Below are 110,136 nucleotides of genomic sequence, written 5' to 3'. Positions count from 1 at the left end.
TTTCCTTCTCTTTGTTTTCTTTAGTTTCTAGATGTGTAGATTGCAATGTTGGATCTTCTATACCATTTGATGCCGACTCTCTTAGCCCGGCATATCTCATTCAAGTCTCTTGTAGCTACGCTTTTCTATAGCATTGTCACTGATAGCTAAACTTATTCCAAGCCTATCGTCTTATCTTCTCCGTCTTTTTATTTACTTGAGTACTTGTATTCAACATCATATTAGAGCTTATTCTAATATTGTCATCCTATCTCCTCTTCTTTTCTTTATTTGTATCAAAATATAATTAGCAGCTCGAATCTTAATAAATTACCAGTCTATGGACTTTTGTTTAAGAACAAAAAAAAAGAAAGAAATCCTAGCTTTCTAAAAACTATAAAGTCTTATAATATTTGGCACAAACAAGTGTCTCCTTCTCTAGAAGTCACGCACAAGCAACGTTAGTACTTTGAATCCTTGACTATATGTGGAGAGATTAAGGCGCTATTTATGCTAACCTAAGCACTTTAGGACAAAAAAATACATCCAATCTTGTGGGCAAGTCCTAATCATATACTTTTGCTTCTTTCTTTCTCTCTATTGAATCTCTTTCGTTCATCCTTCTCTATATTCTCACAATTCCACCACCTCTTCATAAGATGCTTGCAATCGTTTCACGTAACTGGAATATTTTATTAGATAATAGTTAATTAATTCAAAGGCTTAAACTATTAGATTAAAAAAAAAAACTAATAATATATCATACACAGACGAGATTTGAACCCATAGACTATAGAGAAACTACCTCTACCTCTTCATACTTGGTAAAATATTCAATAGATATATACAAAGATTCGAAAATGGGCAATTATATATTTGTTGATTAGAAGAAACAAGTTAACATTGAGTTCAAAGCAAGGCTCCTCCACTTCTCACTTTCCTCATAAGATTACAAAAAGAAAAAGGATTAACAGAGAAAAGAAGTTAAGGCTTCAACATCCTCTCTAGCCATTTCCTCCAAGTGTACATTCTCAAGCATCACTTCCATTAAATTTTTTCTGAACCATGTGGACAAACTAACTGATAAGTCTCATCTTAGAAGGAGAAATCTCACCAAACTTTTGTTGCACGTTTAACATCACAAGCATAAGCATTATTTCTAGGAGCAAGCAACACCTACCTGGTTGGTAAGTTAGGGTAAAACTAAATTGGAGGCTGAATTGAAGGAAGAAGAAGCTATTTTTATAGTACTTCACCTATAATTCAATCATCAATTGGTTATTGTAGAATTTGAAATGGCTTTTAATTGGGCTTACAGCTTAAAAGTTGAGTTAGGACTTTGTCACATTCTGTTCTATTCTTTGGTAAAAAGGTCTCAATCATATTTTAGGACAGTGATATTAAACTAGGAAGGGTATATGTCTTGTGATTATTAGGACAGTGGTATTAAATAAATTGAGAATAGTTAAAGTGATTAGAAAAGTGCGACTTCCTACATGAAGTTTGAACTCATAACTCCTATTCACTCAAAAACTTAAATTATCAAGTAATGGACTAATAAAATATATTTACCACCCATAGAAAGATTTTGAGAGTTGGTAGTGATAAAATAAATATCCAATTGTTATTCAATACAAAAGTAGTTGTAGTTGGGCTTTCCATCATTCTTATGGCTTATATATATATATGTATATATCACTGCCTAATTAATGAAAAGGTTCCTTTTCTACATGTTCCTAACTCTTATATTTAATTGTTGATTAGGACTTAGCCAGGTGTCATATAGTCTAGAGCACAAGTGGGAAAGAGAATTTTATTGATTGGGTAGCAATTTTAATAGAACAAAAGAATGATGCAACAGACCAACTAGAACAAAATTTAAGTCATTATCAGTTTGCATATACTAATTATCAAACCATTGCCTGTTTTTATCACTATATTATAGTTAGATGAACTGTTCCTCTCATTTTGATTTCTTTAGCTTAAGAGTTGGTAGCTACTGCTCACACCTTATATTCCATAGTAATGCTAAAGTTGAGAAGCAGTTTCAGATCTTAATTGTTTCTGTCATCAATAAGATAACAAGTATTTGATCTCAAGTTAACTTACTAATAAATGCCCTTAATTCTCAGGTAATCTTTTTCCTGTGCCTCTTCTCGACAAAATAAATTTAGTGATGAATTATATCTCTATGATTTAGTTCTATTTTAATTTTCACTTAAGCACTGTATGTTGCAAAATGAATAAACTGTCTTCAAATTAGACTACAATTCTATGGATGCAATTAACAATTGATGAACAACTTCAACATGGTCTAAATCATATAAGATTAACTGCTTAAGTGAATAAGGTGAAATTAGGCCGGCCCACATTAAAGTTAATTAAAATTTCTCCAAGAATTTCTCACCTAAAGTTAGGTTTGTTTCTTTAGAGGGAAGCATTTTATTCCCCATTGTTTCTAAATTTTGCGGATTGTGAGGGAAAAATGTCCAGGTTTGGTCATAATTCTCTTTCTAAGATGGACAAGGAAAATAACTGTTCAAGGTTGACAGGGAGATTGTTAGAAAGACTAGTTTTCAAGCCATAGATTCCTATTTCACTCGAACATAAAACTAATTAGTTCATCTCTACATGCTTTTAGAAGGAAAACTTCTCTTCATAATTATTTATTCTTATAAATCTCTTCTTGCGTCTCTTGTGGGAAGAAAAGATTGGCTTTTATTTACTTTCTCACATTCCACAGTTTGGGATCTTATTGTTTCATACCTCAATCTGATGACAACTTAGGAGATGCTCATAATTCTCATGCTAGTCTTACATACCACAGATAGGGTACTTTTGAGTTGCAACAATAGACAACAAAAAGAAAAGAAAAATATACAAGAAAAGGGTGGAAATCACACTGTTATGAAGTACTTGATTAAAAAGAAAAAATTTCAACACTAATTATGATCCAATTGATACAAAGATAAAATTAGCATGCCTAGAGAGACAAGCTAAAACAACTATAACTGCCATAGAATACATGAACACATACAATAGCTCAACATTTGTGCCGACTTTATTCTGATGTTTAAATAAATTGAACAACACTGGAGACGAAATAATTAGGAAAATGTAACAACACTACAAAATATAGCAATAAGCAGCTGGTGCTTTAAGTGGATAAAAGATTGGTTAGGAAGCACAGGTGAAAGATAATAGTACGTTTAAGAACACCTGATATGCAGATACTTGCGTGCATTTGCTCACATGGCAGGATAAGCTGAAGAAAGCCTTTCTGGAATTTTGGAGCCCTTTGTTCAGCTTTTAATAAATTGTAGGAGAACTACAATAACGTTTCAGGACCAAAATAACCGGCATGATTAGAAAAGATTTTGCACCACTCCTAAAAGAATTGGAAGAAAGCTGTTCACCAGAAACATAGACGCTAAATTCCCTCTTTGATTTCGGCTGCCTCTTCTAGGTTTAATCGGAAAGATGTGAGGATCCACCATTTGCATGTAAAAGCCAGCATCTTTCACAAGAAGCAAGTCGAAAATAAAGGAGTCCCAAATATTATCTTGCTTCCCAGGGCTATCTCTACGTGCAATACATATACAAGCTGTTTGCAGCAGCGGATGCAATAAAATTTTCAGTTGGGTGCCAAGCTAAATGGAGCAACTTGGTCGTGAAATCATGCGAGTTTCCATTGACATCAATTCCTGAATTGTCTGCCCCTGTTACATAATAATGCATTAATGAGACGTAAACAAGGATGGTGAATTACTTTGTCACAACTCATTTGCACTTACCTCTTCTGACTGCACGTGTCAAACTGCTGAGAGATCTTGATGGCTTTGTTGAGTTTGGAACCTGACGCCTATATGATTTCCACGCACAACAGTTAAGACAAGATCAGACAATGGAACTATTCTCAGAAACATTTAGAATGGATACGGTTAACAAGATACATACATGCGTTTCGATACGGTTAACAAGATTATGATGCATTTTGAACCAATTCTCTATTGCCCAACAAAACTTTACAGCTATAAATTTGTTGTCAGCTTTTCAATCAAACCTCAAGATGACAGTACATTTGCTATACATTCTCCTAGAAGCAACTCTATGGACCACCAGAAATTAAACTGATTCAGACCAGCTGATCTCTGTTGTCAAAGACTCAGACTTTCAAAGGTAGACCAAGAAAATTAAGGCAGCTTGATTTCTCAGTCAAGCTGAGAACATATAGTTTCCACAAGCACAGGTTCGGGTGAGGAGAGCAAATAAGAGAAATTTGAGAACATGATAAAAAGAGTAATTTTAATTATTATTACCTTTTTAACTTTTTGGTGACTGATACTAAACTAAAATAAGTTCCCCATGTAATACTGCCATACCTCATTGGATTTCTACTGGTTTCCAAAGTTGTCGCCTCAGTGCTTCCAGGAGTACAACCAAATACACGAAATAGATTACTGCAGATGTACAGACAGTAATAACATCATCAACATAGAGGTCAGAAATACAGTAAAGACTAAAGAAAATAAAAATAAAGGCTTTAATAGTGATGTCAGAAACACACCTATACGAACCAGTTGCCACCCGCAGTCCATCACCACTCAGAGTACACTCAAATTTGTCAAAGATTGAATCATTCTCATACAAATCACAAAGCTGAAAGAAAATAAACCATCACAACCCATAACCAGGTTACATTCATGTCATGCTTGCAAAGGACAAACTTATAAAAGTCAGATCTATTATAGTGAGGCAAGAAAAGACACACCTTTGCCCGTAAATATTCATGGACCTGGAAAGTTGCAACAGGACCCGAATCCATGTTTATATCCCATAACTGACAAATCAGAAGAGAGAAAAAAAGATGATGCAATAGCTTGTAAAAGAGCAAGAACAATAAAAATGACTTCTCTTTATGGAAGGTGAAAGATTGCTGCAACCAAGACCACATCTTAAAGAAAATTCAATCCTAGACTATACATCAATATGACATAGCAAACATACTTCTAGAATATAAGAACCATAAAATATGGTAACTTCTTACTTCGTACACATTCAGTATTCAGTGAAGAAGAAATATCCATCATTCTTTGTTTCCCTCAAAGACCACAGAAACACCTGGACTTCTAATAAACGCCCATAGCACAAAAAGTACCATGTATATCTGAACCCCATAGAGGGTGGCAGGTGGGAACACAACTTAAGCAAGATCTAACAAACAGTGGTCAAGCTCTCATGGATCATAAGGCTGGGAAGGACTCTAAATATATGGTAAAGTTGCACGTTAATCTTATTTTCTACTTTGACACATGCCCATGATTGAAATATCACGTGCATGTACCTTTGCCATTAAGCCAAAGTAAAACATAAATGCTGTGAAGTGTAAACAGCTTTGTCATGGTGGAAAAAAATCAGCAAATCATTTGTAGAGAAATCTGAAAAGCATACTGAGAGTAATATCACTGGTATAAGAATTAAGTGATGAACCTTGAGAGTCATATAATCCCTACTAAGTAGGTGCCTTCCATCACTTGCAAATTTAATGTCAGAAATTGATGCAATGATCTCTGTGAAGAATGATCTTGAGCCTGCTGTTAGATGCTCCTCAAATCTGCTTGAAAAGACAATTCACCCTCATTGGAACAAAAGATTGTGCAAATTAAATAGCTTAATAAAAGATGATATTTACAAACATGTTGCAATTTCATGCTTGTACAGAAGTAACATATGCACAAGTTTACTGCAACTATAGAAGTAAATGAGAAGTTACTAACAGCTTCGAGTGGTTGTCACACAATGCCGACTGGCGCAGATCAATAAGCCGGATTGAACCCTTTGAGCTACTATAGGCTAACATACTACAATGTGTTGGATGGAACTCAGCAGATGTTATCACCTCTGACATAGTAGAAGAAGTTACAATTAAATATCTATCAAAATGGAAAAGTTCCCAATCCATGAGAATTTACTTTCATAAAAAACGAAAGAGAATATGAAATGGAAATTGGTTAGAAGGGAAAACCTAAGGAGAAATCCATGACATTAACTGCAAGCGAATTATCTAGTTATCTAGACTGTTATTGTGATACTGGATTCGTAACACAGCTGGAAGGCTGAAGATCTTGACTAAGGATGTTATAGAAGATAGTGTCTAACATCACATGTTTTGATAAATGTTTGTCTCAAGTAGTTGTGCTCAACAAGTTTAATATCACGAATCCTTTTCCCTCAGTAAATCTTAATATCTTATATTGCTCAAAAATAATTAAATGAAAGAACAAATGGACTAGAAAAGAATTTTTAAAAAAAAGAGCTTCTCCCTTTTACTAGTAACAACCAGCTTCCTACAATGACTCATAAACTAGGTCCTTCTTTGGTTATGTGACAAGGTGTTTATCTGTGGATAGATTCCTAGTTATCACATAACTTGGACCAAAAATAAAAGGAGTCTCGTGGATAAATCTTAAGAGACTGTGCTAAGTCCCAGACAAAACTATGATATCACAGATTTCCTTTCTTAGCCCAGGGTGTAATAATAAGCCCCTTCTATTACTGTTTTTTAATGCAATGCCATTCCAGAAGCACCCGGTCAAATCCTTTTTGAGTTTTATCACATTTCTATGTTTGCTTGCTTTCCAACAAACACAAAGTTGGACAAAAATATAGTCAGTTATCCATGATAAGATTCCCATCCATCCACGATCAATGTTGTCTTTATAGCACAAACAAATGGGCTACAACTTCACATACTCTGTATATGATGAATACAGGTTATTAATAGCATGTTAAGAATGCAATTTTTCTATATCTACTTGTAGGGAACAAACTTTTACTTCAGAATATACCTTCTTCAAAACACAACAACAACAACAACAAAAAATGGTTCACCTACGCACACATCGCATCAGTGCATGTGTGTGTTTTCAATCATTCATCACTAACAGTTTGTGAGTAAATTGGCGGTAGATGAGCTTCGACCGACCACCTTTCATGATCAGGCAACTTCTCAAAGTATGGGGCTTCGGCTTGAACCCTTTCCCGACCGCTAGGGAAGCCCGAATGAGCCCAACTAGGGACCCAATTTGGCATCGTTATAGCCACCTTGATCCATGCCATCATCCACCTTGGAGCATGACAAACACCCTGCCACTTCTCTCGATTGCCTATCTCTGCACTCCTCTCTGTGTTGCCTCCCCCTTCCCCAACATTTAAGCTATCACAACTTCCTCCTTCCTCTTCCTCACCTTGTCTGACCTTGTCATGTCTTAAGATCCCCTCCCCCCCTCCCCCCCTCCCTCTTTGTTGGTCGTCCCTCTCACCCTTTCTGTGTTGTGGGTGCACGTGAATGGGAGGAAGAGGGTGACCCCCATTCTCTTGGTGTGGGCTTGGTCCCAAGCTAGCCTAAGCTCAAGCCCATACAGGCTAGGCATATCGGAGCATATGCATTTCGACATGGTGTCTTTCTAGCCCATTTTACTCCAACCGAGTCATTTGTTTGTGTTATTTAGTCTTGAGTTTAGATCAATGTGTACCTCAAAGCAGACCTAGTTTAGAATGAAGTCTCCTCGTCACCAGGGAGACTAGCCATTTCAAGCAAGTGAACTATCTCCCATTGCTATTAATCAATATTTGTGCGGTGGTGAATTATATATAATAGAATATATCATAAGTGGCATGGTAGGTCTCACTAGATTATTGCATTGCATGACATTTCACATTACTTGCATTAGTCACTAGATGAATGTAGAGAAAATTGGCATATGTGAGAGTCAAATCATGCTAACTAATAAACTTATTGTGTGCCTTATGTCGTATATGATGATATTATATTTATGTACTCATGCATTTATCATGTTAACGTATAAATCTATCATGTTATGCAACAATTTGTACATTCTCATACTAGTGATCAAAGTTCCGAAAATCGGTATCGGGATCGACCGTTCGGAGAGATGATTCGTATCGTCCAAGGATTCCAGTTTCGACCGATCCTGATCCAGGTTTCGGCCTGTACACCTGCAAACAGCCACCTACAGCAGCAACAGCTAGAGAGAGAGAGAGGGAGAGAGAGAGAGAGAAAGGAAGAGAGTGAGGGAGAGAGAGAGAAAAAGGAAGAGAGAGTGAGGGAGAGGGAAAGATAAAAAGGAGGGTATGAGAGAGAGAGGGGAAAAAGGAAGAGAGAGTGAGGGAGAGGGAAAGATAAAAAAAAGAGGGTATGAGAGAGAGAGAGAGAGAGAGGGGGGGGGGGGGAAAGGAAGAGAGAGAGAGAGAGGAAAAGATTAAAAAAAAGGGTGAGAAAGAGAGAGAAAAAGATATAAAAAAAAAGTGTAGGAGAAAATGGATACTTTAGATTAACAGTTAGAGGGATAGGAAAGAAGAGAGGGAGGAAAAGAGATTTTTACTTTTTAGATTTAATATGTGAGTAATTATTATTTCTTATTTTCTTATAATTTTTTCTAAATTTTTAGAAATTTCTCAACATTTTTAATAATATTTAAAATTTTATTTAATTAAAATAGTCTGATCCGATATAGGTGGCCGATACAGCCGATACATATCGTTTTTTCGGACGGCCGATCACAACCCCGATATCGATTTTTGGAACCTTGGTATCGGCCGTATCGGCCGCCTATATCAGATCAGACTATTTTAATTAAATAAAATTTTAAATATTATTTAAAAATATTGAGAAATTTTTAAAAAAATTATAAGAAAATAAGAAATAATAATTACTCACATATAAAGCCTAAAAAGTAAAAATCTCTCTTCCTCGCCCTCTTCTTTCCTATCCTTCTGACTATTAATATGAGATATCCCACTCTCTCTCTCACTCTTTCTTTTTATCTTTCCCTTTCTCTCTCTCCTTCACTCACACTCACACACACTCTCTCTCCCTCACTCTCTTTCTCTTTCCCTTTCTCTCTCTCTGTGCAGCTGTAGGCCGAAACTAGCCAAACCGACTAGTTTCGGCCCAAATTGGTCCTGACTCGTTTCCGCCCGGATCGGTCCCGATCCGTTTCGACCAATCCCACTTGGGATCGGCCAATTGCTAATCCTTATTTGATATGTGATACAAACTAATTGCAATAGTGAGACACTAGGGCTATTTTATTACTTATTCTGTAGTAGCTTTGTAAATGGACATATTTTTCTCTTTATTGTATTTTATTTTTAGCATGTACTCTTGTATTCAAGGATTCTACCCATTTTTGTACTATTAATGGGCTAGTTGTAGCCTATGGGCCCTTCTGTTGTTTCTACTATTTTGATTTTATATGGTAATGATGTGTATGTTGCTAGTTCTTTCATCCTCCACGTAGGTCTTATGTGCAACCTCACCTGAGGGGCACATCACAAATTTGGAGTGTTTTAAAAGCTAGGTTGACCTAATCATCTCTATTTATGCAATACAGCTCTGTCTACAGCTTCAATAATCAGCTAAACCAGAGTGTAATCAATATCGGACTTTAGTGTTTGTATCTTCTTCTCCCTTAACCAACTACAATGGAATCCCAGGGTAAAACATTCTTGACTCAGCCATGGCAGGAAGAAGTATAATGGTACTCAAAGACTCGTAAGTTTCATGAGCATTAACAAGCTCTACTCTGGCAACTAATTTGTCACATGGCTAACACCAATAGATAGCAAAGAATTGGTAATCTAAGATTCCAAAAGATTCAACTCATCAGTAATATCTAGCATGACAAATATAAGGAGCAGGAAAATAAAATACAGGGCAAAACAAAATAAAAGAACATAGAGTGTGATCCAGTGCTACAAAACTGAGTGTGTCTGCCCAAGCTGACCTTACAAGGAATTTCGAGCTTAATTTTCCACAACAAACATAACTCATTTTTAAGCACTTAGAGCTTGATCAACTCTTCTTTTGTCGGAGATCAAACTCAAACATACTTTGAGCAGCTGATAGAGTTCACTGTTCAGAATAGTCAATCTAATTCTATGCATAAAAAAGCTACTACCAAAGTACCATTGCAGGAAGGGATCACCTACCAGTTAGGTCCTCCATATTTGCAGGCTTCACATCAACAATGTTAAAGCTCTGATTGCAGACTTCCAAATTCCACAGATTTATCCGCAGATCATCCGCTGATATGAATGTCTCACCATCACTGGAAGGAAAAATAGAACATCAGTAAGGAATGTAGGTATGGCATATCCTGGAATGAGTAAGAAGATACACATACAGCATTTTAATTTCCATAGAAGTACTATGTGGTTTTGCATAGAAAAGCCAAAATCACAATTACCTCAAGATGTATAGCAATAAGCAACAGCATAAAGAAACACAGCATGCACAGCACTATAAGCTATAATATGTTGGTATTATATTATGCTAATACTGGCACCTGAGGAGTGAACATAACTCATAAAATCCTCTGCAAGTTGATAAAAAAATGGATACAAATGTTCACCCAACATTAGGGGTGTAATCTAGCTGAGCTTTGTTCAAGCTTGGCATGAAATTAATTTGAGCCTAAGCCAAAGATCAAGCTTGAATTGACTACACTTTGTAAAATCATGTAAGCAGATTGAAGCTTATATATATATATATATATATATGTATGTATGTATATAGTTATTCATCTAGTTATTACTTGTATTAATATACAAATAGAGCCTTTTATCAAACCGAGCCTTGTCAAGCCAGCTTGTGCTCAAGCAAGGCTTGAAATTAAATTCGAGCCCGATTCAATTGATCAAGCTTGACTCATTTCAAAATATTAGCCGAGCTTGATCAATTGAATCCCCCAATACTAGCCTTATGCAATATCCTAGTAAGGAAAACGTTCTCCAACCATTTTCTGCCATCAATGGGAAGATTCATATTAATTTAGAAAGAGAAAAATATCTGTGACTCGAGTCACAGAATAGGGAAGAAATTATACTAGATTAATGAAAAGCGCTTTTCAGAAATATAAACTTTTCGTTACTCAGAAAACAAGCTCAGGCTTGCTCCAATGGCTGATTGTGAGAAATGCATTTCTTTTGTCCAGAGGAGAAAGAATTCCATCAAAACTCCTCAGTAACACCATATGCTAGATATACATGGGTTTCTCTAGGTACAAAATGAGCCACTTTAAATAGGTTTATTGCTCTAGGCCAAGAATACAGTTAATCAACTGGAGTGTGCATATCTGTGACTCGACAAATATAAAACTGAAGCAACTGCACTGATTAAGATTATCTGGCAAAAGATATGAATAAACCTGTTAGTTGAAATAGAATTAATGTGGTAATCATGAGCATGAGCATATATCCTTCGACATCTAGCAACAAGGTTTGTCTCTTGGCTCACCATCTACATGTGCAATGCAACAAAAGTTAGAATTTCATCAATAGAAAGAAAAGGGCATAATAGTGTGCCAAAAATAACTAAAACAAAACAAAGAAAAAAAAATCTTGCTTCACTATAGAGTATATCTTGCGGATAAATGTCTTTATACATCACTTAGTGTGGAAAATAGGCTGAGCTAAGTACAACTACCATGGGCAAACGCAAGGATGGAAGCCCTCCAGGAGGAAATGAGAGGTCGCTATTCAGAGAACTGTAGGGCATTCTAGAACCTGTACCATTTGGAAGATTTACTCGAGGACTACCTGTACTGGAGCTAGCAATGCTATAATTTTCTACAGCTTGGGAAGCATCAATATTGAACTCAGTAATCCGTTTCACCTTCTTTTCTTGCACCTACAAATTCATCAATAGGAAATGAGCATAATGGAAACTTAAAGTGCAAGATAACAGTTTGTAATGACAGAATAAAACCTGTAATCAACTTAACACTAACAATGTTACAGCAGCAAGCATTTCTGATAAATGCACTTCTAAAATCAAATCTCTTTTGTAGTCTAACATACATTAACAAAAGAAATGCAGAAAATGCGGAAATTCCAGTAATAATCACAACAGTACTTATGTTCCAAAACTCACAAAATTTCAAAAGTTTCAGGAGACCAAAAGCAGTATTCAAAGAGAACTACAAAAAATTATTATAATCATTGATTGCTTCAGTTATATACATATGTATGGTCATAATATTATCTCATATAATGACAGATGTGTCCTAAAGCTCATTGTCATTTATGTAGGTATTTGGACTTATCAATTGCAAGTAGGACCAAAATAAAAACCAAAGATCACTTTATGCTGATGACTATACTTATGTTCAAGGTTTTGATTACAAATTTTAGGTTTGGGATCAGCCACCCAGAAAAATAATACATATTAGTAGGATCGGTCGGCCATCTCAGTATTAGACTTTTTAATTATAGAAAAATTAAAATTTATTATAAAATGCAGAAAAATCTAAAAATTCAGAAAGAAATAATAAATAAAACAGAAAAATGATGCCCATGTGTTTAAACATTAAGAGGAGCAAAGAATGATTATCTTTTAATCTCTTTCTCTCTTTGGGGACGCAATCAACTCAAGAAGCAAATAAAAACTAATGATGTAGCAGAATTTTGAGTAAAAATAGAAATTGCACAAACCAGTATAGTTTCTAGGATATCAAAAAGGATAGATATTGAAATAACATAAAACTTGAAGAGGAGAACAAGAATGTTACTCTTACGGTCTTACCTTCCAGTATTTAATTGTTTTGTCATTTGTAGAAAGAAGAAAGAGTGCACCATTGGCTGTTTGACACCATCTGATCTTGTTGATCTTCTCCTCTATTTCCAAGCTTTTTAAATAGTCGAACTGAAATATTATCATAAAATCAGGAAAAAAAAATCAACATAAGTATCATCCATTATCATCTGCCCATCACTAGTACCTCAGGTTCATGACTCTGAAACTCAGTTTTGTAGCGGAACTCAGGACGCCGACTAATTGGACAATCTATTCTCTCCAATTCTGTTTGACTACCATGCTACACATCATATAAGAAAATGTAAAATTTGCAAAGCAAACCAACATACAAAAATAAGATATAAAGTGTTGTAGAAAATGAATTTCACATACATCCTTGACATCTGTCCTCTCAAATAAAACCACACGTCCTCCTCGATCTCCAGTGGCAAGATAGTCACCATATTTATCAAATTCTATTGCAGAGATGATGTCAACTGGAAATAAGGTCATCAAGTCAGCAAATAAAGAAAAGTCTGCAGGAGAGTGATGAATTTTGTGAATGAATTGGTGAAAAGAGAGAAGATGGAAGGAAAAGCAATTCATCAAGGAAACAAAAATGGAAGAGAAAAAGCATAAAGAAAAGTCAGGATGAACAAGGGAAACCAAATAAAAAGATCATTAACTACTATGGATGAAGCTATACATAGAAATTGACACCTAAGAAAGATCAAATATAACATGGGAATAAAAAATCAATTTATTGGATTTTATAATATACACTAAAGAAAACATAAAAAATTATTGAAGCACTTGCATTAGCTCATGGCAGCTTTATTGCCTTGTTGTGGTTACTTTCTATTCCTAATCAAGCTGCTTCACTGGTTGAAGAAATAAAGTCATAAACTTGACGTCATTCTAACTTTTGAACTGCAGGAGAGAAGGAAACCTAGCCAAGCTTCAAAATGTGATCTCGCATGACAAAACCTTTGGCATCACCATTCACCCTGTAAAAACTCCACTTTTTGTCTTTATTACAGCATCTACGCATGCTACTTCTTCAATAGAGATGCAAAACTAGAAAGCTTTAGAGGTAAAAATAATCTGAATAACTATATTCTCGTCCCATAGAGGCCAAAATCGATGAATGCAACTTTACCTTAGACCAACAACTTTAAGAGAATTCACAGCAAGCACAAAATAGGACAAAATTTGAAATTCAAAGACTATTAAATTCTCAAAGGAAAACGATAATAAGAAAAACTAGCCAAGAAAGAGAAGCCCTTGCTGTGAATAACTAAGACTCGTAAGCTAAGATATACTGCAACACATTCAATTAAGCAAAGTACGTAATCAGATTCTACTCCAACCGAGTATCGAACTCCCTCTCCACTGTAACAACACGGTCGATCCAATCCCAGATGAACCCGGAATAAAAGATAGCACTCTAATCAGTAAATCCGCAGGTAAATCAGCAAGAATGAGATTAGAAGGTGCCAGCTCAAGAAAGAACCAACTAAATATAACTGAGCCATTTCATATTCCCATTAATCTCCAAGCAGAACTAAAAGACCGGCAACCGAAATTCTCCAAAAATCAACCGGATCTTACACAAATCACGAGATACAAGGATCATACCTTCCTGTACCTCCTCCCCAGCAGTCCTCTCCCCGAACACCTGCGAGAATCTCCAATCAAGCGCCGGTGGCGGCGCCCCCGGCCGCCTGGGTTCCTCGGCCCCTTTGCCGTTCATCCTTCGGCGCGGACTCCGGCGAGATCGCGCCAAGATTGGTGCGGCATCAAAGATCCGATACCGCGCGTCCACCAGGGATCGGAGGCGATCGGCGGTCGAGCGACGGCGCAGCGATTCGCCGGGGAGACGGTTTCGGCTACCGTCGAGAACAAGGGTTTCGCTCTCCTCCCTTGTAGCTTGGCGTTTTAATCATTGGAGAAGGCTTCTCTCCCTTCTTGTGCAAACGACTTTGAAAGGACGAAACTGCCCTTTAAGATCACCCGCCATTCTTATTTATCCACAGCTAGTGTTTAGTTTTAAGGACGAGATAAGTCACTGTCTTAACGTTGACCCTCTTAATTTTTACCTATTGCCATTAATTTTCGAACAAATTACAGCCCAAGATTACATGTAACTGTTTGTCCTCTCATCATGTAATATTATTATATTAATGGTATAGTATAATACATGTTTCTGAGTTCGAGTTATAACAGTATCAATTTGATTGAAATATTGTTAAATTCTAATTCCTCTCAAAAATATAACATTAAATATCCCCTAAATCTATTATTTCTAATATGACATTAAAAGTCTTTTAATGATAACACCACTTTCTAGTTTGCAATGAAATATTTATTGTTTCTAAACTCATTTAAGGTACCCTCTTCTAGTATTTTTTTTAAAAAATATATATATATATATAAATTTGAGAATAGATACTTTAGTTTTGGAGCTAAACTCAATCCATACGGACGTGTGCAAATAAACTGAAGTGTATTTTGTGCAAGAGGGAGCTGTAACCCTTTTCTTAAAGCATTTTCTTTATAAAAAAAGATGAAGATAAAGTAGTTGTTTTACAGTTTCTGCTCATCTTTTAATGTAGTTATCATTTATATAATTGTTCGATATGATTATTAACATCAAAAGTTAACTCTTTTATATTCAACAGTATCTGGAATTCCCTTCCTGTTTAATAATTTATATGCTTTCTTGTTTGAACTGCAGATAACTCAAAATTGCATCACAATTTAAGACAATGGCAGACCACAAAATAAACTAGATAAGCAGCAGTATTGGTTTCCTTCTGTTCTTTCCAGATAGAATATTACGGTATGAAAAATCGACATTTAGAAGCAATACTTGGTGAATTTCCAGATATGCCTTGAAACAAAGACCATAAAATGTCTAAAATTTTTGGCAACTGGGTGCCTGAGTGAGCTTAAATGAAAGTATGGCAACCTTGTGCCAGGACAACAAAAGGAAAGTGTCTCTTACCAAATGACAAACTAAAAGCAAAATTCGATATCTAATGGAATTATTTCTACATGAAAGAAAAAATTTCCCTCAATTGCCAGAGTCGGCCTTGTATAAGTTCCAGTATAAGAGAGTCCTCCCAAGGAGAGATAGAAACAGTAACTAATGAAAAAATGTTCCCAACAATATAATCGAATATACAAAAGATTCGGGAGGTTCCACCAAAAAATGTGAAGGTCAATTTCTGTATTGAGGCTGTAAACAGAAGATCCAAATGCTAGCACATCCGAGGGCAACCTTTCTTGTCATTGATAAGGTTGCAGGAAGAAGAGACTCCTTGAAATATTCACCGATCTCCGATCTTTATGAGCTATTGTAGTGCGGAGTCACATTGTTATAAGAATGGGACGAACAAAAAGCTACATCTGACAATGCCCTCATTTTTTTTTTTCAATCATCTGGATCCATCTCTTCATCTTGCTCCGAGGGTCTATTTGAATCATTTCCTCCATTATCAGATTCTGTTTGCCCCTCTGTGTCAGTATCATCTTCTGGCAACTCTCCTTCCTCATCATCTTTTGATTCATCAGCCTTGGAAGACTTAGCAAGATTGAGAACCATCTGTTCACTGCATTCTTCTTCACCTCCATATAACAATTGTCCATATCTATCTTTTACTGCATTGGCAATGCTGAGGAACTTGGATGTTCTGCAGGAACACTCAGGAAGTGGGTGAGAAAGGAAAGATGTAGGTTTCGACAGTAAGGCCTCTGCTAGAAAACCATCCACACCCAAGCTCTTGTTAAGATGTTCACGCACCAGAACAGTCCAATTGTGTTGTGTGTGATACAGATTATCACTCACAGCTTCAAATAGCTCAGCAAGTGTTTTCCTGGTAAAAGTAAGATGAGAAAACTTTTAGTACCAAAAGAAATATGATACCATGAATGATCAATATTTACTAACACCAGAATTTTTCTGATGGCATCTACTCTGAACTGCTAAATTTCATACTTAAGTAACCCAACAATTAAATATTACAAAAGCCTGCCTTTAATTATATCAAGGAGACAGACATCCTTGTCCTTTTCAGAACTAATATTGATTTTATGAGATCCACATGAAAGAGCTTGTCTGCAAGGTTTTCTAGAAATCACAAGACATTTCAATTGCAATGCTGATATACTCAGTGAATTCCTGTATAGCATAACTCGAGGAATGATAGTGGTACAGAAACTCTTATGCCTCCCTAGGGATGTGATATCCTTGTTTATCCTAAATAAAGGAAGAAATACAGCAAGTATTACTTTCTAGCAGGCAGAAACAAGTCGGGCCAACAACAAGAATACAACCATCACAAAAGGGCAGAAAAATTAATAGTTGATCTCCTCACATGTTTGTGGGCGAACATAAAGTTGGTCCCTATACATTAGTGCAATTGTTTTGGAGAATACAGGAGGCATTTTAGGTTCCAAGAAATTTATACTTGAAGATAAGGCAGGTTGATATGTCCGGGCATAAATTGTCAGATCCAGCACAAGCTATAGTTCCATTAGTCTTGGATAGAGTATCTAAAAGAACATTACCCACAGATCTATACTGCAGCATCTACTGTAATATATGTTTAAATAAATATTATACTTTGCTAAAATGTTAATAATAATATACATCATTTGATTTTGTCCAATAGAATTGGAGAGCCGAAAAGTTAATCTCAGGGCCACCATCCCATTCAGAATCCCAACATCCTCATTTTGTTGTTTAGCATCTCTTCCCTTATTATCCTTTATCTTTCAGCATCCCTTCCCCTAATTATCCTCTCTTTCAGCATCTGCCATTCACCTCAAGTTCTCCAACTTCTCCTTCCTGCCAATTAGCCTTCATCAAGAAATCATACAGTATTGCTCTACCTACCCATCACTAAATCCAACCAAAATCACATTCTGCTTCCATTTATTTCCTACTGATCGCAAGCAACCATTCACCTCATATTCTCCAGTAGTAGCATTCACAAAACAAAACCACCATCCAGAATAGTTCTACCTATCCATCCCTAAATCCACCGAGTAGTGTTTCTCTCATTTATCTCCTACATGTCATCCTCTACCTCTCATTGCATCAATTATTGCTTCATCTTTGATCCAGAGCCTAGCTTGATTGGCCAATTTGGTTGCAGGTTTTGTTGCCTCATCCAATCCAGAGCCTCACCCAGTTGCCAATTTGGCTGCAGGTTTTCATAGATCAAGAGAGAAGCAGTGACCACACCTGCAAGGGCAGGACCTAAGACAATTCCACCTTTGGTAGAGAAGCATAAAATGGTCTGTTTACTACAATCAATTGCAATATTGCATAATCAAAATATAATATAGCAGCACATAGATTACCTGTTAGGACGATATGTAATGCTAGAGGCTGTTTGGTACAAGCGATGTCCCATGATCAAGCTTGAATAATCTGGCCACCCTCTGCCATCATTGTGAAATCCAGGAAAAAATGCATCAGCTTGGACAGAAATGTAATAATCAAGAGCATCCCAGAGCAATCGGTGTGCTTGCATCCTCAGATCTACGGGTGTGGGATCTGGCTCTCTCTCAGACTCAGCAATCCAACCATACCAACCTTCCTTCTCATGCTGATAAAAAGGTCTAGCAGGAGGTGGAGGAAGGGGTCGAGGTCGGGGTCCAGCTCTGTTCCAGTCTTCAATAAGTTGTTTCTTACTTTTGACTGGTGGAAGATATGATATATTTGAAGGAAGAGGAGATTCAGGTCCAATCACATTGGACAACTCTCTCTTACTGCATAATGAAGTACGATCAACTAAGTTTGCAAACATGGCTCGTAAAGGAATAATAACCCTCTGCCCACCAAAGGTCCCCGCACCAGCCAAGTATATAATCGTATTTGCAGGATAACCTAGTGCTCGAAGCAGAAGCCCAACCTACAAGGCAAACTTTAAGTTCAGTGATGAAATTTGCAGTTTTGCACTGCACTGCGCTGCAATAAAGTAGTAATGACAGGAAGTAGAGAAAACAAAGAAGAAACTATCTAAGAAACTTTCAAGCAGAAACATTAACTATAGGGGGTCATATTCACTTTTGGGGCATAACAATCTTATGTGTTAAGAGAAGTACATAGGTTTGGTCCCAGTGACTACTCAAACTAAAAGAATTGAGCAAACTAAGGTATCAGGGTCTAAGGACTCAGATTGGATTAGACTTCACATGGTAGTGATTAAATAAGAAGCTCACCTCTTCAGGCATGAGAGGGCATGAGCCATTTTTCTTTCGAGCCATTGAATCAACACTTAGTTCTTCCTTAAGATTCCCACGTTCAATCATCTGCTTCCTTCTATATTGTATGAGTTCTGAGTGAACGTCCTAGTTAAAATCAAATGAATGGCAGTCAATAAAATAAAACAAGAGAACGAAAAAATGTAAAAATAAACCTTCATAACTGTACATAAAAGCCATTGTGAAGAATATATTAGACCATACAAACTGAGATGTTGAGATGCACGCTCAAAGCAACCAAATGCCAAGCAGTAATGAATGTATTCTGGCAGATAATCACATTCTATACCAACCTGGAAAAGTTCTGCACAACCATGAAAAGCTAGAGTATCTCTCACAAGACCAGGGTGATACACTAGATAAGGATGGCCAGATGCTCGTAACCTACAAAGAAGCTACAAAACGGTTAGAAGACTCCCACATGAGAAACTATGAGAGACAGAAATAAATGAACAGGTCAAGCACTTGATTCCCACTTTGTAAAGAATTGAAGCAGCTTAAGATTGAAAGGTCAGACAAAGGCTTCGAAATTGCACTCTATAACTATAACAGTTTTACCTCCCCACCATTTGGTCGCCTAGCTCCTGAATTTCTGGACGGAACTGCAGGGCACGGAAAGCTACCCGGCATCTGAGCCTCTGGTATTCCCCCAAGCTGCTAGGTAGAATAGACTACAGAAATAATATGAGAAGGATTAGAAACTCTGTAGAAAATCACAAGCTTCAATCTGTTGTAATTGGCAGCTAGTTATCAAACTATTTAGAAGAGTCAGAACTCTGAATTCACGAGTTTCAACATATTGCAAAGGTCAAAACATTGGATCTGTAGAACCAATAGGAACTTCACAACTTTCACAAAGGATGACAAATTCATGATGTTAGATATCAAAAAAGAAAAAAGAAAGAGAAAAAAAAGTAAGTTTTATTCGTAAAGCCAAAAATACTACAAAAGAAGATAAATGAAGTTGAAAAGGTTGGCACCTCAAGGCATCCACCACTAGTGATTATCAATCCAACAACTTTTGATTGCTTAAGTCTAGGTAAGACTTCTCTGATGTAGAAATCTGGAGAGGCCGAATTCTTAGGTGAAATAGTAGGAAACTTGGTCTTTCTTCTGGCTTCCTTCAAATCGTTTGGCAAGCTCTTCAGAACGATTACATCATTGGCAAGGGCTGCTATGAATTGCTCCTCATTGTATATATAGGAAAAACTTTTGAATTTGGAACTGCAAAAGCACAGTAGCAGGCTTAGGGTGACTAATCTTAACCTAGGGAAGAAAATCAGTAAAGGATAGCAACGGAACGCATAATATATTAGTAGAGTAGAGAGGAAGAAGGAACGCACCTGATTCCTTTTGAGCGAAGAGTTTCTTGCAATTCTGGGACAATTAGAGTGGCATTCAAAAGCCTAGCAACGGCAACAAGATCACAGATCTAGTAAATGGAAAAATAGGTTAGAAACTTCCAAAGGATAATATACAAAAAGAACTTTTTGGAAGCAAAACTTACTGAAGATTGTATCTTATCAAATCCACCGTATATCTTTGCATATATAAAACCATTTTGCTCCCCAGGGACTGTAAGAAAATGCAACAACAAGTTTCTTTTCAAAAAAGATCACTCCAGATAAACAAATTAGAACTGAAAATGGAAACATCTTAGGAAAGTTGATGCAGGAAATGTTTCAAATTTTATCTAATTACAAACTATGAAATATGCAATTATTCAATCAAATTTTATCCTTCAAATAAACCATTTTCATAATATATTGAACATGTTGGTGCAACAGTGAAACCAAAGAATCTTCAAACTGAAGTTCCGAATTTTGCTTGCCAAGAAAAAGAGCGTTGAGTATAGTGGGGTTTATGGACAAAGTGTTGAATCAATTAGAATGTATTATTTCATCTCTTAATTTACTATCCCAAAACAAGCTAGGTTGGCAACTTTAAATTTTCAAGGTTAGAAACAAAATTAGTTTGAGAACAATTATTTAAGCCTCCTTTATATCCTATTCATGGTTCTAATACCAAGTTTGACCGAGTCCTATACTCATCATCAATCATTCACTTGTAGTTATAGATTATATGACCATCTTAAAACACAAGTTAGCACTTGAGATCATAATAAATGATTATATTTTAGGTTCAATAGAGTCGAATTAAAAGTCTCCAATTTGAAACGCTTGGGACCATTCCTTTCTATTCGTATAATTCTATTTTGAGAGCAAGCTTTCTCTCTGTAATTCCAGTCCATACATTTTCTCAGTACTTTAACTATATCCCACTCAAAGGATTCTTAAATCAGTTCGAGATTTTACAGGAAATTCAATGATAAATCACCAGAATTAGCAATTTGGATGTTCTCTCCCTTAAAGAGAAAACAATGATACAATTCCACTTTATGACTGAACTTTCTAAGATATCAAGTAATCATGGATTCATCATCAGATCACATTATTGTGATGGATCTCTACCTCTAATAGAAATACTTTTGAGGGCATTTATCGCTAGCCTGTGGCACTTCTTTGGTTGATTGTTGCCATATCCACGAGACTTTATTTCGTTGAGTTCTACTTGGCAAATCAATCATATATTTGAGGGTGCACATTAATACATGAAAAACTCATTAATCTTATTGTGGACCATGCATACTCTCACAAACTTGAAAAATAATTATCATATCTGAAGATCGCTCAAGCTCTCTATATATTGGTCCACAAATTCTAGCACATATCAACTTCATATTTAGTTCGATAAAAGCAGTCCTTTAAGCTCATGTTATTATGATTTATTTTCAAATGTTTGCATCTTTAGAAGAATATTTCTCATTCCTTTTTCCCTTATAAAGCAAAGTCCCATGAATGCCATCCCAAGGACTAAAGAACAAAATGTGCTCCATGGTGTAGCCACAAGCAATCTCTGACCCTATCTCCATGTGTAAAGATATGTGAGCTTGCATTAAGCAACATCTAACAAATACAAGCCTTGAGATTTTACTCCTACAGGTTCTTTTACCTCGCAAAAAGCTTTTGTGTGCTCTTTTTAATACTTAATGCCCTTTACAATTTTTCTCCCTCCATTGAATTATGAAAAAACCAACTTCAATATAACCACGCCATTTGAAATGAACCTATGATCAATCTAATCAGTTATTGTCTTTGGAAATCAACAATTAGCTCAATTGTCCATTGATTGCATAAAAGTTGTAGAATCTTTATCGCTCATTTAAATGAACCCAGGATCACTCTAAACAGTTATTATCGTTGGAAGTCAATATTTAGCTCAACTGTCCATTGGTTGCATAAATTTGTAGAGTCTGTAGAAGACATTTTCAAGAATGTAGCTAAAAGATGCTATATCTGAGCATGACACATAATGGCAGACTATACAAGTAAATAATCTCCACTACTAGAAACACTAGAATTACCAGGGTAGAAGTTCCTAGGATTAGCAAATGGTTGCAAGGCCTCCAGAGAGATCACAGGACCCCATAATTTTCGATGACGAAGTTTCTGCTACATCATTTGAGGCAAAAAAAAAAAAAAAGGTAATCAGAAAATTTAGGATCAAGTTAAAGCTGTGTAACAGCTCTAGCAAACAAATTATACATGCACACAATTTCACTATAAGATATCCAATTTAGTGCAAAATACCATGTTAAACTCTAGAACAAGTACATCATGATTTATGGCTATGGTCAAAAGTAACATAAACATACTTTTCCAACTGGATAGAAGTCGTCTGCACGTAACTTGTACTGTACAAAGTCCCCAGTAGAATAATTTGCAAGAAAAAGATGAACTAGCAGCGATACTACTGATAAAGCAATTCCCACCACTGCAGCCAACTTAATCTTGCTCTTGTGTAACATCTTATTTCATTATTATCCTCCCAGAACCTATATGAAATAACCCTGTCATCAGAACAAAGCACACATAAGGTATATGTTTCACTAAGTACATAAACAATATGTTAATATGTCCATCAATGTGTGTATAAGTAAATGTTGCACGAATTAAGAGTCCTACAATATCAGGAGCATGAAAAGGATGGTCGCGATCATTCAAAGTATGAGATTCTCTCATTAACTAAAACTAATAAATCTATTACTGGGCAAGAATGTTTCATTTACATCACAAATAAAAAGATAGTAATGAGCAAATAGTGATCAACTTCAATGACCACGTTGTGTGGCTGAATATACTAACTTGAATATAGACCTTTTCAAGAAGTTAAAGCAATGGATCTGAAAAGTTAAAAATAAAAAAAGTACAAGACGGGAATGATGTCAACTTCTCGATAGGTAAGAAACAAGGAAGACAAGCACTGAAAAGGCAACGTACATGGCAATTAACGTCCGATCGAAATGGAAGCAATACAAATATTTGGAACGCAGTGCATGATTAACAGGACGTATTAGTATGGGAATACGTAAAGGTTAAGGACCTTCGAATGTCTCTTCTCTTTGTTCTATTTGATTTAATAGCAAAATCTAACATGGACTCCCTAATCCAACTAAGATCCAAGAAAGCTCTAATCTTGACAGAAGAAACCTTAGCCAAATCCAAGTACAGTTCCGGACAGAGATAGGAGCACCAAGAAATAACCAACCAATTATTTCTTGCTATCTAATCAGCTGAGATCCGACCAGAAAAACCGATCTCCAGCACCAAATCTCCAAAAAAAATTTAGGGTTTAACCCCCACCGCTCCTCCGATCGATCAAACACCAAAGACTCCGAATGGAATAAGCCCACATTAAATACCACTTCAAAACCCAAACAAAATCTAGTGGCCAAACAACAACTCTTCGACCTCGGAACAGAACCCATCCAACCACTCTAAGAACTCCAAAGGGGCCAAGTGAACACGACGAGATCTGGATCGCGAAGTTATCTCACCTCGTTTCCAGATGTGGCGAGCGAGATGGAGACAGAGACGGATTGGCGTAAACATACCTCGTGGTGATTGCCGCATCCGGTGGTCGGAGAAGACCGGAGTTGGAAAACGAGATCAGAGGAGCCGAGGAGGTCAGTGGAGTCTGAGAGTCTTCTATAGTTATTATTGAGTCGATCGATACTGACCACTCTCCAGTAATTCGTCTGCAGCATGGACATACGAAGCGTTACCGAACCAATATATATATATATAGCCATGATAAAAATGTTTGATTATACATAATCTGTAGCATAATTAATCAAATTAGTAATTAATAGAAATATACATGATTAAATACATTTTAACTCCCACCAGTTACGCCCAAAATCATGACTAAAGTAAGATAATTATATTTTTAATCCAACTTAACGTAATATATCTAAATTATTAAAATACCCATTTATATCAAAATTATCGAAATACTCAACAAATTATCTTTCTCAATATAAAGTCATATTTTAGTAATCTAGATATAGTTACAGTCTCATTTTTTATAATTTTCCGCGGGTTAGGTTAAGAATATTCCACTAGACTGGATTGACTTTAAATCATCTCAATGAGATGCAATCTATAATTGGTTCAAGTTTAGGTCTAGTTATTGCTCTAATAATTCGGCCCATCTCTGCCCAACATAATTAATATAATACACCTTAAATTTTCATGTCTAAAATATTTATAACCACAGTTTAAAATATGATTGTATTGGTTATGTTAATGTTTCGATTGTTTGTGGAGCGAGGTGGACCATATATTACTCTAAGGGAGGTAATGGGGTAGAAGGATAGAAGAGAGAGAGAATGGCATTTTGTTGCTAGTTTCTACTCTGAACGAGAAGGACTATAGTTCAATAACAAATAAGCCCAAAAAGTACAACAACAAAAAATCCCACTATCAATTGGGAACCACCCGCTTCCGAGTGGATTAAAATTAACAGGGATAAGTAGCCCCCAATTTTAGGAAGTTGAAAGAGTACCTTTGTTTATGACCTAGTAAGTCATAAGTTTTAAGTCAAATTGTAAACAAATTTACTATCGACAGATTATTTTGGTGTTGGTGGCTTAGCGTAACAATTTGATTCGACTTAGTTTAATGGCTCAGTAGTATATCGGCTTGGAGGAGCAGAGTAATGACTCAGTAGCACAACGATTTGAACCTTAGATTAGATGTTTATATCTATTAGCTAAAAGTTTAGTGAAACATAAGTGCATTTATATTAATGGAGTGATATCATTTTGTCCGGTTTATATCTAACATGCGAGCTCTTGAATGATAATAATATAAAAAAATACGAACAAGTTCTTTAAAAGATACGGTGATTCTAGTGGTGTCGATTTTGTTGTTGGGATGCCTAATGACACTCATTTTCTTGTAAGTACTAGAATCGACACACTTGGTTCGATTTTAGCGATCGAAAATACGACATTTTTAATTATGCTCAAGATAATGGAAAAGCTAATAGTTCAGCATGATGTCTAGATCGATGACCTAACCACGAACATTAACCCGATAACTCACCTTAATAAAAATACTCCTACTATATTAGTCATATTTATCACAAGAATAATTCAATGACAAAATAGCTTTCATATTTGACTATAAAATCTTGGATATAATTATTCTTGGGATGCTTGTTATCCCCTTTGGTTTACTATCGTCGGCCAATAATCTCTCTGATGCTTTTTTAAATTATAATAATTAAATTTTAATAATTTTTTTAAACTTTAAAGGATGAAATAAATGGCGAGTAAATGACAATAAGAGGAAAAGTCTCACAACTGAGTGTTTTATAAATTATTGAATTTTGTTATTATGTTTAGATGGAATATATAATGATTTACTTTTTTTTTAAGAATATATTTTACATTAGTTTGGACCAAGGCATAAAGGGGTACAAATAAAAGTTGAAGGGGCAGTTTGAGTTTAGGCATAACCAGAGGGGGTAATTTGTAACTTACCCTTGTAATTTCTAAGAACAGTCCTACCTTGAGTAAGCCGGGTCATTTGCCGTAGTATAAGGGCAGCACCAGCTCTTGGAGACATCCTAAGCAGGAGGCGGGTGTCGTGCAACGTTTGCATGAGGCGGCGATGGTGGTGGAATTGGAGGCTCCCCGTGCTTTGCGGGCCACCAAGGTTCGCGTGAGGTCTTATTCCCTCTATTTCCGGCCGGTAAAGATTTCACCTTTCTCCTGGTTTTGCCAAGCTATTGTACTCTCTTTTCCTTAGTTGGGCATAAGTCCAACATGTAATCACGTTGGTTTTCTCTTTCAGAGGAAAAGGGAGGAGAAAAGAAGGGGACGGAGTGAAAAAAGAAGCTTATTTTTCTGGTTTAGATTCTTGATATATTGATCAAACATGCTTTAGACGAGGTAATCTGCGTTTCCCACCTCTCGATTGCAGAATTTGTTGGTCTTTCTGCTGCAGCTGGCGATTTCCATTTGATTGAGAGTCATCTATGAATTATTTGTCTTTGATGTTCCTAATTTGCGTCTCTTGCATAAAAATGCGTGGCATTTTTTCTTGCAGGATTAGATTAGCCTCTCCCCACCAACAAGTAGGTAACTTTTCAAAATTTTCTGCCTTTAGTGTGGATCCTGTATCTAGAATTCTACCGATAGGAGATTATGAGCTCCAAGAACCAACTTACTTAATGCATCAGAGGAAGGTATATAATTGCCTTTACATCAAAGAAACAAATTAGCATCTTCATTGATCTTTTTTAAAGTTATAAGAGTCATAGCGTGACAATACAAGGAATCTTGTTACATGCAGCTTGTGGACTTCATTGATAATGCTTCACGGGTTATTCTAACATGGATCACATGAAATCCTTTTATTTCTTCAGCCTGATGAAATCTTGCGTTAGGATAGAAAATGAATATTTGTATTTGTATGTTCACTTCCTCCTCAACTTAACTTCCCAAAAGAAGGGACAATTGGAGCGATGTGTTTAGTCACAGTTCTGCCTTGTTATTTTGAGGCAGATATGTTCTGAGAGAAAATAAAGATGGCTCTCCTCTTTTGGACTAGGAGAAAATTTAAAAGGATAGTTGGTGAAATTCATCCATTGTCCTAAACTCCAATATTTTAGTGTCTATCCTTTTCATGTTTTGTTTGTTTCAATTTCATGATGCTTTGTGAAGGCAATGACCTAACATGAAGGTCCACCCTATGAGGATCTATTTATTTTATCTCATTCAACTGGCCAAAAAGCATACTCAAATAGCAATTCTTTTTTTTTTGTTGCAAATCCTTCAGTAGGGTTGTACTACATTGTTTAGTTCTTTCTGCCAATGTGTAGCAAAAGGTTATCAATTTGTGCTTGTTAATTCACATATATTATGCTTATATCTTAATAGCTAATACCTTCTCTACATAACGAATTTTTGAGAAAACTATTTGAACTTATTGGCAATGTCCCTGCTTTCTTTCTTAAACAACAAAATGTTCATATCATATCTACATGAAATAAACATTGGAAATACCTGCCCTATTTCTCGTTTGGCAAAAGCAAAGGAGAAAAATAGTGACAGACTTATTTTTCGCAAACCACACTTACAATACTATTGTAACAATATTGTCCAATCATGTCTACAGAAAAGTGGCTTATTTCCAATTAAGTTTCTACTTGGTAGAAAGAGTATTGATAACAATTCTCGTGATGTTGGATTGAGGTCTGCTGAATATTTATGTGGAAAGCAATTTTGTTGCATCCAGCTAAAAGAAAAACAGTTAGGTAGTGCTCAGTCGCTAGATCTCTGTGTTATATGTTCTTAGCTGAAAATGTTATCTCTATGATTATACTTGGATCTTTTCACTTGTATATTACTATCCTATCATTGTACTGCAATAATAATCTTGGAAATGTAGGGAAATATACCTTCTTCCTTGACATGTGGACTTTTCAACTCCTTGTCGATTGCTGTAACTGAACTGCCAATAAAAAAGTGGTAATCATAGATGCTTTTTTGGACTACAAAAGGCAGTTTCTTCACTCCTCTTCAGAAAGATTAACCAATTCAATCAAGAGGAGGAAGCTAAGTTTGCAGATTGTTCTAACCTAGTCTTAGGCTTCATATATATTTTTTAAGAGAAACATCTATGAGATTTAGGCAAGTAGAACTTGTTGTAGAAAATCAACTATTATTAAACGTATGCATATATATATGTTATTTAAAGAATCATACTATATATGTATTATTCGGGTGATTTGTCTAGTGATATGAGTCTCTTGACTAGAACCCCAGTAGTTGAGACACTTAGTTTCTCACTAGGAGATCGGGAGTTTGACTCCTCTTAGGGAATTATGGTTTATTGGATGGCATAAGTTCTACTATTTTTCAAGAAAAGAAAAAGGAAAAGTTTAGTGATATGAGAAAAATAAGTTACCATGTTGATCTATAAAGAATTATTTTCCAAGGAAGTTCAGTTTTAGGCACTTGCAAGCTGACATCCTCTTTTACTTGTGTAGCTCCACTCTACTTTATATGTTAAGATCTTTCTCAATTTAATTCAGGGCAATCACATTTTTAGAAAATCCTTTCTTTTATTTCCCCAACTTAAATGCCAACATGCTGCAGTGCAGCTGACAGCCAGAGACCTCATCCTAGCATTATTATATGGATGCTCTCCATGGTGATGCAACTAGTGAGCATGATAAAGAACTTCTTGAGGCTATAGTAAACAAGGATGGCAATGATATGCACAAGCCAAAAAATGACCTCAAGGTTGAGAAAGAGTCATCCTACTCATCCTCATCATCTTCAGACACATCTTCAGAGAAGGATTTCTTTCAACTAGATGCAAGAGAGCTTAGCCAATCGATGACAGGAGAAGGTGAGACCACTAGCATTAGCACAGAGCCTGTACAACATGGGGAAAATGTTCAATTGGAAACAGCAGTGGTTGACTTGTCAGTTGAGCATGATGTGGCTGCTGTCATTCCGGGTGAGAAGGATCCTTCTGGATTGCTACAATCAGCTCAAGAGCAAACTGGAAAGCCAATATCTCATGTTTCAAGCTGCACTCCTGGACCAGATTATGTAGTTACACCTGGAGCAAAGCAGTCTCCTCCAATTCAGGTGATGGGAAGATCAGATTGTCCTGATCCCAACAGGATTCCAGCTGCAATCTTTACAAGGATGAAGTCCACAGTACCCATGGAATGGAGTGTGGCTTCAAATGAATCATTGTTTAGCATCCACATGGGGAAGTCTGGTGACCTGACCAATTACTACAATACCCCTTTGGATTATTCGCCAATTAATACTCCACCTGGCTCTACTCCACCAAAGGTTCCCGGTGTAGATCCAAAGGAACCACAAACAGCTGAAGCAGCAAATGCTGAAGCTATGAAAGATGTTCTACGCGCAGCTGCAGAGGAACATGCGGTGAAGGACAAGCCCAAAGTTGCAGGGGTCCATCATTCTGATAGTCCATCTGCGCTCTCTGAGGGCAGTGTGACTAGCTACAGTTCTTTTGCCTTTCCCATGTATGATATTCTTCTGCCCTACTTGATTACATAGTATTTCTCTTCTCTACCCTCTTCTCCAAGGCAATTCCATAATTGCATGCATATCTTCTGATGAAGCTTGGTCGCCATTTATGGTTATAATTACATAACAGAGACATGCACAAAAAAAATGAAGCATGATAAACGCTGATCAGTGATTCATTAATGCTGTGTTCGGGTATATATTGCAATATCTCAAGCATGTGCAGTACCTCTAGGTTTTAATACAGAGTGTAATATATATATATATATATATATATATATATATATATATATATATATACTATTCTGACACAGAAAACTCTACCTTTTCTAAAATGGATTTGGCTTTGAAAATTAGATATTTTTCCAGATTGACAGGGGAAGGAAGAAATGTGTCCCTGCATGGTGAATCGTTGCATCAAGATACACAGAAGGACCCATCACAACAACCTCCTCCACAAGCCGATCCGTCAAAAGAAGCTCCTAATGCATCACAGCAAAAATGGTTTCCTTGCTTTTCCTGCTGTCCTTTCTGCTGTTGAGTGGGAGTAAGCCAGCAATATCACTTGCTCTTCTCTATCTTGTGCATTTCCTGTAATTAAAGTTCTAGGTTCTTAGCTGTTATAATGTGGTAGTTTTGCTGAAAGTTCCCTAAAGTAGTGCGTGTAATTCTCTTTTTTGCAGTTGATGGTCTTGCTGATCCCTAAATTTGGAAAACAGTGATTCTACTACAATAGATAGGGAAGTTCTCGTGTCCTCAATTGGCATCTCATCTTTTGGAAGACAGGGTTAAGAACATTCAGAAATAGATTGTACATTACATTGAAGAAAGGGAGAAGAAACATGCATTAAGGATCAGTGTTTTAGATGAATGTACATTAGGGTTCTTGCTTTACTTTCGCTGTGCGCATGATCCCAATAACAATGACATTAGGGATTTGAGCTGAACTTGATGTATGTGACATGTGACATGTGCATGTTAATTTCAATGCAAAAGCTTATACATCTTTTCAACGGCAATTTTATTCATGAGAATCTTGATCTGGTACGATAACAAGAAACAAACTACAAAAATGGTTCCAGGTTAGCTATTTCCTCGCATATCAGCCGCTATCTGGTAATAAATCTGCATGCGGCCAGTTAGTAATTGGCTCCTCTATTCTACTTTACATCGCTCCTACTTCATATCATAAGATCAGGAAACTAAACCTAGCCACTACTGCAGGCTAGAACTAAAACATAGCTCCTTGCTGCTAGAATATAATGTTTATACATAGAAACAAATAAACATGATTGAAAACAATCAGGTAGATCTTGATGTTCTCCATGAAATGGCTTCTTCTCAAACTGCTCAATCTCTTCACTCCCAAACAATCTCTATACGGTCAACGACCTGATATGAAATGCATTGTACATGCAAAATAAAAAGTTAATTGTAAGCTATGTAAACAAGTTGGACCATGGAAGAACTTTTTAAACATCCGAGATCATTGTACTGAGAAGACAACTGTCTGAGACTCCAAGAACACAAGTGAACTAGAAAAAGGAAGGATTAAAAGAGAGCCTTTTTGGCATTCATTTGGAAGTAAGCTTTTGCAGTACAAGAAGCAGCATACACTTATAAAAGTAGAAATGCTTATAAAAGTATCATTCTTCATCAAATTGTGGGGGTGTCTGCTATCCCATAAGATACCTCGAAAGGCTCCATCTACTCAATGGCATCCCCCCACCCCCTACTGACCGGGGGCAGGCATACTCTCTTCATTTGGAGGAACATCACTTGGCGGTGGAGACTTCCTTGCGAGGGACTTCGGTATGTCAAGGTCATCTTGCACACAACGCTGCAAAGGGTGAGACAGGAGGATGCACATTTGGCGGAATAGGACCCTGGTGAGCCCTTGTCCACTCTCAAATATGTAGCCTTCATATTCAGTGACATGCTCTAGGGCATCAACCAACGCATCATATACCTTCTGCGGGCAGTTCTCCGAGCTAGGCTTGTCATGGAGATACATAACATCCATGGTGAAAAGCTTTTGGCTAACAGGCCATTGATGCTGCGGACGAACTGATGATCTGCAGTAGATGAGTATCTGAAAGGGGAAAAGAAAGGAAAATCTTGGTGAAGTCGAGATATTAGCCACACAAACTTTACGGATTTCGACATGAAAATGAAGGATCTTTTTTCTATATTTTCATACTGTATGCAATTATCACAACATAGATATTATATAGTTCAACAGCTATTATAGAATACAAATGCCACATTTAAAGAGAAAGCAATGTCCTTGAAAAAAACATTGTAAGATTATGTTTCTCTAATTTATAACGGAGTGAATTCTAACATCATTCTGTGTCCGCTTTTTAATCGGAATTATTAGATTGAAGGCCAAAAATAACTAGCACCGTTACACTGTTTAGTCAGATTATGTCTCTCCTCTGTACACTCTCTCTCTCTCTCTCTCTCTCTCTCTGTCTCTCAATACTCACCCGACAACCACTCCGCTGACAGCAACCACCTACCACTCTCTATCTCCCATCTTCCTCTCTGTCTATCACTCTTCACTCTCACCACTCAATTTCTCATAGGCAACTACCCCTCCCACTCCTCTCTCTCTCATCTACACTCTCGCATTCTCACTCTTCCCTCTTTCACTCTCACTCCCCACCGGCGGTCACTTCACTTGCTATATTGCTACTTAGTTTTTACTTTTTACTTTTTAGATTTTAATAGCATGTTAAACTATTAATAGTGCAAATTTATAGATACTATATTAGAATATTATATATTATAATTATTATATTTAACTTTTATATAATAAATATGTTAGATTGCCTAGGCACTCACATACCACTATGCACTATGGGTTGGGGTGATTAACAGCATGCCGCAAACACCTTTCAAAACATTGATATTGCAAAATAAGAGTCACAGACATCTGCATTAGACCAGATTCTTGAGGTGATTACATACAGTTAAATAAAATTATTTGAATAAAAAGTGGCAGAGCTTGGTTCCTTTATGGTTATAGTTTTACTGTTCTTATCTATCTTATTGAACTGGATACTGCCAGCAACATTAGTTGTTTCTCTTATACTCTTATATCAATATCAGCAGATTATGGACATATTTGCATAGAGAAGATAACCTCATCTAAAAACAGTCGCATGAATTAAAATGTGAGGCATCTGAAAATATAAAAAAAGAAATGTATGATGAGATCAGTGCAAACATTTTTGTGGTTATCCTCTCAAATCAGCATTGATTCCTCCATAACAATGTCTTGGTCGTATTTCCAATAAATTAATCTTTAGATGAAGTGAGTTACACCATTTCAGAACCCGGACATGATTGTAAAATGCAAAAACAGATGGAATTTACCTAAAAAATAAAAACCATAAAGTCTTGGATTTTGATAACTCAAATAAGAAACCTTATGAAATATAATAGTCTCATGCACACACAGAAAATTGATTCCTAGAGCAATATGATGACACTTACCACTCTAAAGAGTCGACCTTGTGCACGTGATTTTTTTGCTTCATGGGCAGCTATACGGAAAAGCTGGGTAATATCTGCAAGCCCAGATGGTGATTCCGCTGCTGTGAGTGATCTAACTGCTTCTGTTGCAGAGTTGACATCACTGCTGAAGTCCTTCTTTACCTTCAAAACATGGAAATTTATCTTAAGGTTTTGTTCATCAAAAGAGCCAACATAGTATTAAAATTTTATCAGGACAACCAAACCATTTATTTCTCATATCTAAATGTTCATGGCAAACAATAAGTAACCTTGCATAAAATTCATTTTAATTTCACAAATCACCATTTACTTCTATTACTAAATTTCCATGATATTCTCTCAGTTTGAGTCACATACCATGATATATAGAGAAAAATGCAGAGTATGCAGCTTACATGCATAGATGTATAGATTGTCAATATTTAATTTGCAAAAATTACATAACTATTAAGTATTTGTCTCAATCTGTCCTCCTTTGACTGATTTTCTACGGGAACCTACTGCCCCATCATTGGTAAAACCTGAAATATTGAGGCATGAAGGAAAGAGTAATTTCACAGAAATTGCTTCATTCTATATTGTCCTCATAGTAATGGGAGCTCTTTCTTTTATTTTTTGATGAAACACATGGAACAGAAGCAAGATTGATTCTTCATTCCAATATCACTGTTCATAGTCATGAAATAACAAAGCATTTTGAGATGGCTCTTTCTATTACTAGAAGTTGCCCCTCAAATAGAAGCTGAGAAATGCATTGGGAGGGAAAAAGAAGGAAAGGAATAGAAGAAAAATCACGAGAAGATAGTGACAGAACAATAGTTCAATGCTCATGGAAAGGAAGCAACTCTTGTTTGAAAGACATGTGGAAAAGGGGCAAAAGTTGATTCTTCCTTTCAATGTCATATTCTTGTTCAATTATTTTGATATGGCTACTTCTATTTCCCTTCCAATGGAAGGACCAAAAATAAAAAGAAGAAACAGAAGAGATACCAAGAGAGAATAGTGATGATGGCCAGAAAGATAAAGCTAACTAGATTGCAAACCAGAACATCATTTAAGATTGTTTTCATAAGTGGAAATGTTTGTCATGTAGATTGTTCTTAAGAACAACTATATGAAATTCATCATAGCACATACTGTAACCCCAAGAGTTTCGGCCATAGAACATAGAAAAACATATCTAAACTCAATAAGAATTAAGACTGAATTTAATCCTACCTGTAGAGGAAGAAATAAGAGATAAAGAGAAAATCTTCCATTTAAATTAGAGAAGTTGAATTTAAAGCTGGTGTGTAAAATCACTCAGTAATAAGATTAACCAGTCAATGTAGTCATAACAAAAAGGAAACAACAAGTTACGATAGAAGAATGTCAAAGAAAAGGAAAAAAAGAATACCAAAATCTTGAACTTTATTTCGACATAAAACTGAATTTCATAAAATCAAACAAGATAAATGACTTCTTTTAGCCATATTCAAATTCCTCCAATCTAAAGTTCTCATTATCCCAGCTGATTTTATATATCACCACGAGCTTATTTTCTTCATATTTATTATCATTCATTACTCATCTGCATATCTGTACGACCTCCATGGTCACTTACCAAACTTCCTTCTAGCCAGAGTTTTGAGCAAAATGTCATTTTTTCACCAATATTAATCCTTCTGATTAAACTCATGGCTTTCAAATTTCAGGGTCATTCCAAGATTTTCTCACTTAATTTTGTTTTTCAGTTTAAAGGGAAGTTGGTTACTTGATCCTTAAGCAGGCTTCATCAATTGCGAGAAATCCACCTCTTAAGCATTCTTCATTTCGACCTAGGTAGTAAATTCATCATTCCGATCGACTCTAGTGCTCATCTTTCTTTCGAATTCAACTCAAAATATAATCATAACTTCAACAAACAAAAACAAAAAAAAAAAAACTTTCATTGTAAACTAAAAAAAAAAAACCTTAACGGGAATAAAGAGATGGACACAGAAGAAGAGTTAAATGGAGACCAAAGAGACGGAGTGGCCGAGGGCAGCGTAGGCGAAGCGGTGGTCGGGGTGGATGGTGAGCTTGGCGTTGACGAAGAGGAGGAGGGCTTGCTTGATGGCGTCGAGGCGCGTGATCGGCCGCCCTTTGGGGCCTGATACCTTCATCTCCGTCCGGGATTCCGAGTCCACGTCCACGCAGAACAAGATATCCTCGCACTGGAACCGGCTCGGCGGAAGCGTGTACTGGGCGGCCGATGGAGACATCGGCGAACACTCACCTCCATCCATCAAGACTTCTCTGTCTCTCTTTCCTTCTCTCTTTAATATTGTTTTTTTTTTTCATTTCTCTCTATAATATTGTTGAATTAGTAATTAGGCTAAATTTCATAAATACCGAGCTTCTCATTGAACGAATCGATTATTAAACGAATCAAATTTAATAGATATAAATATGACAATATTATTACACAAGTAATATAATATGACTTGTGTAATTAGTTTAATAAATAAGTTGTGTAAAGCATGACATGATAATAAGATAACACCATACTATTAACTCGATTAATAATTTATACAACACAAAAATATTATGCTAAGTATCAACTTTACTGTTTCAAAGTATAAAATAATATACGATGAACTCAAACAAAATAATTCTTAATACAAAATAATAAACTAATTTAAAAAATAAGATCGACGTAAGATCCATCACCAACATTCACTACCTGGCACCGATTATCCATATTCACATGATCAAATCAAAGCATCCTAGGAGAACAAAACCACTCATCCTTTTCTTTTTTTTTCTCTCAATCTGACACTGCTACTCCTGCAATATTCACTGCATACACATTAGAAAGAAGAAAAAAAATAGAGATATTAGAGTAGTGGAAAAAAATATTCATTGTAAATGATTTCACAGTTAGCGATGAAAGTGGTAGAGGAACAAAAGCAGTTACCTTTCTTACTGTAGAGCAGATGATTTTATAGTTAGCAAATTTTTCAATGGAAGAAGTCAGGTAAGAGAGCAAGCTCGACAAGACCCTAATGAGGTAGTTGAGTAGGTCATTATGGAGGGAGGAGATCAGGGTGGTAAGTAGCTTTGGTGGAGAAGGTTTTGGGCTTTCAAAGAGGGTGGGAGGGTGGAAGAGGTAGATCGAGCGAGAGCGACCGACAGTGACAGCATGGGCATAGATGTGGATCCGTCGGAGATAGGATGAGAGAAGAGGATAGGGAAGATGGTTACCTCTCCTGTATTTGCGACAACAAAGGTGAGGGTAGATGGCGGAAGGAGGACTAGAGGAGATCGGGGTAGTAACCGAGGAGGGTGGCAGCTAGCTTTGATGGAGAATTTGGCCTTTTGGGATTTCAAAGAGGGTGGAAGAGTCGGGTAGTAGTTGGTGTTAGAGTAAGGATGTGAGAGAAAGGCTCTGAGAGTTAGGGTTAGAACTTAGATCGTATTTATAGAGTATTAGGTTGGTGGGTTAACCCGACCCAATCCAATCCGACTTATATACTTAAACAAGTCAAGCAGATCAGAACAAGTCAATTGTATAAACCTGAACACGATTTGATTATTAATCAGGTTAGACGGATTGATACGTATATGAACCAAATCCAATTAAGAGTTGTGTTATTGTGTTGGGTTATCTAGTCAAGTCAATTTTGCCACCCCTAATAAGGCCCAGTATCACATTTTTCTTTTTTTAAAAAATTGATATGTATTACCTCAAAAATCAGTATAGCCACTGATATCACAATGTACACCTTGCATGTGCCTATAGAAAAATGGATGAAGGCCTAGAAGGCAACTCCTTCCAAACAAAAGAAAAAGTAGAATATCTCTACTTAGCTAGTCAATATGCAAGAGTGTTGTAGCAAAGAATGATAGCATCCTCATGAACAATCATCGTGATCATCCAAGTAGGGGTAGTAACACTTCGATGAGCGAATTAATGAGAATGAGGGAGTTGGACTCAAAGATGACATTATGACAAAGTCTAAGAGTTCATGTCTAGCAAACTCGATATCTTTGAGAAAGCTTCCAACTTCAACCTACAAAGAAAAAGTTGACGTTATAGGGAATAACCTAGCAAAAAGGAAAGCACCATAGTGCTCTTGACAAACAAATCTACGCCTAACCATCAGGAGAGAGGAGATTATCAACCCATCTATCTTGATCTAGGGCACAAAGGGAGCAGACCAACGACTTAGAGTCAAGCAAATAGGAGGAACTATTGAGAGCTTGGTGGTCTAATATGGCATTCCAAACAAGTGAGACATAGTGATAAAGAGAGGATGGAAGCTCTATCAATTGCGCTGGATTCAGAAAAATTTGATGCACTAGTGATGGATATGAATCATATCGAGAACAGATGAAAGACAAAGCTATTATAACTTTTTCGCAAGAACTACATACCGTACAAAATCACACAATTTAAACAATGACCCATGTGATCGAGAGAAGCTCCTTCAAGGAGCCAACCGTCAAATACCATTATTGAGATGGCGAAAAGGGGTGAGGATAGCCTCCACATGACGCCAAAGGCTAGCCGTCGAGTAACAACTAGTCAAAATGTAAGGGATATCTTTTGGGGAGAAGAGGCAATTGGGCAGCTCGGAGAGATATATAGTCGAACGAAATAGAGCCATTAGTTTGTAACCCATAAGAACTTCCAGGCAAAGACCTTCAACTTGGGAGGAATGAGGATTTTTTAGAGAGAACTCCACCCATTCTAGTTGGACATGGTAGAAGGGTTATGGAGAGAGGAAACTATGCATAATTTTAGCGTGGGTCCCTAATACTGAATTCATCAAAATTTAAGAATAAAAAACTAGGACAAAAGCAAATGTAAAGAGTAAATGGCTATAGCAAGAGACTAAACGAAAAGAAGGTTGACTCTATCACGCCACTAACTTATTCATCTTTAAAACAAATGTTGTATTAAGTATTATAAACTATTTATCTATTCTAAAGTGACCATTTTATTAGCCTTCCATTTGTTTTTCCAATTTCCATCCCCACTTAACATATAAATGTCTATGACTAATTTTTACTCTCTTCCGCATAAAAATTACTCTCATATTCTATCCAAGCCTACACTAACTTATTTATAATTTCTCATTTAAAATATTTATCAATCCTTATTTTTTACTCTTCTCCAATATTTTTCTCTCATAATATCAACATTTATAATATCTATTATTCTCACTCTCAACTCAACTTCTCTCATTTTCATTTCTTCCCATAATTCTCTCTCAATCCCAACCTAATATCAAGTTATATGATAAAATTAATTTTAATTTTTCATCTTTCTTTTGATCTCTCTCAATCTATATTAAACTCTCTCTTCTTTTTCTTTCTACTAACAACAATTGTAATTAGAGATTTTTTAACAAAAGGGTCAATAGTACTTGGATGGAATTGAAATCTATTTTCGTAATTAATATTTCTAACTCATGTAACTTGATGGACATGTTACATTGATCGCGCGCATCTAATGGTTTCAATCACGTTTGAAGAAAAAAATACATAAAGTTCATAGGAGTTGATTGAGTGCGATCAAAGTCATCAAATACGTGTAATCAATATGTTGACACATGTTTGATAACACCAAACTCTAATCCTCTGAGTCGGTAACTCTGTTATAGTAACAATATTATTACTCTTGCTCACAAATTTTAAAACTATAAAATTATAATTGAAAAAATATTATGATTTGAGCAAACTTTGAGCCCAAAATTAAGTAGACTCTATTGGTGATTGATTAGTACTGAAATCGAATTCAACTAGTAATTTAATATCATTAATTTATTTATTTAAATTTATAAAGTGAAGTAAATAAAAATTAACTTTAAAATAGCTCTCGTAGTAATAAAAAGTAAATTGAGTGATGTTAAGACCATATCGACAATTTGAAAAATATTAGCAATGAGTATTAAATTCTACCTAAGCATTGGGTTCCATGGGTTACTCGAAAGATTGCAGAGTGAAGTTTCTCTTAACTAAAGTATAATTCCATTTGACTTATTCTTTTGGACCTAGGATTTTCTTTTTCTAACTAATCTTGGCGCCCCTTTATTATAGATTATTTATGTTGAATTTTAATTTGACAAAATACTTATATTTTTATATTGGGAGGCTCACTGTTCTAAAATGTAATCGGTGGAGGGTAAATTAGTTTTAGGGCATAGTATTCAACACTAGATATTCAACATTCCTGTGCATCATCAATCGGGTTCGGATCGGACGATCCATTAGAAAATCCGGATGCTATTAGCCCTTGTTACACTCCTAGAACCAACTGATTATAAGGGTACTTTCGGTATAAAAACTACCCGTAGATCTCGACCTTATAAGAGGAGAGACTGCTAGGGTTTGGGTCCTCCCCATTAGCAGCGGCCGAAACCTTCGAGTTCCCCTTCTTGTTCCCCATCTAGTTCTCATCCCGTAAAACCCTAGAAGGAAAGTCGCCATGGGTAAGTTCTAAGCCATTTTTAAGCCTCCATCTCTTTGATCTGGGGCTTCCGGATCCGTCTCAATCGTTCGTTATCCATCTCAGGAAAGGTGCACGGATCTCTTGCTCGAGCGGGGAAGGTGAGAGGACAGACGCCGAAGGTGGCGAAGCAAGACAAGAAGAAGAAGCCGAGGGGTCGCGCGCACAAGCGTATGCAGTACAACCGCCGATTCGTCACCGCTGTCGTTGGATTCGGCAAAAAGAGAGGACCTAACTCGTCCGAGAAGTAAAAGAGTCGCTTAAAGATTGCACCTGGTACCTGTTTTCTTCATTTTGACTCTAAATTCGACGCCTTTGATGGCGTAGAGTGGTATTTTATGCTTACTTCGGATTGCTCTATGTAGTTTCCTATTTGATTGCAATGTTCAAATCTTTATGGGATTGATATAAGATATTAGATTTTTGGAGATGGTTAATTGTCAATCTGAAGTGATACTATGACACCAATTTGGTAGACCATAAATTTAATAGGTAAAAGAAGTCTGCTTCTGCTCATCAAGTGCCATCTCTAACATTATATTGTGATTAAAGGTTGTCGCCGTTTACGAAGAAACCTGTGACCATAAATTTAGGAATTTGGGCTTAGTTGTTTAGGGATATAAAGATTTTTCGAGGCCCCAGTTATTGGATCTAGCTTGGCACCTAGACAAGTACATCAAACCAAACAACCACTTCATGGGTAGCTTATTGAGAGGTGATGATTGATTGGTTTATTGTGGTGGAAGTAGTTTAGTTGAGTTTTGGGTAAAGAGTTGTATATGTTGTTCATTCATCTTTCTGCTTTAAACTTGATTCTGTTTTTTAGGCGAGCCCATTTAGAAAATAGTTTTTCTTCAGGTCATACAATACCAAAAGGAAAATGATAAAAATCACATTCCACAATCCCCTGGGATTGTGGTGGGTAGCTTGAGGAAAGGATGATTCTATTGTCTTTGTTTAACCTATTCTGGGTGGTGTTCCAAATTGCTGACCATATATAACCACCTTTGATTATTAATAACAATGAGTATAGTAGACTAAGCATACTGTATTACCCATTAGCAAGGAGGGTAAGAGATTACAAAATTTTTTGCAACATCTCCTGTAGGATTAGAGATTGCTGGAAAGATTTATACCAGATACTTAGCTGACTCTTGTAACTAGACTATGCATCTTTATCACTGATCAGGACATTATGTAACTAGACTGGCAAGGAAGTGGTAGCAGTTATTTTTCAAAACAGGATCCATATAATAGATCTTTGGCAATATTTTGTTGACCTCTGATTCTAATTTAATCTTCAATAAGTGGACTGACATTATAGAGAGTCAAAAAGGTTTTTACCACTCTAAACCCTGCTTGCAGACTGGGTATCACATGTATGTATTCTCCATCATGGTTTTCAAAAAATGATTTCGGGATACCAGTCACTACAACCTAGAGAGCAATAAATAAGTACGTTTTATATCTTGAAATAAGGAGCAGAGGCAAATGCATGGTCAGAATCACATTAAAGCCATTAAAACAGCAGAGAGGAAAAGCATTTTCATTTTATGAGATAATACAATGGCATGGATTCATATATTTTGTCCTAATACGAATTCAAATATAAATATTAGATGGATAGTAAAATTTAAAATCATAATCTAACTAAATAGGTATAGATAATTTTTAGATAGGATTAAATAATTTTACTGTTCCTTTTCTTGAATTATCTTTGTTGTTCCTTTCCTCTCACAGAGTTTGCACTGAAAACAAAAATCAAAATTCAAAAATCAAAACATGGATAGATAGCTCCTCTGAGGACAATACATCTCAGTTTGCAGTAAGGAATACAAAGAACAGCAGAATTATAAACCAAATGCTAAATGCAGATAACTTTTTTAAGCAATACGGAAACATCGGTGTTAATTAGAAAGATGTAATGTGCACTCTCAAGTCAATCCCACTTTGATAAATAAAAACGGAGACCAAGTAAAATTCTTGTCAGCCTTATTCCATTGGCTTTAAGCACTTAGTTTATAACTAATACAATGCGAGCTTCATTGCATTAGCATAAAGGAAATTACTAAATGCATGAAACTGCTATCTTGTTCTTATGGGTAAAATATAAATAGAAGACCTCGAGATCCAAAGAAGGATGTGAGCTTTAATGGTAACCCATTCGAGTATCATATGATATGCACTAAATTTGAGAATAAAATTTCACAACCAAGTTATAAAGTCTTGAAACTAGCTAATAGCCTAAATTATATTTTCCACTCCCTCTAAAATTACTTAAATATCACATTAGACCCCTTAATATACCATAAAAATTCTGCAACCTGTAACCTTGGTTAGCACAGCATTAATATAAATAAAATTAAATTTGTACTAATTCCCCAAAATAAAAACCAAGAAACATCGTAAAAAAAGTTAGCAACAAAATATAGAGTTTTCGTCCGAAAAACTGGGCCTCTTTAAAAGTTTATTTATCCACTTAGTCCATCCAAACTTAATACAATGTTTTGGACAGTCAGCTGCCACCTTTTAATATAAAGTTTAGCGTTTAATACACGAAAAAACTATTCTTTTGTATTTATCTGTTAATTAAATAAATTATGGATGAATTAGAAAAATTTATCATGTTATAATTAGATAAACTAGAGAAAAATATTAGATTGATAAGATAGATAAAAATTAAATCTTCTAAAGCAATCATCATTTTATAGTTGGGATGAAAGATACTTAGCCAACTTATTTGCATCTAAGCATGGCAAAGATCGACCTCTTAGATAATCTAATAGGTTTGAAAGGTGAATTACTTCTGATAGATAACTTCACGAAGAGCCCTTAGCTTGGTCAAAATCTCACAAAATATAATCTCTACGACGTTTACTAGCAATAATGAGCCATAACTGGAGCCCTCCCACGAGCATAAGGATCTAAACTAACTAAACCGTCAAGTAAAATTGCTCATGTGCACGTTGTTGAACGAGGTGGTCCGAGACACCGGCCGTGAGCTCGGGGTCGCCGGTGAGCGGTAGCTCGGCTGCCTGCTCAAATTGCCGCCGCAAGCCGCCGCCGCCTCCTCCTCTCCGTCGCTCGGGACTTTGCACTTCTCCCCGAGAATTATCGCCTTCTTCCATATCGTCTCCTCGTCCTCTTCCTTCTCCTTCTTGCTATTCTTCGCGATGATCTTTTCGTGAAGCCTTATGCTGAGGCTCATCGAGAGCTTCCGCTTCCGCTTCCGCTTCGCCGACGATGACGGCGTCGACTTCATCACCACCGCGGGCGGGATAGGGCCGTGCGTGGCGGCGTCGTGCGCCAACTCGACCACCGTCGCCTTTTCCTCTCCTGGCGATTTCTTTGAGGGTTGTTCTCGCTGATCCAATACCACTTGGGTTGTTGCTGTCGTTGACTCTGCATTTGGCTTTCGAACGGACTCGTCGTATAATGGTGGTGGAGGAGCTCTCGTGGAGGGTTTGTATGAAGACTTGGCGCAGAGGAAGGAGATGATGGCAATGACTGCTGCAATCCATGCAGCAACGAGTGGCACGATCAGAGCTTGGTGGATTAAAGAGTGGGCTTCGGAAGGAGAGGATGGTGGTAGTAAACTCCTCACCATGGTGATTGGTGAAGAGAGAAAGAGAAGAAGAAGAAGAAGAGAACTATGAAAGAGAATTATTTAGTTAAGGCATGCATGGAATTGTTATTGTTCTTGTTCATCTCTGTGATCTGTGGTTATGGGCGAGTTGGTTTTTGGTATTAACTGGCATACGCTAAGTTAGGGGGGGTTCATTAGCTGATTATGTAATATGCCTATCTATAGCTTTGCAATATCTCTGATTAAAAACTAAATATGGTAGCAGTTCTTTTTCCCCCAATTAAATATATAGCTTTCGATTCAACTGCAAGCATGCATAGAGGCTGTTGATCTGGGACGACAGATATCAAATCTTGGAAAAACTGCAGACAATCTCAATTTCCTGGGTGGGTGCTTCTTGATCTGGGATTAATATCACAAAAGCATTTTGAAATGTAGGGTAGAAAGCAGGAAGAGAGTATCAATTAAGCTTGATCACTTCTGGGACATGAGGGAAAGAGTGAGGCATGGAATGGCCAGTTTATCTCACAAATGCATCAGTTTGTCACGTTTTGAGTTGCCAAGAAGTGCCCATGACTAGAACTTTTATACATAGAGCAATTTAGGAGTAGCTTTACAATCATAACTTAGTTGCATTAACAATCTAGATGAAGATAAGGTAACCTAAGACAATGTACGTTTACAACAGGGTTAAGCTGAAGAACATTTCTTCAAATAACGGCAAAAGCAAATCCACTAGGAAACAAAAGAAAAAAAAAAACCACCAGCAAAACATTTGTATGAGGTATACACTCACTACCTTGTTCAATTAATTATTACAGATGAGGATGACGAGGAAGATTGTAAACCACACCGATTGAATTCCTCTTTATCCTCGCTGAAAGCTTTCTGCAAAACATCCTGTAATTCGATGAATCTCCTCTTCTTATCTTCTGAAGTATCTTTCCCAAGACAAGTGAGCTCTGTTACATCATCGTCCATAATCTTGTTAATAACCTTCGAGCACCGAGGGAAATAGCGCTTCCCGAGTTCCACTGGTACATGACATTTCTACTTCTGATGAGTATGAACGAAAATCTTCTACCCAAATCTCAAACAGTCTTATTATGATAACAATGTGGACAATGGCTTTAACAATAACATGAGTAACAGAATGGTGGATATTTGACATTTTAAAGAGTAGCAGCCTAGCTATTGTCAGATAAGAGAACATTTACATAGATGGCAAGAGGAAAAGAAAATGAGTTGAATCTGTCCTCCTAAGAAACAAATAACAGAACTTCACTAAATCAAGAGAGACTAATAATATCCAGTATATTTGTTGAAAATTGTAGGACTACGGTTACAAAATTCAATTGTATGTAAAAGAAGAACAGACGTCAAGCATGATTAACTGTGAGATTCTTATGATCGAGCAGCATAATGAGGTTTCTCCAGTGTACTGTATAATTTAATGGTTGATAGAGAGAGGCTTCCTTGAAACATTATGTTATCTATTTAAAGAGCTCCCAAGTTTTCCAACTCTCGCAAGTTGATCCACCAAATGACACATGAATAAGAATATGGGAGTTATATCAAACGAACTTCCTATTTTTCCAGCTCTAGCACGTACACTCACCAATGAGGCATGAATGTAGATTGGGGATGTAAAGACAACACTTGACAAAATGCCAAGCATCCACTCTTATTCACTGGAAAAGTTAATTAATATAATGAAATGCATGAAGCACACTGTAGGAATATAATAATGAACAAACAAAAAGGATTAAGAGAAAAAAACCGTTTATAGTTCATAACAAGTACCACAGTAAAATCAGTGCTAAACCTTAGACCTCCAATTCATAAACTATAACCAAAGGCAACGAAATTTGCCGTTAACAATTATAACCAAAGTGGCCTCTTCTCTCAACCCAACAGAAAATGATTACGGTTTCTTAAATTTAATCTATTATTGTAAGTTTGCAATACTGAATATTGTAATTTTTCATCTGCAGTTCTGCACCATGAAGTACTCTACATGTTCAAGTAAAACATGCATTGTTGCCCTTTCATGACAAAATCTAATAAGTATTCATATCATGTATCATATTTTTATCCAGCACCAATGCATTTCATGTCCTCCTAGCATCCATGATTCATAATTTCCCATAGAGCACAGTACATGTTATGCTAGTCCTTTGCATGATTATACACAAGGATAACCTAAACGACTCTCACAACCACCAAATGATAATCCCTTATCCATCCTAAAATTATCTTCCAAGTACTTCGTTGTTCCTTGAAATTTATCGCTGGAGCTATTGATATCCCTTCCAAAAGTTATCACTTTCAAGATGGCATATAGGTACCTCCACCTCTTACAACCTTTACTACAAGCCCAAGACTAATACTTCAGCATACTCAGATCACGTTTCCTCAGATGCAAACTAAATGATATAAGCACAAGAAAAGTTCAACACCTTACAGGAGATACATTTGCTTCAATGTCAGGTATGTGTTTCAACATAAATCTAAAGCAGGCATGAACAGAATTTATACTAACTTTACACCACAGATGGCCAAGAAGAAAATAGTAACTCCACTGCCAGTGTAATACTCTAACAAAAGACAGGTACAACTATAGTATCAAATATTCACGCAGACAATAGAGGGAAAATAATGCCTTATGCTGCATTCTATACATCATGATAAGACGTACCATAATATTACTCTTTTTCCTAGAACGAGAAGTGGAAAAATTTCCCCATCACATTGATTGCAATGTTCTCTATTGGAAGATCTATAGGTGTCAAACAGGAAAAAAGTAGAAACAGAACTTAAACTTCTTATGAAAAAGTACCTCAACTTTCGCACAGAATATGTTCCATGTTAATAATACATCAATATCATGAGAAAAGGTTAATATGTAACACTAACATCATACCTGTTCTGGAAAGAGCTTTCATTCGAGCTAAATGTTCTTCCTTGATCTTGAAAGGTGTTTCATTTAAATCAACAGTTGACTTCTGATTTCCATTAGGGTGGTTTGATCTAGACCCCAGTGTAAACTCCAAAGTGCCATCCACTTGGGCAATGTCCATTGCAACTCTTGCCTCCATGGGAAATAACATCCTTGCTAGGGCAACTGCATAGAGTGATCCAACCAAAATTATAGAAATCATAGAATTATGCATAAAATACTAACTAATTCTTTTAGGTGCTTGGAAGAGATTTACAACGGCCGTCAGCAATGTTTTATATGGACTGGATGGTCAAGATATGAATTTCATGCAGCTCAACAGTCATACAGCAATTCTTGATTGGATCTCTGAATCAAGCATCAGTTATTGGCTTGCTACAGCCAGCCATATGTCGGTCAAAATTTTGGGTAATTATCACTTTCTGATTAATCCAGTATGTGATGTTGTCTCCATGATCCAATGAAGTATACAATTGGACTAGTTCAAGTCACTAAAGGATAGACTAAGGTTTAAATCTAGGATGTGTATGCTACTTGTGATGGTAACCCAATTTAAGCTTCTAAAACTACCATTCTTACGCAGCATATACTTGCATCAACGCTGTTAAATTGTCTTGCATCCATTTGCCTCCAAGAGATCAACTTTTGACTTTTGAGAGTTAGTTCAAGATCTTTCATTCTCGTAAGTCACATAAATGGAAGAAGCTGCTTAGCAGAGTTTAATAGCTAACACAATTGCTCTAACTATGTCCAAACACAATATCACAAGGAGTGAGTGAATATAAACAGCAATGGTATTACTTATCTATTTTCTCTCACAAATCTTATATGTACTAGAGCATCTCCTAGAAGCTCTCTTTGACAAGTTTTCGACACGTTTGATTTACCTTTCATGGAGACATGTACTTCACAATTTGGCATCTGCATATTGGCAAATGATATAAATGTGTACTTACAGAAAAGATATAACCATATCAAAAGCTGTGACATCTCAATTAGAACAAAAATAAAAAGTTTTGTAAAATAAAATATTATGTCTTTCAATTAAAATCTCTGAAACAGGATGCTAGTAAATATGAGTACAAGTTACTGAAAATCTTTCTATCAATAGATAAGATGAGGTCATTATTGTCATTATTATTAGTTCATATACAAATATTATCATCTGAATACCCTGGCTAGAATAAGTTTTCAATAGTTGTACCTTAAGACAGAAATATTTTGTAGATTAAGATAAATCACCTCGATTTTCAAGGTATAGTAATCTTCCACGCAGGTCATCACCAGCAATCGCAAGAGAAACAGAAGCTTCTCCTATTTGTGGGTCTCTTCTTTCAGCTTGCTCTAATATCTCAATGCACAACCGATCTTTAGGAGATGCCTTTCCTTCTTCAGTAGCTTTGAAGTAATCTGCATACTTGGTAAGTCTCTTTGAGATCTGAAGTGCTTTTCTTCCATCTGGTGTAAGATCAGATGGGCTAGCTCCCTTTGTGAGAAGAGACACAATAATATTAGGTTCTTTACGGATTGCAGCAATGTGAAGTACCGTGTAACCTCTGGAGTTTCTGTGGTTGATATCTGCAAGCCCAAGGTCAAGAAGCTCTGTAGTAATTTTTGAATCGCAATGTGCTACTGAATAATGCAGTGCACATGCATCATCTAGAGTAGCGTGTCCTTCCTTCAATAGCATTCTCACTAATTCAACATCATCAGAATCAAGAGCTCGATGGATTCTCCGTGTATGTTTATCAGGGAAGCTACTGCTTTCAGAAGTAACTAAACCAAGACTCAAACGTGAATCCATGATTTGCTTGACGATATCCTGAGGCAATGCCTTCTCAAGAGTGACTATGTCAAGATCTGACTTGACCACAATCTCGATGCATTTGGCAAGCAATCTGAAGCAGGACTTATTACACAAATTTGCTGCAGAGAGGATCACTGGAACATCATCTATTGCGACCTTTTCAAGGATATCGAGAAGGTGCCGCTGCAATGAAACAGAAGCGATAACTTACTGCAAGAGAGTTGATAGGGAAAGCATGATTGAAGAAACTAGCTGTGTCCATTGAAGCAGAGCCAACACAAGAATTGCTAGCCTTAAAGAGTAATACATAGAGCAAAAGTCAATCAGTAGCAGCTACTAGATCTGCAAAGTATTGAAGTGTGTGTGTGTATATATATATATATATATATATATATATATATATATATATATATATGTAGTTATACACACACATGCTATTCAAGATAGCTACTTTTACACAAACGCCTCTCTGGAAAGATCTATATTGACGCATATAAACTAGGAAAAATTGAAAGGTGAATAATGAACTAATTTATTAGATGTTTTACACTGTTATTTGATCTTCTTCTCTAAGGAAAATTTTCTTTATTTGAGAAAATTTAATTAAGAAGGATAAAAAATTGTTTACAATTAAGAGTACAACAACAACTATTGTTTTAGAATTTTGACAACAACAAGGAAAAAGAATGAAAGAAAGAACCATAGGCAAGAAGGCACCAAATAATGACATGAATTAACCAAGATTAATAATGAATAATTTTCCTTCATTATTAGTGCAATTGAGGAGAAACAAAAGATTCATTACTTTTTACCATTGCTTGGACATTTCTTGCTATCTAAGAACCAAAATAGCAACAAGAACAGCCTCAGCCCTCTCGGATAAAGGGCAGGAAATTCTACTAGTAGTCTGATTGGGTAGTCAAGTTTGGGTGCTCAGCTAGATATGTTGAAGCACAAGGAACCGCTTGGACTGAAAAATCTGAGGCAACAAGTAGAGAATGTAAGAACATCAGAGAAACAGGTATTTGAAGATCCCAATTTTTCAGGATACAGTAAATCAGTTTGAAGGGCTCCAGAACGTGATTCGCGGTCCCCTGTAGTCTCTGTCAAATTCCTAAATACCTTTTCCCAGTCTTTGGGAGTAATCTTTAGAGAGCAATTTCTTGCATACAAACAAAACCTTAAGAAAAAGGCTTGATATTAGAAGATTGGAGGTTTATTTACGAGATCAAATTACTTATGCTAATATTGATTTCCGTATGGTCTAGACCAGAAATGCTATATTAGGATGAATCGCCAAAACATGATATGAAGCTAAAAATTATTATGTCTTTCCTTGATATTTTAGTGTAGATAGATAGTTCCATCAACAAGTCGCAGCCCAAACAAAGAAGACATTCTTCCCAAATTCACCAGCCACGGAGTCTGCAAATCGGTCAACACAGACCACTACTATCTACCCAATAACACTACAAAGATGCAATTTTAACCAACTCAACACAAAGCAATTTCATCAAACACCTAGGCTTCAAAACACACTTGTCAAATCATCCGAACAACTAGAACCTAATCAAAATCAAAATTTGAATAATATTCACCACTCAAAACCACCAATTTTACCTGGAATAGATTGACCAGCTCAGAAATCTGGAAGGTGAAGGACGCAAAGAGCACCTGGACCATAAAATCCACCGCCGGCCGGCACCCGGCGTGCGGGCACTCCTCGTCGACGCAGATGCAGACATCCTTCGGGAGCGGCCCCACCTTCCCACTATAGACGTACTCAAGAACAGCAACCAATGCCTCATACCCCACCTCGAACTCCCCAACGAGCTCTCTCAGATCCACCACCTTCTTCGTCCCCGACGACGACGACTTCTCGCGCCTCGCGAATACTTCCCGGAGGAAGGGGCTCCGCGCCGCGAGCACACACCGGTGGACCCGTACCTCCCGCCGCGATCCGCCGCCACCTGCGGGACCGACGGCGATACGGGCGTCGGCGCAGAAGTCCAAGCCGGGGGACAGGAAGGCGGCGCCCAGGTTGTCCGAGAGGCGGCGGAGGGCCTCCACTTCGGCGTCAACGGCCGGGCCGGCGCCAGCGGAGTCGCCCACGATGCAGACGCTGCTGGCGTTGTCGGAGTCGGCGGTGACGTGGCTGGTCTCCATGGCTTCCATGTGGCCGGGTGTATTAAGAGACTTAAAGAGTGGGTAAAGACCGGGATTTAGAGAGAAACAGGGAAGGGGGAAGCGGAGCGTACAAAGGATGGAATAGCGTAGGATCCCTCGGGTAGTAGTAGATAAAAGAGGTACCTTTTCTTGAGTCAACCATTGCCATTGGTGAGGTTATGCTTATGCTGCTCCTGCAGCTCAATTTTGTTCCTACAACCTATAAATGGTAAATGCCAAATCTCCGCGCCTCGGTGTGAGGGTACCCGTTTTCGTCAAGGTGTGCTTGATCGGTGAAAAATGAGGACAAGGTGATAGTTTCATAATAGTTAAAAATAAAAATTAAAAATATACTAATCACACCCTATATTTTATCTATTTTATAATTTGCACTCTTTCTTTGAAAATTTTATAACGCAGCTCCTCGATTTTTCTATAATATTGATTGAACACCCTATGATTACTTTAGCTAATTAATATTAATCATGTTTATGTGACTCTTGTTTATGTGACTCTAGTTCAAAGATTACTAAATTATCCTTAAAAGATCTCGAAATCCCTACAAAATCATTTTTCTCAAACTAAACTCTATCCAACAAAATATAAATCCTTTTTTCTAAAACTAAACCTTACGCCACAAAATTAAAATATCAAACCCCACAACTTCATAGGAAAATCCGTGCGAAGTACATGCCTTAGAAGCTTCCCATAACTTTACCTAATTTTCTTCATCTCTCCGGCTTAAACCCTATTTGTTTCCATCTTTCTCCAAATTTTTTTCATCTTTCTTCCTGTCTTTAAGATCATAAGTAACAAAATCAGCTTGAAGTTTGGAGAACTCTGAGATATCTATAACTTGGAGTTTGAAAGCTCTGAGGTCAGCTTGTCATTTAGGAGATGTTCTCCATAGTTTGAAAAAAAATAATAAGTTATGAAAGTTTTTATGAATAAAATTAGAGATGAGCACGAGAGTAATTTATAAATGTTATAAATTACATAGTGGATTATAACAGAATATTCTCTTTCCGTTTATTCGATTATGGTTAGATTAAGTTAACTCCGAATATTAAATAAATATTTAGGAAAAAAGATGGTTCGTATTATAAAATCCTCAAAGACAAGATGCGAATGACAAAATAGATAAAATATAGATTATGATTTATAAAAATCCCAAAAATTAAAATAAAATGAGTAATTATTATAATTAATAATAACATATAGTATATTAAAAAAAGGGTGGAAAATGCATTTCTCTCTTTTTAAATAGAAAATAAAATTTTTTTAAAAATATATATGGTTAAAAGGGTTAATATGTTAAATAAATAAATAAGATGATCTACATAAAGATAAGGTTAATATACCTCTACTTAATCATTAGCGAAGATATATATATGCGTGCAGCCAATGGCACTTGTGCACCTGGAAAGAAGAGCTAAAAAGTTAACCGAAAAGGTTCTGGTAATATTTTTTTTTACATTTCACTACCTACATTTTGATCTTATTGTAGAGAAACCCCTGGCCTCCCTTGATATATTTGTATGTGAGCTGGAAGACTATAAATATTAAAAACTATTTTAATAATTTTCTGCCCATGGTTTCATATTCATATTATAAAAACAAAATTAGCCTCAAGGTAGAGAGAGAAAATAGCACACGGGTTCACGAATTAACAAAATAAAATATTAATATTTTCATATTTGACTTTTTTTATTATAAAATATAACCTTTTATTAACATTAGATTAATCCTCTCCCTAATATGAAACCAAAGGGCAGAGCTACTAAAATTTATATAAAAGAATCTAATTAGAAAGAAACTAAGTTGAGCTGGACTCTACTTAATCTCTGTCCAGCTTTAACTCTACTCATTCATAAGCAAATCAGTAAAGAATTAGGGAAATTTACTGAAACCACCCTATATTTTTATTATTATTTAAACTTTTGCATTTTATATTTAATATCTTAAAAATATTTTCTTGACCTAGTAATTATGAATCTAAATTAATTAAGGCAAAACCATTTATTATTATTTTTTAATTTTTTATTTTGAAAAGTAATAAAATATTCTCTATTATATTAGCTGCAGTAGGGGGTGTTTTGGGGGGCCAAAGGTGGGTTGTTAATGGCAATAAAGATTAAATTTAGGGGCTTTGTGAACTCCACGAGTGAAGGGCCGGGTCCCACCAAATGAGTGGACGTGGGAGAAGAGGTAACGAGAAAGAAAAATTAATCAAAAAGAATTAGTCAACGAGTCCAGTCTGTTTCCCGAGTGGATTTAAGTTAGATCTATGGTATGGTGGGCCCGAATCCAAGTGGTCCATTGGGCTTGGAAACACTCTCTTTTTCTTCTTCATTCTTTTTTTTTTCCTCCATCCCTTGAAAGTAGAGTGAAAACTGATGGGATAGATGTGCTTAATATAATTTTTGGATAAAAGATTGGATCTTAAACCGATATTGATTGAATTTAAAATAATTATAATATTCTATTTAACTATAATTAACATAAAATTATTAAGAGTTTTACAATAAATAATTTTTTTGTATGTCAAATATATAAAATTAGAGAAATTAATCTCTATAAATAATATATAAAGTATTATTAGTAACAATATTAATATTTACTATTTAAATAAACAAACTAAAAACTGTAAATCATTGAAAAAAATATGCGGGTAAACGGATATCCGATATCCGTATCCGAATCCGAAAAATATATCCGACCCGTACCCGAATCCGTATCCGCAGTCTTTCTAAAAATTCTATCCGTATCCGAATCGGATAGAAATTTTTTATCCGAATCCAATCCGAGTCAAGTCGGATAGCGGGGTCGGGTCGGATAAAAAAATTTCTCTCACTTTCACTTTGGTACAAATATAAAACTCTCGAAGGCACATAAACAAAATATTAAAATTCATTTTCATTGAGATAGCACTCGGGTAGTCAAAGAGGCTCAAGTAATAATAATATTTTCATACTCGTATCTCAACCGAATAGAAAAATATTAAACGCTATTTTCTGATATCATATGCACACAAAAAGAAATATTCTCTCAATTACATATCTTGTGATGCCAAATCTTTCATCCATCTTAATCCTTAGTATAAAAGCTCTCGTGGCCTAATTTTCGCCTTTTAGCATTGATGAGGAGTTGTGTCTTTATCCTGCCACTAGAACATTGCTATAAGATTGTTTATAGAATACTATGAACACCAGTATGAAGTTTTTATATGGAATGTCCAGTATAAAATATAAATCTACCCATTGATGAACCTATAAGAGTATAGAAGAGATTTGAATGATGAGAAAATTGAATATATTAGACTTGAATCCCATCTTTCAAAAGAGAAAATTTACTTATATTGGTGGAGAGAGAAGTTTAAGGTAGTCTTGTACTCTTGTATCATTTTGAATCAGATAGATAGATTTGAAATAATTCTTTCAAATCTAATATGTTATTCAATGATTGTCTTATTATACCTTCAAACACCACTGTCGGTGATGCTATATCTTTCATTCATCTTTATCCTTATAATAAAAGCTCTCATGGCCTAATATTTTCCTTTCATCGTTGATTAGGACTTGTCGTTTTATCCTGCCACCAATATTATTGGTTGTATGATTGATTATATACTACTATTTAAACCATCATATATATATTGTCAAAATAATCGTCACAAGTTTATAACTCATAAGTATCTCTTTAAGCTCTTCAAACATTTTTGTTAAGAATCATTTTCTTCTTGAAGAGGTCAGTGTGTTAATTCACCGATTACTATAGAAAAATTTTAGGTTCAATTACACTTTAATGTTCGTACTATAAAAACATACAAATCACTTTTAAACATTTAGAAATCTTAAGCCCTCAAACACCGTTAATATATACCGGTAAAATTATCACCGTCACCGCCATCACCCTCGCAACCACATAGTCCTCCATCACCGCTGGGCCAAGGTGAGGTAGGCTGACGAAGTTCTATTATATAGTATTACGTTAGCGGGCCAGGCCATGAAAGCCCAGTAATAGCTATAATATATATTGATGGATATATACATCACAAAGTCTGATGCTTGCGTGTTAGAGACTGGGAGGATTAATATTAGTTTTACGGTCATGTTCTTTTCGTTAGGCATAATGGCTTTGTAAAGTAATAAAATTAGTTGGAGGAAACGTAGGTTGGCATCCATTAAGGGACCTTAAGATACTTCCGCTGTCTATTTCATTGCCTCATTATGACCACCTTCCACAAATATTAAACCTCATTATAGTGCTAATGGGGTCGTAGTTAGTGAGTATGTTAGTCGAGAAGGACAATTTTGCTTCTCCAATCACCTGGGATTTTCTTTTCCTTTTTTCTTTTGTTGTTGAAAGAGATAGTTAATTAAGGTAACTGAGAAGGGCTTATGGGCCGGATTAGATTGGCAACCACGATAATAAAATAAAATAAAATAAAATTGAGCCCGTAGATTAATTATATAATAATCTAAATTAGGATTAGTTGTTTTCCTATCCACACATGATCTTGATCATATCTACAATTTAATATGAATATAGCTACATTATTGGTCGTGCAACTTTCCAAGTGGGCTAATGAAGCCATTAATTAGGCCAATGATTCACCTTGTAAAATAATCGTCAAATAAATTGAAGAACATGGTCAATTAAGTGTGTCTATTGGATGTCAAACCCTATTTCGAGTCTCCTAATACTAGTCCTTCAGAAAGGACACAATTAAGTTAGTACTATATAAACTTGGAAAGTAGTAGTAGTAGTACTACTACAGAACCTCCCACACATAGCACCAAACTGGGCCGGAATAGGTGCTTCATTTTAGTTAGGGTTAAAAATAAATGATTTAATTACTACAAAACTATACATATATATAGTTAGCTTAACTAAAAAACTAATATAAATTAAATACACTAAGACTAAATCATGTAAACTTATCATGATTGTCATGATGTTAAGAGTCTTAACTTAACAGTGATTTGTTACTGGTTCTTTTGTTGGTGTATGAGAGTCAACTGGTCTGGTGTGAGGTTAGGAATCAGAGAAGTCTGTCGTTATACACTAACTAACGGTGATATAATTGGAAAAAGAAGCCTTCAGATGCCGACAAAAATCCAGGCCGAGTACAGCCAAGATGGATATTTTTTCCCCTACAAAATCTTATAAAAAATTCTCTCTTTCCTCTTAGAAGGTGGATGACGTCACGCCTCCTTAACTCTCGGGTCAACTCAGAGCAGCGGTGCATGGATCTCTGACACGTACTTATTCTCCCTCTCATATATATCGGATCAGCTAATCGGATCCGATTCAAAATCCTCTACCCTCCAAGGAGTAGGCAGGCAGGAAATGCTGTGACTGCATGTGCACGTAGCCAAACTGTCTACTAAAATTTAATGTCTTATTATTTCTTTACATTATTTTTTTTAAAATACTATAGAGTACTCTCTCATGCATGCCATTAATGTGAATTACGTGCGTGCTTAACCAATAATCTTGATTAAAGTATGTGCTTTAGCTTTATTGGCTTCTATCCATTCCAGAGTCAACCAAGGTTGGCAGACATATCCATCAGAGCTGTAAGTAGATATTTTAAGATAACGGCCGAGTCAGGACAAACACACAGGTGTTTAACGAAATGATCGATCATTAGCAATTTAAATTACTTACTTACCAATCCATGCAGTTTTATGGTAGCAATTTGGCACGCATTTTAAAGTAATGGGCCTCTGCCACTTTGCCCCTCTTCTCTCCTTCCCTCTTCCTCCTCCTCCTCCTCCTCCTCTTCCTCCTTTGAGTGCAGACGTCGGTTGCCACCTCTGCACGCCACGTCAACGCTCGTCTTACCCCGCACGTATCCGTGTCAGGCAAGCAACCTCCTCGTGCATGGGGGGACACGTCAGCGTCACATTGGGGCCCCCCCTCTACGGAATTCCCTAGAGTGACCATCGAAGGTCGAGATATTTACGACCGTGCCGCTGCGATCCTGGCCGTTTGATGGGGTGGTTTGCAGAAACCCCCGTCGATGGCGATGGCGTTGTGCATGGCTTCAAATGGAAGTCCAACTACCGCCGCACAGTCGGTGGTCCACGGGAGCGCCACGTGTCCCACTGCAGGGGCCTGACGTCGGCAGGAGCCCACTGCGCCTAGGCATCTCATTAATAGCCACGTGCCCGGAAGAAGGGAGTGACGTCATGTGGGGGCCATAGCCCCCTCAACTGTGGGGTCGTGGTGGTGGTGGGGGGGGGTGATGATGTCAGCTCTCCCGCCATTTAGCCAATCAAGGATTCTCCTCTCCGGCCACGTGACGCAAGCCCAGGTCCGCTCGTTCCCGTCACCCCCCGAGGTGATGTCACCTCCCCCATGTGAACGAGCCTCCTCCTCTTATCTTTTTTGCTGTTATACTCATCTTGTGTGCCCTATTTTGTATTTAATTACCTCCAAAAAAATTCATTTAGGAATATACTCCTCGCATGATAGCAATGGATCAGAATTATTTTCCCTGTAGAATTAGATAGATTGCGCTTTAAACAGTCATTTGCAATAAGAGTTTCGAGGGCATATACATAGATAAGAGAATTTCAAGGGTTATAAAAGCAAAAAAAAGAAGACGCTCTCAATTTTATATATTCGCCCACCCCCTCCCCTCCCCTTCAAGGAATCCGCCTAGCTCTTCTCTCCGACCTTGTTGTTCTTCCTCTCTTCTTCTCTTCTAGATCTCCACGACGATCTGAGCCTACCAATCACGCGGTTACTGATGCAGGGCGTGAGTTGCCAGCCGTTCCCGAGCGGCAGCGATCCGGCGGCGGTCGGCCGACGGAGCGTGGCCGCGCTGACGATCGACGGCGGGGAGGCGCCGGAGAAGAGGATCGAGCGGCTGATACGCGAGCACCCGGTGTTGATCTTCTCTCGTCGGGGATGCTGCATGTGCCACGTCATGCGGCGGCTGCTGGCGGCTGTGGGGGCCCATCCGACCGTGATCGAGCTCGAGGAAGCCGAGGAGGCGGCTGCGATCCTCGCAGCCGGCGGGATCCCGGCTCTGTTCGTCGGCGGCGTGGCGGTCGGCGGGATCGAGGGGCTGATGGGGCTCCACCTGAGCGGCCGCCTCGTCCCCAGGCTCCGGGAGGTGGGAGCACTTCGGGGATGATGGAGGGGTTTATCTGTAATTTTCCAGTGCACCGCCTCGTCTTGTCCTTTTCTTTCTGTTTTACTCGATAAAAATTTGGGGATTGGAAGGTCCAAGTCAGGCGTTTCAGAATCTACTCCCCATCAATGCCCCTACTGTTCCGCTGCTCATAATATTAACACAAAGGGTAAAAAGGGAACAAAGGTGGGATAGCATTTACTATTCTAATTTATTGCTTACTATTTACCCTCTCTAACGTTTCAGTAGAAATTATCACACCTAATAAATGGGAATAAAATTGTTAGTAGATCAAAAGTAACAACAAATTTTGGAGTAATAATAATAATAAATTTACAACATAAAAATAAACTGTTGATGCCATTCATCTTAGTTCATTTGGTTGGTAGAATTGGCCTTTTTAACTGCCATCAAACTCTAGGATGTCCTAAGTTGCACGACAGGTATATAGTTAATTTTGGTTTAAATAATAATCTATCATCTTCCTCATTGGTAGCATTACAATGACACCAAAATAATAATAATAATAATAATCATCGTAACATTACTCTCTCTATAGTGAGTTCTGAATTAGAACGTTATATGCGAAGCCCAATCTTTAATGCTATTGAGATAATAAAGACGATCATAATATGTTTAGTAATTGCATTAGAGGGATGGTTTATAAATTCGATCCTGATTATACTAAATCTAAACTCATTTAGCCTGGCCCAATGTCAGCTTAGGCCTAATTAATTTCACGATGGAGTGGGCCTGGGCCGATACATGAAGCTCTGAGAAACATTGTCTTATTTTGGCTACAGCAACTCTGAGAAAAGCCTGTATCAATAATGAAGATACTTAAAATATTTTGGCATTGCTCTTGATATATCAAACATTAGAAGGGTTTTTAATTCCACTTTTTGGTACCGTGATCTAATTTTTATCTTTCAAAAAACAAAGTATAATGTTGTGGCCAGTAGAGGGGGATCTCAATACCTCCTATTTTCATAGGGTTGCTAATGGTTGGAGGAGAAGAAATACTATCTTCTCCATTCATATTGATCTTTTTGGATCGAACAATTGGAGGCTGGCTTACTGTGACTGAGAAAATTTGGAAGGAGAATAAAACCAGTAGTGAAAAAGGTAAGGCTTTAATAGCTTCTTTTAGGGAAGAGGAAGTTCACCTATTTTTTAGGTGTAAATATGGTGGTAAGTTGTTGCGGCAAATGATGAAGTATTAGAGAATTCAAAGTAAAGTGAAGCATGTGAAAGATTAGTTCTAAATGATCAATTTATTTGGTTAAGTGCAATGACGTGGGCTCTATGGTTAGAAAGAAATAATATAATTTTTAATAATTGTACCACATCTTGTGAAGTGTTCTTACATAAGATGACTTTCTTGTTTCTTTGTTGGGCAGTGATTCAAAGAGAGGAGGCTGCGAAATGGGTTTGTCAACTGACAGATGCTTATTTGCTTAACAAAGCGGTAGATTAGGAGGAAAATTGATGTTGCTGCTGTGGAGTTATCTTTTATAATTTTCTTCCGATATTTTGAAAGATGTTTAATTGATTTAGAATTGCTCTGTGATACTTGTTTAGCTCATGATAGTTTCAGTTTGGCTAGTAGCTCGGTTAATGTTAACTTGATGATAGTAAGCTTATTTTTTTTTTTTTATATAGGATGAATGGTTGTTTTGATTTATTTTCGTTGTGAAACTAGGTAACCGATTGTGTCACTGACTAAGTTTCAACAAAGATAGGGGCTCCGACATTTATCAAAAATAAAGTAAAATAAAATATTAATTGCCAATTCTATTGGTAGGGCTTTAGATAATTAACTTTTAGAACCAACTATGCAGAAAAATGAGAATTTAATAATATCTCAGTTAAACCAATTCAACTATGGTTCATCTGGGACCACTCATACAATATGAGATTTTTCTCTAACTATCTAAGCATTATCCTATTAGTAAACCAACCACTTTATATATATATATATTATATATATAAATTCACTTTGTTGGAGTCACACTCTTTATCCATGGTTTCTTTCTTATTAACCACTAGTTTGTTGTATAATTTCCATTTAATAATTAAACCCTTCTCTCTTGCATTACATCTTCAATTCCATTTATATATTAATCCCACGTTAACCTACCTACCTTTCAAAACAGTTACTTATTACACAACACCATCGCCAATGATCAACTACTAACAAAATATATATATAAAAATAAAATAAAACATTCAACTTCTAGAACGTCACAATTGGATTAATTCTTTTATCCAGGCATTGCGTAATCAAATCCATTAAAAGTTTTGTGCTATCGAAGAAGGATTTCCATAGACTTTCTTGTTTTTAATATATTTTTATTTCCATTGATTAGAAAATAAAACACGTTTACCTCAGCCCTTTCTTCTTTAATTCTATGTTAAGTTATCAACTACTTTTCAAAGTGATTACTTATTACACCACAACGTTGATACGTGTGGATATTAAAAACATATATATATATATATATATATATATATATATATATATATATATAGCTAGTTTTTGTTTCAAATATCAATTCAAAGATGGCTAATTCTGATGAAGCATGCATGACAATAACAAACGAATTATAGACTAATTCATACCTTGGTAGCTGAATGTGACCTGCTTTTTAGTACATTTTCTTTTACCGAAACAGGAGCGACATGATGTAGAAATAACTTATTCCAACTTATTTTAGGTCCACGAGACTCGTCAACATTCAAATTATAAATGATTTTATTCGGTATAAATCAATATTAAAAGGTTTTCTTCGCAATTAAAATAGGTAGATAGATTTGACAAAATTCGAACTTAGGGTTTAGGGTTTAGGGTTTAGGGTTGATGTCGGCATTAACCAAATGGAGTAGAGTACACTGCATGCATGGTTGGTATGATGCCTAGGTTTAGGGTTTAGGGTTTTTTTTTCCGGCATAATTAACCAATGGAGTAAAGTACACTGCATGCATGGTTAGTTTGGGCATCATATATGCATGGCCAGTGACATCTTCTACGTGCCCTTCCATGATGTTGCTGGCCACTAGGGTTAGATGGAAGTACTCACTTCATTGGAAGGACGGATAGCCAAGTCTTCTTCCAAACTAGTTGGATTCGTCTAGATGTAGTTAATTTTGGGCCCCAGATGCACAGCATATGCTAAGACTTGAAGCTTTCCTTTCCTTTACTTAGTAAAAGTGGAAAGAAAGAATCAGAGAGACAGAGAGACAGAGAGAAAGAGAGAGAGAGAGAGAGAGAGAGAGAGACAGAGAGAGAGAGAGAGAGATGATCATGGCGTTGTTTAATATTAGTCTGCCATTTTTGACAAGTAATAGTCCACTATTGCTATTTGAACTGGTCGGTCAGTGTGAACTAATTTCTATATGGGGTTTTTAAAGCTTTGGAATAAGTGAGAGGGTTATTCCTATGCTTATAATAATATACTACTAACTAAATATCTAGAGAATGGTTTTGAAAGGAAACTAGCAACCTTGCCTTAAATATGAGACACCAAAAAAAAATAAAGAGAGATATCATGATCAAAACAATATTCTATGCACTCTTGTAACTTGTAAGTAGATTAATGCAAGAAATCTAATATAATTTTTCTTTTATAATTAGCTCGTCGGCTAATTATAAGTTAGATATTAATTCATTCTTTCTACAAAAATAGATCATAATGAGTCTAAACTATATGCATATAACACTTTCTAACGATCTAATTAATCTAATGAGCTGCAAAAGAGGCTGAGTAAACCAAAATGTCTATTGAAGTCTTTTGTCTCCTAATAAGGAATGAGATAGGAGCGAATCATCTGCTGCCAAGTACACGAGTGTACCAAATTCCTGCATGGACTCTTCGAGCAATCAGCTTATAAACTATGAGTTGTATAGTTTTATTTATAACCTATCTCTTATAATATCTAAATTGCAAGATAGATATTATAATATTATATATTTTTATAGTTGAGGGATTAAAATGATATCGAGTCACAATTTAGAGAAGCAAACTATAATTAAATCTATATTTTATTTGGAACTATTCTTTCATTAGTTGAAGCACATTGTAATAGATGTTAAATATAATATAGTATAGTTCTTTTTAATTGTCACTATTACGTTGAATGACTAAATTATTATCACGTTTAGATATTAGAATTTGTTAGGGCTGACCCGTGAGAGTTGGTTCAAATATGCATGCACCTTAGCATATTGATTAGCCATCTGATAGATTTCATATTAGAGTCGTTACAAGCACGTTATTAATATGTTAGTATGTATTTAATTCTTATAAATAGGGCATGCACATGATCCGACCTTCACATTTAGATAGGTTAAAGGAGACAATGTGGCGTTTGATTCGGAACAATTGTCCGACGATGCACATGGCTTGAAACTTATACTACGCAGTTTACTATATTAGCTAAAAAGCTTCCTGAGACGTAAATACCTTTGTAGCTAGAGAGGGTTGGCATTTTGTCCATCCTATATTTAATCTTCAGGCTCATAAATGGTAAAATATAAATCGGACTCTAACTCCAGGTAATTATTATGGAGCAATGACTCGGCTCAACGGCTCAGCTCGATTAATGACTCGATAATGAAGTTAGTTTGGAGAAGCAGCTCGGTAGCGTGACAGCTTAGAATAGATCTCATCAACTCAGCAGTGTTTATTTTGGAACAATTGGTGGAGTCTAAATATCTCCGTATTCATAAAAAGAAGATGTTGACTGCTTGTCTAGCTCGTATGTTGCTATTGGGCTCACCAATGATTAAAAAGAAAGAAAAAGAATGAGAATTATAGTTAATAAATGCAATCGTTTCCTAAATGTATTCAAAAGATGATCAATAATTCACAGAAGATATCGTATTGGTAACGGATGAATACATAACCTAATCTTAATCGTAAACAAATGATCAAAATTTACAATGTAGCTAGTAATTTATTTTTTAAAGTTATATTGAACTGGTCAATATATATCTCCATCCCAGCTACCATCGGACAGTGGCTTTAACGTGGGACTCCTCCGCCCGGGTCGCCATTGACTGCCACGTCGGTCTACTGACCGGGTTGTGCGTGGGTCCCACGAGGGATGGCTAAAGGTATTTAAAGAGTATAAAAATTGAACACCGCTTGGCGCGTTCCAAGACTGTACCGCGTATATGCTTCACGTGTGAACTCCCTCATTTACGTATCTGCCCCTCCCACAATTCCTATTTACTTACCTACCCCCTTGAATCAGAAACCCCCATCTTTTATTTATATATCTATATAATATAATATGTAAACAGATTTGGACACAATTTACGTATGTGACGTTCTTGAAAGAATAAATGATTCAAAGTCTATATCATAATATTTTAAGAATAAGATATATATGTGTGTATGTATGTATGTATTTATTTTTCTCTAAAGTATTTGGCAATTTTCACTAACACAATCAGGATAGTTATTCGATGGATTAACTAGACTAAAATGGATGATCGACTCTACTGTCTAAATTATTATTGGCTGGCCTTTGAGCTTATTATTATATATAAAAAGTTACCGGCCGAGCCTCGGGCCTCCTTACGAGGAGTTCTTATATCGTAAGTTTAACTATGTTAATAGATGATAAGAGTTTTCTTAGTTAAATTATGAGATAGTGATAGATATACTAATAAGATTAAAATTATACTATAATTTATGCTTCATTGAAACTTAATTAGTGGTAATTTTCTACCAAGATACACCACAAGATTAAAACAAGAAAACCAGTTTCAATAAATGGACTACAAACAATAAGCCCTCCTTAATAAAAACCAATACAACATCCATCATCAATCCACCACCAAAACAAAATAAAACCAAAAGATCTAACAAAGCAGTAGATATCACCATCTACTAACATCAGATCACACGCCGAAACATTCCGAATAACGACAGACAAAATAAAATTTTCTAGACAGAATTTGTAGAAGATACAGAGACAATAGCACCGGTGCTCTTTCATGTACACGTGAGTCACGTGTGTTTCTTTGATTAATTCATATGAAAATTTTGCTCTCCGCTATAATTTTTTGTAGGTATATTTTTGTGTCCGAATTAATTTTAATTATTTTATTTTTCAGTCGGTGTTCAGCAAGATTGGATGAACAAATTTGAAACTTCCTTCTAGACACAACGAAAAGAATTAAAAAAGAAAAAGAAAAAGAAAATCGACATAAAGAAATCTGAGAAGCGCGTAGTAATTTGAGGGAAACGAAGTACCCAGTAATCTTCTTCTGGTACAAAATGGGGTACATTGTTAGGAGACCTGGAATACTTGCCATTGGTTCGGACTAAGAGGAGAGCTTCAAAACCCATACCATCTTCTCTCTCTGTCTCTCTCTCTGTCTCTCTCTCAGCAAGATCGAAGAGAAGCATCCCCTTGCACGATTCCTGAGGCCGATCGGACGTCCCAGGCCCTCTCTCCTTGGAAGACCGAGCTGATCGCCGTGAGGTTTTCCCTCACTCTTGCAGGTGTGTGTCCTCTCTCTGTCTCTCTCTTCCTCTGCTTTGAGCTGGATCTCCTTCGAATCTTCCTCTCCTTTTTTTTGTCTACTTTATCGTGATTTGGTTATTGCGCTTGGTTTGTTTTCGGATTTTATCGCATCGATCCAGGTTTGAGTATGGCCAACTCGGATTTGATGTTCGATCTTTGACCAATTCCTGCAGTTCTGATGCAATGTGATCGGAATTTCTGAATTTCTTGCTGATTTGTTCTGCAAGGTGTGAATTTTCTTCTAAACTTCGTCAATGTCTTTAGCTCAATAATCGCAATTCTATGAGATTCTGAGCTAAGAATTTTCACATTATTTGTAGAATTTGTGCTAGTTTTGGTGCTCTGGGATCGATTCTTGATCGGATAAACCACTCCAAAAAGAATAACTGGCAATGCATTGGTATTACAAGCTTAGTTCTTTGATCCGTAGATGAAGGGAGCACTTTTGTTTGCTTCGAGCTGAACAAAACCCTAACCCTAGTGAGAAATGGCTCGAGGCGACAGGAGGCGGAGGGAACGGCTCCGATGGAGCAAGCTCTACTCCTTCAACTGCTTCCGGCCAGGTGCTCAATTAGATGCAGAGGCTCCCCAATCCCTCGGTGGCCCAGGTTTCTCACGCATCGTTCACTGCAACCAATCCCAGATCCACCGCAAGAAGCCCTTGAATTACCCTACAAATTATATCTCCACTACCAAGTACAACATTATCACCTTCCTCCCTAAAGCTTTATTTGAGCAGTTCCGACGGGTCGCAAATATCTACTTTCTACTAGCTGCCATCCTATCACTCACCCCGGTCACACCCTTCACCCCCTTAAGCATGATTGCCCCTCTGGTTTTTGTTGTCGGCATGAGTATGCTAAAAGAGGCGTTGGAAGATTGGCGGAGGTTCATTCAGGACATGAAGGTTAATAGACGGAAGGTCAATGTCCATAGTGAGGCAGGCCAGTTCTGTTATAAGCATTGGCTGAAGATTCGGGTTGGAGATGTTGTCAAGGTTGAGAAGGACCAATTCTTCCCTGCCGACTTGCTGTTGCTGTCGTCGAGCTATGATGATGGGATCTGCTACGTGGAAACAATGAATCTGGACGGGGAGACAAATTTGAAGGTTAAGAGGTCTTTGGAGGTAACCCTGCCCTTGGATGAGGATGAGGCTTTCAAGGATTTTACAGCCACCATACGTTGTGAAGATCCAAATCCTAATCTCTATACTTTTGTGGGAAATCTTGAGTATGATAGGCAGGTCTTTGCCCTTGACCCAAATCAGATTCTTCTGAGAGATTCAAAACTCAGGAACACTTCCTATGTCTATGGAGTGGTTATTTTCACTGGTCATCATAGCAAAGTTATGCAGAATGCAACAGAATCACCATCTAAAAGGAGCAATATCGAAAAGAAAATGGACCGGGTCATATATTTTCTTTTTTCTATTCTTGTATTGATATCACTGATCAGCTCGATCGGCTTTGGTGTGAAGACTAAGTATGGGATGCCACATTGGTGGTACTTGCAACCAGAAGATGATCCTACGAACTTATACGACCCCAAAAAGCCTGTAGTTTCTGGCATCTTCCATCTTGTCACAGCACTTATTCTTTATGGATACTTGATACCAATCTCACTCTATGTTTCTATTGAAGTTGTCAAGGTCTTGCAAGCCATGTTCATCAACAATGATCTTCATATGTACGACGAGGACACAGGGAATCCTGCTCAAGCCCGTACGTCAAACCTAAACGAGGAGCTTGGCCAAGTTGATACAATTTTGTCAGATAAAACAGGAACATTGACATGCAATCAGATGGATTTCTTAAAGTGTTCTATTGCAGGAGTTTCATATGGCTTAGTTTCCAGTGAAGTTGAAATGGCCGCAGCAAAGCAGATGGCTTCAGAAGCTTCCGGAGATCCAGATCGAAGCAGCACCGGTCAATGGGAGACTAGTGGGCATAGGCCATCAGAAATTGAATTGGAATGTGGTATTAGCTCCACTTTTGAGAAAGCAAGAAAACCTACGATAAAAGGTTTCAGTTTTGAAGATGATCGGCTCATGAAAGGAAATTGGATGAAAGAGCCCAATGCCAGTACAATTCTTCTATTCTTCAGGATACTCGGTCTTTGTCATACTGCAATTCCTGAGCTAAATGAGAAAACTGGGGATTTTAGCTATGAAGCAGAATCACCTGATGAAGCGGCTTTTCTAGTTGCCGCGAGGGAATTTGGTTTTGAGTTCTGTAAGAGGACTCAATCAAGTGTCTTCATCCGGGAGCGATATTCTTCCTCTGAGGATCCAGTAGAAAGGTGATAAATCATAATCTGCATAGGATCTTTGACTGCTTATTCTTTCTCTCTTAGACTAGTGACATGTTAACCTGTGGGATGGTTCATATATAGGGAGTTCAAGATTCTTAATCTCTTGGAATTTAGCAGCAAAAGGAAGAGAATGTCTGTCGTGGTGAGGGATGAAAGCGGCCAGCTTCTTCTTCTGTGTAAAGGAGCAGATAGGTGTGATTCTATAACTGCCTAATTAGTTTCTTGTGATAAATTGGGTTGCTGATGCATTTCCCTCTTTCTAAATCTAATATGATCATTCTCACCTCTTTTGACCATAAAAATGTATGTGCGATAAGCTTCTTCTCTTTGCCCTTAATGGCTAGAAAAATAATGTTTCCTTGAATCTCACAGCATCATATTTGAGAGACTATCAAAAAATGGAAAGATGTTTGAGAGTGATACTACAAAGCATCTAAATGAATATGGGGAAGCAGGGTTGCGGACATTGGCGTTGGCATACAGAGTTCTTCAGGAATCTGAGTATGCTGCATGGAATGCTGAGTTTGTCAAAGCAAAGACTACTATTGGTGGTGACCGAGAAGGCCAACTTGAGCATGTCTCCGATTTAATTGAAAAGGAGCTGATTCTTGTTGGGGCAACTGCTGTTGAAGACAAATTACAAAAAGGGGTAAGCTTTCGTCTCTTGTTTTTACAATTAACTTGATGGCCTTCTCATTCCTTAGATCATTTCTTCTTTCCTCTTCAGGTTCCACAATGCATAGACAAATTAGCGCAAGCTGGTCTTAAGATCTGGGTTTTGACAGGTGATAAGATTGAAACAGCAATCAACATAGGGTATGTTCCCAAGCCATTAGGTTTGCAGGGAAAATTTTAGTCAGAATTGGTTCTGCACTACTTGTTATGTAATTGCCTTATCTTTGCATGTAGCAAGTGATACTCCATGTTATCTTTGGCAGATTTGCATGCAGCTTACTTAGGCAAGGAATGAGACAGATCCGTTTGTCGACAGTTGACTTAATAGCACAAGATGTGAAAAAGGTAGCCTTTAATCATATAAGTTTGAGTACTGTACCAGGCCTTGATCTCTGTCTATTCATGGTTGACTTTGCTATTATGAAATGATCAGGCTGCAAAAGAGAATCTTTTGATGCAAATCACTAATGCCTCACAAATGGTCAAGCTGGAAAAGGATCCTGATGCAGCATTTGCTTTAATTATTGATGGAAAAACTTTGACGTATGCCTTAGAGGATGATATGAAGAATCTTTTTTTGAACCTAGCAGTTGATTGTGCTTCTGTCATATGCTGCCGGGTCTCACCAAAGCAGAAAGCACTGGTAGCTATATCATCCACCAAAACAAGCTGCTGAACTGCAGATCATTGTTAGGTTAATATGTTTTTTTTTTCCTGACTTTAGGTTACTCGTCTGGTTAAAGAAGGTACAGGCAAAACCACCTTAGCAATAGGTGATGGTGCAAATGATGTGGGCATGATTCAAGAGGCTGATATTGGTGTTGGTATCAGCGGTGTAGAGGGGATGCAGGTTTGTTGTGGTGTAGTACTTTTGTATTTCTAAAATCATTTGTTTATATTATGCTGTGCTAACTGGAATCCCTTGCCTGACTGTTACAAAATAAGAATTTCATGACATAGACATTAACAAATAAGAGGCATACCTAAAATTTTGCCTATGGTGCAGGCTGTGATGGCTAGTGATTTCTCCATTTCCCAATTTCGATTTCTTGAGAGGCTTCTCCTTGTCCATGGGCACTGGTGCTACAAGAGGATTGCCCAGATGGTAATAAATAAGAATACTTCCAATTTTATGTGTTCAAACTTGTGCATTGCTATGTAATTGGCCATTTAAATGTAGGATGCATTTTCTCTTTTCTGGTCTGTTTACTGACTCTTCTTAACTGAATGGCATTCAGATCTGTTACTTTTTCTACAAGAACATAGCCTTTGGCCTCACAATATTCTACTTTGAGGCATTTACTGGATTTTCTGGTCAATCAGTATATGATGACTGGTACATGCTGCTTTTCAATGTCATTCTCACCTCATTGCCTGTAATATCACTGGGAGTGTTTGAACAAGATGTTTCTTCTGAAGTCTGCTTACAGGTATGCTACTAAATATTGGTTTTCACAATCAATGTTTAGAGATAAAAACCCAAGCAGTTTGCTGAAGTAAAAAAGAAATATGTTTTCACTGCTTTATAGTTTTATCAATGCATAGTTCCATACATTCGTCCACATTCAAGCAAGCAAGTTGATAATTTTGATTGTTCTGCAGTTCCCAGCTTTGTATCAGCAAGGACCAAGGAATCTTTTCTTTGATTGGTACAGGATTTTTGGGTGGATGGGCAATGGTCTCTACTCATCCCTTGTTATATACTTCCTAAACATCAGCATCTTTTATGATCACGCATTCCGGGCAGGGGGCCAGACTGCTGACATGGCTGCTGTTGGGACTACCATGTTCACCTGTATTATCTGGGCTGTCAATGTGCAGATTGCCCTTACAATGAGCCATTTCACATGGATACAGCATCTCTTTGTGTGGGGCAGTATCATGACCTGGTACCTTTTTCTACTTGCGTATGGCATGTCATCACCGTTGATATCTAAGAATGCGTACCAGATTCTCTTGGAAGCCCTTGGACCAGCTCCAATATACTGGGCTTCGACCCTTATAGTTACTGCTGCTTGCAACATCCCATACCTGGCTCACATTTCCTACCAGAGAGCGTGCAATCCACTTGATCACCATGTGATCCAGGAGATCAAATACTATAAGAAGGATGTTGAGGACCAACATATGTGGAAGAGGGAGAAGACTAAGGCCAGGCAGGAGACTAAGATTGGTTTTACGGCCAGGGTCGATGCTAAAATCAAGCAACTGAGAGGAAAATTGCACAGAAAAATCCCATCATTGAACAATCCAACAGTAACATAGCATACAAGTTCCATACTAGCGAATTCATCTCACTTGGTATATCTTTTTGACCTTTTTTTAGCTCAGGTTCAATCAATTTTCATTGTGTGCACTTTCAAATTCTTTTCTCATTTCCATGGGGGAAAGCCTATGATTCTCCCCATTATAGAAATCATAGACCAAGCCTTGTACAATATCTATAGTTTTGTTGGGTTAACATCTACATAAATAATGGAGAATGTATGTATAGCTGTAATTCTGTTTCATGGCTACAAAACATTTCCATATCTAAAGAAGATTTATAAATTTAATTTTCAGAATAAGCATGGGCTTATTCAGACTGTATGAATACTGCTCAGATTAAACAGAGTGTATGGATACTGTAGAAGCGCTGTGGACATTGAATGCTAAATTCGGTGATATTGAGGAGACGATCCGCTCCCGTTTCCCTTCAGAGCCTTTTATATTTGAGTTAATTATAACTAGACTCTCTAAACATATAAATATTCTTATTAATCTTTTGTAACACTTTGTTGACTCCTCGATTATCTGATATCCTCTAGCGGTGTTGACAACTTATCTCCTTTTCTTTTCTCTAATCTTAAGTAAAACGGTTCTGAAAGCGTTCATCTGAAATTGATTACACAATAATTGCAAAAAATAAGGAAATTATATTTTGCTTCCTTATGATTAGGCTTAAATTTATTTTTAACCCCTATAGTTTTATTTGTGAATGTTTACCCTCTTATAATTATATCCAAACTAATTTTTTTTTAATCATATTGGACTAAATTAGAGGTTGAATTTAAAGATCATTATTAGAGGAAAAGTTGTAGAAAATTAAATCAAATGCATCTTAATTGTTGAATTTTAAATAGAAACATACACTCGTTTAATATATTTATTATCTAAATTTTATCAATATTATTTTAAATGCGTTAGAAAATTTATCAAATTTTTCATAATTTTGTCCGGCAAAAATAACAGTTTCAGTTTAAATACAACTGCCAGGGTAAACATAAATGAAACTATATATTAGTAAAGTAAATTTAAGTGTAACCACAATGGATAAAATATACTCTATTTTAATAGAAAAGTCAAACAGATAACTAATGAAAAGAGTAATTAAGAGGTTTTACACAGTTAGTGGGAGTCAATATGCCAACAAAAAAAAAAAACAAATAAGAAAATCTATGTGAAAATGAATAATAGTTCAAGATTACAAGTAGAATTATATCTTTATATTTCATATAATTTGAAAAACTTCCTCTAAGATAATAGATGTTGGAACTCCTATGGTTATTGAATTATCTGCCAGCTCTTGTGCTTGGTACTTACTTCCTTAGACTAGCTTTCAGTCAACTATGAGAACGTTTCAAAGTCTGCCCTGATAAATGAAGTGGGCTTTGTGTGGAAGCCTACTTAGCTTTGTCCAATGAAGCACCACTAGATGTTATACTACTTGACATAGAATGTAGGAACCTACTGGAAAGGTGGACCTCGCTGCATGAAGAAAACAGGAAGAAAGTTAGGTATGAAATGAATTTTCTCTATCGGGTAGTGAAATTAATACAACAGCACAATGCATAAAGAATGATAACAGTATCCTTATAAAGAGGCAAAGGATTGAAGAATAAAGTAAGAGTATATTTATTATTTGGTCAAGCCTAGCAATAGTTTCCCTGCCCTTGTCATTGTTTCCCATGTTATCACCATTACTTTGTTCTATTCATTTGCCAAAAAGACGACAAATTGAGAAGATATTAATTAAGCTTCTGTGGCTGCATCGATTTCTTGATATATTTCGATTACATCTGACATTGATGTTGCATGAGAATATTGACCTATAAAAACACATCACCTTCCCTTTGCCGTAACTACCATCTTTTCCCAATGAGTAACAAACCTAAAACACCCTCCTTTTATCTACCTTTTGATCTTTTAATTTCTTTTTCTTTTCTTTTCTTTTTTGACAACTTTTAGCAGCTCGGAAGATGGTACAGTTAATAGATACCAAAGGCAAGCAGCAAAGGAAGTTAGTAGCGAAAACAATGGCTTCATGCAGTACTATTATTAATTTCATGCAACCACTTGAAAGATGTGTACTATATAACCTCTCCATGAATGGGTCACCATATTATTCCCCCCGATGGTACCAATCGAATAGTAATAAGATGTGCTGTGAGATGTAGACAAATAATAAAACATCTCAGCTGAAATATTAAAAAAAAAACAAATAACGATAAAGGTTACTGCAGTGAGAGAAGGAATTTCTAGATATATGCGTAGGAAACAAAGGAAAAGACAGAAGTGCAACATCAGAATAGGCTGTAAGGTGTGGGAAATGAAATGGGTGGACAATTCCACACATCCTTGCTTTCCTCATCCACATACCTCTCTCTCTCTCTCTCTCTCTCTCTCTCTCTCTCTCTCTCTCTCTCTCTCTCTCTCTCTCTCTCTCTCTCTCTCTCTCTCTCTCTCTCTCTCTCTCTCTCTCTCTCTCTCTCTCTCTCTCAAATTCCTACCTTTTGCTAGCTTCTTTTCACTTTTGTTCAATTTTTATTTTGGGTGGTTTTCTGGTTATTTCCAAATTCTAGATCTTTTTTTTTTGGCTTGCCGTCTAGTATTGACACTTCTATATGGAATTTAGAAGGAAATTTTATGATGATATAATCCTGTAAGCCCATCTTTCAGTGTTGTGGAAGTTTCACCTTTTCTTTTTCTTTTTGCCCTGCTCTTCTTGCTTGGATTTCTTTGGCAATCTCTCTCTAGCTTCTCTTTTCCTACGAAGATATGAGATTCTCCTGCAGAAACTACTCCCATGGTCTAATAGTAGAATCACATCTCTCCATATATAGTCTTTGTTTACTTCCTTCCTTTACTTAGTCTGATTACTGATCAGCCCTAGCTTTGAGTTTTCTCCACTCCAAAATTAGACCAAGAAGAACGAATCCCACTCAATTAAGAGCTAGCAGTCTGTAGAAGAGAATATGTCTCATCTAACATCTGCATCCGGAGAAGCAAGTGGTTCTTCCAACCAGCAGTCCACCTTTTCCTACCCAGACCAAAATCCAGTGAAGAAGAAGAGGAGCCTTCCAGGAAATCCAGGTAAACAAACAAGCTACTCCAACCAAAATTTTTTTCTCAGCTTCAATCGGCTTTTTTGACATACTTTCTGATGATCTATCTCAGATCCAGATGCTGAGGTGATAGCACTCTCACCCAAGACCCTCATGGCTACCAACAGGTTCATCTGTGAGATTTGCAACAAGGGCTTCCAAAGGGACCAAAACCTGCAGCTCCACAGGAGAGGCCACAACCTCCCATGGAAGCTGAAGCAAAGGAGCAGCAAGGAGGTGAGGAAGAAGGTGTACATCTGCCCTGAGGTCACTTGTGTTCACCATGACCCTTCTAGGGCACTTGGAGACCTCACTGGGATCAAGAAGCACTTCAGCAGGAAGCATGGGGAGAAGAAGTGGAAGTGTGAGAAGTGCTCCAAGAAGTATGCTGTGCAATCTGATTGGAAAGCCCACTCCAAGATTTGTGGCACTAGGGAGTATAAATGTGACTGTGGCACCATCTTCTCAAGGTAGACAAGATTAAAACAATATAACCTGGAACTAATAAAGCTTTGTTTAATTCTTGTTCTACTACTAGTCTTTAGGTAGCAAGGTATATATTTATCTATCTATGATAACACAGGAATGGAGAAGGTTTAAATGTCTTCCTTTTCTTTGATCTTCTCTCTCTCTCTCCTCCAACTATTGTTCTCATTTCTAGATCTCTTTCCTTTTACCTTCCACTTTGTTTCTATTTGTAGTTTTGCCCCCTTGTGATGTTTGTACCTTTTGTCTTTCTTATTTGCCACTTTCTTGTTGCTCTTGGTTGATTGCAGGAGGGATAGCTTTATCACCCACAGAGCCTTCTGTGATGCCTTGGCAGAAGAAAATGCAAGAGCCATCTCAGCAAATCCCCTGGCTAACAACCCACCACTCCTCTTCTCTCAACCCACATCAGCCAATGACCCCTCTTCTCTCTCTCACACCGCTTTGCAGACCCAGTTTCCTCACAGCTTGTTGATGAGAGCCACAGAGATGAACGCCAATACCATAGGCTCCAATGGCGGCCTACAAGAGCTATCGCTCAAAAGAGAACAACAGCACTTCAACATGAAACCAGATATACCTTCGTGGCTAGCTTGCCAGGGCCCCACATCCCTAAGCCAGTTGCAACAAGAGTACATTAATGCCAACTCATCTCCACTTCCCCCTTCTTTCCCCACACAACGCCAAGCTTCCATACCCTCTCCTCACATGTCAGCTACTGCTTTGCTCCAGAAGGCAGCTCAGATGGGTGCAACTCACAATACTACTGAGTTTGGCCTTGGCTTCTCCCCACACCAAGAGATGGGTAGTAGTGGTGGTTTTGGACACGGGTCGCCATCTCTTCTTCATCAAGACATGATGATGAATCCTCTCCCCTCAGCTTCTGGCTTTGATGGGTCTTCTCTAGATGCATTCAGAGGGATGATGAGATCAAAGAGGGAAGGCAACAGTAGTATGGAGAGCAATTTTGGTGGTAAGAATGATGAGCCCACTAGAGACTTCTTAGGTCTGAGAGCCTTCTCACACAGGGATATTCTTAACATGGCTGGTTTGGATCCTTCCATGAGTTCTTCCTCCTATGAGCAACCCCAACAAAATAAGAAGCCATGGCATGGTTAGCTAACTAAAGTTAACTGGTATGAATGACTTCTACTTTTCTAATATAATTTCATATGGATTAATGATAAATACTGGTCCTTCACTCTTTGGCCTGAAGGCAGGAAAATTTGGTTCCACATCTACATTTTTCTTGTAGGTTCTTATAAGTTCGAGATTGTTTCTTATCTTTGTAATAGTATTTGATAATGGATTGATCAAGTTATGAAGGCAAATCTCATTTGTAATCAAATTGAGATAATGGAAGCTAGCTGATATTTAAGCTGAAATAAAGTGGAGCAAGAGAGTAGAATTACTTCTTCCTCTCTGCGATAGTTAAGATCATTTCTCTTTTATCTTTTATGCTTCAGAAATTTCATGTAGGCTTGAGGGCTACTGCTTCGCAGATCCTTAATTTCTTCTTTGTTTACTTATGAGAACATTTGCAAGGAAATTTACGAGAACAATTAATGCTACCATCCTTTGAAGTGGTAATACGTTTATTGCACTATTTTCTTGTATTTTAAAATTCTTTTAAGGTACAAATTAGTATTTCCCTATTTATATTGCCACTATGCTTCCCCAATGCCCTTTAAGAAAATTAAAGAAAGTTAAAAGGGTTACGTACAGTTTTAAACCATACAGATTAAAGGACACATACATATAGTATAAGATTTGGTTGGTTATAGAGTTTATTTTTTCAAAAACACTTTAGCAGCTTGATTGATGTGATGTGATGTTCCACCAGAGATCTTTTACCATGCAAGCTAGCTAGCTGCTATATGTAACCCTAGTCGTCGGTTCCTTGTCTTAGCCTTAATTTCTCTTCAACCAGTAAAAAATAAGTACGTGGTATCAACTTAATCTCGATCCGATACTACTGCGTTAACTCGCCAACTTCTCAGTCAAAGCTTAATCGATAATGCTGCGTGTTTGAACAATTTAATAAACGTAAGATGGCTTCCAAACTCAGAAACTTTTCTATTCCGATAGCATGGTTAGGTTGTTAGTTCACCATCTTCTCGACAAACTTACTCTGTTAGCTTAAGCTAGTGGAATAATGGTATCATGCTGAACACTGGATACTACTGCATGGCTCTGTGAGAGAGAGAGAGAGAGAGAGAGAGAGAGAGAGAGAGAGAGAGAGAGAGAGAGAGAGAGAGAGAGAGAGAGAGAGAGAGAGAGAGAGAGAGAGAGAAGAGGAGAGAGGAGATAACTTTCTAGGTCGAACTACGTCAAGAGCGTGTCATGGGACTAATGTGAGCAGTTGCCTCTCTAATGCATGCATGGGTTAGACTTAAATCTTTCTTTTATAAGTATTACGTGGTTTATAATTAATCACGTTAAGAGCGTGTCTTAGCATCAAAAGAGAGAAAGTGAGAACTTTGAGGTGGAGGACAAGACTAGCCGTTTGACATTTGAGGGAAAATTCTGTCTATAAATGTGGCTGTTAGCATCAAAAGGCAAGAATACTTATTATTATTATTATTATTATTTACTTAGTTGCTAATGAGTTCTATGTCCATTCTCCATATGTAGGTTAAATTTATGAAGTAGGCCAATAACAACCTGAGGTACTTAGTTATAATACAAAGGCATAAAACATTGGGTACCTATATAATGCATTTTCTTGTCAACAATATGAATTAAGGAAGAAAGAATCGTAAACTATTTAATAACATAATGGGAACACTAATTTAATATATATTTTTTTGTATATATTGCATACTTACTCTGGATTAAAATGGTACACGTGCAAAGTCATTAATTTGAGCATTTGACATATTATTCCCCATGATTGAGACATGCATCTCGACATTCTAAACGTGATCAAGTTGCAATTTGCAAGTTTAATTTATTTTAATTTTTGTTATGGAAGCCATGTTGCATGACAAACACAATTATATGCAAGCTGGGCTTTTGCAATTTAATTATGATTAATTTTTAATAGTAACTTGAAAATTTAAAAATTAAGTACATATATTTTTATATAGTCGATATATATTTTACTATAATAGAACTCATTATTATAAATTTTAAAAAATATAATATAATTAAGTTGTAAAAGCCACTTATAACTCATAAACTCCGTTAATGAAGTATCACTATGCCTCTATGCACTTTTTTGCTTTCCCGGAATAAACATATATTCAAAAAGAAAGTTAAGTGTGATTTCGTGATACAAAATCAAAGTTTAGGAGATAAATAATTTTCATATAAAATACAACAGGTAAAATATATTTAACATATATATAAGAATAATTATAAGCCAAATGTCTAACAAATTTTGTTTATTTTAATTAGAATATATATATATATATAGCTTGAGTCACTTAGAATAAGGCTAATACTAATATATATATATATATATATTTTATACTAGCATAAGAGAGCTTATTACCGGTAAAAGCTATTCTAATATTTAGTTATATACTAATATAATATATAATAATTATAGTTGATGTGATATAAATTTAAACTAACTAAAGAGAAGAGAGAAAATAAAAGGAGCGAAAAAAATGGAGATTAAATATTAAAATATTAGATTAAAAAAAAATAAGGGGAGCAAGAAATATGTATTACTATGCTAATATAAACTTAAGTGATTGTTTAACACAGTCATTCTCAACCAGGTTTTTTAAGTTTTAGAGTAGTTATTATTATTATTATTATTATTTTTAAATTTTAAAAGGCATAGCCTTAGAAGGTAGCTAGAACCGACATGGTCTCTTTCAATGGCTAGACAATTGTAGAGAGATCTAAATAAAGCTTCTCTCGTGACATGCAAGCAAGCAAATATGGAGGGCCTACAGATGACAAACTTCGCCAATCTTCTTGTCAGCTTCGTGAGGATGAGAACGAAGCCTTAAGATTCCCAACCTATTTATTATTTATATATTTATACTTTGCCTACCCCTCTCTCTCTCTCTCTCTCTCTCTCTCTCCTCTCTCTCTCCCTCAAGGATATGTACCTCATTGCTGAAACACTTGGTTGTGTAATTCACATGCATGCCATCTTCTCTCTTTCGTTCACGTGCATGCTCTCTCGTGACACAAAGTATACATCTTCGGATGTATATATAACGCTATTTATGATCCATGGAAGCTAGCTAGGGAGAGAATATATAGACCCCAATTCAGCTTTTCGATTACCTCAATTACCCCTTTTCTTTTTATCTTTGGATAATACTATGAGAGGGTTCATTGGTGGTTTGTATATTATTTAGCCACTTTTATATAACGACTTAAGTTTTGAGTCGACTAATAATCTAATGTAATATTAGACCTAGTTTTTCTGGAAGTCATAGATAATATAATAGAAATAGAATGTGCATGTTATTATCTAGGAAAAAAATTAATTTTTACCCCCATGGTTATGTCTTAATTCGTTTTATTCCTTTGAAGTTTCGTTTGTACTACTTTACTTCTTTGTGATTATATTTAAATTAAAATTGTTATTTTTCTATCATATATAACTAATCCACATGTCGAATTTGACGATACTTATTAGAGATAAAGTTGTAAATAATTTGATAAGTTTTTAAAACACATTTAAAATAATACTGGTCAAATTTTAAATAATAATAAAATTATATATATATATATATATATATGTGTGTGTTAAATATATTCGTCATGTTTTTATTTTTAATACGTTGAAAAACTTATCTGTTAGGTTTTTTATTTATTGGCAATTTTGTACAAAATATTCTAAGTGTATTCTTTCATGTATTTGAGCTTTACACAAGTCTAGAATATCTCCGGTGTGAAGAATTGCAAGATTATTGGAGAAAAGCCTCGCGTTCTCACCGCGTTCACAAACGCGTTCGAACGCGGGTACTGCGTTCACACAGACAGAGAGCCGCGTTCACAAACGCGTTCGAACGCGGGCACTGCGTTCACACAGACAGAGAGCCGCGTTCACAAGCGCGTTCGAACGCGGGCACTGCGTTCACACAGACAGAGAGCCGCGTTCACAAACACGTTCGAACGCGGGCATTGCGTTCACACAGACAGAGAGCCGCGTTCACAAACGCATTCGAACGCGGGTACTGCGTTCACACAGACCGAGAGCAGCGTTCACAAACGCGTTCGAACGCAACCTGAAGAATTCAAGTTGTCGCGTTCGAACGCACTTGGGCCCGTTCGAACGCACCTGAGATTAAGTTAGGTCGTTTGAACGCACTCGGGCCGCGTTCGAACGCACATATGAAGTTTGCAATTTATTGGATTTTCATGAGTACGAATATGACTTGGATTTGGCTCTATCTTGGAGATCATATATAAGGATAGTGTTGCCCTAACCTAGGGTGGTTGAAGAAGATTATTCAAGGAGACTTTTTTTACATCGGTTCTTCAACAAACAAGGTCCTTCGCATCTACAAATCTTAATCTTTCGTCTTAAGGGCTATCTAGACGAAAGATCAATCTCGAGGGCTACTGAGATTGGAATTCAATCACAAGAAACAGTGAATCGTGGGTTCTAGCGATCAAGACTGAGAGGAACAAAGTCGTTTGGATCGACGGGTTGTTTTGTGAGTCAGTCTTGTAACTGCTACTGTCATAGTGATTGGTTTTGATCCGAGTTTGGATCCGTGGTTTTTTCCCGTTTGGGTTTTCCACGTTAAAATCTTGGCGTTCATCTCTACTTTCGTTTTTAATATTTCTTCTGACTTTTACTTAAGCGAACGAGAAATATCATTGCCTAGAGATTAGATACATACGTGTGTCTAGGGATTTATTTTTTCATTATCTAATTATATACAACTTTATCTAATAAGTATTTTCAAATTTGACCTCAAAATTGATCAAATATGGTGAAAAAAAATAACAGTTTTAGTTTTGAATATAAATGAAACAAATTTAAGTTTAACATCAACATGGAGGGTAAAATTTAGTTCAGCTGGGTAGCCTTTGTGTGATTCCCTGAAGGGAGCAGTGAGCCAGTGATGCACAATAAGCGTTATGAGTTCTCTGAGAGATTTATGACAAGATATGAAGACGAACACCCACCCGTGCCCTACACTGCTCTCTTCTTATTTGAGATCCAAATCATGTAGATAATACTATGCTGGTAAGCAATTAACTCCTAAACCGAGATTGGTGGTCGGCTATTTTTATGTTTATGTTGGAGAACTTATCCAATTAAATTCAGGTGCGGATCCTAGGAGGCAATATTTTTAATGATACATAAACACTTATTGAAAATATTATCGGTTATAATTTTAATTAAAACTAAAGTTTCTCGATTAATCGAATTTGAATTTCCTATTACATAGTTTAGTTTCTAGTAATAAAATGTACTTATTTGGAATAAAAGAGTATATGGAAGTATTTTTATTTTATTTGGGGAGCTAATAAGTGATATAGGGGGGCCAAATTTAGAGAGGCTATGGCCCTCTTGATTACAACTGAGTGGTTTGCATATCTAGTTGATTGTGTTAATCCAATCATTTCAATAGCACTCTCTAAAAAAGAATTATTATATATAAAAGAATCAGAGCAGTTAAAGACATATAATAATAATAATAATATGGATAATAATACTTGGAACTCTGAACTGTTGTTCATTTTTATATACTCTTTCATATATATTTTTTGGGGTACTTTGATTCTTTGAACTATGAAAATTTTTTAAAACGCTACTATGAGTACATAGTGTGAAAGAGAAAGATGTACACAATCTTACCCCTAATCCATGTATGTAGAGTATAACATCACTAAGAGAAGAACACAGGGCATAATGCTGACCAACATTTTACAGCACACCTTTCTTGAAACTGAGAGAAAATACTTCAAATAGTAACACTTCTCACATTGAATGGCTTCTAATAGCTACAATAGAAAGGTAACAGTAGTCCGAACAAAATTGAAACCTGACTGAAACTAGTGCTTCTAAGCATGTTCGTGTCCGTTCGGTTGGCGGTTGGCGGTAGTACTTATTCATGCTTCAAAATGCATTTAAACATGCAAAGTTATCAACAAAAAGAATCTTTGCATCAGAATGAATCTTTTCTAATCAGTCAGAGAAAGACGTTCTGCACCAAAGCAACAAGTAGTTGAAGTTATTTGATCTTCAGAATAGACTTCATCATTTCATAAAAGAAGTAACTCAGCGCCGCTGATGGCAAAACCTGCAAGGCCAAATTGAAGATTTTGTCATGGTGATGACAAAGATCTGACATGAAAATTTTCCCAACAATAGTCAACTAGTTGAGGGTAAGTATAAGATACATAGCATCAGCCAACACTACTCCTAATGATGTTTGGCAAAATATTAGCTGTGGAGACAAAAGGAAGAGTTGAAAATTTTTATGTAGCAAGTTGATGTCACTTAACTTCAGCTACCTAAAAGACTTATTTGTTAATAGCCTTGAACTGCAGCTATATAATTCATCAATTAAGAGGAGTGGTAGGACTAGAACCTGAAGTGTGCTAGGAGCCAAGCCTGCAAAGAGTGAACCAACTCCATCTGTTTCCAAGACCTTAATGAAAGCTGAGATCAGTCCCACATTGGTTGACTGTTCAAGTTGGAGCTGCCTCCTGATGACCTCCAGAGGGTATGTTACTGTCTCAGCACAGGCACCAGCAAATGCACCATAGAGCAAGGTCCTTGCTGGGCCTAGCTCTGCCTCACGTACACCACTGCTGCTACTCTTGTGGGAGAGGTAGGAGGTCTTGAGTATGTCATACACAGCATAGAAGACAGCACTGGCTGGACCCATGCTTATAAGTGCTGGTGTAAGGCCCTTGTAGAGCGAAAGCAAACCCTCCTTCTGCACCATGTGGCGGAAGCACCCTGCCACACCTCCGAGAGCTTCGCCACCCGGTGCAACCAACCGTGTTCTGATCTGCCAATGCCTAATGGATCTTAACATTAATGCATATGAAAAGTTGATGGTAAAACATTCAATTAGTCCAATCTTTGTAGTAGGATGAAGTTACTACTAGGATCATGAATCCTGGTTCATTAACAAACTATAATCTAACATAGTAATAGGTCCATGTCTAACAAAGATAGGAGTCAGTATTCTTCTTACTGTATGATTCTTCTCCTAGTTCTCTTAGGATTAGACTTTGCAGACTATGGAAAGGCATCCTTTCTGTTGTCTTTGATAGCTCTATCAATCCTGTGGTAGAGTCCAGGTTTATTCTAAGAGCTATCACTGTATAATAACTCTTGTCTTCTACATTATCAATTTCTTGTTCATCCCTATCCAAACTGGAATTGTGCTAGTTATCCTTAGCCAAGATGGTGAGGAAATCAAAACTGTGGCAACAAATGCTTACTGTGTCAAGAGGTAGGCAGAGCACGGTGGCCAAGATGCCCGAAAGGCCACCACCAATGAGTCGATCATGATTTGTAACCTCCTTCCCTGGGATGCTGTGGAGACGATCCAAATACATGTCGTAGCATATGAAATTGATTGATTTGAATGGAATCATTCGGAATAGGTTCACCAAATTGCCTTTCCAGAAGCCTTTAAGCCCTTCCGAAGCCCAGATGAGTTGAACTATTTTCATCCATGTTCGTGTCGATCCATACACTATGCATTCCAGCTTTATTCTTTCCAATGGAGCAATGCATGTCCTGCACCACGTTCATGAATTAAAATTGTTAGGCATTACTTTTCTTAGTATCACTCTTTCTATATTTGAACTTTGAACAACTTCTGATTGCCTATCTATGTCTATATGAGGTGTATGGACCTCTGAATCCCTTTACTAAATCTCACAGATAGCAACAAACCAATTTTAGTCACTATTTACTACAAGGGAACAAATCCTCTCCAATACAGTAAGGTATTTGGCAGCCTATCACAACCAGTAACAGTAAAAAAGAATTTAACTACACATGATTTTGCAGCAATTATAAGCTGCCAAATTACCAAATGCAGGAAATCCTGCAGCCCATGTACAAAGACTAGTTCAGAACTTCAGATAGAAGTTAGACCTGGAGATAATGGTAGACACTGCACCTGCAAGGAGGAACTTAGGCATGTCACTCCAAGTGTTCCTCCTCTTTCCTACTCCTTCCTGATAAACCAATCCCTGACTCAGAACTTTTCCTTCATCCTCTTCGTTGTCGCCATCATTTGTTAAAGAAGATTGAATGCTCCTCAGTTTTGGAATTTGGGCGAATCTTGAACTCGTCTGGAATGTTGTACTAAAGCTGATTCCTTGACCACAACTATTTCCTTCATGTTGGTTGTGCCGAAGAATGTTCAAAATCAAGCCAGAAGCTGATAAAGATATGCTGAATAGACCTTGAGGCGGTTCTATCAGAAGGGGAGCATCCTTTCCATTCCTAAGGTCAGGAAAATATTTCTGGAGAGTTCTTGTAGATTGGAGAAAGTTCATGTTATCCTCCATAGATGAACCGAAGCCAAGAAGAGAGAAGGAAAGTGAAAGATTGGAGCATCCGAAATTGGCTTTGAGATGCTGTGAAGCTGATATAAGAGTAATTGAATGAGACAAAAGCTAGTGGAAGCTTTAATGGTGACCATAGGAGCATCCCAAGAGAAAGCAATGACAAAAGGAGAGCATGTATGCATTGTGGTTATGGTTGGAGGAGAGCTAAGTTTGTGTGGTGGTCTTTAGGCGATCGGCAAGGGGTGTTCATGGCCTCACAATTCCGATATGGGAGAAGGATAAGAAATTCGAAGATGGAAAGAAGAACAGCCAGCTCGTGGCCTTTTTTTTTATATATATAAATTAAAAAAACAACGAGACATGAAATCAATTAGTTCAAGGAGTACCAATTTCCCCTTAGTCCTTATTCACATCTGGAATATATTTGCAATAGAAATAGTAATTCATATTTATTATTATCAAAATGAGAAAGTTATTCTAGGAATAATTATTCATAGAATTACTAGTATTCTAAAATAAATGTGTAACAATCATCTTTGATGTGATATAAAATAAATTAAAAGTTAAAAAAGTATATTTTATTTTTATAAAATTATGATAAATATTTTTTAATTTGATATAAAATAGATAGATAGATAGAATAGATATCACGAGTAAACCGGCAATAATGTTTGTATTCTTGAATAGTGTTATTATGATGTTTAGTTATTATTTTAAAATAATATAAACGGTAGTGACTGTTTTTAAAAAATTATACAAGTTTTCTTTTATTTTATTTTTAAGAAGAAAAGAGTTTTCACATTTAGCTAGAAGTCAACGGGGCATCCATATTAAGAATACTACAAAGGTTTTGCCTCGATCAGCTGCCGGATTACATTCTCTATCTACCTACATGATCCAGACCTCACTAAAACTTATTACACTCTCATCTACCATACTCCTCACCCTTTATGGGCACCCTAGATGTAAGCATTAAAACGTGGGCTGTAGGAATTCTGTACAACCGGGACTTGGATAAGTAGGTGGCAAGTCTTAGTTGGCTTGTCAATCTGGCAATTAATCCTTTCCTTTTCAATATAAACACCACCAACAAGAAATGTCCAACTCCGGAGCAGGAGGGAGGGGAAGATGTCCAACTCCGACGGGCCTCTTCCTCGAAGGCGGCAGAACCGGAGATAAGGATCAACCCGGGCAAGGATGGAGTCAACCAACCTGCAAAAGGAAGGTCGTGGGCGGAGGTAGCAGCGGGTCGAGAGAAGTTTGGAGGTACTACAGGGCGGATTCCGGAGGAGATTTTGGCAAAACTCAAGGAGCAAACTGATGACTGTGTCATAATAGATCCGGCGGTATTGGCGAAGTGCAGGGAGAGATGGAAGCTGTCATTGTTTGGACGGTTCATGGGGGCTTATGTTCCACTACCCAGGCTGAAGGCTATGCTAGCCAAGTTGTGGAACGGGATAGATGGATTTGCGGTGTCGGATATGGCTGAGGGATTCTATGTATTCCGGTTTGATAAGGAGGAAGACATGATGTATGTGCTCACCAATGGGCCGTGGACGCTGGGGGGTATGGTACTCAACCTCATCAAATGGAGGAATAACTTCCGACCATCGCCGGAAGTGTTTACTACGGCCCCGGTTTGGATTCAGCTCCACAACCTTCCGCAGGAATATTGGGAACTCGAATCACTGATCCCGGTTGCTGCATATTTCGGCAAGCCGCTGCGGGTGGATGAAACCACTCTCGATCATTCCAGGAGTAGGTTTGCGAGGATCTGTGTGGAAGTGGACTTAGGACAACCTTTGAAACAGGTGGTGTGACTGGGACCTAGAGAACAAAACCTCGAGCAAAGGGTGGTGTATGAAGGTGTGCCCTTAATTTGTTTTAAATGTGGGCGAATGGGTCATGACAAAGCTACCTGTAATGCCCATGCCTCAGAGTCAAGAACTAAAGATGAGGCGCTAAAGGAGGATCAACACAGTGCTGTGGCTAACCGAAGCACGGAAGAAGGCAAGGAGAAGGAAGAGAGTACGGATAACGGCGTGTTTGGGCCATGGATGAAGGTCACCAGGAAGCCTACACAGGAGTACTGGAAAGGTAGAGGGGACGGGCAAAGGGGCCAGGGAGGGATGGCCGCTCGTCCGAGTGGAGGGAGCAACAGAGCACCAGCTCCAGCGAGTCAGAGGGAGGAGTCGTCCGGTCGAGGCGGGGCGATTCGCCAGAACTCGGGAAGCGTGAAGATCTCCACAGATGGTGTATCAGCCATGCAGAGGGTAGGTACTCAGGATACGAAGGAGGCCAGCGGTGCGATACCTAGGAGAGCTGAGAAAGGGAAAAAGGTGGTTCATGGGGAGCAGCCACAACAAGGAAGGTGGGAGAAGGGTGAGACGTCGAAGAGGGGGAGTGATGCATGGAGGGCCGAGAAGGTACACTTACACCAAGAGTGCTACAAGGCAATTAGAAAGGAAGGCTCGGAGGTGGCCAATCCTGGCTATGCATTAAATGCTGAGGGTGTAGACGCGAACAGAGTGATTGGAAGCGGGCGACATGACAACCTGGACACCAGAGGGGATGGGACAACTGGCAAAGTGGAGTGTAGCCAAAAAGAGACATCCTTCTGGCCAAAAATTACCTCGGTAGGAGGGTTTCTGGTGCAGTGCGGGGATGGAGGCAACAAGGCTTACGTGAAAACTAACAAGGGACCTAAACCTAGGGTTTTCTCTCTTGCTAGTGCTTACCCGAAGGAAGTGGTGGCTGAAGGAGTTGCTGCTATCAGGATTGGTCCGCAGACCAATAAAAAGTTAGAAACTCCGAAAGAACATACTACTGCAGTTGCAGTCCTCAAGAGTAATATCCAACTGGAGGTAATGGAGAACCAGGGAGGGCGGCTGCTAGATAGACGGCCAGATAATCTAGCGCTGGTACCGGTCACATCTCAGCTGGGAATTGGTCCGGATGCGATGGAGGAGGATAAGGATCCGGGAAAGGATGGGCCGTCTCTAAAGAGAGGCAGGAGGGATTAGCAACCCTCTTCCTTCATCTCTCATTCATGCCAATGTTTAAATGTATTATATGGAACTGTCGAGGGGCCTTGAAGAAAGAGGTGCTCGATAGGTGTCGGGACCTTCACAGGGAACATAACCTGGACATGATAGGTTTATTGGAAACACATGTGGACTGGGATAAGGGTCATAGGGTGGCGAGAGAGCTGGGGAGGCAGTGGTGCCATTTTTGTATCTCGGCGATTGGTGCATCCGGTGGGATTGTGATCCTGTGGCGTCTCAACCTGGGGTGGGTGGACGTTGTTGCGGCTTCCAGATATGCGGCACATATGGTCATCACCCCGCTAGGTGGCCCTACTCAGATGATGACCATTGTGTATGCTAGTTGCGAGCTGGAGGACCAGCGGGAGTTATGGGAGGAACTATCGGCCATCACTCCGAAGGAACTTCCTTGGGTGGTAGCCGGGGACTTCAATGCATACCTTGCCAAGAATGAAAAGAAGAGCAGTGGGATGGCAAACCTTGGGGCGAAGGCCAGAGCTTTCCGTCAATTTGTGGACCAGGTCGGGCTCTGTGATCTAGGTTACGAGGGTATTCCATATACCTGGTGCAACAACAGGCCCGGAGAAGATAGAATCTGGATCAGGCTGGATAGAGTGCTTGCTAATGCTAGGTGGCTCAGTGCAAACTGCCATTGCAAGGTGATCCACCTAGACCGGGCTGGTTCTGACCATGCATCGTTACTATTGGTTGGAGCAAGAGAGGACGAGAAGCGCCTAGGAAGGCGACCTTTCCGGTTCGAGAAGTTGTGGATGGAGTATGAGGAGTGCAAGAACATAATGAGGCGAACGTGGAGCGCAGGCAGCCACGGGAACCCACTGCATGCATTCACCCATAAAATCAAGCTGCTACACAGAGAGCTTCAGACGTGGAGTAGACGTTGCGTTGGATCAGTGGAGCAAAAGTTTCGGGAGGCCCAGGATGCTATAGAGGTGTTGGAGAGGAAGGATGTCAGTGAGGGATTGACTAGCGAAGAGGTTCCTCTCCTTCGCAGTCTGTACAACAAAAAATGTGCTCTGAGCAGGCAGGTGAACATCAAGTGGATGCAGAGATCCCGTGTTCAATGGGTTAAGGAGGGGGATCTGAATACCAAGTTCTTCCACCTGGCAGCTACCATTAGGAACCGTCGAAACTGTATCTCAGGGGTGATGAGGAAGGACGAAGTTTGGGTGACAGACAAAGAGGAGATTAGAAAGTGCTTCCTAAGGCATTACAAGGAGCTATGGGGTCAACAAGAACAGGGTGGTATGGAGCAAGATCGGTGGAACCAGTTACCGGAATTACCAGCGATAACGGATAGAGATGGAATGCAGTTGATTGCGCCGGTAACTGTGGAGGAGATACGACAAGCAGTATGGAGCTTGCCGAAGGGGAAAGCTCCAGGGCCAGACGGTTTGCAAGCTGAGGTATATACGACCTACTGGGAGTCCATCGGTGTCCATCTGTGTAAAGCTATACTGGCCTTCTTTGAGAAAGGCAAGTTGCCAAATAAGTGGGGGGAGACATTTATCACCCTTATCCCGAAGAAGGAGGCGCCGACGTCGGTCAAGGACTACCGGCCAATATCACTGTGCAACACGGCGTATAAAGTCATCGCCAAAATCCTAGTGGCGAGGTTGAAACCGCTGCTGTGCCGTCTCATCGGTCCGGAGCAGTCGGCATTCGTGGCCGGAAGATCCATTCAGGATAACACGCTAGCTGCCCAAGAATTAGCTCATTCCTTGATGAACGACCGAACGGAGACTCCACTGATGATGGCGAAGATGGATATGGAGAAGGCATATGACCGGCTATCGTGGGAGGCGGTGGCTCGGACGCTCAAGGTGATGAACTTCCCGTCAAGGTGGATAAGCTGGATCTGCGCCTGCATCAGGTCGCCTAGATTTGGCATATTAATCAATGGCTCTCCGACGGAGTGGATCATTCCCCAGCAAGGGCTGCGGCAAGGTGACCCATTATCACCATACCTGTTTATCATCTGTTCGCAGGTTCTATCCTCAATTCTCAATACAAAGGTGGAGACAGGTTCACTGGAAGGTTTCAGAACTGATCGAGGGGAATTTTCGCACCTCCTCTATGCTGATGACCTGCTGCTGGTGGCGCGCGCGACAACAGCAAACGCAGAGGAGTTGAGGGACGCCTTAGAGCAATACTCCGGGTTGACGAACCAGAAGGTGAATATAGAGAAGTCAGAACTCTATCTGCCACCTTGGATCCAAGATGATGTTAGGGAGGAAATTGGAGGTAAGCTGAAGCTCAAACAGGGTAAGATGCCTTTCACATACCTCGGTGTTAAGATCTCAGGGCAGCGGATCACGGTGGCAGGGCAGCAGGAAGTGGTGGACAGGGTGAGGAGCAGACTTACCGGATGGAAGCGGAACTCGCTGTCGCTGGCAGGCCGCATCACGTTGGCTCAAACAACGCTTACGAGCATCCCGTATTATTGGATGGGGTCAACATGGATCCATGATTCTATCCTGGAGAGTATCATGCGAATAGTGCGAACGTTTATATGGGCGAAAGGGGAGAATCGGCGAGGGTTGCACCTGCTGAGCTGGGACACGCTGACCAAACCGAAGGTTGAAGGAGGGATGGGGCTGCGGTGCCTACGGACTGCTAAGAAGGCTCTTATGGGTAAACACGTTCTTAGTGTTCTCCGAGGACGGGAAACGCCGTGGGTCAATATCTTCAGGAAGAAGTATGGGTTGCTTAACCCGTGGGAGACTGGAACTGCTCCTAAGCACTCGTGGCTATGAAGAGCGCTGAGCCAAACGGCAGCCGAGCTTAAGGAAGGGATTCGGAAAAGCATCGGCAATGGGCGCGGGACCGCGGTGCTAGAGGAGGCATGGGTGTCATCGATCCCGCTTGGCCGGCAGCCTTGTCTAGTGAATGTGAACAGCTTCACGAGTCGATCCCGGGTGAGTTCGCTAATGGTGAATGGAGGATGGGATGAGAGGAAGGTGCATGCGGCTTTCAATAGGGACCTAGCTTTTGACGTGGCTACGTTGGAGGTAGGGGGTGAGCAAGTGGAGGACGTATGGGTATGGGCGCCAGCGACCAACGGGGAAGCTACTGCCAAGTCAATCTATAAATACCTACGAGGGAGCGAGCAGCAGCAGTGGGTGGGGTGGGCTGAACTTTGGAAGCTACCCACGTCGCCTCGGGTCCGGGCCTTTGTGTGGAAGCTGTGTTGGAACCGGGTTCCAACGAAAGCTCACCTACATGGGCTCAAGTGTGGGCCTGATGACCCATGCACTATGTGTGGGCTGTTCCCGGAGGCGGCTGCCCACCTATTCTACTCGTGCAGGTTTGCCAAGGAGGTGTGGGCCTACTGTGATGAACTGATTGTGTCAAATAGAAGGCCCAGCATAGAGATTGGTCCAAACTGGTTAGAGGAAAAATGGGATACTGATCCTAGAGTTGATAGAAGAATCAAGTTGACTATGGCGGCAATGGTTTGGGGGATTTGGAAGGAACGCAACCTAAGAATGTTCCAAGGGAAGAGGACGACGGCAAGGGTGGTGGCGAGTAAGGCTGGTATGATAGCCCAGGAATACTACGAGGCTAGGGAGAAGCTGGCGGGTTCCAAGAAGAGGACCGTTACTGTTCAGTGGGAACGTCCACCAGAAGGGTGGATTAAAGTTAATGTGGATGGCTCCTGGAAGGCTGGTGAGTATCAGGGGGGAGCTGGCTTTATAATTAGGAATAACGAGGGTAACCTTCTGCGAGCAGCTGCAGAGCCAATTATCGCTGAGTCGGCCAGTTACAGTGAGGTATGGGCGCTGCAAGCAGGGTTGAGAGTAGTGTACGGGAGATGGGAGCAGGTGATTGTTGAAACGGACGCTGAATCCATCATAAGGATGTTTAGAGATGAGGCCAGATGTCCGTGGCGTCTGAGGGGAGCATGGCATAACTGCTGCAGGATGCTGATGTCCTTCAAGAGGGTTCAGTTCCTGCACACTTATAGGGAAGGGAATAGGGCTGCAGATTGGCTAGCCAATTTTGGGAGACAGACAGCTTTGGGGAGAGTGTGGAAGAGGGCAGATGTAATTCCTCCAGAGTTGAAAGATATTTTGTATGCGGATAGTTTGGGCAAAGGAATAGCCCGCTCTGTAAACTTTAGCTGAGTTCTCAGCTCTTATTAATCAAAAAAAAATATATATATATAAACACCACCAAATAACGATAATTTTCATAGTAAGTCAAGCAAAACAACCACCGTGCCTTTTCTTTTAGTACACATCAACCTTTTAAACCATAGAAAATCTCACACTCTTGATGATTTTAATGGAAAAGATCAAATGACCATTTTATTTTTATTTTTGCCTCTTTCTTTTCTCTAAATAAGAATAAAATGTTATGCCTAAATTAATTTCGTGATATTTATATATTATTTTGTAATAAAATCTAACAGATACTAATAAAGGGGGCATTTCCAAAATTTTCTATAGTTAAAAAAGGCTAATGTGCCATAATATATAAGGTCACGGTGTAATTGTAAATAATTATATGCTTGGATTGTGGAATTGCAATTATAGAAGTCCGTTCATCTGATTTTGTTTGCTTTGAGTTTAAGAACTCCTAAATTGGTTTGGTAACTAGTATCTTTTATTTTTTAATATCTAATTAAGTTTACTTTTTAAAAAATTAAAATTAAAAAATAAGACCAACTAATTAAGTTCGGAGCTTAATTCAAACCCAACAAAGCCTAGGTCTTAGTCTACCGAATAGAGGTAATAGATATATGGCTAGACTGTGGAGTATTTTATTTTGCCTGTGCAAGTCTATATCTGAGATGAAATTGGAAGCTACCATGAAAGGAAATTGGAAGCTACCAAGCAATCTACAACGGTGGATGAGAAGACTCAGACTTCAAGAAGGACTTGGATAGTATTTTTAAATGTCTTTCTTTTTCCTCCTTTTATGTTTTTTTAATATGAATATATTAATTAAGATCCACAATTACAGTAAGGCCCGCTCAGCAGTCAAAAAAGTGGTGCTAGGAAGTAGCCTTTCCATGAGCACCCAAAATAATATAAAGACCCCCTTTAGCTAGTCAATCAGCACCACAATTAACTTCACTAAGTACTTGAGAAATTTTATATTTGAATAAATATTTAATAAGAAATAAAATATTATCTATAATTCTTTCGGTGGACCATCTTGTATTGTGAACCCTATTAAGGATGTTTGCACACAAAAGAGTCATTTTCGATTCAAATAGGGAGGCTGATTATCCGTTTAACAGTAAAAAGAGCTTCACACGCCACTCAAATTTTAACTTATATAGTATTTTACATCAAAATCCTACAATTAAAGGAGATTCATCAGACCTTCGAGCCACAAAGCCGTCACCCCTAGTTTTAGAGGCTCCTCCGAAGAATTCATATCCATGATCAAAATAACACAGGTGTGTTTGCTTTAAAATATTCATAAGTAAGGATTACCCCCGATGTCACTGAAAATTAGATTACTCATTGGCTTCGAGATTAGCCAATGCACAATTTCAATCTAAGCGGAGGAGGAGGTGGATCTCCAGAAATATTACTCTAAGACCATCTTCTTTTTTAACCTTTTTCTTGTTTCTATAGGTTGATTCTTACTATTGTTGATGTTGACTTAGGAAATATTATTGTAAGACCAGCTTTCAAGTACGTCTCCCTTGGGATTGTTTATATATATATACCTTGGCCTCATCTAAACCCATTTCATCGTTTCACGCGCTCGCGGGCACTCACACCCCTTCTCTCCGCTCCAACTCCATTTACCCGGTAAGAAATAAAAGAAGCGAGAGATGATGGACGAATGCTTACCGTCGATCTTGGAGTCTGCGCTCGGCTGGTTAACCCCGACCGTCCTTTTCGTGTTCATCAACCTCGTGATCGGCACCATCGCTGTCACCTCCCGATCCAACCATCGCGATCAAGATCGACCTCCGCTGCTCCGCCGCGCCCCTTCCTACGTACTCGAACGCCTCCGCTCCTTCAACCTCCCTTCGACCCATTCCGAAACCCTAGCGTGGTTCCACCCCTCCCCGCAGCCGGATCCGGTCGCCGCACCGCCAGTTCCGGCGGAGGAGGAGCAGAACCAGAAGGAGAAGCACTGCCGCCAACGGAGGTTGGTCCGGAGCAAGTCGGAAGGGAAGCCGACGGTGGGGATGAGGAAGCCGGCGAGCGAGACGCCAGAATTCGCGCGCTTCGAGGAGGAGAGGGCGGCGGATGGCGATTCTACGCCGGAAGATGACGGCGAAAGTGGAGAGGGTGAGGATGGTGAGGTGGACGCGAGGGCGAACGACTTCATTTCCCGCTTCCGGCACCAGCTGAGGCTACAGCGGCTGGCTTCCATCATGAGGCGCCGGGAGATGCTTAGCATCGGTGCTGCAGCTTAAAATCTTTCAGGTAAAACTAAAATATGGTTACCAAAACAGAAGCAGCATTAGACTACTATTTCCATATTTCCTATCTTAGCTTTTCCTCTTTCTTTTACCCTTATATTTTGATGTATTGTTATTAAATTATCGGTAGTACCAAAGGGAGGATACGAGATGTTCATCAGGGGCAGATGAAAATTTTCGATTTTATTAAATTGGTAGGACCCATAGATAGAATCACTAGAGTTGCACAGTTGTCAGTTGATCGTTCCTTTTTATGAAACAATAATAAGATAACGGGGATTAAGGTGTTTGTGTCTACCCCCTGACCATTCCAAGGAAAGAAACAAGCTGAAATATATACTTTGATAGAAGATAAATGGATAAGCCTTTGCAAAACCAGTAATGAATAGATCCAGGGTTTAGAACTTTCTGCTTCACAAATGTTTCTACAACATCTACCTTCGATCTACCAATTAGCAATGAATGATAATCATGATGATAAACCAACAAAAGATTCATAGTTGATACACTGAATCAATTAGGATATACAACAAATGATAACATGTAATCAAGATCTTAACAGAGCTGTATGGAAGCAGTAAAACTTTCTTGGTTACAAAATGATGCATAATCTTAAACTAGAACGTGGTGTGTGATTGATGCATGTGTTGTCAGTTAGAAGAAATCGATAAAAGAATATACAGAAGGATATGGTCCCACATATAGCTCCTCAAGAAAAATGAGCAATCGGCATCTTCTGTTGTACCTCAAAGCTTCCCTATGGAATATTGAATCCACACCACACTCTAGTCTTCTTCTTCCTCAGGTGGTAATGTTGGACTCTTTGAGCACATAGTAGTGTTGTGAAGTTCCTTCATTTTCTCTACTGGTTTGCACAAACCTGAGAAAATTTACCTAACTTGCTCAGTAGAAAGCTACGTACTCAACTACGTACATGTGATAATATAAAAATTACCCGTGATACAGGGATTAATCATGAACAATAATCTATGTGTCAAATCTCCAAATGTGATTTCATCTAAAAGAGACAACAGGAACGTGCAAATATGCTTTGCCACAATAACAACAGGAACTAATTGTAACTATTTTAATTTGGAGTATTAGCTTAGGCTGCAGTAAGAATAATATAGGATTGGATGGGGGTGGGCTTGACATCCCCCAATTTCCCCTACCTGAACACTTTGGAACGTCCCAAACAGCGATGGACTTTGGTGTGCATGTCGGATCACAAATTGCTTGGTTATCTTCATGATTGACATTCATAGAAAGCATCCATGAGCCGATAGTGACGTCCTCATTGCTGAACATTCTTAAACTGGAAATTAAACATACAAAGAACTTGACAAAATTAGGATGAATAAAATGAACAATGCAGAGTTGATCATAGCAGCAGAAACAGAAACAGATATAAAGCTAATAACTGGCAATAAAGCTGTTTCCCGTTAGAAGATGTATCATCAATAAGATGTTAGAACTTGCAACTTTCCTCTTAAATAAGTGAACGGAGATGCTCAATATAAACGGAGAAGAAGCACACAAATTTTGCACATCAAAATTTGTGTCAGAACTCACTTTGCTTGCCCCAAACTTTAGCAAAAAGAAATGGCCTATTCTCTAGTTATGTAACTGCCTATTAAGTATTAAAAAAATAAGACAAAACCAACATAAATGCAAGGACCAATTTGGTATTTAAAGAATTTGATACAATATTGAACCAAATAGATCAAAAGAAAGAAAAGGAAAACTAAGAATAGAAGAAAACCTATAAAAAGAATTACTGATTGAAAGAACCCACTAAACTTACAATAGGTGAACAAATCAAACTTACGTTGTTTCTCTATGTGCAACCATAGCTATCAGAACCAAATCAGATATTCACCTGGTTAGCTTAGAAATTGGATCATCACAGGGTTATTAGTTCAAATGATGAGTCACCAAGTCAAACTGTTGATTTATTTATGAATATTTAAAATATCTAAATAACGTATTTCTAAGTAATTCTAAAAAATAAAAAAATATCTATAAAAGCAACACAATTTTATTTCTTCAATTATTTATCCATTCTTAACTAATAATTAGGTTTTCATACATCAAATTATATCTCACCATTTTACCAAATATCACAGTTTTAGAAGTAAATAATAGTACAGTACCTGAAAGCCACTTTTTGCAACCAAGTGCACCCTTAGGACAATTCAAAAGGTAAGTAAATTTGGATCAGGGGAATCTAATTAGTAATTACATCTTTAAAACACATATTGAAAATTGTTAAAAGCTATTTCTAAAATCCTCAAGGAAACACAACATCAAGTATGTACATGGCAACCTTTTCAATTTCATACAAGTATAACAGAGCAAACAAATTAGTATATAACTGACCTATCATTTTTTGCACTTGCTAATGCTTCTACCACCTGGGAAGAAAGAGCATAGATGGGGCCATAAGCATGCAGAAAATACTCGTTACCAATTAGATGGCCTGAACTTTCATACCTGCAATTAGGTGGAAAAAAGTATTCAATAATTTTTCCCAAAAAAAGAAAGATTACAAGAAAAACCAGTGAAAAGACATAAGATCAAGGCAATGGAATCAACCATTTCATCTTTGGGTCACTGATGACTGGGCCTTTCTTCATGCAACCAATGTAGGTCATATGATGAGATCGATCCTTGGCAAGAAGAGTTGCAAGTCTATCTGGTAAATCAGAAGAGGAAGTGTCATGTAATATAGGAGTAGCTCCAATACCTATCTAAATCAACCAAGTTTACCTGGCCGAAGATAAATGTCATCATCAGCTTTGACATAAAATTCTGCATCAAAAAGGTCAAAAGCTGCTTTGAAAAATGCTAACCTAAACAAAGAAGAAACATCCTTTTATACATTTAAGTAATGATAAAAGAATAAGCAAACTAAACACTTTGTCTTACGTCTTATATGGGAGCTTCGTGTACTCTTCTTCAACATCTATGAACATGAAGTCATGATAGGTGTCTACTTCTTTTTGAAGATCTGCCATTTTCTTTGAATCTTTTGTCCGCCCAATTACAAATCTAAAGGCTAAACCAGTTGCATGTTCCAAGCTGCAAAAGGCATTAGAGAGTAATTTGTATACCATGTATGAATGAGAGGTTCAGCAACTATGCAAGAGTACCAATGAACACCCTAATGTTTGGTTCTCCTGAAGGGCTAATAAATTTCACAAGCCAACTATTTGACATTTTCTTCTTTGATTTGATTCAAAGAACTAGGTTAGAGAAAATGAACATTCAAAAGTATTGATGTACATATCTGCTAGATTTGGCATGTCTCCGAATGAATAACGTACTTTTTCAGCTAGCAAGACATGATATCTTATTGGAGTTACAATGCCTGACAAGACAAATAACTCTGCACACATCCTTTATTTGCATCTGACATGCATGAATTTCCTATTAATTTCCTTACATGGATGGACTTGTTTTACATCAGTTCTTTACCAAGCCTCATGTCACAGGATTCACGAAGAACCCATCACCAAGTGTGGTCTTAATTCTTCAGATTGTAGGAGTTATTCCTAGGCTAAGAATCATTGATCAAATTGAAAGCCAAGAAACCTTTTTCCGGAATCCATTATGGCTGTGCACTCATCACTTAATAGTTTATAGAATGGTCCAGTGGCATGATTTCAGTACCACCACTTATCAGCATCTTAAGATAAATTAACTACTTGAGTTTTCTGATTTTGTTAGAACTTAGAATCCCCAATAGTGGCCCCCTTTCTTGACTTGAGTTGCTATTGGACTTAAACAATGATGTACTGCCACTTATGCAACCATGATACTTTACTTCCAATTGAATATAGAATACAATTAACCAGCTTCCTTCAGATTATAATGAAAAGAAAAGAAAGAAAAATTCCATATTGTGATATCCAAAGGTAAAACACATTTATTTTTCAACAAAGTTGCTTCAAGCCTACATCTAGGAATAAAAAGATACTTCATGATCTATGTTGCAGATTGTCTTAGCTGCGGTATTCATCGGATGCTTAAGGTTGATATGTTCAGATCCTTGAAGTATATTTTTTAAATAAAAATGAAGATGTGAGTTTTGCTTAAATACCTTTCTAGTACTTCTTAGGCACTTTGAAGGAGGAGATTATCAACATTTGTTCATGACAAGAGTACTAGACAGGTAAGCTTAATAAAAGACAGACTACTATCTCATACTTCTAGTTATCAGGGATGTTTCTATTTCTGACAAATGTTGATCATAATAGTTATTTCATGAGGCATAATCTATAAATTTGGAGGACCAAGTCTGTATTCATGCCACATTGACAATGCTGATGTGGACATCGTCAGACTTTGAGCTTAGAAGTTTTAGATCTTCGCTACCTACTCAACTACATAGTCGCATCTGAAGCATAACTTAAAACCTCCAAGCACGACTTTCCTCAAACAGCTAGATATATAATAAAGAAACCAAATGCAAGAACTTCACCTCAGATAGATTGTTTATTTACTTTGTATGTGAAGTACAACTTCTTTCATTTACTATGTGACTTTCTACTGCAGGAAATTGGAAAGTTAAAATTCTGGAAGAACTTTCAATTTCTTGTATCGATAGCCTTGAGATAAATGCATGTCATTTCCTGAAAGGATCATCACATCTCTCTCTGTTACTGCCTTTTTCAGGTTCACAAATGACAATCTGCAATTTTTCCTACTCTAGCCTTAATCCATTTGGCCATGGATAGGGGCAAAATAGTGCATATATCACATGGACAGAATGATAGAATTGTTGCATGAAGAGACAATGCTAGATCTAAGCACATGTATGTATGAAAAGCTTACCAAATATTATATGCAAATTGCAAACCAGATCTTTAATATTAGATACAAATCAAAATCTACTCCGCTTTCATTGTTTATATAATTAAAATGCTAATTCGGACCAGATCTCCTCAGATCAAGACCAGCTCCAAATTCTACCGCCCAGGCCTTATGACAGGCATAAACTGTATTAGACATTAGAATCACTATATTATGGCACATAGCTATCAGTAATTGATTAGGTAAAATTATGTGAGATCTTCCAATTGTAATCATCACGAAGCACATTCCAAAATACCCGTTCAATCGCATGCCATGTAGCTAAGTATTCAAATCTCGTTCTTCTGTAAGCAACAACCGAAGAAGCATCAAAGTTTAATAGGAGTGGATCAGATCTCACCTCTCCAAGCTCTCGGGATCCGGAGGGAACCATGTGCTCCGGAGCGCAGCCCTCCGATCTGCCGATCCGAACCCGGTTTGGACCCCGACGAATCCTAGCACCTTTGGCCGCGCGACGGCGACTCCTCCGCTGGAGGCAGCTCCTCCGCTGGCGGCGGCGAGCGACTTGGACCGGAATGTCCGGAGCGAGTCCTCGGACCGACCGCAGCGGACGACGGTGACGATCCGCGGCGGGCGGCGGAGGGCAGATAAGGCGAACGCGATCCCGCCGGCGCCGACGAGGAGGCAGGCGGCGGCGAAGAGGAGGAGGAGGAGGCGAGAAGAAGAAGAGAAGGAGGAGGAGAGGGCAGAGTAAGCTCTGGTCTTCTTACCCTTGCCGTCGTCGTCGTCTATGGCATAGGAGTGAGGAGGAGAAGAGAGGGGGAGGAGACCGCGATGGAGTTGCATCGAGATTCGTGGGAGGATACTTATAGCCGCCGGATCGGAGATGGAGGGCGGAGAGTGTGGGAGTTGCGGGGTAATCGGAGGCTACGAGGTGAGCTGAATAGCGGAGTCGACGATGGGTGGTTGGGATTGACGACAATGCAAGCAACTAAAAAGGAGGAGGGATTATTTTGCAAGAATAAATAAGTCGACTCCTTCTATTAAATACCCATAACATAACACTGACTCAGTTTTAGTTTTAAAGCCTAAAAGGTTTTCTACAGTGCTCTTCTAAATTTGATGTCCATAGAGTTGACTACACAACTCTTAGAACACCATATGAGCATGTACCAAAAAGGGTAGACTTTCTTTGTTATTTTAAATGGTTCATATTCCTAACTTTTAATTGGTACGATAAGAATGCAGTATTACCGACAGAGATGAAGAAGACATGAAAATAAAGGGACAGAGAGAAAGAAAAGAACAGTGGGAGCTTTTTATCAATTGATTTAGGAAGATGATTCCAAGGATTAGATTTATCTGAAATAGAGAACATATTTAAGCTTCTTTAACTTGGTGAAAGAAAAGATTAGTCATGCTACTTAATTGAACAAATATCTACTGATATCATTCCACAACAGCACACAAAGGATACGCTGGATATAATTGAATGAAGGATTAATGGATAACACAAAAAGGACTCGTTAGTCGTTACAAAGAGCAAAAACAGCAGGCAAAATTTGTGGCTTGTATGCAAGTTAATGAAATTTGCGTCTGATTGAATATCGAGATAAAAAAATATATATAAAACATATTCATAATACATAAGCCTTCTAACAATTAAAATTAAGGGGGGAAAAGTTTAAACCAAGTTTGATCAAAAAAGACATTTTGGATCAAGAGTCAACCAGAACTCAGACCAAGACAACTGCAAAACTCGCAAAGATGGTATACATGTTTATTTGTCCGAGTCACCACCATTGCAAAGAAATAAAACACTTCCACTCAAAATGTCTTCTTCTTAGTTATATCACACTTCACAATCATAACCGATATTCAAAAAGATTATTAATAGACTTAATACTACAGAGAGAATAAATATCAAGTCGAATGAAAAGACTTCAAAGGAGATCAGCAACATTTGAAGGTAGCTCCTCGATCACAACATTGTAAAACCTCTGAATGTCAAAGAGCATCCTCTCATCATCACGCGTGATAAAGTTAATAGCTACACCCTTCCTTCCAAATCGTCCACTTCGTCCAATTCGATGCAGGTAGTTCTCTGGTTGCGTTGGCAGATCATAATTTATAACAAGGGAAACCTGCTGGACATCAATACCACGAGCAAGGAGATCAGTGGTGATGAGCACACGAGAGGAACCAGATCGGAACTCCCGCATTATAATGTCTCTCGTGTTCTGATCCATGTCACCATGGGTTGCTGAGACGGTGTGATCCCTGCTTCTCATCTTGTCAGTAAGCCAGTCCACCTTGCGTCGAGTGTTGACAAAGATAACACTCTGCGTAATGGCCAAGGTCTCATACAAATCGCAAAGGGTCTCAAGCTTCCAGTCTTCCTTCTCAACATTGACATAGAACTGCTTGATACCCTCCAAGGTAAGCTCATCACGCTTTACAAGGATTCTCACAGGTTTATTCATGAATTTGCGAGTAATCTCGAGAGCCTCAGGAGGCATCGTTGCAGAGAAAACACCAACCTGAATTTTTGAAGGAAGAAGCTGGAAGATGTCGTAGATCTGAGCAGGAAAAGGAACTAAGGTTAAGATTAGAATAAAAGGTATTCTCAATGTAAGATCATAAATTAAAACAACATAAGTTGATGCAATCTGAAAAAAAGAATATCAATGTGTGCGCAAAACACACACACACACACAGTAGGAAACACAATATTTGGTAATATAAAAAGAAAAAAAAATTGCAACAAAAAGGTCACACATTATACGCATAAGAATGTTGATGCATGGAAAGACAAACTTTTCAAATAGCACCCAAACTTGCCTATCGAAGCCATTTTTCACTGTGTGAACTATTTTAAACAACCGAGAGATTGTAGCCACAATTTGGCATCTGAAGAATAAAGAACAAATAAGCCCAGAAAAATGTAGCATGACCTTATTCATATAGCACCCAAAATTCCCTATCATATACATAGAACTATAGAATCCGAGATACGACCATCCTCATAATAGAAGCCTTTTCCCAACATATGAGGTCAGATGCACACCACAACTCAAAGATAAGAAAGCTCGACGTGTTTTAACTGTCTTCAGCTTAACATCAATAATAAAAGAACGTGTATCAAGTTCCAGCGTATCAGACAACAGAAAAAACTGTCATTAAAGCTATAAGGCTAGTTGGCTGGTAGAATAATTCACATCCTTGGTTGTAGCTGAGATTCATGCAACCTATAAGCAAATATTGGCACATGACCGCTAAATCTAAATTCAGTAACTGCATTCAGGTCGAGAGAGTAACTAACCTACAATGACTTGTGAGTCCCAGAATGTGAGCATGTGAAATCATGAATGTGGTTTATCTTAAGTGGCATCAAAATACATACATGGTTATGTGTGTCCCCCCTATCCCACCTATCTAGCAAATACTGATGCAGCTACAAATCTCTAGATTTTTTTTCTTATTTAGTAATCCTGCAAAGAGTGCAAAACTAACATCCAACCATAGTCCACTCTCAAGCATGTCACAATAAGCTTGAAATTTACGCAACGTGATTTGCAGCATCAAATTCACTCAGCAAAGAGCAACAGTCATTATTATCTCGCATTTTCCCACTCTCATAGGAATTACCACAAGCACCTTCCGTCTCTCCACCCACATTGTAGTAACTTTCAGCTCCTGAACAGGGCAAGCTTCGACCCTATGACCAACTGCCTTGCAGTTAGAGCACACCATGGGCACCCATGATCAACCACCTCTTCTTCCATGCCACCATTGCCCGATTCAATCCATTTTATAGCATTATGCCAACTCAGGAAGTTTATCAGTATCAAGTTTAATGGTTCCAGAAGACAATGCATATAGCTAACTATCATTACTAATCCCTCTGTCCTAGGCTTCTAGTAGAGTTTGTGGTGAAACTTGTTCTTATGCTAATCAGATACTAAATGGGATTTTCCTGTATGGAAAAATTACCATAAAATTAATCTGATTGATATTAAAAAAATGAGCTTCCTAATATAGGGTATGAGACAGAAGGATACCTGATCCTTGAAACCACGTGAAAGCATCTCATCTGCTTCATCCAATACAAACATCTTAATGTAGTCAGGGCGCAAGGATTGCCTCCGTAACATGTCAAACACTCGGCCTGGTGTCCCAACAACGACATGAACTCCGCTCGAAAGAATACGTTGATCTTCTCGAACGCTAGTTCCTCCTACACAAGCATGAACTTTCACACCAAGATAGTCACCAAGTGCTCGCATAACCTTTTCTATTTGTTGGGCTAATTCTCGAGTTGGAGCAAGAACCAAAGCTTGGCATTCAACCAACCCATAGTCAAGCTGCTGCAACACTCCAGAACAGAACGTTGCAGTTTTTCCTGTCCCAGATTGCGCCTGCTGGATAACATCGAGGCCTTTGCAGAAAGGAACAATTCCTCTTTGCTGGATTGCAGAAGGCTTTTCGAAACCTAAAGAAAGGACATTTAATTGAACAGTATTGGCCATTAGACTATTTGCAGTATCACAGAGACAAGTCAAAGGAAGTAATAGTGTGTACCATAGGCATATATGCCCCTCAAAAGGTTTTCCTGCAGACCCATGGCATCAAAACTATCATAAACCTCGTCATATGATGTAAAAAAATCCTGACCATCTTGTGTAAGCCTACCCACACCAATATAAGCACATGGAACATTAGTAGTAGTACATTTGATATTATGAAAAAGAAGCCACTATGAAAAATAAATAGTAATAACAGGAAAAAGGTAAAATCTAATACAGCTCATTCATTTTGGAATCATATTGCCGTGCATCAAATTGAGATCCTTCTGGTGCCGTTCCTGCCATGTCTGTCACATGAAGGCGAAATATTAACAAGCAAATTAACTAATTCTGTGAAGCAGTATCATTTGAAAAATACTTAAACCAAGTATATTCAAAAAAGGATAATTTCCACTGAATATGAACTTCAATCCTTAGGGAGCCATCTGTGTTTGGTATCATCGATTCCCCTAATTTTGGTTATGATTGCATTAGAAATTCGTGCTGCAATGCTAGTGAAAAGTGAAAACTGATTAGAAGCCTATGCATTTGATCCCGTAGGCTTTGCAATGCTACTTTCCAACTATGTTTCTGTTATATAGGAAGCTAACAGGTTGATTAGAAGCCTATGCATTTGATCCACTTATCATGACAGCATAAAGGTCTTTCCAGCTGCCCTCTTCTTCTTGATCCAATTTCAAAGGACTAATACGTGGAAAGCAAATATTTGTAAGTGAAAGTCCAACAAAGTAGTGAACTTCATTGTCTAAGGAAGCACACAAGAAGACCAAACTTCCAAACATCTTTACTACATTTCAATATTTCATAGAACAAGTTACAAACTATTATAAGGCGAGAGAAGTATAGAAGAAGATATTAAGGGAATGATTCAGCACGCAGAGTTTTAAGTTGGCATCATAAAATTTTCTGATACTGAACTGACAAAGCAAATAGCAGGAAATCATACTATAACCTACGAAACACAAAACTAACTTTCGAGTCAGAGATGAAAAGAAGAGATTACTTCCTCAATCAGAACCAATCATAAGAACAATTCTTTAGATTTTAGTCACCTATTTGTACCTTCAAAATATTGTCCTTTAATTATTATACAAAAAAAGATCTGTTCTACATCCTACGCTAGTTCGTCTTGCTAGGTTAAATTCCAGCTTGTCCTGATCTCATACGCTTCCGTACAAAGATATCAGACAGTAGATCGGCTCACGGAATCAAGTAAACACCTAATAGCAACTCGAAGTGCACCCTACGAAATCCCTAAACACGAATCGACGAGAGACTCAAACCGATCCCAACTTCGAATTGGCTTAAAACGTGATCATCCCTTCGATCGAGAAAGATAAGGTGAGAGATCCGATGAATTTACCTGTGGTTGCCGAGAGCCGAGAGCCGAGAGGAATCCGAAGAGCGCGACTGCTGAGATGGAGAGTGGAAGAGAGGAAAGCGAAGCCGATAGTCTTGAGATTGGAGAGAGAGAGAGAGAGAGAGAGGAAAGCAAAGCTACATGTGCATTATATAAATAATAAAGTCCTATTTGTGGTAGGAAAAGGAAAGGCCGAAAGGGGTTCGAACTTCGAAGGTGTAGATATCCTACACGGACCCGGTTGTACCCTTCTCTTAGATTTACTACGCGTGGCATACATACATACATACATACATATATATATATATATATATATATTACTCCTAAATTTAAATAAAAAAGGACTCTAATTTACTTTAGCCCTAAATAAAATATTTAATTATTAAATATTTTAATAAAACTATTAACTCTTAAGTATTTTTTTTAATAAACACCTTTAAGTGTTTTAATTAAAACGGTAATAAGATTAGCATTTTATGATTCAAATTTATTTTCAAAACTATTATACTGTCCATCATTTCAACGCCACGTAGAAAATAATGGTCTGGCACAGCAATTCTTGACGATGTCTCAGATACTATCTACGTGGCACTGGGATAAGTGAATAGTGTAGTGGGTTAGTTTAAAAAATAAAAAAATAAAAATTTGTAGCAGTAGTTTGGAAAAAAAAAAAAGAACTGGTTAAGATTTTATTAAGGACGAGTTATAAGGGTGGTGCTGTTCAGGTGTTTATAACCCAAAAGGACCCCATGAATTGAATAATATTTAAAATTTAACCTTCGGACATGAAATTAAACATCTCACATGTTATGATTGCATGTTGAGGTGACTCTTATTCAATTTGATTTATATAAGATTCGGATAAAAAGATTGTTCGATTTAGATACCGATTCGGATACGAGTAAGATTTTTAAAATATTTTTAAAAAGAAGAAAAATAAGATATAGATAGGTTTTTTTTATAAAAAAATCGGTTAAATATAATTTTTCGGATATGAATATTAGATATTTATTTATTAGCTTTTTTTTTGAATGATTTACGGTTTTTAGTTTACTTATTTAAATTGTTAATATTGATATTGTTATAATAATATGTTCGATAATGTTTGTAGAGATTGATTTTGTTAATTTTATATATATTTGACTGGCAAATTCTTTCTTTTAACTCGCTCCAAAAGAAATGTTATAATTTGTTTAAAATTTGATCCACAATCTTCTATTTGTATTCAAAAATTATCCGTATCTATTTAGTTAATATATAATTTTTAATTTTACTATAGACTCGGGCGTAGGTTGAGCATTATCCGATCTGTATCCAATCGGTTTTTGTTCTTAGTTATATGTGTTCCTATAACTACAACTGTGAGGAATTTGTAAAAATAAATGAGCTTGAAAGCTTACATGAATCCTTTTACCTTTTTCTATGAACAAAGAAATCACGATATCAACTCCAACCCCATGGTCCGTTGACGGCTTGACAGCAAGATTGGCTTGAAGAAGAAACTCGACAATACAATGGTTTGAAACAAATTTCAGTGGTGTTTAGTCTAGAATAATAGTTTAGCAATATGCATAATTTAAAACCCAGACTATGCAGCTTATTATTTTGATTATATTTTAATGATGGTATAAGTGTCTTTATATCTAGGGATGATTAGGCTTTTGTCCAATCCATATCTAGCGTTTAGACTGGAATGATAAAAAAAAAAAAAAAAATTACACTGTCCAACTATAGGAAAACGTTAGAAAAATATTATGATAAGCATGACAGTTTCACATCTTGCTTATTTTGTACTATTAGATGGTGAGCTATTTAAAATCATTAACCAAGTGTTCATAGAAGACTCGTAACTAGTCATATATATATATGGATATATTGATCATTTGTTAAAACCCTCAAGTGAATTAACTAAATCTCTGTTAACTTGTGGAATGAAAATAACCTTCTTCTGAAATAAGCTTTTATTAATTAAATAACAACTTAGCTTCTTCTCATATACTAATTCATTATTCTTTCTCCACTTATTCCATATATTTTTAAAAGCTTAATTTAATAATAACCTTAAATCACTTTTTTTATCATAGATTAAATAACACCTACTTACAATACTACTTTACTTTCAATCAAAAATATTTAATTACTTCATTTAAAATGTCACCAATTTACTATTTTTTTAATATTATATCATATCAAATATAATTTATACTAATATTAGCTCTCCTTTTCTGATATTAAAAGATAGAATATTTTTCTAGAATTAATCTTATTCCACAATGAACGAGGCACACATGAAGGGGGACCTAAATGCGGAAATAAAAAGAGACGAGGATCATTTTTCTTTTTCCCAGTCATACATATCAATAATACCCCAGAAAATAATGTTTTCTTTTTTTACCAAACCTACATGAAACATAACCACTTTGAATTATATAATACCCCATGAACCTTTTTAAGCCCTTGCATAGAGTGATTAAAAATAAATCAACCCTACTGACATTAATAAGCTTGTAGAATTTTTATATCATATTCATATCAGGAATCCATCTGTGGTTGAACCTCCAAGAGGAGATCCAACGTCGCTAACCTGGAGCTTATTTTAGTACTATCTTGCACATCACCAGTTCACTAATTTACTCAAAACTGGACCGAGAATATCCGAACCTGGAAGAAATGAATGTCATCGAGTAAAACTTCACCAAATCCTGTCATGTTATTGTGAAAAAAAAAAGATGCCAAATGGATCATCATGAGAATCTGGAGCAACGTAAGTTGGCCATATAATGATTTCAAATGAGCAAGCATGAGAAAAGGTGGCCAGTCTCAGGCTCTCATGCTGATCCGACCCAGAAAAGAGAAATAATTAAGATGTTCAGATGTAAAATTACCAGAATGAAGAAAAATAACAAGCCATACTATCTTGCCTACCAAAGGAAACTACTAATCTCTACATATTTAATCAGTAAGTCTGAAATGACACTTTTTCTCCTGTAGCTTACTCTCAACTTAGGCCTCAGCACCTACTATCCAAATGCTCCGTCAGACCAGATAAAACCCCCCCTTCTGAATTGCCCCATCAATCTATCTTCACAGATGAATAGATTTTCCTCACGAACCAGAAGCAGGCATAGAAACCGATAGTTCCCGTTAGGACAAAGAATGAATAAGACGCGATCAACATGTACCCGAAGTAGAAGATACCCGAGACAACCTTTGTTATCTCCAACTTGCTGAAGAAATAGAAAACTGCATATGCAAAAAGGTAAAGTGCAGAGGATCCTGCAGTCAAATATGCTCTCCACCACCAGTTGTAATCCTCACTACAGAGCTGGAAGTAGCAAAGCACGATTGTTATCTCAGCACATGTTATGAGGAGGATGATGAAGACAAGGAATAGAAAGCCAAATATGTAGTAAAACTGGTTCAGCCATATGGAAGTGAGGATGAAAAAGAGCTCAATGAAGACAGCACCAAATGGAAGAATACCACCAATCAGAATAGAGAATGCCGGCTGCATGTACCATGCCTGCTCAGGAACTTGTCTAGGTATCTTGTTGGTCTTCACTGGATCTTCAATTGCCGGCTTCTTAAAACCAAAGTAACTTCCAGCAAAGACCAATGGCACAGATATGCCAAACCATAACAGCACCAATGCAAACATGGTTCCAAAAGGAACTGCACCAGATGACTTCTCACCCCATATTAAAGCATTCAGCACAAAAAAGACTGCAAAGACAATACCAGGGAATAGGAATGCAGTTTTCAGTGTAATTTTCTTCCACTCCGTGCCTTTGAACATTCTATAGAGACGAGATGAGGCATACCCAGCGAACAGACCCATAAACACCCATAAAAGAACCATAGCAGTCATAAGGCCCCCACGGTTGGAGGGGGAAAGGAAACCTAGCAGTGCAAATATCATAGTGACCAATGTCATCCCAAAGAACTGCACTCCAGTTCCCACATAAACACAAAGCAATCCATAATCGACAGGTGGCCTAAAGACATCACCATGGACTAGCTTCCATCCAGTTTCTTCCTGGGCTTCATCCTGATTATCAAGCTGATTGTAGTTTGCTATATCCTTATAAAGTGTTCTCATCATGATCATTGCTACCATTCCAGAGAGAAAGAGAACAATCATCAGAGAATTAATTATTGAAAACCAGTGGATCTGGTCATCATTCATGAGAAGGTATGTGTCCCAACGGGATGCCCACTTGATCTCGCTAGGCTGCAACAGGCAAAATGAAGGTAAGAATCAAAATGGCACGGATGGGTAATCTTAAAGCATGAGCATCTACCTGGAAGCTAACATCGTACGAGAATACAACATATGTATCTGCAGCTACTTCCTGGGGAGTATGGCTGCCTGGAATTATCTTAGTGTTTGGGTTGCATGTTGACACTTTCGGGTTCTTATCATCCCACTCACTGAATTCATGCTTTATGCTGTAAAAAAGAAAAGGGCAACTATTAGTAAAATGGATCAATGAAACAAAATGATAAACTAAATTCTTTTTAAGTTCTTTTAATGTGGATACAATGTATTTACCTAGATATTTTATTCTGGAACAGGCCAATATAGGCACAAAAGATAGAAACTATGTGAATATGAGAGAACAAATTATTCTCAATCGTAAAGTCATTGGCACATGAAAAGCATGGAGTCATCTAGCAATCATCATTGCAGTCTTGAATAACTAGCGCCCGTGTTGGCGGCAGCTCATATGCTGGTGGTTTTCCTCTCATTTATTCCCTGTGCCGTGCTGGATCATTATTGCAGACACGATGATGTGTGACCTAGTTATGTGGCACTGGAAGACACCTTATGAATAAGGTGTGGCAGTGGGAGAATCATAATGTGAATGAGCATATATATATATATATATATAGGCCACGACAACTAGCAAGACCATCATTACTAATTATATTGAGCACATTGACGAATTTTGGAACTGCAGCAATACAAGCAAATTCAGAAGCCAACATCTGAAGTTATAAGAAAAGAAAAAGGATAAGGGTGTTTTCATCTTAAAGAACCTAAGCCAGCTGTTTCTCAATATCAAACCAAAGATCCTAAAGGTTATAATTTTGGCATCTCTCAAGTCATTGTAAGAATAACTGAAAATGAGAAATGAAATGCCAGTAGTGATCTACCTTCAGAAAGAAAGATGTGTCCAGAAAAAAAATTAGAGGCGCATATGAGTATATGACTACTCATACCTGCTTGGAATCACCTCAAAACCAACAATACGAGCATCCTCAGTCTCTGGATCTTTATGGTACATGACTTTGAAACTCAAGTGGTTGTTTATGTAATATTTGTCATCCTTCTGAGAAGAAAAAAAAGAAAACAGAGAAGAATTGCGTATCAACCACCAATCAAAAAGCAATCCTGTAAAGTACTTAGCAATTGCTACTTAACTAGCAAGTCAATTTACCTTATAACCAACTCTAAAACCATGGTCATACGTTGGTGCTTGACTTCCATCTCTTCTTTGCCTAGGAACTGCAACAGGAAGATTATCTAAGATCCTACAAAGTGCAAATAAAAAAGACCAATGTTAGCACACCATTAAGACTCAAGATTAAGCAATATATTGATCAGCTAAAAAGATAACTTGGCAGCAGCAGCAAGAAGAAAATTATTGTATGCTTACTGGAAATACAGATGCTACTAAAATTATAAGACTTTACTTAAAGAAAAGGACAAATTGATATCAACTAAATTGTACAGTTAACAGAAAAAAAAAAAAGAGAAATATACCAGCGACTTACATGTTCACGCGATATTCATCATCAATCTTTTCTTTGAAATTCTTTGCAGCTTCTTGAGTAAGCTTTGTGCGACAACCTACTTTGCAGCTCTCATCTCTTCTCATTTTAAACTGTGTTTTTGAATTATACATTTCAATCAACATAATATGTCTAATGAAACAACAAACATTGGAACTTTGCGTTTACATATTCTAATTATACAAACATAATATGTCTAATAAATAACTACACAGGATTTATCATCTTCTAGCTTCTAATTTAGAAATAATTAGTATTACTTGTTCAACATATGCAAAGAGGATGAACACTAACAGCATAAATAGAATTCTCAATGCGGTCGCCACGAAGAACCTCTCCCAAATTCTCAGCATTGTTCATGATCTTGGAAGGCTTACAATACTCCAAGAAATAATAATCATATGGAAGTTGTGTCTTTGTAGATGAAAGTTTGTTCACTTTCACCTGAAGTTCATCGCCCTGAGAAGAAAATGAAAATAGTTACTAATTTAAAAGTTAAATTTACATATGATTATAAGTTCATCAATTTTTTATCTTTTGGAGGGTTTGTGAAGAGGCAAACATGATCTGGCCACATAATAGCAAAAAAACCAAGTTCAACAGACAAAGTGCAGACACAAAAGCAATGCATTAGCCATCAGTAAAGGATGAGAAATTTTCTATATTTTCAAAATCAAATTAAAAATTTAAAGTTATAGCAGCTCAAGTTGTCTAATAAAGAATTGAAACAAACATCGTCAATCAGTTCTCCAGTTCCCGAAAGATAAAGGTAAACATAATGTGAAGTAGCATACAAAACTAAAAATACAATTGATAAACCTTATAATAAGTCTATCCCACGTAACTAGTGGCATCACAGTAATCTTGAAGTTCAAATAATAATGAAATCCTACTTCAGCTTTAACCATGTTTATATACCAAGTAATCTTACACATCTCTGTAGCCATTTTCTAAAAATGAAGCAGATAATGCAAACAATGGTTTTATATCAGGGTTTCACAAGAAAACTCAATTATCTAAAAGTAGAATCTCATTGTGCACAACTAAAAATCAATCCATTCTTTCTTAATTTTAAGACTTATCAAGCAATTTTTATTTTCAAGTTGATCTATGGTCTGTGCAAAAGCAGAAGAAATAGGTTTCACCTCCTCTTGCAGAGAAACATGCTTCTAAAGCAAAAGATTATTCATTATCTTATCTTCAACATTCTTGGTCAAATATATGGAAGCCATTCAAGTTTGGTTCTTACCTACAGCACCCCACCTCCCCCCGCCCAAAAAAATTTTTTTTTAATGAAATCCTCCCCTCAATCTATATGTGCGTTCAATTAAGATATACTAACAACCTAATAATAAAATCTTAATTTCACTCAAAAAGATTTACCAAATAACCATATACAATTCCACACCCTGGCTCGATTACATGCAGAGAAAAAATAATCTCCATTTTGGTTAAACTATAAATTAAGTTTTTGTTTCCTATTATGCGGTCCGCAAAGAACAACCTCCTAGTCACTTGATTGCATCAAAAAGTACTGAGCGCCGGAAAAGAGCCAAAGTGAGGTCAAGCTAAAAATAAAAGGGGCTTCAAGAACATGTGTCGCATCAAAAAGAGGGAATAAGAAAAACTAAGATCCAACGATAATAAATCATTTTCGCATCCAATCAAATTATAGCACTCGGATCTTATTCAGAAAAAAAGAAATCTAATCGGAGAAATCCATCACAAGGAAATGAATCACCAATCTAGGCCATTCACGTCCAGATCCAGCGAAACGAACTCCGATCTAGGCACGGATGGAACTGAAACCCTAGCTCAGATGCACAAAAGTTTCGACCGAGTCCCAAAAGACTACCTTCTGAAAATCGCGAGGAGCGACTCCGGGGAGGTAGAAGGCTTGGGAAGGCGCGAAGACGAGGACGAGGAAGAGGAAGAGCACCAAGATCTCGCCGGTTTTCCCCATCTCGAGGCCGGGAGCGAGAGAGATAGAGAGGAAGAGAGAGACTAGAATCAAACACTGGAACGAGGAAACTGTCGGATCATTTCCAAGTAGTAAAGATTAAGATATACACGTGGATTTCCTTTTAGCAAATCACCCCCTATTTTATTTTCTTATCACGAAAAGGGTGTAGATCTTAATATCTCAGTAAAAGGCAACAAAAAAATAGGCAAATACTTCCCCATATTTATGGAATATAGACCCTTTCCTGGGTGTTCCATCATTCAATATAGACCCCATATTTCTTTTTAATTTTTGGACAATATGCCTACTTTTCTTTTTCTCTGTGTATTAAATTTTTATTTTTTTACTATTTTCCAAAGGAAGAGAGAGTTAGTACAAGT

The 110,136-nt window shown here is 37.6% G+C and overlaps 14 protein-coding genes across 23 annotated transcripts; 6 read left to right on the top strand and 8 right to left on the bottom strand.

Annotated features, from left to right (window-relative positions):
- Positions 1 to 2,892: 2,892 nt before the first annotated feature.
- LOC140777705 (serine/threonine protein phosphatase 2A 55 kDa regulatory subunit B beta isoform-like) lies at positions 2,893 to 14,558 on the bottom strand. 2 transcript variants are annotated; one of them, XM_073122004.1, is made up of 14 exons: positions 14,216 to 14,558; positions 12,971 to 13,074; positions 12,783 to 12,878; positions 12,587 to 12,706; positions 11,489 to 11,692; positions 11,211 to 11,302; positions 9,994 to 10,112; positions 5,757 to 5,880; positions 5,470 to 5,593; positions 4,751 to 4,819; positions 4,547 to 4,638; positions 4,362 to 4,439; positions 3,774 to 3,841; positions 2,893 to 3,698 (listed from the first exon to the last, which is right to left on the bottom strand). In XM_073122004.1, the coding sequence occupies exons 1-14, from the start codon at positions 14,328 to 14,330 to the stop codon at positions 3,562 to 3,564; spliced, it is 1,542 nt and encodes a 513-aa protein (XP_072978105.1). In that variant the 5' UTR covers positions 14,331 to 14,558; the 3' UTR covers positions 2,893 to 3,561. The 2 variants fall into 2 exon arrangements, with proteins under 2 accessions (XP_072978105.1, XP_072978104.1); XM_073122003.1 differs by having other exon boundaries at positions 11,486 to 11,692; positions 14,216 to 14,557.
- Positions 14,559 to 15,707: 1,149 nt separating this feature from the next.
- LOC140778514 (protein EMBRYO SAC DEVELOPMENT ARREST 30) lies at positions 15,708 to 23,948 on the bottom strand. 2 transcript variants are annotated; one of them, XM_073123269.1, is made up of 11 exons: positions 23,808 to 23,948; positions 22,569 to 22,763; positions 22,278 to 22,365; positions 20,361 to 20,428; positions 20,197 to 20,285; positions 19,834 to 20,077; positions 19,412 to 19,524; positions 19,147 to 19,237; positions 18,812 to 18,940; positions 17,948 to 18,501; positions 15,708 to 16,455 (listed from the first exon to the last, which is right to left on the bottom strand). In XM_073123269.1, exons 2-11 carry the CDS (start codon positions 22,719 to 22,721, stop codon positions 16,014 to 16,016), a joined length of 1,971 nt encoding a protein of 656 aa, XP_072979370.1. In that variant the 5' UTR covers positions 22,722 to 22,763; positions 23,808 to 23,948; the 3' UTR covers positions 15,708 to 16,013. The 2 variants fall into 2 exon arrangements, with proteins under 2 accessions (XP_072979370.1, XP_072979371.1); XM_073123270.1 differs by having other exon boundaries at positions 22,278 to 22,362.
- Positions 23,949 to 25,791: 1,843 nt separating this feature from the next.
- Positions 25,792 to 30,292, top strand: LOC140777685 (uncharacterized). 5 transcript variants are annotated; one of them, XM_073121971.1, is made up of 6 exons: positions 25,792 to 25,953; positions 26,056 to 26,153; positions 26,311 to 26,449; positions 28,365 to 29,275; positions 29,649 to 29,826; positions 29,963 to 30,292. In XM_073121971.1, exons 4-5 carry the CDS (start codon positions 28,404 to 28,406, stop codon positions 29,818 to 29,820), a joined length of 1,044 nt encoding a protein of 347 aa, XP_072978072.1. In that variant the 5' UTR covers positions 25,792 to 25,953; positions 26,056 to 26,153; positions 26,311 to 26,449; positions 28,365 to 28,403; the 3' UTR covers positions 29,821 to 29,826; positions 29,963 to 30,292. The 5 variants fall into 5 exon arrangements, with proteins under 5 accessions (XP_072978072.1, XP_072978071.1, XP_072978070.1 ...); XM_073121970.1 differs by lacking the exon at positions 26,311 to 26,449 and having other exon boundaries at positions 28,370 to 29,275; XM_073121969.1 differs by lacking the exon at positions 26,311 to 26,449.
- A 534-nt stretch (positions 30,293 to 30,826) lies between these two features.
- LOC140777686 (uncharacterized) lies at positions 30,827 to 35,089 on the bottom strand. The gene is made up of 3 exons (XM_073121974.1): positions 34,802 to 35,089; positions 32,781 to 32,942; positions 30,827 to 31,371 (listed from the first exon to the last, which is right to left on the bottom strand). The coding sequence occupies exons 1-3, from the start codon at positions 35,066 to 35,068 to the stop codon at positions 31,012 to 31,014; spliced, it is 789 nt and encodes a 262-aa protein (XP_072978075.1). The 5' UTR covers positions 35,069 to 35,089; the 3' UTR covers positions 30,827 to 31,011.
- A 4,031-nt stretch (positions 35,090 to 39,120) lies between these two features.
- Positions 39,121 to 39,704, top strand: LOC140778737 (small ribosomal subunit protein eS30z/eS30y/eS30x). Its single transcript, XM_073123586.1, has 2 exons — positions 39,121 to 39,259; positions 39,343 to 39,704. The coding sequence occupies exons 1-2, from the start codon at positions 39,256 to 39,258 to the stop codon at positions 39,525 to 39,527; spliced, it is 189 nt and encodes a 62-aa protein (XP_072979687.1). The 5' UTR covers positions 39,121 to 39,255; the 3' UTR covers positions 39,528 to 39,704.
- A 3,703-nt stretch (positions 39,705 to 43,407) lies between these two features.
- Positions 43,408 to 49,979, bottom strand: LOC140779064 (BTB/POZ domain and ankyrin repeat-containing protein NPR1). The gene is made up of 4 exons (XM_073124018.1): positions 49,249 to 49,979; positions 47,064 to 47,811; positions 45,786 to 45,986; positions 43,408 to 43,896 (listed from the first exon to the last, which is right to left on the bottom strand). The coding sequence occupies exons 1-4, from the start codon at positions 49,801 to 49,803 to the stop codon at positions 43,667 to 43,669; spliced, it is 1,734 nt and encodes a 577-aa protein (XP_072980119.1). The 5' UTR covers positions 49,804 to 49,979; the 3' UTR covers positions 43,408 to 43,666.
- Positions 49,980 to 56,419: 6,440 nt separating this feature from the next.
- LOC140778658 (glutaredoxin-C7-like) lies at positions 56,420 to 57,039 on the top strand. Its single transcript, XM_073123476.1, has one exon. The coding sequence runs from the start codon at positions 56,555 to 56,557 to the stop codon at positions 56,942 to 56,944; it is 390 nt and encodes a 129-aa protein (XP_072979577.1). The 5' UTR covers positions 56,420 to 56,554; the 3' UTR covers positions 56,945 to 57,039.
- Positions 57,040 to 63,252: 6,213 nt separating this feature from the next.
- Positions 63,253 to 69,072, top strand: LOC140777671 (probable phospholipid-transporting ATPase 4). 3 transcript variants are annotated; one of them, XM_073121947.1, is made up of 12 exons: positions 63,253 to 63,456; positions 63,652 to 63,705; positions 63,799 to 65,776; positions 65,870 to 65,980; positions 66,161 to 66,437; positions 66,516 to 66,604; positions 66,727 to 66,808; positions 66,897 to 67,106; positions 67,188 to 67,313; positions 67,470 to 67,568; positions 67,702 to 67,893; positions 68,066 to 69,072. In XM_073121947.1, exons 3-12 carry the CDS (start codon positions 63,966 to 63,968, stop codon positions 68,726 to 68,728), a joined length of 3,660 nt encoding a protein of 1,219 aa, XP_072978048.1. In that variant the 5' UTR covers positions 63,253 to 63,456; positions 63,652 to 63,705; positions 63,799 to 63,965; the 3' UTR covers positions 68,729 to 69,072. The 3 variants fall into 3 exon arrangements, with proteins under 3 accessions (XP_072978048.1, XP_072978049.1, XP_072978047.1); XM_073121948.1 differs by having other exon boundaries at positions 63,598 to 63,705; XM_073121946.1 differs by lacking the exon at positions 63,652 to 63,705.
- A 2,143-nt stretch (positions 69,073 to 71,215) lies between these two features.
- LOC140778481 (protein indeterminate-domain 7-like) lies at positions 71,216 to 73,861 on the top strand. Its single transcript, XM_073123217.1, has 3 exons — positions 71,216 to 71,815; positions 71,900 to 72,296; positions 72,603 to 73,861. Exons 1-3 carry the CDS (start codon positions 71,698 to 71,700, stop codon positions 73,429 to 73,431), a joined length of 1,344 nt encoding a protein of 447 aa, XP_072979318.1. The 5' UTR covers positions 71,216 to 71,697; the 3' UTR covers positions 73,432 to 73,861.
- Positions 73,862 to 79,262: 5,401 nt separating this feature from the next.
- On the bottom strand, positions 79,263 to 82,021 carry LOC140779835 (probable mitochondrial adenine nucleotide transporter BTL3). Its single transcript, XM_073125122.1, has 4 exons — positions 81,362 to 82,021; positions 80,698 to 80,998; positions 79,833 to 80,258; positions 79,263 to 79,541 (listed from the first exon to the last, which is right to left on the bottom strand). The coding sequence occupies exons 1-4, from the start codon at positions 81,778 to 81,780 to the stop codon at positions 79,473 to 79,475; spliced, it is 1,215 nt and encodes a 404-aa protein (XP_072981223.1). The 5' UTR covers positions 81,781 to 82,021; the 3' UTR covers positions 79,263 to 79,472.
- Positions 82,022 to 90,546: 8,525 nt separating this feature from the next.
- LOC140778509 (pathogen-associated molecular patterns-induced protein A70-like) lies at positions 90,547 to 96,434 on the top strand. Its single transcript, XM_073123255.1, has 2 exons — positions 90,547 to 91,240; positions 95,914 to 96,434. Exon 1 carries the CDS (start codon positions 90,637 to 90,639, stop codon positions 91,228 to 91,230), a length of 594 nt encoding a protein of 197 aa, XP_072979356.1. The 5' UTR covers positions 90,547 to 90,636; the 3' UTR covers positions 91,231 to 91,240; positions 95,914 to 96,434.
- Positions 91,717 to 97,107, bottom strand: LOC140778508 (probable beta-1,3-galactosyltransferase 12). The gene is made up of 7 exons (XM_073123254.1): positions 96,452 to 97,107; positions 94,165 to 94,317; positions 94,006 to 94,088; positions 93,832 to 93,931; positions 93,616 to 93,729; positions 92,409 to 92,551; positions 91,717 to 92,116 (listed from the first exon to the last, which is right to left on the bottom strand). The coding sequence occupies exons 1-7, from the start codon at positions 96,895 to 96,897 to the stop codon at positions 92,022 to 92,024; spliced, it is 1,134 nt and encodes a 377-aa protein (XP_072979355.1). The 5' UTR covers positions 96,898 to 97,107; the 3' UTR covers positions 91,717 to 92,021.
- A 693-nt stretch (positions 97,108 to 97,800) lies between these two features.
- Positions 97,801 to 102,158, bottom strand: LOC140778374 (eukaryotic initiation factor 4A-15). The gene is made up of 5 exons (XM_073123053.1): positions 102,001 to 102,158; positions 100,855 to 100,924; positions 100,633 to 100,739; positions 100,113 to 100,543; positions 97,801 to 98,630 (listed from the first exon to the last, which is right to left on the bottom strand). Exons 2-5 carry the CDS (start codon positions 100,920 to 100,922, stop codon positions 97,995 to 97,997), a joined length of 1,242 nt encoding a protein of 413 aa, XP_072979154.1. The 5' UTR covers positions 100,923 to 100,924; positions 102,001 to 102,158; the 3' UTR covers positions 97,801 to 97,994.
- Positions 102,159 to 104,674: 2,516 nt separating this feature from the next.
- LOC140777521 (transmembrane 9 superfamily member 7-like) lies at positions 104,675 to 109,828 on the bottom strand. Of its 2 annotated transcripts, none has more exons than XM_073121680.1 (7): positions 109,649 to 109,828; positions 108,088 to 108,252; positions 107,776 to 107,885; positions 107,439 to 107,532; positions 107,221 to 107,330; positions 106,299 to 106,446; positions 104,675 to 106,228 (listed from the first exon to the last, which is right to left on the bottom strand). In XM_073121680.1, exons 1-7 carry the CDS (start codon positions 109,754 to 109,756, stop codon positions 105,071 to 105,073), a joined length of 1,893 nt encoding a protein of 630 aa, XP_072977781.1. In that variant the 5' UTR covers positions 109,757 to 109,828; the 3' UTR covers positions 104,675 to 105,070. The 2 variants fall into 2 exon arrangements, with proteins under 2 accessions (XP_072977781.1, XP_072977782.1); XM_073121681.1 differs by having other exon boundaries at positions 107,221 to 107,327.
- Between the last annotated feature and the right edge of the window lie 308 nt (positions 109,829 to 110,136).

Source organism: Typha angustifolia, chromosome 15 (genome assembly GCF_048772165.1).
Source record: "Typha angustifolia cultivar Huaian chromosome 15, ASM4877216v1, whole genome shotgun sequence".
NCBI lineage: Eukaryota > Viridiplantae > Streptophyta > Magnoliopsida > Poales > Typhaceae > Typha > Typha angustifolia.
Note: the sequence above shows the minus strand (reverse complement) of the source record. Positions and strands in the feature narration are given on the sequence as shown.

Bases quoted from the DNA above. Each gene is read 5' to 3' on its own strand.
- LOC140778658 (XM_073123476.1), top strand. From the start codon at position 56,555: ATGCAGGGCGTGAGTTGCCAGCCGTTCCCGAGCGGCAGCGATCCGGCG.
- LOC140778374 (XM_073123053.1), bottom strand. From the start codon at position 100,922: ATGGCAGGAACGGCACCAGAAGGATCTCAATTTGATGCACGGCAATAT. The intron at 100,544-100,632 runs GTACACACTATT...TCCTTTCTTTAG, and splicing joins GAGGGGCATATATGCCTATG to GTTTCGAAAAGCCTTCTGCA. The intron at 98,631-100,112 runs GTATCCTTCTGT...TTTCCTGCTCAG, and splicing joins CACGTGGTTTCAAGGATCAG to ATCTACGACATCTTCCAGCT.
- LOC140777686 (XM_073121974.1), bottom strand. From the start codon at position 35,068: ATGGATGGAGGTGAGTGTTCGCCGATGTCTCCATCGGCCGCCCAGTAC. The intron at 32,943-34,801 runs GTCTCCATTTAA...CATGTTTTGAAG, and splicing joins TCGGCCACTCCGTCTCTTTG to GTAAAGAAGGACTTCAGCAG. The intron at 31,372-32,780 runs GTAAGTGTCATC...TTCCCCTTTCAG, and splicing joins AAGGTCGACTCTTTAGAGTG to ATACTCATCTACTGCAGATC.
- LOC140779835 (XM_073125122.1), bottom strand. From the start codon at position 81,780: ATGGAGGATAACATGAACTTTCTCCAATCTACAAGAACTCTCCAGAAA. The intron at 80,999-81,361 runs GTCTAACTTCTA...AACGTGGTGCAG, and splicing joins GTGTCTACCATTATCTCCAG to GACATGCATTGCTCCATTGG. The intron at 79,542-79,832 runs GTTCTAGTCCTA...TTGGCCTTGCAG, and splicing joins TGGCTCCTAGCACACTTCAG to GTTTTGCCATCAGCGGCGCT.
- LOC140777705 (XM_073122003.1), bottom strand. From the start codon at position 14,330: ATGAACGGCAAAGGGGCCGAGGAACCCAGGCGGCCGGGGGCGCCGCCA. The intron at 10,113-11,210 runs GTTTATTCATAT...TTTTCCTTCCAG, and splicing joins AATTCTATTTCAACTAACAG to TGATGGTGAGACATTCATAT. The intron at 4,440-4,546 runs GTGTGTTTCTGA...GTACATCTGCAG, and splicing joins GTGGCAACTGGTTCGTATAG to TAATCTATTTCGTGTATTTG.
- LOC140778514 (XM_073123269.1), bottom strand. From the start codon at position 22,721: ATGTTACACAAGAGCAAGATTAAGTTGGCTGCAGTGGTGGGAATTGCT. The intron at 19,238-19,411 runs GTAAAACTGTTA...GCTTCTTTGTAG, and splicing joins GGCGACCAAATGGTGGGGAG to GTTACGAGCATCTGGCCATC. The intron at 18,502-18,811 runs GTGAGCTTCTTA...TTTGCCTTGTAG, and splicing joins GCCCTCTCATGCCTGAAGAG to GTTGGGCTTCTGCTTCGAGC.
- LOC140777685 (XM_073121970.1), top strand. From the start codon at position 28,404: ATGGATGCTCTCCATGGTGATGCAACTAGTGAGCATGATAAAGAACTT. The intron at 29,276-29,648 runs GTATGATATTCT...ATATTTTTCCAG, and splicing joins AGTTCTTTTGCCTTTCCCAT to ATTGACAGGGGAAGGAAGAA.
- LOC140778508 (XM_073123254.1), bottom strand. From the start codon at position 96,897: ATGCAACTCCATCGCGGTCTCCTCCCCCTCTCTTCTCCTCCTCACTCC. The intron at 94,318-96,451 runs GTGAGATCTGAT...TGCCTTTTGCAG, and splicing joins GATCCCGAGAGCTTGGAGAG to CTTGGAACATGCAACTGGTT. The intron at 93,730-93,831 runs GTTGATTCCATT...ACCTAATTGCAG, and splicing joins AGTGACCCAAAGATGAAATG to GTATGAAAGTTCAGGCCATC.
- LOC140778509 (XM_073123255.1), top strand. From the start codon at position 90,637: ATGATGGACGAATGCTTACCGTCGATCTTGGAGTCTGCGCTCGGCTGG.
- LOC140777671 (XM_073121946.1), top strand. From the start codon at position 63,966: ATGGCTCGAGGCGACAGGAGGCGGAGGGAACGGCTCCGATGGAGCAAG. The intron at 67,314-67,469 runs GTTTGTTGTGGT...CCTATGGTGCAG, and splicing joins GCGGTGTAGAGGGGATGCAG to GCTGTGATGGCTAGTGATTT. The intron at 67,894-68,065 runs GTATGCTACTAA...ATTGTTCTGCAG, and splicing joins CTTCTGAAGTCTGCTTACAG to TTCCCAGCTTTGTATCAGCA.
- LOC140779064 (XM_073124018.1), bottom strand. From the start codon at position 49,803: ATGGAAGCCATGGAGACCAGCCACGTCACCGCCGACTCCGACAACGCC. The intron at 47,812-49,248 runs GTAAAATTGGTG...GTTTCATTGCAG, and splicing joins AGCTGGTCAATCTATTCCAG to CGGCACCTTCTCGATATCCT. The intron at 43,897-45,785 runs GTATGATGTTAG...GTCATGTACCAG, and splicing joins GAAAGCTCTTTCCAGAACAG to TGGAACTCGGGAAGCGCTAT.
- LOC140778481 (XM_073123217.1), top strand. From the start codon at position 71,698: ATGTCTCATCTAACATCTGCATCCGGAGAAGCAAGTGGTTCTTCCAAC. The intron at 71,816-71,899 runs GTAAACAAACAA...GATCTATCTCAG, and splicing joins GAGCCTTCCAGGAAATCCAG to ATCCAGATGCTGAGGTGATA. The intron at 72,297-72,602 runs GTAGACAAGATT...GGTTGATTGCAG, and splicing joins TGTGGCACCATCTTCTCAAG to GAGGGATAGCTTTATCACCC.
- LOC140777521 (XM_073121680.1), bottom strand. From the start codon at position 109,756: ATGGGGAAAACCGGCGAGATCTTGGTGCTCTTCCTCTTCCTCGTCCTC. The intron at 107,331-107,438 runs GTAAATTGACTT...TTTTCTTCTCAG, and splicing joins GTTTTAGAGTTGGTTATAAG to AAGGATGACAAATATTACAT. The intron at 106,229-106,298 runs GTAGATGCTCAT...TGCCTGTTGCAG, and splicing joins CGTACGATGTTAGCTTCCAG to CCTAGCGAGATCAAGTGGGC.